General features: G+C 39.1%; 3 protein-coding genes and 1 long non-coding RNA gene across 9 annotated transcripts; 1 reads left to right on the top strand and 3 right to left on the bottom strand.

Annotated features, from left to right (window-relative positions):
• Positions 1 to 20,480: 20,480 nt before the first annotated feature.
• Positions 20,481 to 41,096, bottom strand: LOC133212862 (uncharacterized). Its single transcript, XR_009725630.1, has 3 exons — positions 40,703 to 41,096; positions 38,456 to 38,601; positions 20,481 to 23,342 (listed from the first exon to the last, which is right to left on the bottom strand). It is a non-coding gene; the product is annotated as an uncharacterized LOC133212862 (long non-coding RNA).
• A 584-nt stretch (positions 41,097 to 41,680) lies between these two features.
• LOC133212916 (cuticle collagen 39-like) lies at positions 41,681 to 42,318 on the bottom strand. The gene is made up of 2 exons (XM_061354765.1): positions 42,191 to 42,318; positions 41,681 to 42,095 (listed from the first exon to the last, which is right to left on the bottom strand). Exons 1-2 carry the CDS (start codon positions 42,256 to 42,258, stop codon positions 41,681 to 41,683), a joined length of 483 nt encoding a protein of 160 aa, XP_061210749.1. The 5' UTR covers positions 42,259 to 42,318.
• A 1,566-nt stretch (positions 42,319 to 43,884) lies between these two features.
• On the top strand, positions 43,885 to 45,975 carry ID2 (inhibitor of DNA binding 2). The gene is made up of 3 exons (XM_061354674.1): positions 43,885 to 44,340; positions 44,592 to 44,656; positions 45,331 to 45,975. Exons 1-2 carry the CDS (start codon positions 43,993 to 43,995, stop codon positions 44,646 to 44,648), a joined length of 405 nt encoding a protein of 134 aa, XP_061210658.1. The 5' UTR covers positions 43,885 to 43,992; the 3' UTR covers positions 44,649 to 44,656; positions 45,331 to 45,975.
• A 20,187-nt stretch (positions 45,976 to 66,162) lies between these two features.
• KIDINS220 (kinase D interacting substrate 220) lies at positions 66,163 to 143,679 on the bottom strand. Of its 6 annotated transcripts, XM_061354610.1 has the most exons (31): positions 143,523 to 143,679; positions 135,563 to 135,710; positions 128,525 to 128,623; positions 126,948 to 127,046; positions 125,348 to 125,446; positions 124,298 to 124,399; positions 123,752 to 123,850; positions 122,630 to 122,827; positions 120,486 to 120,584; positions 117,983 to 118,081; positions 117,267 to 117,365; positions 116,185 to 116,362; positions 115,478 to 115,642; positions 113,914 to 114,093; positions 113,391 to 113,556; positions 112,351 to 112,502; positions 111,072 to 111,361; positions 109,675 to 109,815; positions 108,812 to 109,055; positions 108,567 to 108,655; positions 107,196 to 107,340; positions 104,334 to 104,496; positions 88,116 to 88,294; positions 86,581 to 86,807; positions 81,870 to 81,980; positions 80,927 to 80,983; positions 77,017 to 77,043; positions 74,018 to 74,158; positions 72,234 to 72,332; positions 70,894 to 71,142; positions 66,163 to 68,551 (listed from the first exon to the last, which is right to left on the bottom strand). In XM_061354610.1, the coding sequence occupies exons 2-31, from the start codon at positions 135,668 to 135,670 to the stop codon at positions 67,280 to 67,282; spliced, it is 5,376 nt and encodes a 1,791-aa protein (XP_061210594.1). In that variant the 5' UTR covers positions 135,671 to 135,710; positions 143,523 to 143,679; the 3' UTR covers positions 66,163 to 67,279. The 6 variants fall into 6 exon arrangements, with proteins under 6 accessions (XP_061210594.1, XP_061210602.1, XP_061210612.1 ...); XM_061354618.1 differs by lacking the exon at positions 77,017 to 77,043; XM_061354628.1 differs by lacking the exon at positions 80,927 to 80,983.
• Positions 143,680 to 144,179: the final 500 nt, after the last annotated feature.

Here is a 144,179-nt window from a genome sequence, read left to right as displayed (position 1 = left end):
CTTAAGCTATGTAAGTATGATTGCAGCATATACTTCCCTATCTCATTGCACTTTTTCACATCCATAGAACTGTTGTACTCATGCAATAGCAAAAATCTCTGACCACTGCTATGCTTCTAGTTTACAAATGTGCTAGTCATGTATGTACATGTCTCCACTGCTACTCTTTCCTTCCTGTGCAGGTACAAAAGATACAAGATGATGGGAGGATATAAAACTTGCAACAGTCTTTTCTCAGATGCCTGTTTCTTGAACTTTTCTGGTGTGATCCTCCAAAGGAGGAGCAGTAATAGAACTGAAATGTAGCAGTGTTCAAGGCCAGCTTGGACAGAGTCTGAGGCAACATGGTCTAGTATGAGGCATCCCGGCCCATGACGGGGGCTGTAACTAGATGATCTTTAAGGCCCCTTCCAACCCAAACCATTCTATGATTCTATGATTCTACGATCCTATGATTCTACGATTCTATGTGTTTGCATACACATGTGCATGTGTGAGCTGCAAATCAGTACATCACACTACAGATCATGTAACATCTGAGAATCTGCAGAATCATGTAACAACCTGAGACAGGTTAAGTATAAAATTTACCTTTTAGAAAGAACTGCATACCTAACTTGTCTTACTAATCACAAAGAAGATTATTCATGGTGAAAGGGATTTAAAAACCTAATTCAGTTTTAACCATGTATTCTTATTTAAAGGCTAGAAGGAAAGTATTATTTTACAGATAGTGATCAGAGACACCAGACTTACTTTCCCACAATTGCATTGTAAGTCTGTGGCCACACTGGCAACTGCATGCACTCAAATTACTATTAATTCTGCTTACAACATCAGTGCCTAAGGACTGCTGAGAATGGCGAGCCTTCAGTCTTGCTAGGCTCTATACACAGAGAGCTGCAGCCAGGCCCTGCCTAGGGCTCACACAGCCAAAGCAAAGAACTATGGAGGAAAGGCAGTAACAAACCCAGCAAACTGTGCGATAGAAACAACTTTATAGGAGATCCAATCATGGTTTTTCCTTAAAAGGGTTTATATAAAGTAGGGTGTTGTAGAACTAAAAGAAACAAGGGGCTGATGAGGAAGGAGAAACAGGCCAGAAAAGCTGAAGATAAAACCGTACAGACAAGGAGCAAAAATGAAGTGAAAGGACTGTGGGGAGCAGGAACAGGAGAGAGACAGAGCTCCTGCGAAAGAGGATGGGGTGTAGAAACTCCTCCAAGAGAGCAAGCTCCCACAGCACCTAACAGTCCCTATTTCAGCAACTCTGGTAGCTGTTCCTCTCTGTGGTTCAGTGGAGGCACCACTTGTGTCCTAACATCTCTGAGCAAGAGCTCCCTGCACAACTCTGCATTGAGGGAAGGGGGAGGGATGGGCACTGGCCAGAGCCCATCTACTTCCCCATCTCCTCACAGCCAGCTCAGCACTGGCTGCCTCTGCAGCTGCTCTGCCAGCTAAAGAGCTCAGCCACAAGGCCAACCACAAGCTCAAACTTCTTTTCTTGCTAGTTGGTTCACCACTTGTATCTCTCACAATAGGCATGTTGTGAGCACGCCACGAACACATTGAACACTCCTGCTTCTCTTCCATATCCACACTATTTCCCTTTCTGGTTCAGAAGAGCAGAAATATATACAACAGACAAGTGAGGAAGATAGACAGGAAAGAGGAGAAAAGATGATTCTTTCTGTCTCACCACCTAGATGATGTTTTAGGCAAGTGTGCTGACAAACATGCAATCCCTCTAAGAGCTGCTCCTATTAAACCAAAACTGAATTTGAAGGACAGGTTTCTATCTTTATTAGTTTTTCACTAAAACTTTCAAGAAAACCACAATTTCTAAGTCTACTCTACCAGAGGGTTGTATCACACACGCTTTTCCCCCAGACAAAAGGACCAGGCATACAGCAGATCATGTATATGATATCTGGAAACAGAAGATGGAGGCGCTGCCACTTACCTCCACATTCCTGTCCCTTGTGGGAGGAAATGGAGTTCAAGGGGATGGATGTACAACCGTTTCTAGTGGTATCTTGCCAATCCTCTGCCCCTGGGTCTATTATGATTAATGCTGATCCACCACCTGGAGTCTGTGTTGGCCGTTCATACTGTTTTTCATGGCGAGTAACCATAGAAAGCATGTGTAATGGATCTCTACCCAGATTTTTTGAGAGTTCTGGGTCTGCTGGAAAGATGAAGCAAAGTTAAACTGGGCCCCAGACCTCACCATGTAACTCAGTCTCTCATTGATCTGCCCTCTGCTGAAGCGCTTGTATGAAAAGTTCCCTCTCCCTTGTGGGTACATTAGGGGTAGCAGCAAGAAAGGTGTTACAGCAGGGTCACTTCACAACAGGCAGCAGGTAAGAGAAGCGATTTTCTGCTCCTAAGCCATTCTGAACCCTGTTCAGCAGCAAGTTTTCAGAATCCTTCAGACTGTGACACAGCTCACTGCCTCTAAAAGGGTGACCTTGTAACAAGAATATCAAAGTCAGGGCAACAGGTTTCTGAAACGTTTCAAACATGTTCTTGTGAACCATCATTAAAATGGCCATTTGTAGGTAAGAACAAAACCCTGAGTAAAGGTTAGCCCTTGCATGTTTCTGAAAAGCCATGTGGTCTGTTAAACAAAACCATTACAGCCCAAGCTGCAAACTATTTCCAACATCCAGAGCCAGAGATCATATAAAACTATCAGATCAGATTTGTATTGTAAAGTTTCTACTAAAATAAAGTCACGCCTGATAACATTGATATACTACATACTGTTACATAGGTAAATCAATATTATCATTACCCCCCTGAGTGCAATACTCAAGCTAAGGTTTGGTAATTAAAGCAGACTGCATTTAACAGAATATCAGAAATATTTATGACATCTTTAAACAATTGCCTAAAAGCAAGAGCCCTGGTGATTCAAAGTACAAAAACAGGATTTTGACAGCACTCTGTGGAAAGAGAATTTTCTTTCTCCTTTTGGCACACCACCATCAGATCCCCTGCATGAAATCCAGCTCTACAATAAATATCCAGGCCACATACAACACATGTATGCACCCTCAGGCACCTAAAGCTTCAGTTGTTGCAAACTACCATTGCTTGCTTGACCTCAGCACAACTGTCCACAGCATATGAGGACCTGGCCCAAGGAACATAATTCACCAGAAACCGAAAAAACAGTTTTAAGGTGGCTTTTGACAGATTAACAAGGTTAGTGTTATTTTTTCAAATGAACATCCTTTAGGTCTTGACAGGTCTTCAGCACATTTATGTAACAACAACCATTTAAGCTTATCTACAGACTGTTCAGGTCAATGCCAACACACAGGATTGTCAGACACTGGTGGTCAGGGCTTATAAATTATTACATATCATTCTTCAAACAAAAGGCCTACAAACTCAGTCGAGATTTTAAAATTCATCCCACAGAAGGGCAGATTATGATCTCAGGCTGAGACTGTGGCTGTGACAGAGAGGGCCTGGCTTCACAACAAGCCCCACCAATTCTCATGCCTCCCTCCCCACCTAGCTTTCTGAGACAGATGCTTTGCTTCCATGTAGACACTGCTGTGAATGGGAAGAATAGGCTCTGGTTTAACAGCAGGGTTTTCTTGTCTTTCTGTCCAGTTGATACAGGGGGCAGGTCAGTAGGATCAGAGGGTTAGTAAATTTTACAAAATAAAATCTGCTGTTAATACAGTTTGGGTATTTGGGGTTTTCGGGGTTTTTACTAAACCAGCTCATACGAAGACTTATCTACTCATCTGTTTGTTCTCAAGAAATGTAAACTCCTTAATTCACTGCACATTTAGTTGGAAAACCCATGGCCCTGTGATGTATCCAGAGCTCTGCCACCCAGAGAAGCACTGCAATGTGATGACACATTAAACAGTATCATTAGTAGAAGCAACTTCTGGTATAAACAGAAAACCTTTACAAGCAGTGATCAATTGTTCCCTGAAGAAACTGTTAGAGGGTCCCCTCTTTGGCTGATTGCTACCATCCATCTGAAAGAGTTATCTGCCCCCACCGCAGAGCTCTTCTTCATTCCTATTATAAAGGCTAGCAGGTTAATTCAACCCAATGAAAGCTCTTTATTTTAAGCTGGCTGACACTGCCTAGAAGCAGATTCTCACTGTCTCTTTCCAAAGGACTCTGCTGAGGCAACAGCAGTATAAAAGAAAAAAAAAAAAAGAGATGTTGGTAACCAGCAACAGAAAGGAAAGAACATCTGAAACCAGTGTGCTGCTCAGACGTGGATATCTACCACATCCTAGAACACAAAACATCATTCAAAGACGAAATCTGCAAGCAAAACCAATCTTTGCCTCCTAGTGCCTTTCCTTTGAAAGAGATTGAAGAAAAAGTAATTTCAGTGAAAAACTACTCCTCCTTTACCTGAACAGAATCTGGGGGAACTCTAGGAATACAGACCTTGGAGAAAATGAACACGCACTGGAAATCAGGTTCTGAAAATTATTAACAAGTAGTCAACTTTTCTCACGGCAATGTTAGAATTTGAAGCTGACAAAGAAGACAGTAAATCTCAGCAGACAGGTCTGAATTACATTTCTCTAGTGCTCAGACACAAATGGTACCTTGATAGCAGTTTGGCCACAGCAAGTTTTTTGCCTTGATTTTTGCTTCTCCTTTGTTTTGTTTTTCTTCTGTATAACTGCCTGGAATGGTGACTGCTTTGTTCATATACACAAATTTAAAATTCAGTTTCCAAGGCTTTGTTCTGGAAAATGCCAATTTCCTCTAAAACACTCTTTCAATGGGGAAAATAAAAATTCTATGCTTCTTCCCTTCTCTCAGGATGGATCTCATTTTAAACTTGCAGTGATTTGTCACCTTTTATTCCAAGTCTTGAAACAGTAAGTCAAGATGAATTTCCAATTAGCCAGATTTTGAAATAAAGAGGATGAGACACTTCCATGAAGCTTGGATTGGCCTGCAGGTTTCCTCTGTAGCTGTTGATGAAGATCACCTCTTGATGATGGCAGTGTTGTTCTTTGCAGTAAAGGAAGATTAAAAGAGTAGGAATAACAAGTAGAGAATTAAAACCTTCTCAAAGAATTTAAAACTTCTATTCCACTATTCCATGTCCTCAATGTCAGCAAATCTCAGAACAAATATAAATTGTGCCATTCGGTATAGTATAACTGACTCCTCCTGTTCCCATCATCCTTATTCTTTTCATATCAGTCCTATGGAAGATGAAACCAGGTAACTTCTGTTCAACCTATGCATGGAAGCCAACACTGCCTGATGTGGACAAGCAAGGGTCTCCCTGATTTCAAATGGAGTCTGCAAAACCAAGCAAGACCAGTCCAACACCATCAGTCCCACGATGAGGTTTCCCCACACCCCTTCACAGACATCCCTTAGCCACAACCTCCCTCTTCTCTGCTGCTGCAACCCTGGGTCTTTTCACACCAGAAAACAGCATTTACACCAAATTGCAAAGTGGTTTTACGAGGTGAAAAGGCACCAACTAGGGGCTAAAGAAAGGCCAATAAACTCCTCCAACTTGTAACAAAACAACGGATTTAAACCCAGGTCAACTGAGGTGAAGGGCATTAATCGCCTGTATTAACAAGGCTCTGTGTGCCTGCGGCAGCACTCAATTGGAAAAGACAGTACATCTTGCTGTAAAGAAGACAACTAAACAGCAGCTACAACAATTCTTCCCCCAATTTCTTTTACTTTTCATTACACAAGTAATCTGATTTTTATTAAGTAAGACCTCTTCAAAGTCCGTGTGGGCCACCCTTTGTAACTGCGCCTGTTTACCCCAGCATACGTACTCTCACACATGCATTACACTCTGACAAATGCCTGGAAAGGAACTTCAGCCAGTTTTGTTCTTAAGTGATAATCAAAGAAATCCTCCATCACGTGTTGAGGCAGTGTGAGTTGGCCACACTGGGACGAAGAGTCATGCAGATGTTACCCAAGTGCTTCCATTAACTTAATCTTCCTCAGAAGAGCCCTTCTGCTGCCAAGTACTTAAGAGTGTCACTTGGGATTTAGATGCCATTTTTGTTCACTACTGAAGACTGGTCATGTGTAGGAATCTGCAGCCCTGATAATAGGGTTTACAGAACACCATGAAAATAGATTACTGGCTGCTGAAAACATTTTAAAAAGACAATGTTACCTTTTACTAGTCTTCAAGCGCTTTCAGGCATGGAAGGCTTAATGATTGTTTATTCCCCTATGTTTTCTAGAACACTAGCTTAGAACAACATAAGGATCATCATCATAATTGGCTGAGATGCTGACGAAATGATACAAGAGGCTATACATCATTAAATGTTTGCCTTCATATCATTTTAAAATATAAAACTGTATTTCATGATCAGAAAATGCATCAGACTCTTCCAATTGTCCTGGCATACGCTGTTATCTCAGTGATGAAACCAGTTTTACTTTTTTCCTTTTTTAACTCAGTTGTTATGTGGGAAGATGTAGTAGTATAAAATAGCAAGAAATAGTACGAGTAAATTTAACTTGAAAAGTTTAGTATGTGTTTTAGAGAAAAGATTAACAAGTCCTATTTTTTCACCTTTTTATCTCCATTTTTTTCATCTTGCATTTGCTTCAGCCAAGCAATTCCAACAGTTCAGAAGGACAGATGTTCCATCTCATTCTATTCCCAGACAAGTCACTCTGTAAAATTACATTTCTTTTGAAACATTAGTACAACAGTTTAAAGACCATCAGAAGTTTTAAAGGAGAATTGCAGAGGAATAATCAGCAATGTGTTTGGATCTAGTTTCTATACTGGATTTTTTTAGTTGCAGTACCATTCCTCAGCATGATACAGTTTGAAATGTATTTTCCACCTTGCGGTTCTTCCTGGTTTGCATCTATATAAGTACAAGCCTCATCACAATCCATACAGACTATGTGAGTTTATCATATTCAAGGGTGATGTGTTCTGGGATGTGTTCAGTGAACCAAGGCATACCAAATACACCTCACAAGGAGAAAAAAATGATTTAAAATACACTACTGTGCTGACTGGCTAATCAAAGCCTACTCAGTAAGGACATTCAGATCACACAGCTTCATTTCATATCATCACTGTTAATCTGCTCGTGCTAATACACTTCTACAAGAAGGCCAGAGAGACAGAAACCTTTGGTTGACTCTCAGGAACTGCCCACCTACACTGGCTCTTCCTGATGGCAGAAGAATTAAAGTCTCAAGAAAACCAAAGATTTAAAAGCAGTCACTTAAAGTGAGCATTGCTGATGCACAGGTCACTCCGTGTGGGTGCATCTGTATTATTGATTTAGCTGGGATCACAGGGACCTTTTCAAGTCAAACCTCCCAACCATCCCCATTTACCGCACTTGAGCTTACATTGCCGAGTGGTCTCAGAGCTAAGCCAGAAAGACGTGTCCACATTCCATCCATGGGGCTGGACTCGCATCAGCCTGAAGCAGCCTCCTGAAATGTGCACAGTGTGGGCACCAGGGCCATGGCACTGACAGCTCCTTTCTGCAGATGTGTTGCTACAATTTCCAGGTTCTTCACCAGGTACAAACACTGATGCTTTCAAAATGGAAAAAACACCTCACCTGCATCTTACATGGTTTAAGTCAGACCACACAAGCTTTAGGAAAGTACAGAACTAGGCCCAGATCTCAATAATAACTAATGAAATCAATTTACTATAACTCATATGATCTTTTATGTATTTGATTCTGGCGTATAGAAATACATTTCAAATGAGGCTCTTAAAATCCTGTTCAATAGGTCCCAATTATTTATCAGGAAACACAGAGTTAAGTTTACAAACACTGCCAATGTAAATTTGTTGCTTAAAGCCCCAAACCTGCAAACACTTAAAAAAAATCTCTTTGAACATGAGGATTTTATGTAACACCAGTGTTGCCTACACATAGTAAGTCTTAATGCATGCATCATAATTTTGAGATAAAGACACATAATCAAAATGAACAACTTCTCAAAGAAAGGTTTATGCTCTTATTCTGTTACCAAGATCCACAACATGAAATGGAGATAGATGAATTCAGGCGAAAATACTCCATTTAAGCTCATGTAGCCTCAGAGAGACCCCCAGCTTTATCCACCTTCCCATATCAGACACAGCTTGTTCAAAGCACACTGAAGAATTTGACTCCTAGCTTTTGAACTTCAAAGGCACCACTAGAGATAGCGGCAAGGTGCTTTAACATTTAACTTGGGCTTTTTTTCCCCTCTATTTGTAGCTATTTTGGAGTTAACCACCTAAGATTCCTCTACTGTCAACGGAAAGAAACAGGACACTCTAGGGTATCACCTTTATGTGATCTGAACCCCACTTTTATGGAAGGACAGTTGACTGTAAAAATAACCAGGTGCAACAGTGGGAAAATTCCTGCCGTCCTAATGTCACTAGGAATTTTAGTACTGATTTCAACACGAACTAATGAAATGAGATTTCAGGTAATTTTGGATACCCTTTAGTTATTTTGCACTATTTACAGCAGCATTTTGTCTTCTCTCCTTTCTCTAGCAGCAACTGAAAGAAAAAAAAAGTATGTTCACGTTTGAGTGCAGAACTAAAAAATTGTTATTGTGTTAGCCTCCCTGAAAAGCAAGACAGCACTCAGTGAAAAGTGCATTAGGTCAAATCCAATTATTTAGCAACTCCAAAGAGGTCAGTGGAATTGCAGCACAGAGGCATTTGGTCCACTCCTGCAAACTAAGAAAGTTGAGCTAAATTCTGCCCAAGGTACACGCACTGAAGTAAGACTACACATTTAGCAGATACAGAAAAATTAGCTTGCACCACACAGGATGAACTCATGCTTGCTCTGGCAATGTAAATCTCCTGCTAAATGCAGTGCACCCAACTCCTCTAATTTGAAGCAGCAAGATTTGGATTTTTCTTTTTACAGTTACATATAATAATATGATCACATAAGGAAGATTTTCTGTCATTGCTTTTCCTTCAGTTACAAAACAGAATACAGAGGGTAGGGGATATTATGAAATAACAGTATTGGACTGTATCCCAAACCAAGAATTATATTATATAAAAAGGGAAATACAAGTTTGTCTCATGACTGCAGAACTTCAGTTTTACTTAGATAATTCTAACAAAAGTAATCACTCATGTCTGATTTACAAATGTGCATGCACCAAATATGGGATGGAAGGTCTTATTAGCCTTCCAGGAAAAATGTGTAAAAGACATGCTCCCCAAAAAAGTAAAACTGCTTTCACTATGACATGACTAATCTTATTCATCTAAACCAACCTGTAGCTCCATTGCATATAAATAGCCCCTCTCTTCACTTACTTCAGTGTGTTAGACTCTCCTCTCCAAAACCTGTTTCTCAGCTAGAAAGCAGACTTTCACCTAATATTATCTTGCAGTATTTACAGCTAATACTCTATGCCTAGAAGTTGCAAAACTACATCCCTTATCATTAAATGTAACAGAGCTTACGAACTTTCAGAATACTGCAGGTATTCTTAGGACTTTGCATAACTGGAAATGCAAACTGGTATCCTCATAGCTATCCAGCTGCCCAGTTCTTGAATTTCACCGAACACGGTACTTGCCTACTTTTGAGGATGTAGACCCCAGTCCTTCCCAGAATAATCCATCAGTACTCACAGAAAGAAGATACCAGTGAGTGCTTTTCAGGCTTAGCCCTGAATGAAAAACGTGGGAAAAAAGGAAAAAACTTCCTGTGAGATGATAGCAATTTGTCTTCAAGTATCATCTGCTTTTTAAATTTTCAGACACCAGAAGGATTAAAATATCACATAGATGTTACATTTTAAAAAAAGGAAAGTCCTGGAAGTATCAGAAATAAATGGAGTTCTCAGGGGCAAATTCTGCAGCCTTTCAGTGGGAGTCAGCCTGAGGGGGTGGGAGTGGAGTCACACTAATTGGTAACAAAGTCATTCAGTTCACTCCTAGACTGGTACTGATTTCATTATTACACTGTAGAGAAAAGTGCAATTATTTACAAATAATTTCACAAATAAATTGTCTGAATTTACACATGAATAATTCAGACCAAAGTTACATTTTGCTCTGCAAAAGGCATTTTCCAGTAGCATACACAGGCCCAGACTTTGAAAGAAGGGAGCGATGCAAACATTGCCTCAGTATGTTCTGTTGATCTTACGTGAGAATTGGTTTAACATTAACAATATACGCCGCACAAAAACTCATATGGGCTGAACATTGCAAGGCTGCCAATTTAATTTGAAATGACTTGACAGAAAATCTCTAGGCCACCAAATGCTATTATAAAGCACTGTATTCTCATTAAAGGTCTGAGCCCTTTTTTTTCTCCCCTAGGGCAAACTCCTCGTGAGGCTATCCCTCTGGCATAACATGTGATAGAGCTAATCTGTCTTCACTTGGACAGCATTGCGGATATGCAAACCCAGGTGGCACTAATAGGTTTACAGTAATAACTATGGAATTGGATACAGTATGTTACACTGTGAGAAATTCCCACAGATCAATTTTTGTGGTGAAGGTTAACCAACAGACACAGAGCCGTAATATTCTTTTTTCATGGGTCTGTTAACAATTTTATGGTTTTAAAAATAAAAGAAAGACTCTGCCATATTTGGACAGAATATAAATATTTAACTTTTCAAACATAGCTACAATATATGTGCATAAAAAATGCTCTCTTGGAAAGACAACTTCTGTTGTCAGTTATTCCAGCACAAATCTGGAGGAATTCCATTGGCTTCAAAGAAAGATACCAATATAAATGAGAGCAGAATATGCCCCCAAAATGTATTTAACATAATATCATGCCATACCATTTTGTTCGTACATTTTAGTGGCACTTTTGAAACTTTATTATTGGAAATTACAATGAGAATAAAATTAGCTGCATAATTATAATGAATGCACTATACAATCGAAAATACCCTTGTTGTAGTAAAGCATTATAGGCAGTGACATAAAATTGTGATCTGACCATTTGTGGTCATTAGGGATCCCATGGTACTCTTTGCAAGATTAGGGTTTTTAATCTCAGTGTGCTGGCCAAATTCCAGCATGGGTAATTACATTCTCACTACCTAAATTCTCTGCATTTTACCCAAGGTGCTTGCATTTCCATGGTGCATGAAGTGTTCCTTGCACATGGATTTTAAAACTCTGTAATACCAGTTAGCATGAAAGGTGTTATACAAGATGTGATATCCTTGTTACAATTAAGTTAGAGTACATTCCTTCCAGAAAATAGAAAAAGCCATCTGTCAATCAACTACAACATTTAATGTACTGATTAAAAACATCATTTCGGCTCAAGAGGCACTCCTGTATTGTGGTATGTTATAGCCTTTGCAGTCATAAATTCCATACCCACGTTAGCTACCACAGATGGAACATATTGAGAAGTTAAACACACAGCACTGGTGACTGAAGAGGATGTATACAACCACACTGCAAATTCACCCAGCTTGTCAGCCCCCAAACAGCACTATTACTAGCACAAGCCAAAGCATCTGTCTCACTTGAGAATAACAAAGACATCTTCTCATAATCATCTAGAAGAGGGAGTTCTGAAATTAAAAACAAAGCCAGACGAAAGAAATCCATCTCTCAACACACAGCCACCTGAGCACTTCAAAAGCTGGGTACCTGTCTACCTGCAGATAGGATAGTTGATTGCCTACCCAAGCACTTTATTACTCCCTCAGATGATTCAGGTAGCGCCTCCTACTTCAACACCTACTCATCCTCACTAGTAAGCAAAGACATATGGAAAGAGGGATGATGTACTACGCAGCATTGCAAGATGGCATTCCAGCCCAGAATGCCACCTCATGTATGCCTTGTGCCTATGATTTTGTCAGCCATTTTGGTTCATCTTTCACATAAAGAAATGGTCTGGAAGAAAATAACAGAGAATTACCAGAAAAAGCAGTCGTGAAAAATACTTCCAAGCTTTCCTTCCACCAGCATCTCTGTCACGTTTTTGACACAGTTTCCCATAAGAGACCTGACACTCCTCAAGCACAGAATGAAATCATTAAAGTAGATTTGAGTTTCATACACTTAATTCATCTACTAAAGAGTAAAAAAACCCTTCAGGATTGTTCCAATCATCAATCCAGTAAGTTACGGGCCAGGGCCAGAGATGCTTACTCTAGCAGAATGGCATCTTCATTTGGACTGAGACTGTTGCACTGAAACTAGTCATGTACAATTCAACATAAGTAATGTCTCAGAGTCTAGCCCGGTGAGACCAGACATTAATATATATATAAATATATATGTTAAGTGATTAACAATTAACACACAAATCACACGTGCTGAGCAGCGCCATGTGCAATGATTGACATTAAGTGCAGTTGGGAGCAGGAAATCACTGATTTTCAATTAATATTTAAGCAGGAAATCATTTACTATTGATTGTTATTAGGCAGACACTGTTGTACTGAATTAGTGCAAAATGATCTGATACATAAAAAACCTACCATTAATCAAGGTAGTATTAAGAGAATTTAACTGCATACTTTAAACGGCTCTTATTTGTTTAAGCCTTCCACAACAATCTACACAGCCCACTTACACAAGATACAGTTTACTGCTAAGATTAATGTTGTTTTCTATATTTATGAAAAGTCTCTTGTGTGGGCCCTCACATCAGAAAAAGACTTTATACAGTGGTTTCTGCTAAAAGGTTGTTTGACAAGTGATACTATGCAACTGACACAGCCAATCCTTTTTCTCTCTAGAGAAAAGCAGAGGTATTTCAGACTCAACATCTGATAACGATTTCAATAGCCTCTCTTTTTAACTCTGAATCTTCAGATTACCGTACTATATCAGTATCATTTTTGTTTGATGTGGGATCATATTCAACCTGCTATGGCTAACCAATGTAATGTCCAAGTTCAAGAAAACAGCATCCCCCCTTCAGATCACCCATAATCCAGAGCTTCCACACCTGACTCCATATGCAGGCAATAAAGAGAAGTTGTGGAACTTAAACACTCCATGACTGTATTCCCATTTATGCTTTGCATTGCACAAGCATATTAAGATCTGAACTGACCCTATGCAACATGGCCATGTCTGTGAGGTATCCAGTTGGAATACAGTCTCCCTTTGATCCACGTCTTGGCAGTAAGGATGGAAAGACCCCTCAAGAGCATTACTCCAATTGCTTCAGATCTAAATCAAGTCTGGAGCTGCCAACCTCTTGATGAGGTAAGCTAAAACCAAGACAAAAATCTTTCAGGGCTCATATCCTGAACCCATTAAACAGATGAATGAACAGAATGATGAACAGAAATAAATTATTATGTCCACTTAGTATGAAAAACTGAGATCCAAATAGACCCCTAAGGATACAGAAATGGCTCTCAGTTTCTATCAAGCTCTGGTTTGGCATCTTACTTTTAAGATGCCTTCTTACCACGTGCTTGCAAAGACACAGACTCCTCAATGTCTTATTGACCAGAGCCTTCAACTTTAGCAACATCTTTGAGCAACAGAGGGAAAAATATTTTTCATCCAGAAATTTAAACACAAAACGTTCAGTAAAAGATTTTTCCTAATTCTGAGGAAAAGGCCTGGCTGAATCTTCCAGCTTTAGAGAAAGGTCTGACTGAGTTTAAAGCCAACTAATAAATTAGTTAATTAATGAATTGGCAGCTCCTGAAACGGTTGCCACATTTTCAGTTACCCACATCCAAACCCACCCTTTTATCTCAACTCCTCTCCCACTTTCAGTGAAATTCCACATCACCTGTTCCTACAGTACCACAGCATTAACCTCTGAACTGAGCTCAAAAAGTCCTCTTTTCTCAAAAAAAAAAAAAAGATACCCAATCTGCTGTATTACATAGACATTTGAAACTGTACCTTATGCAGTTTTATTCTTGACTAGTTCATCCTCACCTCTCCAACTTTTCTCAGTCCCCAGACACCAGTAGTCATCATTTTCCCATTATGCAACCCACATTTCCCAATACAAATCACAATGCTAAAATCACTGCTATGCTTTGTTCTGTACCCACTTATCTTCATTTACTACTCCCTTTCCTCCCTCTATCATATCTGTCAAAGTTTCCCAACCTCTCCTCCCTCCTTTCGAGTTATCTCTAAAATGCTCCATGTGAATCCTCCTCATATTCTCATCTTTCTACCCCCCTCATTTAGGCTTTGCTCCCTTTTGTTATTCACCACGTTACTTTTCTCCTCATTTGCCATTCATTTGCAGTGCATTTCTCCCACAAAGCATCTTAATCATAATGCTACAGAGATATTTTTAAATCTCCATTAATAAGAAATGTGAATATGTAGCCCATGTATTTCACACAGCTCAATACCTATTGTCTCTCTCAGCCAAGCCTATTGTAGGCTCCATGGGGTAGTAGCATTTTCTCCTTGTGTATCTGTATAGTACCAAGTACTCTCCTGGAGCTCAGCAAATAATAAAGCAGTTGTGTATCTTAAAGAAATGAGATAACACAGTAATAATGACCATACACATATGCAGTAACTTTTCTCCAGATGGATTCCAAAGCACTCTATACCATTTGCCAATTAACGGTACAAAATAAAGTATTTACATAGGACTCATTTCACCCACGAACAATGGCATAACGCCAGCCCTGCCTTAATTGCATAGAGTTACACAATGCAAATTTAAGACAGGAAGTGAAGACTCACGTCATATTTCAGGGAGAATTAAGGCTGGTGTATTATAATTACCAGAACTGGGTGTAAAATGCAAATAAATTCTCCAATTGATTAAAAAATGTCAGTTTTTGCTAGAATTCTGGAAATAGCCAAACCATTTTTATCTGGTCAACGAAGGGAAGAGTTAAATACACCCCAGGCTCTGAACACTTCCACAGGTTGCTGCAATTTAAAGAAAAGGGGAAAAAAAAAAAAAAAAAAAAGGGCAAGAACTGGTGTACTCCTGAATAGCTTTAATAATACTTAGAACTGGAAACTAGCCAGGACTGGGCCCTCTTCAACAATTGTTGAAGGATTTTACTCATCATAAACTGGGACTTCAGATGACAGGAAATATCATGTTGTGGAAATCTCAAAAAAGTAATTTAACTGTGCATTCATACATCCAGATTCAAATTATAACTTAAGTGAGTGAGCTTAATAAGAGCTGAAGTAATTCCTGCTCATATTTTTCCACACACCGACAAATTCACAGTCAAGCTTAGCACTAATATTTAAACCAAAGTTCTGTAAGTAAAAGCAACCCTTAGTTCTCAAAAGGCTTTCAATTGGGTGAAGCCCTGGCACTGGTCAAATCATTCAGAATGTTTTCACTAAGTTTAACAGAGTCAGGGTTTCACCCACAATCCAGGGGATGGAGGACTGGATAATGAAAAAAATATTTTGAATAAATTATTCTCTGATTGCTCAAAATTTATGAATAATTTATTTGGAGAAGAGTATTCAACCATACATAAAGCTCATCGAAGAGGGGCAAATGTGTTTCTGAGTCATTTATTCAACAATTAATGGAAAGAAAATTATTTGACATCACAAATGTCATTCAAATAGCTCTAGACTATAGTAACATGGTTTCCAGTTGACTCAGTACGACTTTTAGAAAAGTGCCAGGTTTTCATGCACACTAAGCTTTCTTTCATTATTTGAGATCCTCTTGTTTCTATTTTCCCCTTTACCCTAGCAAAATAACTTCTTTTTCCACTACCACCGCCACTGTTGCAGGCCTGACTTGCTTTGACTGCAAGCCCAGAATGCAACTGTGGTACTGGGCTTGAAACGATCTCTCCCTTTGCCAGGAAGCCTGAAGCAAAGGAAAACGAGGATATATACGTTTGAATTCCTGAATACTAGGTGGAGAGCAGAGAGGAAATCCACCTCAAAACAACAGCATGAGTCAGAGGAAAAACAGAAGAGGTGAGACAAGAGTAGTAGCCACATTCCTCCAAAGCCCCTCTTCCACACATGTCCATGCTTGGATCTGCATGCCTGAAGGGACCTGGGAGCATCAATGCACAGCCGGAGTGAATTTCCATTCTCAAGCCACAACATGATTCATCACAACCACTGGCCAACTAGGTTGCTGTTGAAAAGAAACCCTGGCATTTGGTGTAATTATGCTTTCTTAACTATAGCAATGCTAAATGCAGGAAATCCATTTTGTTATCATTGTTTTTCCAACATGCATTTAAAATGTAGCATTGTGAACACTGGCTGGTGTTACTCCCTCCATGGGATTTTCTCAGTGCCTTAAGCACAGCATAATAGAGTGCACTATCTTTCAACAAGCTGACACTTTTCCCCCCCTCAAACACAACTTAAACAATAAAGGTTAGATTTAAAGACACAGCAAGACAAACAGCTCCGTTCTTTTCCTTTAAGTTATTCACTAGCATTTAATGAGGATTTCCAGGGTAATGTAAGCCTTCAAGGTGAAACAGAAATGAATTGCTAAATAGAATTTACCTGAGGAGAGGTGGAAGAAGGAGTGTCTGGTGTTCTGATAAATATGGAATTGGTTCTCTTCATACACAAGGTACGCAGAAATTGGTGACTTATTTCTTGTGTTCTGAGTAAGAAAAAAGGCAAAGTGAAGAGGAAGAAGCAAAAATGATCAGAGCACAAGGCTGAATAATAGCTGTTCTAAAGAAAAAAAAAAGGAAAAAAAAAAAGCCAGTACTTTTCAGCCAGATCTGCTTTAAAATAATGGCACACAGAACTAGGTACAATATTTTCTTAATTTAGAATTTTATAATACTATCTGATTTGGCATCTACAATATATAATCATCAGCAGAATGTAAATGCTATAATCCTTGTGACAACATCTATTCTACCTACTCTTTTTGCTGCTATTTTAGTTTGATTCTAAGAAATCATTCCACAGCAAGTATTACTTCTATTAAGAAAGGTTAAGCATTGCTGAGTACTGCTTAGCAAAATCTTATTTACCTGAATAAATAGCTCCCTAGAAATGATGAATACACACAGTAATGTGCATGCTTCCATTTACACATAATATACACCCATTAACACTCACTGTGCAATAGAAAGTACCAAAGAGCAATGTGCCCTCTATCAGTTGAAGGAGATTTATTTAGCAGAGTATGATTCTAAAGGTAAGTTCTTTTTTAATACTTGGACTATTTGTTGGCCTGAATCAGACACAGAATCAAAGAATGGTTTGGGTTGAGATGAACGAGATCTGGAGCTGGAAAGAAGATAAAAAGCAGGTGGTGTGGTTTATGGTGCAAGTCATTCCTTCAGTGGCATTTATCTATGTAGGTCACACCTGAAGCCACACAGTGCCAAGGACATGATACCACTGGAGGTGCTGCCTTTGAGAGGAGATGTACAGCCTGGTGTTAACCTCCGTGAAACCAGCAGAGGCATGAGGTCACTGCTGGGAACAAAAGGCAGCAATCAGGGGAACCTGCTGATCACTGAACAGCCCTGGGGCTTACCACAAGCTTGGCAGGATCTCCAGTCCTCTGCCCTCACTGATTATCAAGATGGGAGAAGGGAGGAGATGGAAGGGGCTTGTAAGGAAGATGAAAGAGCAACTGAATCCTGACAAAGCAACCTTCCTAAGAGCCCTGTGTCTCATGTCAGCAGTTAGTTTGTATTTTCACATTTAATTTGGGCACTGCTGGACCAAAGTCTCCCAGGCACAACCTGTCACCACACTGATTTCAACAGTGTTAAAGTGGGATGCATTTGTCCTGTTGATTACATTTTAAATTGCCATCATCTCCTCTTTATGCTTGTAGCTTTAGACTGAGATTTCTTCTCTGCATTTATTTCAAGCAGCAGCCTTGTCACATATTATAGAATTCACACCACTGACCATTTAACCACCCAACCCCCTTGAAAGAAAAGAAGAGTTTCTTTTTCTCTGCCCTCTCTAGCAGATCAATGTTCAGGTCCTATCCATTCTCTATGGAAATGACCCCTCTGTCAATATCCTGTTACCTAATATTTACCACACTGGTGCAGAGTCCGAAAGGTAAATTTGAAAAGAGGCGATTTCAGCCCTCATAAACAACTAACCAAGAAATGCTTGGGGAACGGCAGGCACGTAGGATTCGTTAGCTGTGGCAGGGCTACAAAAGCCATTCACAACACCCTTGTTGACACTGCTTTACTTCTTCAGGACTCTGCTTGCTAATAAAACTGCAGAAGGATTAACCAAGGAGTTTCACAGAAATCGCCACAAAATGCCTTAGCATTTTTAAGCAGAAACCCCTTGGCACCGATTTTACAGATGACATACTGAAAAGGTTGGGATTTTTCGTTGCTTTTTTTTCTTTTTCTCTCTCTCTCTTAAAGAAAATAGGATTAGAGGTAGAGGCTTTTATATTCCACCACTTCTGAGACATATGTTCTGCTCTCCCACCAGTTATGAAGTGATTACTGGAGTGGCACAAACAGATTTTTTTTAACAAAGTAAAGGTGTGATTTTCTCAGGTTCTGTGAGAACATGCACACTTATTTTTACCAACCCAATCTGTTTTCCAGTAGTTTAATGTCCGCAGGGTTTATAAGGCTATCTTAGGTGTTGGATGCAACGCAGCTTGCAGGATGCTACCTGACTATGGAACTTTAGAGAAAAAGACATAGAGAAAGCAGAAATAATACAAGACTCAAAGTAATTTGGAGACAGATTTAAATATACAAAAAGACCGACCTTTTTTTGCTGCTTGCCCATATATAGTTCTCTAAAGCCTGAAGGCCCTCATATCGTAAATACTTGCTTCAGTTTAGAAACCTCACTGAAGATTTATCCTAAAATAATTTACATATTCAGCCTGACTTTAAAAAGTATTATTTTTACTCCACAAAAAGGAATTTGATCTTACAAACACTCACTGCCAGGAACAGCGATTCCCATGTGGGAAATGGGACTTGATCTCTTGCGCCTTGCCTACTTAAACTGACAGCAAAATGTTACCAAAGGAACAAGTGGAGAGATTTGATTTTATATCAGTTCACACCATTTTTCAGGTATAGAAAGACTGTGACAAGGAGATTTCTCTACAAGACAGTATAGGGAAAGGGTTCACACCTGATCTGGACTGCTCAACCATTCCAGATTCTCAGCCAAAAATCTATAACCACACTGACAAAAGGCATTTCTCCTCCAAAAGACTCTTAAAGCTAAGTTTTGGTTTGTTACACCAAGACAAATTTAGAATAACCACTTCAAATGCAGTGAAGTTACTCAGGACCAGAGGAAGTGAGAACAAAATTTGGCAAGGACTGTAAGGGAAGTAGTCAGTTAACATTTAATCCTTGATGAAAATCTTCAGGTCAAGTCTTCAAACAAAGAATTTACACTGGTTTAAAACAGACTATCTGAAAACCCTTTCATGGATATATTTCAGACAGGCATAATATCAGTATAGCTCATAATTTAGCAACACAAGCTAAGCTGTAGGTTTCCAGTCTGGTTAAAACCTATACACTTGAGCTTCTGCAAAGTTATGAAGTAATTTTAAGTATATAGTATGTCTGATAAAAACTCCTTTTGTTAAATCACTGAAACTTTACAGGTAGACAACAGTCTTTCTTACATAGGACAACATGCCTGAAATATGGTTCTGTTCAATGACTTTATCAGTGCTATTAAGACAAGGGGTTTGCAGGTTATTTTGTTGACACAGGATAGTTCAGCCCTCCTTATCAAGATTTTTCTCAAGAACAGTCTTCATCCTTACCTCTACACTGAGGGATTGGACAGTGAGGTCAAAGTTGTTAGTCCCTGACAAAAGCCTTAGCAGGTCCCACTAAGCACACTCGGTAGGATTTTTTGTTGTTGCTGCTTGTTATTTTGGATGAACAGTACCCCCTCCTTGCAAACTGGGATTTTCAGTGCAGCCTCATACGAGTTAATCAGGCCACACTCATAGGAGCAGCAAGGTCTTGTTTTCAGCAGCAGAGGTGGAGACCCTTTGTTACAGGCATACAGGCACTTCGGACCCCTCTGAAATGCAGCTTACATGAAATGGAATGCTTAACTGTAAAATTAACAGAATAAACACTGGGAAAAATCCTACACAACAAAACTTAGCAAGCAGATAATGCTTTTGTAGGAAGCATCTAGTTAGCCTTGGTCATTTCATCTATAGACCTCTCACAATTCCAAAGGCACCTCTGATTTCAAAGTTGTTCTTACAGCTTGCTTCTTCCCTGCTTAGTTGTTACAGTACTTCCTACTACTGAAACAGATCCACAGAGATGTAATAGTGATGTTTCACTCTTTTTTTTTTTTGTCTTCACATAAGCTCCCCATCCCCTCTTATCCCACCCATTTCTTTCCTTGGCTTTACCAAATTTGTATCAGACAAAGCTATGAACAAATAAACATTCCCCTTTTAAAATTTACTGTGTATGCTGTATTATCCCATAACTAAGCGATGGTCATCTCAAACATCTTGCATTAGTATAACAAGTTATTTTTATTTATTTTTACTATCTGCTTATTATCATCATTAAAAAGAAACAAAATACAAATTAAAGTGCAATAATCTATGGCAATGCAAACTGTTAAGTATCTGCTTTACATCCATAGAGGCAAGGAAATTAAAAGAGGCTTAAACTCTGAGCTAATGCTTCATCCCTAATTCATTCTCTTGTGCCCATATATTGAAGTCTCAGCACAATGAATCTGTGAAAAGACACATTAATGTGTTGTGGAACTGCTGTACAATAAATTGATAGGGAATTTAATGTAACTCTGATCAGAGGCTGGGCCAGAGATTTCAGTGATGAGTAATAGCAAGCAAAGAATTTACATTTTAATTCAGGCTTTCCTTGAATTTTTGGCTTTAATTGATACTCCAGATAACTTTTCGGAAAGAAGGCTTCTGCTGAGGCATCCTATACAAGGCAATGAATGCCTGACAGCAGTTAGTACTTTGTGATTTAATTGCACTGGTATTTCTTAAAAATAAAGGTCATATGTCTCAAAACAACATCAGGGTCTGAACCTCTTCTATTAAAGACTACTGAAAATTAAGTCCCCTTTACAACAGGAGGAGCATACCAGGTCTAATATTGCAGAGTATGTTTGTACTCACAAAGGGCTCACAAGATCTCATAATCCTATACTCTAACGAAGCAAAAATATCTTACATGGTATTAACATCAAATCAAACAGAAACTCATGCTCCGTGATAATTGTTTTCAAGAAGAGAAGCTTGCTTTTCAAAGTTCTTTCTGCTTCAAGCTTGCTTTTTAGATTTGCTATGAAATGAAACATGAATTTAAAGAGTGGAGATTCAGAAAAAATAGAGAAACGGTGTAGTCTTTCCACTGTAAATACCCATGCTGAAATGACAAAGGAGGTGTATGCAAAATCACTGCAAATAAATTGCTACATGTGCCGTATCTCGTAGAACTGCTGAACAGTTTTTATTACATTTTTGTTCATTGGAGATTGCTATAGAGATCTCTGCATTGCAAGTAGCCACACCATTTCAGTGCTTTGCTGTTTCAGAAGAGCAGATTTTCTTGATTAATAACAAAAGGTTTTGTTGGGATCAGAGCTGTTTCCCACCATCTCTATGCAAACCCGGCAACACAAACTGTGTACATTAGCATTTCAAGGAGCCTCCTATTAATGATGGCAAGAAAAGCTCCTCTCGGTGGGTAAAATCCATTTTGTCCTCTCTTGTGACATCTGTTCTAACTTTTAAAGCCAGAAAGGAAACTAGATAATGCCAGAGAGTCTTTTGATTTACTGTATTGGCACTTGTGATGATGCTTCAGACTATAAAAGCATGTAACCCTAGTGGACATACATGACTGTGTAAATGTGAACATCTGCATATTCCCACAACATAGGGTGAATTGAAGAAGCAATTCCAAAGTTCTTTGTTAAACTTTTAACTAGCTTTTTTTTTTTTTCAGGATTTCATAATTATGCTTTCAATTACTTCTATACCGTACAAAATTCAACATTTTAAATTGTATTTTTATGTAAATGCTTACTGCTACATATGTTTTTTGAATTAATTTCATTTCCCAAAGCTTCCCTTTTTTTTTTACATTTTTTTGTGAGTAAAGGCTTTGAAGCAAATGGAGTTGGAGGAACTCAAATATAGTTAAAAAAATAAAACCCAAACAGTGCAGGATAAGAAAAAGTAAACTAAACCCTGCAGATTTCTTACCTCTTTTACACCATCTGTGCAGTATTGCTCTTAGGCCTTTTACATTGGTCATCCTGGGAACAAAGCTGAAGGCAGATTCCAGCAGTTTTTCCATTCACTATTCATTCAGAGGTTCATCAGCTCCATATGGATCCAGCCAACTGCTGTGTTAAATCAGAGCCTTTTCCCAGAATTGACATGGTAATGAAGTCATGGTATTGCTCACAGAAAAGGCCTCCATAGGTATTTTCCTCTCTAACAAATCCAGCCTTTTCACCCCATTCACTCCCTAAAATTATCTCATAACGTTACAACATCTGTGAACTGGGTTTTTGCCTTTTAATGTCTAGCATGTTTTATTACACGACTATGCATTACATACTGGTTAACAAGACTCCTACATAACCAAGGAAATAAAATAAACTTGCTCTCTTCTTTTTGCAGCTCAGATTATTTCACCCCCTTTTAATTTATACCTACTACCTTTATTTTTCTCCATACAGAGCTGTCCAAAGTAGCGATGTACAAGAAACTTCCATTTTTCTGATCTCTATCAGAAAATGGGTTTAGAAATATTCCAGCATGAAAAATTCTTTAACCACAAAACAGTAAATCCATCAATATGAAAAACTGCTAAAGTGAAACTGTGTTAAGGGCAACTATGTTCTAGCTAACAGTTTCCTTCACTTCATGAGATGTATGGATCTGAACTTTGCTTGAACAGCAACAGTTCAATATTTGATAAAGAATAAATATGAAAAAGATTATTTCTGTAATATGCCATCTGCAATGAATATGTAGATACTGCCTTGATATGACAGCACAAGGTTGCTTTATTGGAATACTACATCTTTCTCATAGTAATAACGTACTTCGACAACTACGACATATGAAACCAGGTATCATTATAGACGTATATGTCCAAAGTTAGCATATAATGACTAAAGAGAACAGTTAGTTACTCACAGTTAGTGTAGCTTTTTGAGATGGCTTGTCAATATTTATTCAGGTTCTGGTCCACATATATCCCAATACTTTTTTTCTGTGTGAGTCAAGACTGCGGCATTTTGTATTGGAAAGCAGAAAGATATGGCACAGATGATCCCCCCTCCTGCACTCTAGTACAACACGCATCCAACTGCACCTATTGAACTTCTGGAACTTGCTCATACAGAAGGCTGTGGAGGGCAACTGCATCTGTAGGATCACAAAAAAATAAAAGAGAGAACTTAATGGACCAGAAGTCCAGAAACAGACACTGAAATGGCTAAGCAGGGCTACACTTCCTAACGTACCTAATACAGCTGCTCTGAGTGCTAGAAAAGCCAAGGGGAATGGACTGAAGAAAGTGGCCAGGCTGGTATGGTCTCCCTAAATAATATCTTGTTTCTCCTGGGGACAGAACACTTGGGCAGCTGGACCTTGGTCTAATCCAGTTAGTGCCAATCCCAAGCTCTTTTTTACATCCTGTGCATGTCACTGAGCCACCACTCAGATCCTAGAGCTCAGCATTCCTTCTACTTAAACAATGACTGCAGGACTGCTCAGCCAAAACTGGCAGCAAACATGGACCTACTATTCACAGTAAAGCTGTCTAAAGGTAGATGGAGCATAAGATCAAGTCATAGAGAACCAGGAACAGCTTTGGAGCAGAAACTGTGAGATTTCTTATTCTTATCCAAGACAAATATTTCATAGTGTCTCCGGTAACAAAAGACACACTATTAGTGAGCAACAATTAATGGTTGTCTTATGGGAGAGCTCCAAATGGGTATGGGACAACCCCCTGGGAGATGTGGGATATAGTCACTGGTACCTCAACTAGATGCTGTATTATAGCTAGGTGACAACATCCGTGCTGAATTAGTTCCTGGGAAAAAGTATTGTTGTCTGTGCATAGTGAAGTAAGGTGCATCAGCATGATTCTTTAGTGTATTTATCGTTCACTTGGAAAAGGAGCACCAAAAAAACACTGGTAGATATGTGCTTTTCATGGGTGAATTAACTCAGAAGTATCCACTATTAGTGGGACTAGCCAAACAAACATCTTTAATCCTGACATCTTTAAGTCTGTTATATTTAAGGATACAAAACTTCAGGTCTGAGGCTATTCCTTCCGTACGTTTAATTACGGACAGCTGCAAGGCACAGTGACAGCTTCACCTGCACAGTTACTCAGAAACATCACCCCGGGCGCAACCAAATTTGTCCTGGGATGCACGACAACAGTCCTGTGAAGAATAAAGAAGCACCTGATGAGTGTGTATAACATCCTTAAAATACTTAGGGCAATTTGGGAAAAAGAATCAATCTGTTTGTATAGAAATAGAAAGAAATGCAAGAAGAAATAACATCTGCAAAGAAACATTGCAAAGAAAAAAACATATGGAACTTCTATAGTAGATTATGCAAAAGAATACCCTTCCCACAATGACTATGTTTTACCTATCCATGAAAAACAGCTGCTGTCAGAGCCTACTCCATTTGTCCATGCTTTAGCTTTCAAGTTAAAGTTTCTACCACCGAACACGATGTTAACTGTTCAAGCAGGACAGACAGAGCAAACACGAATACAATAAAAGCTACCTACAGGCTTCTCTGGTCCCTCTGAATTGAGACAGGACCCTGTCCTGTGAAGTGATAACTCAGCCTTGGAAAAACAATTGCTGCAACAAAAATGTGGAACTGAGAGCAAAGCCCGACCAAGTTTCAAGTCCTGGTTAGTAAATCCTACTGCAGCAGGCTGCTGTGGCAGCCTTGTGCACCAACCAAATGGATGGTTTCTACCAAAGTTTTCCACATGCCCTTTGATACCAGGCAGTTACGAAGCGGAAATGTTATCAGCATCCTCAAAAAATCATATGTGCCTTCTCCACAGTGCCATATGTCTCCTCCTCTGCAGGCAGCAGAGTTCCCAAGTTGTCAAAACCAAGCTCTCCTGCACAGCAAAGAGCTGAGATGTTGACAAACACCAGGAGCAGCAGAGGGCAGGGGGCAGTGGAGGCAAATCCTCAGTGCTAGTGAGGAAGATGCACTTGCTCCAAGTCTCTGAGGACAGATGCTAACAAGCTGGGCATTCCCTGCATCTGGGACGCCTACTGACAATTGGTCTCACCCTTTCTTGGAAAGCTTTTTAACCTGTCAGTGCACTTTAGACCTCTTTATTCCTGACTCAGGCAGAATAGCTGTTTAAATGCAGCCTGGGGCGTGGATGTATGGCATTGTGTTATAACTGCCTCCCCAATATTTGCAAAGGGATCGCTTATCTATTATCTAGGTATTATGCATCACCCTGCTTGTTTCTTCCTACAGGCTACTACTGAAGCACAATACAATTGTGCTTGAAAGTCTTTTAACCCAATATACAAACATTCACCTCCATGAACAGCTCACACAATCTATTTACAATACTACACCTAATATTCTGAGATTGCAATGTAGTTATCTGCCTGTCAGCTACCTAGCTATAAACCCTTGGAGATGTATGCCAAAGGTAACTGATGGAGGGAAAGACAACTGGTTTGAAGCGGGATGCTGGCACCTCATCAAAATGGTGTTTATGCCATGGTCAGAGCTGCTCAGCTGTGCTCACATGTAGCACTGCTCTAATCATGAGAGGCTGAGGAAGAAATGAAGAGGAAAATCTGTCTTCTCAGTCAACCAGACCTCTATTTGCAGGTGGAAACCTGTATTCCAGCTCCTTCTTGCACTCCCGTAAGTATGGGGTGCTTGATTTAGTGGCACTACATGAGACAGGAAAAAAATTCCCTTGCCTTTCTCCCAGGAGTTAGAGCCATTTTGCTCCTCTATTACACTTATTAGAGTTGTAATGAATGAGAATAAATGAAAACATAATTTTGATTGGAATCAGACTCACAGGAGTTTGTAAAGGAAGGCAGAAGCCTTCCTCAGAGCATCCCACCCTGTGTCTACTTCTCACCTACTCAGGGATTTGGTATGGCAAGTTGATCAGTTTTACTGGTGAAATCCAGTTTTACTAATGAGCTGGAAAAAATATGCAACATGAGAACCAGCTTTGCCAGGCCCTCAGAAGGGGACACAAGTTAACAGGCACACAGGCTGGAACATTTTCCCAGATAGAAGTAGCTGGGATTTGAGGTACAAAAGCACAAAGTCTGGAGGAGACTCTGCTGCTGTTACCAGTGAAGGAGTAAGGAAAGACACTGCAGGGTCTTCAGACCTGCAATTCCTCCCAGGTATAAACACTCAATTTACAGAATGTAAAACAATATATGAATCACATGTGCAATATTAGGACCACAAGAAGACTAAAACATTGATTTTTTTTTTCCTCCATGGCTCACAGAGTTCAATTCCGCTCTGATGAAACCAGCAGAAATCTTTGCCTTCTTCTTTCAAAGGACAGACATGTTCTTTTACTCTCCCCTCACAGAGTCCTCCCTCTTTTCACCTCCCTTGCTTTTAGTCCAGCTTCCAACAACAGTCAGTGATTCCTGTAAATTAGCAGTAAGCGTACATCATTTCTATTTTTTATCTCACTTCTTTTCATCCTTCCTGCCTACTGCTGGTGGGGTTTGGTTTGTTTGGTTTTTCATTTCTAGCCATGTCTTTCCAGCTTCTCCTCATCTGTTCCACTCTTGAGTTGCTGTCCTTGCCATTTCTTCACATTCCTGCTTTCTACTTGACATTTGGGTTTAGGTACACCTCATGGCATCACTGTTTCCAATCCAACTACTACCTGCAGCTTTTGTTCGTGTTGACCAACAGTTCCCTAATATTTGCTGCCTCTACATTTAATCCATCACGAACCATAGGAGACCTATTTTTCCCATGCTTGTCTAACTCTTGAAATCAAGACTTCAGATAACTTGTAGCATTATAATCAATAGATATATAACTCAATAAAGAAATGTAGCTCAATTAATGACCACCCACACTTTCAAAAAAAAATAAAAAAATCAAAGGAGTAGAATATAGCACTGGTTACTTTAGCAGTTATCTTCTAGGTATCTTTTTTGGCCCTCCATAAGAGCATCAGCAGTTCAGACAAGCATGAGTGCACAGAACAAGAACACAGCCATAAAATTAAGTACTCATTAACAGTAAATTTCAGCATCCAGATTCCTTTCCAATATGCCAAGAAAACCAAGATGAAGGACTGGCAGGAATTTTAGGCCTGCTGTATATATTCTTTTGTAATTTCTTTAAAGATGAGGTGAAAGAAAATATGCTTAGTTGGTTGTAAGACTCTTCAGAAAGAAGCAAAGTTTGCTTTGAAGTTCACAAACTTGCAAGTATTTTAGCTGTAGCTGTTACATTGAACTGCTCGTTATGTGTAGCAGGAACAATCTGTTGCACTATTAATTTAAGAGCTCTATATACCTGCACGATTAATGATGCTGTCATTAAGAGAAGATGGGGTGCTTCCTTCGTAAGACCTGATCCTGCAGTGATCTTCACATCAGCAGGTTATCCATCAGTCTGGAACTCACAGATGGATCAGGCACCAAGCCCCTACTTTCTCTTCTTTACAGTTTATTTCTTTTGCAACTTACTTAGTTTCATGTCACCTTAGAAACGTCAGTTGGACTCAACTGACCACACAACTAACAGTCAGAGGCGTGTCAACAAGGAGATACTCGAGTTCACTCGCATTTAACTGATTTGGCCATGTTAATTACAACCACAACAGAGCCTGGGTACCTGTGCCAGGTAGCAGCAACACCAGAAGCAGACATTCTCTGGAGACAACTCTTGAGTGCACCGAGTAGACGTTGATGTCTGCTGACTATTTGTTTTTGTCACCTGAAGAGCAATCGGGTGTACAAGAAATCCATGCAGGACTGGCAAGGATGGCACTCCAGGTATGTGACTCCTTTACCAATATGGAGTAGCAGCTGGAGTCCAGATGGGAGAACTGAGTACTTCCAATAGTGCTGGACTCCTACAGCTAGATCAAGCCTCTGAATGCTGGTGGTTTAATCTGAGGTGAATCCCATGCTTACTTATTAAAAATGCTGCACAAAAATATGTAAGGAGATTTTAAGACACATCTTTCTTAAGTTTCATGGGACATAGTAGACCTCTGAGAGACAGCAGAAGAGTCACCATAGTTTTGGTGGTTTGAGGGGGATGAACGTCCAACGCACACTCAACCTTTATAATTGTTCTATATTTTCAGGGGTTACTTTAGTAGAAAAATGACTGGAAATCTTTCTAAGAGTCTGGAAAGCCTAAACATTTTCAGAAGCACACAAACACAGGGAGTCAACACATCTGTATGAAGTGTCTCAACTTTTGAACGAGTAACTCTGGAAGACTTCACTATAATCATCTGGACTTTGTGAGACACTGAAATATAACATAATTCCTGCCACTGACAAAGACTGACACTGTGTGATTGCACTGCAGTGGATGCTGCTGCAGGAGGTCTTCTGGATGCTTACGGAGAATAGAACGGTGCATTCTAGAAAACCAGAAAAAACTTGTAAACCAGTTTTCTGGGCAGTAAAGCCTATGACCCTGCTGGAGATATTCAGGAGTAAAAGCAGCCTTTGAACTGTATGCTATATGCAGCAGGTTGTTGCTGATAAGCCTCAAATGGGAAAGCAGTGACAGATCAGGCAGCTTCTTGTCTAGCTAGAAAAATTACCTCAACTGCTTTTGTGCAAAAGAGATCCCCAGTTCTGTTTCTCATTGAAACTGATTCCTCACAATTAAGGCTAATCCTTCATTTGATGTTTACTCAGTTTATTGTCTTTCCACACTCTACACTGTCCACATCTGGCATTATGCTTTGCATTTATTCTAGCCAATATACATTTATTCATCAGCTGTGTTTGTTCTAGCTATGGTTGAGATGGCAATTTCATTTTAAGTCTCTGCATGCATTGATGGACACGTTACCTTTCAGGTGAACCTTCTCATGCCTGTTCTCAGGACAGAGCTTCCATTTTTTTTTATGCAAGTTGGTCCCTTTCAAACATGTCACATTTAGATGTGAAAACGCATCATTTTAACAGAAATGCTTTTTGATATGAAGTGCTTTTTCATTTCTGTTTTTGAGGCTTTCCATTTTAAAGCAACTCTGAAATTCTAGGCAGAAGTATTTCTTCAAATGTTACCATAAACGTGAAAAAGGAAGGCACAAGACTGTACTTAGGAAAGGAAAGGTTTGTAAGGAGAAGGAACACTACCACTCCTGTTCATACATGAACTCCAGTGGGAGGGTAAAAGTGTGTTACTGTGAGAATGTTTGCGTCACGTTTGCATACAAACAGTTACACAGCACTGAAATGAGTCATGAAAATTCACATAGTTTCTAAAATGAGTGGGTATGTTAATGCAATGGTGAGCTTTCAATTCAAGAGATGCAAAAATATTTACTGTTCTGATTTCAAAAGACTTTAACTTCTGTCCATTATTCCTGCCTACTACAGCAGCATACGTAACTTCACCAAATTCAGATTTTGCCAGTATTTATCTGTGCAGAGCTGGATTTATTTACATTTTTTTTAAGGAAGCGTGGATTTTTCTGGTGCAATCTAACATTAGATTTCTGGTGAAATGCATCATATCTCTGTTTTGTGGCCACAACATCATCTGCTTTGTTATTCCCCCTTCTAGAAACAATGCTTAAAAACAGCACTAGGCAACATCTTGAAGGTTATCTGAAGTACAGCACAGAGCAGTGCTAGCACACTGATTACAGAAGGCACTGCAAAAGATACAGCCCTTCTCATGAAGCTTTACTTCCTGCCTGCAAGTACCACTAAGGTGATAAACCTGTTCATTGCAAGCACACAGGCAGCCTAAAACTAGCATTCAGAGTGGGCAACAGCATCAGATGAAGGAGTAACTGGACAGGATTTTTGGAAGTAAAAAAAAATCAGATGAGCAAAAAGAAAGCTGGGGCAGGCTGCGGCCTGGAATGGGATAATAGTGATATCTTATCAAGAAGTCAAAAATAAACTTAAATTCTGGTAAAAAAAAGGCACTTGGGCTAAGATGCTCAAATGTGATGACCAGGAAAGCAAGGAAGGTGTCAGAGAGCTGGGCTTTGTGCAAAGAGAACGATGAGAAAGAGCTACTATTTTTTGGAAGAATGCTTCAGTCCTTACCTGCAGAGTTGTGTCAGGCAGTATGAGGATGACAGAAAACGAGTTAAGATGAGCACAATATTCTGTTGCTATAATAGCAAATACAAAAAAAACCCGAACATATAAATTAAAAACCTGAGTGCTGTTCATGTCCAAGACCCAGGAAACAAAGCAGCAGGCTTACCACAGCTTGAAGAGCTCATTCTCCACTAAAAAGGTTTATAAAAGCAAAGGTAATGTAACAAACAGGAGAAATAACAATGGATTTTTCTTTCTCCAGTACTAAGTGCAATAGCTAAACAACTCAGAAAGACAATTCGTGTTGGTAACTCTGCTCTTATACCAGCTAACCTAAGCACTTATCCATGCCATGGGTAACACTCCTATCGCTCTAGGAGAAGACATCACGTGAGGACTATAGGAACTAAGAACTGCCTGACTTCTGCATCTGTCATCCTCACAAGCTGCCTGATTTTAAAACATTAGCAAAAATGGCAAGGTAACAGCTTGTGTTTGTTCTGTCATCCCCCCACTTCAGGACCCCTGACGCACTGAGAGACAGACTGCGGGTCAGGTTCTGCTCTGCCCCATTCTTTCTGTAGTTATTTACACCTGTACAAACTGAGTGGAAAACATGCAAAATGGTACCATTTTGTTTTGATAGTGTTTTACCCTCACTTCACAGGGGTGAGAATGAATAGACAGGGTGCAAGGCAGTGGAGAATCAGGGATTCTGTGTATTAAAAAACAGTGCAGACAGGCACAGAAAGTGTCAAACCCCATACAAAAGGACTGTTCGTGCGTTCATGCTCAGCATCTGTGATCTGGACAGTATAAACAGAAGTCAGTATCTTTGTGCTATGGGGGGCTTATAGGGTTTTGTTTATATAATTTAAAAATCAGCAGACCTGCAAGGCTGAATGTTGCAGGGTGCTTTGCAAACAGCAATCTCACCCGTTCACAGCATTTCAGAAGCCTCTGGAGCATACGCTGAGGAATTCCCTCATTGTTGGTAGATGGTGAAGCCTATTGTCAGATGCCTGATACTGGCTCTCTGCCACATGATGCTGGAGCCTACAGTTTTAATTAAAAACCCTAAAACAATGTGAAGAATTGCTTGTCTGAAGCTCTGATTAGCTAGGACCCCTGCCCTTTCCATGAGCAGTTAGGCAAGTAATAGCAACTACGAAGGAAGCCCTCCTGCTACCCTGAAGGGTTAAGACCTTCAGCTCCACATGCAAGAAAGCCACCCCCCAAGAAACAGACCTTTGATGCTTGAAGCCAAGATGCGTTAACATATTCTGAAAGGGTGGACTCTGCATCAGTCCCCTAGCGAGGCAAGGGAACTAAATTCACAGATGTGCAAGAGTCATGAAGAATGAAAGAAGCATGGTGGCTAAAAGCAATCTGGTAGAGCTGTGATGGAAGGAGAAGGAAGGTAACAACCAGCAGAGCTGAGAGCTCTTGTCTACGTCAGCTGCCAATGACAGCTGGTGATTACTAAACTGGCATTATGGCCTTGTCCTCCCCAGCAGGAAAGGGCTTGACAGCAAAACCACAGCAGAAATAACGTGAGCATGTTTTCATATAGGCTGCCTAGAAAACAATTTAACTTCCACTCGGCCTAGCTATAATCAGCAATGCCCCACAGGCATCAGGGTCAAAGTGCATCTTAAGGAGTAATTTGAAGGAGAACGGCTGGACAGAATTTTCCAGACCTTTGTTCCAAGCATGGAGGATAGGATGCAGGAAAGCATGAAGATATCTGGGTGGGAAAAGGACTAACACATGGTAAAGGCTGGCATTGCTAGCAGAGCAAAGGTCACGTTCAGCAATGTGCTGAGTTAATAGAACTGCAAATAATGGGTGAAGAGAGTCCAAAAAAAGAGCAAGGTTCTTTTTTGCTTGAAGCACGGAGGATGTAATGGAGGTTAGGTGCAGGTTTTCCTCTTCAGCTATCTGGTTTGTAAATTGATGGCATTTTTTGCTGTCTGGAAGAAAAACCCATGTATCCTGGGATTTTATTTTGGTCTCCCTCATACTGTAAGCATGCTTGAGAACTATTAAGTTGAACAACCACTAGTTAAGCAGTTCAAGCTGGTCTCTGACAGGTTTCCCAAGCTGCTTCTAAATGCATTTGGCAAATAAATTCCTCCTCATCTGCTAATTTCAGACTTTTAAAATAATTTAGCTCTCAAGTACATAACATAAAGTGATTATCTTGTTCTTTACAGTCTGAGGGCAGAATCTATTTAGAACCTGAGCAGGCTGGCTACATGCAAGTGGAAAGCTTTAGATAAAATTCACTTGCCAACCCAGAGCAGTGAAACCAGATTCCGCTCTCACAGGCAACTGCTATACTACCCAACTAACAGCTACATCCCCATGTACATTCACAGGCACACCTGAAGCTGGATCCAAAAGCTGTGAACTGACAGGGAAAGTCTTCCTGGGTTTCACCGAATTTGCATCAGGCCCCATGTGCATAAAGCATTAAGACTACTGAGGCTCCATCAAAGGAGTTTCCACAGCCTGTTTTATGTCTAACCCACAGCCACCCCCATAACAGCTGATCCACGCAGACAGCCTGCTCTATTCTATACAGGAATGTACATTTGCAGCTTATACACATGCGCTCAACTCCACAAAACACTACCAAAATAGCAGAAAAGAGAGCAATTGGCACACTGCAGATTGTCCCTAAAACAATCCTGCAAGGTGTGTTGCTGTTCTCAGTACGGAGCAGAGAGTATCATCTCCCCAAATGGCAATGCCTTTACCAGGTTTAAAAAAGGAACGTCTGCGTTACAGCAAAAAACACCCAGACAACAGAAAAATCACCTAAAACTTTCCCATGACATTTTTTTTTCCTTGATGGAATCTATACAAACACTTGAAATCAAAGTAGAAGTTCACATTAAAGAAAAAAAGAAGACAAAACCATTGAAGCAGAGCATGGCCACTCTGCACTAAATAATCTGTGTCTGCAAACAGACCCAATCACCCCAAAATATTCATCAACACTTTAATATTAGATATGTCTTTAAAGTGATGCTGGATACTACTGAAACATCTTGTACCCCAAATGATACTAAACAGATACAGGAAGAATGATTTTTCCCATCTTGTGAAACTTTTCATGATTTCAGCAGTCTTACTAGCATGCTTCAGAAGAAAATCACGAGGAGTATTCTGAATATTTTCTCAGGAAGCTCTCAGAGAAGTGGTCTGATGTTTAAAAGGCCTGTCAAAAATCAAGACCTCATATTCCATTCTTCCCAGTTCAGACCATAACTCAGAATTTCCACTGTACCAGGTGAATGTCTCAAATGACCACTTCTGGAGTGTCTCTTATGTGAGGGTTGTAAGTATCTCACTGGCTCAGTCTTGAACCTGTATCTCCCATAAGCTACAAAATTTACCCAGCTGGGGCTAAAATCAGCAGAGTTTACTTCACAAGTTGTCCTAACAGGAGACAGAAATACGGGAAACTTCTTCAGAAGCATTCACTTTCTGGATGGTGTGGCTTATTTTAACTTGTCATTTCAAATGAAAGAAACATAAAGCAATGAACAGAGATCTGAAACTTTAATTCTCCCTCTCCCCTGTTCCTCTTTAATCCTTAGACTTCCTTGTTCCAGCTCCAACTCTTCATATAGCTATGACTGGTGGTTTCCATGGTCCTCCAGCCCTAACATGCTCAAACCAAGCCACCATCATCTGCCTTCTGTCCCTCTCCATCAGTGCCATCTGGTTCCTGACAGCCACCTTACTGGCTCTGCACTACCCTGCTTGTTCCCAGACGGAGAGCAGTACCTGAAAGCAATCTACGGCCCCTGAAAAGCTTTCTGGAAAGGAGACCAGGATGCCCCTTATTACAATGAACTTCTGTCACTGCAGAATCATTTCCCACATTTACTGACATTTCCCCCTGTCTGTCCTGCTCTCAGAAGAGATATTTCGTTTTCAAGGAAAAAAAATTAAATCATAAACTGTTAATTTTAAACCAGGGATCATTTGTGAAACAGCTGACCAGAACATATACTGGTTAATAACTCTAGTTCTGGTTGCCAAGCTTGTGATAAATGGGACCCATTCCTTCAGAGTGCTTGGCATTTCCATTACATGTTAGACATTTAACAACTCCCATTGACTTCCCATGTGGTAAACAGTCTTTTGACAAAAGTCTGCTTTAAATGACTTGTCCATCATCTCACAAAAAAACTTTGTGGCAGAGGCATGGATTGAATTAAGTCCTTCAGCTGGTTTATGGGAGTGTCTTGCCTCTTTCACAACCCTTTGCATACCTTCTACAGTAACTAAGGCAAGGCTTCCACAGAAAACAGCCTCACTGTGTAAGTCTCATCTATGCCACAAACAAATAAGCAGTCCTGCAATCAAAGATTACCATATCTAACAACAGGCTGAACTATGTCACAGAAAGGCACAGAGCTTACAGCTATGACCATCTAGCCTAGAGATTACACTTTGTGGCCAGTAAATCCCCAGCACTCCACAAGACCACAGCCAGAACAACTTCTTGGTGAAACTCTATCAGTCACCACTCATTTTCTTGCTGCTGTCAAGCTTTTTAATTAAAATGTGTGAAGTCACACACACATAAAAAAAGCAAAACTGGAGAACTCTTGGGGAAGTTTGAGACCACATCAAAACCAGGGTGTCTAGTTAAACCACATGCCAGCTGGGCTAAGGACAGCTGGACTCCAAAGTCAAGAGAGTACTGGGGTAGATCTAGAGTCTTTTAGATTTCTGTATTAGGAAGAAGTCGCTACAGAAGCAACTCTTTTCCCAATTGCCTGTAAACTATGTCTTGAAAGACAGGCTTAGATGTAGACATCAACCAGACACATGCCTTAAGTCAAGTGATGTAAATCCCATCTCCAGCGCCAAGAGACCTGTAGAGCTGTGAAAGAAAGGAGCACAAAACTATTGCTATTGAAGTGAAAAAACAAAGCAGAGTGAGAAGACAGGAAATAAAGAAACTGCAAGAAGTCCAAATTCTGACTGCTCAACAGAGAACAACTGAGATCCTCAGCTAGGTATAGCCCAGCTGTTTTGTTCTGGCCAAAAACATTCTAAGAAGTCTGCACATCCTTTTAATGTTTTCAGACCTCTTGTCTCTGCTGGAAACAATAGCTTAAGGCCTTAAGTAATTTAATTTTGAGTCCATTCCCAATTACTTTAATGTTGCCAAATTTAAACATCTTGGGTGCGCATATAGTTTCAGTATTTTGACAAAAGAAGTAGAGGGTTTCTCAAGCATGAAGCATGTGTTTTGTAATAGTCGAAGGCATTCAGCCTTACGGAGCAATTGACATGAACAATGTGGTGGAATTATCTCCAACTGTATTTGTAGCTAAAAACCCATCAGGAGAACGTACGACTTTAATTCCACCGAACTGGACTCTCGCTGTCCACTACTGTCTCTACAAGCTATATTTTGCAAAATGACTGCACATAACCCTTTGCTGACCTTTGACAAATATTAAATCATAAAAACACATAGCTTGTCTTTTCCTGCAATCATCTGTTTGCAAAGAATATATGTGCACTGAACTTCAACTAGCACAAAAACCCACTTGCACTCCTGCAATCTGATAAGAAGCCTGGGTGACCTTTTGCTGATCTCTGTTGAAACAATGATGTATGGATTTGGGATTTATCCTATAGTGTGCCTCAGCATTACTCCACATCATCAAAACTGAAAAACTATAGCTTTTTGAAACTGAAAATTACATGTTTATCTCTTCAGGGCTAGGATTAAAGGTAACACTTTTAAAGGCATCCAATCTCCAGTTTTAGAAGTCAGAGACAAATTTTTCCTGGTATGCAAGTGCATAAAATGCAATATAAACTTAGTAATGTTTTCCATAGTACTTAACTTTCTTTGATTTAAATAAGCAGTCTTTCAGCTTTCTGAAGTTCCTGGCTGTAGCCTCTTTATATCTTCTGACATTTTTTATGCAGATTTTTATGCAACTGGCTCCTCTCTTAAAAAAAAGTATGCAGTGCCTCTATAGTCCCTTAGACCATCTGCAAAACAAGTTTGCATGACGACATGCAATAGTTCCATAGTGTTTCAGGCATCCAGCACAAGGATGTATGAGTGCGAACTAGGGGCACACATGACCTTTAGGATCTACAGGCCTCAGAGACACATCATCCCAAGGCATTTCACCCCACCTATCCATCTCCAGCCTCCCAATGGGAGGAATGACCATTGTACAGAGACAGAACTCAATTAACCAGCTTTGATTACATACCAAATTTTTAAAGGCTAAAACTGGGGTATGATGAATGAGAAAAATTAGTCATCTACAAAGGAATTCACCTCACTTGGCATCTATAAGTCAGGCTTCTGGTCAAAGTTAGTTGTCTAGCTTCTGCTGAGAACACTGGCCCCCAGTGAGGAGATTCATTCCATCCAGAAAGAGGTGTTGAACAGGCACAGAATGAATCACTCTTTGCAGGTGTCTCTTCTCTCTTCCCACTGACTGCAGAGACACCAAACCTCCAAATAGCTGAGATAAGGTGAGATAAACCTCACCCTCAAGAATGGGTGAGTCTGCCAGGCCAGGCCCGGCCCAGCATTCAACCTTCTTGCCATTCAGGAGATGCCTTTACCTCTAAGCTATAATGTCAGGCTCCCTCTTGTTTACAACCCCTCTGGCCCTTTGAAATTTGCATCTGTATCTTTACCATGGCAAGCTTGAACAGGATGGGTGGGTGTCCTCCACCTTAGCCTTATCTCTACTCTGGTCATGAGGGGTGCTTTGCAAGCAGAAGGGAGTTTATATCACCTCTGATGAGAACATTGAATCTGAGCACTTCCAGGGCAAGTGCTCTCAGGAGAAAAATTGCTTATAAAAGAGCAGCAGCTCTTTTCTTTCTCTCTCCCTGAACTTCCCGACAGCTACAGCTGCTGCGCTTTGTGCTAAGCTCCATGCTGTCAATGTGCATTTAAGCATGATCTGAGCATACCTCCTGGACCAAGCCTCTCAAGAGATTCACACACATACCTGTTTTGTGATTCCCAGGTGGGTTTGTGCAGGTGACAGTCACTAAGAAAGTCAGCTTAACCTAGATAACGCTCATTCTGGGCCTATAACAAAGCGAAGTTTTAACAGCCTAAGAAACTTCACTGGAACTCACGTGGTTCAGCAGGACTCGAGAGGGTGCACATCTATTTAAGACGTGGTGCATAGTTTGCTAAGCTGCACTTCCAGTATCCAAAACCTGAGTGCAATTATGCTCTCCTGACCACAGAAAATTTTGCCTCTATATATTAGCGAAAAAGGATTGAAAATGCTGTGGGTCCTGTCCTAACATAACCAATAACAATAGCTTTGGTAAAGCACTAAATCAGCACTGCCTGCTACAAGGCTTTCCAATACATAACAGAGAGAAATCTACCTGAAGTGAACAGGAAGCCAAGATTGTAGATTCACCAACAATCAGAAGACAGTCTCACTACAGACTCCATTTCTTCTTTATGTCCATGAAATATTATTACTGAGCTAGAACACAGAGCACACTGTACAAACATATCTATACTCAAAATTATACTAATTTTACAATTTGAAGGGGGGGGGGGTGTTTAAAACCATACCTGGAACAGATTTTCAAAGCCTCCCACCAATCCAATTCCCCATCCCTCCTCTTTCCAGGGAAATTAAGCCAAGCATCCTGTGATCTCATTCCTACAGTGCTGTACCTAAAAATCAAAGATAGGCCAAAGTCAGAGGCTGCGGGGAGCTGGCCCAACCATCCGGATAACCCACAAAAAGAAGCAGCAGCCTATTTTTTATTCCTTGGTTTATTCCTTATTGCACGAGAGGTACCACCAGTAACTTCCTGCCTGGTTTCTCTTCCTGCTCTATTCTAAATAGATTGTCCAGAAAAATTGCCAGGGAGTGCAAAATTTGCAACATTTCAGACCTATACGAATTAAAAGGTATCACTAGAAAAGCTACGGTAGATGAAAACCATCTGCTATGTAAGCTATGCACTAAGAAGTGAATGTTTGATCCCATAACATAGAGAGCCATCTAACTGGTTCACTTCTAGAAGACATGCTATATAACTTAAAACACAGACCTTGCATGAATAAAATAGTTCAAGATCTTAAAAAATAAATGTTTCTGCTTTACAGTAAAAATGTACGAGTTAATACATGGATTTAATACACCGCACACCAGGAACAGTTACTATGCCAGAGAGACAGATGTTGCTTCCAGAAAGATTTAATGGCAGTTTTCTTCAAGTAGCATCAGGTAAGAAACAGCCCTTTGCAGATGGCAGTTTACATAGAAACGCCTTGAGGGCACTGGTCCTACTTACAGGAACAAGAAATCCTACAAAGGACTTGATACAAATGTCCCAGCAAAACCCCACAATTCAGGTAGAAACACCCCTCTTTGCAGGGTGGTGCTAAAAAATGCAGCCTGAGTAAAAGGCGTTCCTGCAGAACAGTAGTTTGGGAGTGCAATCACAAAATGATACACATGTCAAAACTGAATCAGAACAAAGGCCTGCCTATCCTGAAGTCCAGCACTTCTGGCAAGAACCAGACGTGGAAAAAAAAGTGAGAAAATACGTGTTTTGCCACAATACTTCCCAAGCCTCCAACAACATGCAGCTTGGGAAGGTAGCAGTAGCAGCAGAGGGATGTTTAAATGTGGGGGTGAAGGGAATGATACTGTAAAAAAACAACACTATTCCAAAGCAAAGTGGGGGGACAGAAGATCTTACAGTTGGCAGATCCATGGCATTTGCAAACATGGCCCAGAAAAGGGCAGAGTTTGGAAAAGGGGGTCGGAAAACACATCCATGTGTTCTGTGAAGAACAGAGGGGTTCAGAGTGGGGTAGGTGCACTTGGCTGCATGCTTGCAGCCAGATGAGGTACCTGAAATGAGGAGCCGTGACACCAGCCCTACTGTCGAGCGGTGCTGCCAATGGGATGTGTAGAGCCCAGCCACAAGCAGCCAGGGGTGTCAGGAAGCAGGACTCATGCTCCCAGCAGCACGATTGTTCACAAGCAGCCCCTGTAGCAGGAAGATGTCACCTGTGTCTGCTCTGGGGCTGCTCACGCAGCTTCCCGGCCTGTGGTGCGCAGCAGTGGTGTCCCCCCCTGGATCCACTCCACCCGGACCAGCACCGGCGCTCTGTGAGCCATCGGTAGAACACAAAGGTGTATGGCCAAGGGCTTGGGGCCGCAGCTGTATCCCTGCCAGCCAGCACTCCTGCACTGGGGGCATGGGGACGAGGAGGGTATACTGCATGACATGGAGAGGAGCACTGGAGCAGGGGAAAGTGGAAATAAAACGTAAAACAAGATAAAAAACTGCCTTCCCCCAAGGCAGCTGCGGAGCGCGATGAAACCCCCTTTTAGGCACAATCAGCTCTGAGCATCTGGGCAAGGATGAGGTGGGTGCAAAGTGCACGGAAAGGAAATGTGTCAGCTGCAGCATCTGAGAGCAGCGGAGCAAACTCAGACGGGAAATGAGCTTGCAAAGTGCACCCAACAAGATGATCGCGAGGATAAGTTGATTCTATGGAAACTGCAGCCCGATGAACCAAAAAGCAGTTCGATCGCAAAGTTTTAGCAGGAGCCAGCTCATGCCTGGTTTCAGCTTCGTTCCCCACACCCTGAAGAAAAAAAAAAAAAAGAAAAAAAAAAAAAAAAAAGAAAAAAGCTGCACAATGTGTTTCTTGTTATTGACCAAAAAAAGAAAAAAAAAGAAAAGAAAGAAATGGGGACACAGGTTTTTTCCTGTATGGGCTACATCATATTAAGCTGTAAGTTTAGTTCTGGACAAACAATCTCTTGTTGCATCTCTGGGATGGAGGTTAATGAATTCCTACAGATGATGTTGGCCAAACAGTGGTCGGCTTGTGACTTGATTTCCAGCATCATGATGTGAGGGGATCAGTATAGAAAAGCACTTTGAAGGGAAGAGGCTGCCTACAGCAGGATTGTTTCTACAAGCTAATTGTACTGAGTGCAGCTGCACAAAGCTGGATCAACAGTAATAGAAGGCGGCGCAGACTTCCTGACGCCAGCCCCGCAGAGCTCCCACCAACAGCCTGGCAATTCCAGATTGTTTTCCAGACCTTATCTCTCCCCCAGTTTTTTCTTTTTTTTGTGTGTGTGTGTGTGTGTATTTTTTTTTCTTTAGCCTTTTTTTTTTTTTGTTAATTTTCTGACCGGAACAAAAGTAACAGGAAAATCCTTTGTGAAAGTAGAAAATGCTTTTACAGATCGGTGCCTTTCGCATAAGTTGTAACTAAATATTTTGCATGCATTACTCTCCAGCTCCGAAGAAAGTTAAAAAAAAAAAAAAAAGCCCAAACCCCAAACTTTCTAAAACTTGCCTGAATAAGTTGCAAACGCGCAGCAAACAAAAAGAACCGGCTGGTTCATTAAAAGCACCGGGTTCAGGGAGATGTTTTACCTGATACATTGAAAACTCCTGTATCAAAACGTATCTGGGCACCCCCTTCCCCCTATTCCCCCCCATGGCGCGGGGAAGCTGGATGGTGTCAATGGCTTGGGAACAGGCCAAGTTTAACAGATTTTTCAGTCCGGCTTCATGGCTTAAATACGCGGCAATTAAACCCATTTACATTATTGTTAGATGGTTTAGATAAGTTTCGTTAGAGCAGGGGCTCAGAGTGCACAGGGGGAAGCCGGAGGCCCCCGGAGCCCCTCCGCCCTGCCTCAGGGGCTGCTGTGGGACCCGAGGCTGCTCTGAGGCTGCATTAAGAAGCGAGAGGTCGGACAGCCTGCCCAAAACGCGTGATTTTTCCTCACAGAAAACACACTTTCTTTCTTTTGTTGGGGGAGTGGGTTCCACAGCACTGAGCCGCCCCCGCACCGCACCGCAGCCCGGCGCGCTCCTTCCCGCACGGGTCGTGGTCGGCGCCGGGATCCCTCTCTCTCGGACACCCCACGCCGCGGTATTGCCCGTTTTACTCGGTTCTCTCCCCATTCTGAGGGAGCCCCCGCTCACATCCCCCACCCCCGGCATGGCGGGGTGTCCGGCGGCGGCCCCGCTGCAGGTGCGCCCGGGAGCGGGAAGCGGGGCAGGGCCGCCGCCTGCCGCCGCCGCGGGCGCAGCCCCGGTCGCCATGGCAGCCGCCTGAGCGGCGCCGCCGGGCCCGGGCGGCGCGGGCGGGGGGGGCGACGGCAGGGCTGATGTCACGGGGCTGGCGCCGCGCAGTCCGGGCCGGCCCCGGGCGCGGGGCGGTGGGGCGGGGCGCGTCGCCCGGGACGCGGGGGGGAGCAACGGGGGGGGGGGGGGGCGCCCCAGGGGTGGCCACGCACCCCATTGCCGCCGCGGGCTGGCGCCGGGGGCCCCCCACGGCGGGGCTTGTCCGCATCCCCCCAACCCCGGGAGGGGAGCCCCGTGTGTTTGTGCTTTCAAGAGGGATTAAGGGGGGAGCGGAGAAAAAAAGCGGCGCTTTGTGCACGGCGAGCGGCGAGTCTTCTGGCCAGATGTTCGCAGCAGCGGTGCGGGGTGGGAACCGGCTGTAAAATTCCCGGCCGGGCGCCCAGGAGGACGCGGCTCGCCGGGGTAGCCGCTGCCACACGGGGGGCTGCCGCTGGGGAAGAGCCCCCGGGAGCACTGCCGCTGGTTTCGGGGAGCCCCCACCGCAGCGGGGCTGCCGCCGCTGCCAGACTCTTCACGTGAGGGAGAGGGTTCGCTCTGGTCACGGCCGAAGCTGCCCGAGCTGCCCGCACCGCACCGGGGTGAGGGGTTTCGAGAGAAGCCCCCGCATACCGGCGTGCCCCCGGGTTTGCCTCCCCTCGCGTAACTTCGCGGTGGCTTCATCAGCGTGCGAAGCCTGTAATACGGAAAACCGGATTTGCGACGCGCTCCTGTGCGGAGCCGGCCGCGTTGTCCGAGCTACAGGCAGTAACCGCAGAAGCAGTGACATACCTGTTTATGTTGGCTATTATTACACCAAAAATAAACGTCAGAATTTCGTCCGGCGGTGCATTCAGCATACGGAAACACAAACACGGCAAAGGGCTAAAATCCGTGGCCGCAGAGCAAGTATCAGATATGACAGAGAGATTTCAGTGGTGGAAAGGACTGAAGTCGCTCCAAGTGGCGACTTTAACCGAGTCGTTAATTGGCGGGATGGGTTTTATCATTATTATTTACCCTCTTTAAGCGCACCTGGGCATTGTATTTGCCCTCCCGCAGGCTGGATGTCGGGACTTAGCCCCGGCGCTCCAGGACGCGGGAATTCCGACGCTCGCCGCACGACCCCGGGGCGAGCACCCCGGTGTGACAGTGGCCGCGGTGTCCCGCGGGCGATCAGGCAGCCCAGGAACGCAGCGGAAATGGGCAAAGCCACCGACCTAGCTGCCCGCAGCTTTGTCCCTAAGTACCGGGAGCGAGTGTCCTCCCGCTTCCCCAGCACAGCGCGCATCAGCCCCGCGCCTGTCTCCCGTGAGCGATGATGGTTGACAACACTCTCCTGACGGCCAGCGTGGATGTGTGCTGTCACTACATGCCTGCTTATAGTGAAAACCAATGCCCCTTAAACATCCGGGTAGCTACTACAGAACGGCTGCGTTTTGCGTAGAATTTGTATTAATCGTGTATGTATGTCCACACTGTGTGGACAGCGTGTGAGAAGAGGAACCAAAGGTATGTCGTTACTTTACACAGCCATTAGTGTAAGTGAATATAGATAAATACAATGGGTCTAAACTCCAAAAAAAAAAAAAATCGAAGTTTTTTCTCCAGCTAAGCACACACACACACATCTCCCTCCTCTCCCCTCCCCGACTTTTTCCTCTGGAATGTTTCTGGAAGATGTTTCATTGGCTGCAACCAACAGCCGCAAAAAGTACAGCGCGTAGTAAGCGAGTATTTGCATTTGTCACCAGAAACAACCGTCGCATCTCTAGTGACAGCGCCGTGTCACCGCACCTACGGGGTGCGGACGAGTCGCCTCGCAAGGGCGATGCCTGTAAAGGCACATGTATTTAATGAGCATCAATTAACTGCGCCCACCCTCCCGCGGCGGGGGCCAGCAGCGGTGTGGCTCTGCCGGAGCTCCCGGTGCCCGCGCTCTCCGCTGCCAGGGCTGCACTCGGAACAGTATAGCTCTCTCGCGATGCTCGCACCTGCAGCCGCTCGCTCACGCTGCCGTATTTGTGACAAGTACGCACAAACCCCACTCCACAGTGTAACCAGCAGTGGGCTCCGCCAGCCCCTTGCTCCGGCGGTACCCGGTGTCCCCCACCCTCACCCCAGGCCAGCCCGCTGTGCCCTTAGAACTCGGAGAGAGCACCAACACACGCGGGAACCCGGAGCTCCGCACCGGGCCGCGCGCCAGCGAACCGCTCACTATTTACTCCCTCAGCTGTGCGAGCCGGCCACGCCCCCTGCCGGGATTGGCTCCCCGGGCGGAAGGCCCGCGCAGCCCCCGCGCTGCCCGCCCCACCAGTGAGGGCGCCCCGGGGTGATGGACGTGCCGCCGGCCGCCAATGGCAGCGAGCGCGGGCTGGGCTCGGCGGCGGCGGCCATATAAGAGGAGGCCGCGCAGTCCCGCGCTTCAGAGCGAGCTCCGGCAGCGCGCAGGGGCAGGCGGCAGTGACAGCACCTCTCAGGCTGCTCGCAGGGCTGTCTGTCCGATCGACCCTCTCCGTCAGCTGCCTACCGGAGCCGTTTTCTCCGCCCGCCGGAACCGAACTGCTCTGCTCTCTCCCCGCCCGCCTTCCAGCATGAAAGCCTTCAGCCCGGTGCGGTCCGTCAGGAAAAACGGCCTCTCGGAGCACAACCTGGGCATCTCACGGAGCAAGACTCCCGTGGATGACCCCATGAGCCTGCTGTACAACATGAATGACTGCTACTCCAAGCTGAAGGAGCTGGTGCCCAGCATCCCGCAGAACAAGAAAGTGAGCAAGATGGAAATCCTGCAGCACGTTATCGACTACATCCTGGACCTGCAGATCGCCCTGGACTCGCACCCCAGCATCGTCAGCCTGCACCACCAGAGACCTGGGCAAAATCCTTCCTCCAGAACTCCTCTGACCACCCTAAACACAGATATCAGCATTCTCTCGCTCCAGGTAAGTGCTCTCCACCAAGCCCCCGGCTCCCGCTGGCCGAGGTTAGAGCTGGTGGCGCTTGCGGCACCAGGTGCGGGTCGCTGCGGGCCAGCGCAGTGACATGGCGGTCCCCTGTGCCCTGCCCTGGGTCCCCAGCCTGGCTTGCCGCGAGTGAAACCCCTTCGTGCTCCGGGACCCTGTTCTCCCTCTTCCCCGTGTGCGCGGGCATCTCGGCCCCCGTGACTTACCCCTCTGCCGGTTTCTTCTCGTAGGCGTCTGAGTTCCCCTCAGAGCTCATGTCGAGCGACAGCAAAGCACTTTGTGGCTGAATCAAACGGTGAGTGCAGCGCATCTCGTTTCTAAACTTCAGGCAAAAAGTGCCTCCCTGGGGAGCGGGGGGCGTGATGGTTACTTCCAAAAATCAGTTCTAAAAGTTGATTAGGAGATGCCGTTATAATTGGTAAAAAATAAGCCGAATAACTGAGCCTCGTATTCCGAAGTGTATTTCGTTGCCAAGGTTGAGGCAGCGCAGGTTCCTCGGGTACTGCTCACTGCTTAATGCAAATACTCTCGTTATCTTTTCTCGGGAGTCTTGGTTTCCTGGGCCAAAGTGACTGATTAAGTTGGGAATCTTGGCACATACCCTCAAAATTCTGTGATGTGGGATTGTCTGCGCTATCAGTTAAATGAGTGACTGCTTTTAATCAAATAATTGCTGTAAGAGGCAGACTGGCGCCTCCGAGCATTGCAGTTAGAGATCTAAATAAAGATTGGGCTGAGAATCCTCTTTCTACCCTTTTCCCCTCGAGTGTATGTTATTTTAATGTTCGGCTTGAGCTCTTGAGAGTGAGTGTGTGAGCGTGTATGTGTTGCATCTGGACGCCAGCGTTTGCCCAATCTCTGAGTGTTTGGTTAAATGTTCAAACTGTGGCTTCCTCTCTGGCGCCAGTCTGTCCGGATCTCTGCCCTGTTAGCATGCTCCTAAATATGCCTCTTTTCAATCTCTTGCAGGTGTTCCACTGATGAGAATTTTTTTTTTTTTTGCACAAGAAAATGTCTACAGGATTTTTTTTTTTTTTTGAGGTGCTGAATTTTTCAGCTGTATCTGGAGGGGAAAATCCACGTTCAACAAAAAGGACCTTTTAAAGTTAATGAAGAAGAAGAAAAAAATAATCAAGATTGATCTTTATCCCCACCCCATTCTTCAACTTGGACTGAACCTAGTTATTTATGAAGAGACTCTTAAATACCCTTTCCCTAGTTGGAAGGCTTCCTTTATATACTATTCCCAACGTGGGGAGCGAAACAAAAATCTCACGAGTTGCCCATTTTAAAGCAGACTTTGCCTTTTTTTCCAAAGGTGGAGCGTGAGTACCAGAAGGATCCAGTGTTCAGTTTTTTAGGGAAGTCCGTGGTCAGAAATTGCCTTTTTGACACAAACCTAGGACTGAATGCTGTGTATATATTTATATATAAATATATATATATGAGTGAAACCTTGTGAACTCTTTAATTAGAGTTTTCTTGTATAGTGGCAGAAATACACATTTCTGCAAAAAGTGTAATGATGTACTTAATCATGCTAAACTTTTTATAAAAGTTTAGTTGTAAACTTAACCCTTTTTATACAAAATAAATCCAAGTGTGTTTATTGAACTGATTGCTTGCTTTATTCTTTGGGGACCAACTGCTTGCTTGCTTTGATTTGTGTTGTGGTTTTGATCTTTTTTCTTTAAATACTTATACATTCTGTTATGACTTTACTGAGTAAAAAATCAAATATGTAGAGAATATAAAGAATAAAATTACCTGAAGTGAATAATAATTCTTGTAACTTGGAAAGTCATTTGAGTGTACATTCCAAACTTCTAAGTGAGCTGCCTGTAAACTGTGAAAGAAACTAGAAAAGGAATTTATTACACAGGGGATGTTACTGACAAAGTGTTCGGAAACCTACAAAAGCAGTTAATCCTGAGCCATTTCCCTGGGAGTACTGCCTCTCTCCCACCCCTATGGATGATTCAGCTCTGAGTAGTAATGGCCCAGATCTGTTAATTTGTGTTTAGAATAATCACTGGGAATTAAGGGTTGTGGGTGGTTGTTAGTCCCCTAACTATTGCATTTCTCTAAAAAGGCTTTGAATGTGAGAGTTGGTGATGCGTTAACATGCGAGCTAGAGTGATGAAGTGACTTGTATTTCCACACTGGAATGTTCATGCTTCCATGCAACATTTCAATGAAATAGGGTTTCTAATCAGTTGCAGCAGCTTCTCTGTATGACTAAGATACTGAGAATTGAGCTAAATCGCTGTTGTGTTACTGATTAAACTTTGGCTGCTCCTAAAGGGGCAGGCTCTCCATAAGAATTAAATTAAGTTTGAAATGGGAGTCTGAATTCCTGAAAGCTAGTATTATTTCTCTTTTGCCCTCTGAAGCTACACATTATCCCTTACTCATTAAAGAGATGCTTTACTGTATGTGCTCTCTTGACTCCACTGTAACTGTCAGTGCTCAGTTGTCATAAGATAGTGGATGCGGGAACTGCTTTATCAGATGACATTCTAATTTAAGCTTACTCATAAACTTGCCTGAAATGGGAAGTTAAGGTTTGAGTCCTACATATGTTCTGAAGAGAATCACTAGCGATAGGAATGAAGGAAACTGCACTGATGCGTCAGGGGCAAGGACAGCTCTCTGGCAGGCCACCATGCTTTGGGCCTGAGGGAGCATGTTGTGGGTTTCTGGGGACACCGAGCAAAAGGCAGGAGCCTCACCTGGGGCCAGTAACACTTTCACCAGCAGGCAGCAGTGGCTGCCTTTCCTTGCCCTTGACACCAAATCCATTCACGTAGGCTGGGAGAAAGCCAGCTCTGATCTCTTAATGCAGGAGCTGCCCTGCCCAAGCAGACGCGCGCCCTCAGAGGATCAATGCAATCAGGAGACAAGAAGGGTTAGCACAAGCTGGGACACGGAGCGCGGGGGGTGACGGGACGCAGAGGACAGAGCTGATCTCCTGCTTTTCCCCATGCCCTCCTAACCCAGCCGAGACGGAGATCTCCCCTTGCAGCACACGCTGGCTGTGCCTCCGGTGGCCAAACCTCGCTACTGTCCCAACACCCGGAGTGCAGGTTTGTCCTAACTTTGTGCAATGCACGTTTAACCCTGGCAGCGCAGTAGTAAAATATTCCATTGCCGCAAATCAGCATGCCTCAGTCACCAACATTCTCCCTTCTGTGTATACTTGCCGTAACTAACTCTGAACAGCAGCAGATTTTGGGCTTTAATCACAGTATCAAGATCTTCAGCCTTCTGAACCAGTAACGGTCTAACGTATTCCCCACCCAGTTTCTTCCCCAAAACTAATTTTTCACCTTGTTCATTTTATGGTGAGATCACAGCAAGCATCACTTTAAACCCACAGTTTAGTTTACAAAATTAAAGAGCAGATCATTGCAATTGTTTTAAGATCAACCCCTTCAGAAACTAAGGCGTTCAAGCTTTGATATTTTTAAGCTACAGGATGATTAACACACTCGTAAAATGAAACCAATTTCCTTATCATGTGTAGCCAAAAGAGAAATTCACAATTTACAAGGCGTGGGGAGCGGAGCAGGAAAACAAACAAACACGTTTCAAAAAATGTAAATTAAGAAAGGAAAAAAGATTTTTTCCTCTTTCAGAACTAATTCATTGACTCGACAATGCATTCCTACAGTCAGAACTAGGGGCTTGAGCTGGGTGCTTGGCACAGGTTCACTCTGGTTTACTTGAGATTTTGTCGTTCAAGGATAAACAGCAAGGTCAAAGCTGAGTGCTCAAAGCCTTGACATTCATTCTGGAAGTTTCCTTGAAGACGCAGGATCTCTATTCTATAGCATTGTCTCTCCAGAATGCATTGGAAAACTGAGATTTTCACCACTTCCCTGGCTTGTTTACCCTGTCTCTGGACACATTTCTCCCAACAGTCCTGTTAACTGACAGTCTGAACACAACAGATCAGAGGACCCATCCTCAACTATGTGACAGCAAAATAGTTTTGGCAATGATCATATTTAAACATGGAATAATCTTTTGGGGCAGGACGTGTTAAAGTTGCAAATGCACCTATAGACACTTCCCCACCAGGAAAAAGGATCCAAAAAGAGGGTGAAGATCTCCTCAAGGAAGAGGTGGATGCCCCAGCACTGGACACTTTGAAGTTTCAGTTGGGACATGTAGTCTAGGTCATGCTTTGCCACAAAATGTTGGACCCAGACGACCCTTGGTCCCTTCCAGCCTGGTATTCTATGATTCTAGAATATTGTCTAGACCTTCTGGGGGCTTCCAAACTGGGCACTGCTTGTGTATTGCTGTTAACAACACAGGGACCAGCTCCTAGTCTCAACCCAGCCATGGAGGTGCACTGTAGTGTCTCATTTGGATTTTCAGGGAACACCTTTGTGTTATCAAGTATGTAATGCACTGGTGATGGGTATTCCAGCAGCCCAGGGAACCTCACCGTGTGTGCGAGCCCGTCTCACGTACCTGGGTGGCAGGAGTCCCTCCACTCCATCACCGGGTAAGGGGAACGCAGCAAGCGGGTGGCTGCGGTTTGTACCCTCCCCTGGGAAATCCGCACCGTGTCCGTCGCACCGAAGCCGCCCATGAGCCCCTTGCGAGGTCCGCGCCGGTACCTGCACAAAGCGCGGCAGAACTGCGGCTCCGTGTCCGGGCCGGCAGCGCGCGGGCGCGTGGAGGGGCACTGCCCCCTGCCGACCCCGCGCAGAACAGGCAGAGTCGCGCCTTGAAAACGGTGACGGGCTCCGCTCTCTCTTCGTGTTCTGCGAGTCACCGTCGCCGCACGGGTCTTCCCCCCATGACCTGGAAATCACCTCTTACAGCTGCGCCGGGGAAACGCTGTTTTAGCTAATCCAGCTCTGCTAGCTGGGAATGGCACTCCTAAGAAGCATCGTAGCATCACAGAGCAGTTTGTGTTAGAAGGGACATTAAAGAGCATCTAGCTCCAAACCCCTGCCATGGGCAGGAACACCTTCCACTAGACCAGCTTGCTCAAAGCCCCATCCAACCTGGCCTTGAGCACATCGAGGGTAAAGTGGTTTGTAAAAATCTGAAGAAAAAGTTGCATTAAAATAATAAATACTTTGCTCACACAGTTCAGGGAAAAGCACTAGTTCGTATTTGACTCTGAAAAGTAAAACATGCTCTCTAAACAATCTGGTATGTGTTAAGGATTCTGCTATACAACAGTCTGGATCAATTCATGCCATGAGGAAAAGATAGAAAATAATTTACTAATGAGAATTATAATCTTTGTAACCACCTCCTCCTGTTTACTACTTTCCTTGCTTACTTGCAGAACAAGAAACAATTTACACAGCATTTACTGGAAGCTGTAAAGAAGAGGGATAACAGAATACAACTGTTGTGTGACAAAAGGTTGACTAAATTACATAAACAGTGAATTTTGTTCAGAGAAAGGTATTCACGAATGTCCTCTTTAAAACTACTGTTGTGCAAAAGGATCATTTTCTGATTCTACAGATAAATGAAAATGTTGCATCTTGAAATCCAATTTGGTTTATCCCCCATTACGATTCTCCTCTCTAGAACAGCCACCTAAGATGTCGTAATTCTAAAGTGTAAGAGCCAACTGTAAACACTATTTCAATAAAATAAAGGTTATATTGCCTGCTGTAGTCATGAATGTGTGAGCCACTTGCTAAAGGAAATCGAAGAAGAAATCAAGAGAGGAAACAAACAAAAGGAATTGCTTTTGGAGTCAATCACCGTAACCAAAAGAAACTCATATTTCCACTGGTTGCTTGCCTTGTAAAAGAAAACATTAAAAATGAGGGTACATGGGGCAAATAAATAGGGTCAAACTGAAAAAAACAATTAGCACAGATAGTGCTGCAGCAGACTTACTGCTGCCTAGAAAATGGCCCTTTACTTACTGCCTAACCTCTCGAAGAATGTGATGAGTTAATAGATAATACAGTCTTATCCGAAGTTACAGGACCTATCCGGTTTTGAAACAATTAAACTACCTAAATTACTTGCCAAAAAGAGTACGTTGTTATAGTTTCCAGTAAATATCCCCACAAATTACACCATGTCTGTGGCGAACAGTTTTATGAATAGATCAGGTATTTCTACTTAAAGCTAGGAGCTTGAGCCAGCTCTTGTTTTACTGCTGATGGCAGAACTTCAAAGCTCACACAGAGCTCTTTTTTTTTTTCTTCTTTTTAACAGAACCGGACTATAATTTCTCTTTCATTTTGAAGAGAACAAACACAATTCTGATCCTCACCACCTTGTATTTGAGCAGACACAGGACCAGTGGTACTGCCACACTGAAGCCCACCTCGTGCCGTCCTCTTGCTGACAGCTGCAGTAGCTGATGCCTGGGGAAGAGTATAAAACCAGCGTTAGGTGATAGTTCCTCCATGTGCTCTCAGTATCCTGTGTTCTCCAAGGTATTTTTAGCATGTAGATTCACTTTGTTGTATACTGAATAACCGTACCTGAGTTATACCTGTCATCTCACATTTTTATCTTCCTGAGAAGGATGGTAGTACTTTGAAGGAGGAGAGAAAGGGCAGGAAGAAAAGGGGAAGACAGAAACAATGCAAGAAAGACTAAGTATCTCCTGCATATTAGACTGGGCAAAATCAACACAGTGTATGTTACCTTAAAAAAAACAGTGAGGTTGAACTCTCAGTTGTGTTTTCAGCCTTGGGGAAGTTCCTTTCACCTGGAGCAGAGAGCCCAAACTGACCATCCCCAGTCGAGCAGAAAGTTTCTTATGCCCCACAGAACTGAGCTGGTTTAGCTATGTCTGATCCTGGCACCCCAGGGAAATGCAGTGTACTGAGCAACCTCTGAAAGAGTCCTTCAACCTTATTTTCTGTAAGACTCATGCTCATCCAACAAGCTCTACAGTCTACTGGAAACCAATGTAGAGAGCAGACAATACAGGAGAGCTTGTATGTGCTCTCACAGGTGCTGGCGCTGAGGTTTCTGCCATGTTCAGACCAGCTGTATTAATACAATACAGCTGTAATGTATTAATGAGCTCTAGAAAAGACACAAACTCATACAGCACCAGAAAGGCACAGGGACTTACCTGGGAATGGGAGAAAATGTTACTCATGGACATCATTATATGCAGGAGGTTAATTACAATAGGTGTGGAAGACAACAGAAGATACCGATCATCCAATTCTTAAGGATAGGAGGGATCTGTTCCCAGAACAAGAGTATGCAAAAAAAAAAGACCAAAAATATGAGCATGTAAATATTTATTTGTAAGTCCAGATTCAGTGCCAACATTAGTTAATACACAGGAATAAAGTGACAAAAAGGCTATTTCAGAAAAGTATTGTTAAACTACATATCACAACTTCTTGGAAAAGTAGTTCACTCGTGCTTCTGTATTTCTGCTCTTAAGTACGTGCAGAAATGCCGCTGCTAGGGGTTTGCTTTCATAGGTAAAAAGATGGTGTAAAACACATTAACTAAACCTTCCATTAGTACTTTTCAAAGGATGTATCAGTTCGAAGGCTGACTAAATTACATGCCAAATCTATAAATTCAGTCTAGCTCTTGTTAAAAAACTCCTTTTACTGCCCATAGATGTTTCCACTCAACAGATACAAAGTAAGTTGTTACACCTGCAGACACACGCTGTTTACTAATCCTTACTGATTCACTTTTTGCTCAGATTATCCCACCGTTGCTCTTACCACTATTGCAGAAAAAAGCTGGAAGTGTTGGTTGGCCCTCATCCTGTACGTATTAAAACTTCACAGTACCTATAAAATTAAATTTCTAAATTCCACTGTAAATCTGCTTCTCCAGTCAAAAACAAATTTAAGAGTTCCTTGGAGATTCAACTTTTTGAGAGAATTGAGTGAGTTCGATTCATGCACTGACTTCACTAACTTTTTATCCTCCCAGTCCAAGTCTAATTTAGAAAAAAAAGCAATGCTTAGAGGAAAAAAAGCTTAATTGTTCACAAGTTTGGACCTTTGTAATAAATGCATACGTAAAAACTGTGTATGTTATGCACACAGCACATCCAACATGCAATTAGCAGTTTATTGACAGCATGATGAAAATTCTCATAACCTGAAAATCTGAAACAGATTGTGACTAATATGCAGTGGTGCGTCGGGTGTTTTTGGCAGCTTTGAGTATTTACTATTATTACTATTTTAGGGGGCTCTGAGGTCAGCCATATTGCCTGAAAAGATAAAGGTGATAAACAGGACTTGCCGGGGAAAGGAAGCACTTATAGAGAGATATCCAAAGGCATAAACATATACCTGGGCTATGAGAGACATGGAGGAAAGCAGATTGGTGAGTTATGAAACCTAAAAATGACTAAAATTTTTCAAATGAAAAAAGAAACTTGGAAGCCAGGCGTCACAGTGAGAAAATGAAGCAGGTACTTGAGGATTCATTGGGGGTTCCGCTGGAAAATGTGAAGTGGCAACAACTTGTCATAAAATAATGGAAATGTGACAAAAAGTGGAACAACAAGACAAGAAGGATACATGGGACAGAAAAAAAGCATACAAACTTCCCATCCTGAAAGAAAATTACCATAATTCTCCCAGGGAAAGGGAAGAAAAACAGGTTCTATGCAAATAATCACAGGTAATGCAAAAGTGGAAAATACAATGAATGATGCAAAGAAGAACTGCCCAGGTAAGAAAGAGGCAGAAGAAAGTAATTTTTACAATGTAGAAAGTGAACACAGTCACAAATTCTACATGAAAAAAAAATAAAAATAAAAATCAGAGGTATTGGAACAAAGGTATGGAAAACTTACTTGCCCTGTGAACTAAGGAAGAGGATGGACAGATTCATCCCCAGCCTCACTAAAGAGTTTTAACAAAGACCTAAAAAACCCTACTGCAATTCCACAGTATTTAGAAATATAAACGGTTAGTTCCAGCTGACCTTGAACCTCAATCAGAATATATTTCCTATTTCCATTCTATAAATTCTTCACACTGCATGACCTGTGACAAACTGTCCTTGATTCTTATGTCTGCAGTAACTGACCCAATCTAACTTTTTTTAAAAGGAAATATAAGGTAAGTACGTGTAAAAGCATTTCTTAAAAACTTCCTTTTGCAGGTTTATTTGCTAGGAAAATTATGAATGAATCAGCTCCAGTAACTAAATTCCTGCCAAGCATACTGTAACAACAAAATATTATCATATGTAATTCAGTTAAAATCAGGGAGAGGAAAAAATAGGTCAAATGGCCAAATTTGACAACTTGCATTTTAGATTGTATATTCAGGTTCACTGAATGGTGTTATTTCTGATTAAATCCTATGTATTTATATCACAGATGACCTCACATGCTATTTCAGGGGTTTGCCAATAAATGTGTAAATAAACAAGTACTCAGGAGATTTTTTTAAATAGTTTACAAAAGGAATAAAAAGTGTTGATATTTTTTCCTTCAGATCCAATGCAGCAAAAGATAAAAAGAACCATTATTATATAAAAATAATAGACATGATGAGCCGAGTTTAGTAAATGACAGAGAGGAAAGGAGGACTGACACTAAAATCAAGAGCTTTGTAATCTAAATTTCTCTGTCAGATTTGCCAATGAAAGCTGTTCAGTAAGAAACAATAATAGCAGGTTCTTTTGGTATACAATTTTCAGGTTCAGAAAGGAAACCCAATTATTTGGGGGGGCATTAATCCATGCACCAATCCAAAGGTTAGAGAGGGAGTGGATGTGAAGATGCAGCATTTTTCCAAACTGGAAAAGGATACACCTGTGGTACAACTGGGAAGCTTGACTGCAGTATGTGAAGATGAACCTAAGCAAGTTTTTCATCTTCTTAGTTTGGGTGCCAACACCAGAGAAGACTGGCCAGTACAGATATCAAGTAGCAGCAGGAAAAATACAAGTCTGTACTGATATCTAAATCTTCACAGCCTGACTGCTATTGATGCCTCCAAGAGCTGGTTCAGTCGTACTCACCTGTGTGAGCTGACCTAATACCAGCAGACTACAGTACAGGCATACCCAAAAGGAAATGCCAGAGGGCTTCATCAGAGATATACTTGGAACTATTACTTCCCCTAATCAATTACTGGATATCTATCCTTGTCTTTGATAGACTGTCACATTGAAACGTAGCACCTAAAGGTGAATGTAAGGTAACTGTGTGGCAATTTGATGCTAGTCATAATAGAATAAAGGTCTCAAAAAAGAGCACTTGCAGAGAGGCTTTCTGATAGAGACACTTCTTTAAATAGCCTGCTCAGTGAAATGCTCAGGTTTATAGACATTCTTCAGTTTCCTGAAGAAACAAAGTGCAACACGTTAGAAATCCAACCAATTTCAAGTTTAAAAGGTACTAGTTCACTCTCTCTTAGTCTCTGAACTATTGCTGAAATGCATTTTTAAGCTGCTACACATTTCTTAAGCACTTAATTACAAGTCAGGAAAGAAATCCATTTTATTTGATGCCTGTAAAGTTGGTGAATGATTTAAGGTGTCCATGAAAACACTGAAATGCTATAAATGCTTCCTACCTTTCCATTTGAAGCTACAGTGTTTAAACAGCTCACACAAGTAATTTATCAGCTGTTGAAGGTGATGAAACAGGGCTTCACTGATGTGGAGGAAAACAGCAATCTCGTGGTTAAACTGGGAGTTATGAGACGTAGCTCTCAGCCCCAATTACCCACAGACATCATGTAACCTCTGCAAGTCATTTCACTCTTTCATGTTTCTGTGCATCTGTAAAAATGGGAAATTTAGTTCTCTCAGGAATTCTTAGGAACCAGCATGTCCAAAATGCTTGGCTACTTTTGTAATGCTAAACAATGGCAGCTACGTACTTGGGCATTAAAACTGGTAATTTTTCATGTGAAATTGTACCCACCACAGGCTCAAACACGTGCCAGTCATGACTTTGGAGTTAAACAGCCTAGAAGCCCTCTCAGAATAGCCACTGCTTTTAATATTATTTAGTATTTGGTTTTAAAGACAAACTATCAGTATCACTAGGAGAGATTCCATCACAATAGGCCAAAGAAAGGTCCTTATCCCATTAGAAGTGTTAATGTAGACTCCATCACTTGCTTTGCTTATGTGACTGAGTAGAAAGTGCCAGGAACAAAGCATAAGCACTGGGCGTCTCTATGTAAGGAAAAATCCATTTCTTTGGGATGGGTAGATCAGGTAACAAGGTTTTCTGTAGACTGCATTTTGCTTAAACAAGCATGTTAAATATACATTCTTGGTCCTTTCTTACCATGCTATAATAGAATCATAGAATAGTTAAGGTTGGAAAGGACCTTAAGATCATCTAGTTCCAAACCCCTGCCATGGGCAGAGACACCTGCCCATTTATATTATATAATAGTATAGGATGATTTAAATTTAGCAGACCCATGACAAAATGAGCAATGTAACTTACTTAAACAGTGAGGAGACAATCAAGAGCCTGAATGATACCGTGACAAAGGAGAGACAGGGCACTGAAGTACAAAATTCCTTAAGAAGTGAAAAAGTAAACAGCAAGCCACTTTGCTTGGATTTTTCCAAGATGCATTCATTTAATGTGTTAATAGAATTGTAACATGGAAGCAAAAACCCAACATGAAGGCAGGCTAGGTGGAAGGTCACTGTGCAAAATACAGGAATCACACTTGCGACTGGAAGCTTGGCCACCAAAGGTATAAACAACAAACTATTAATTTGATATGTGAAATATTCTGGCTTGTTCCTCTGAGCTGGCAGCCACTGTATCCCATACAACTGGAAAAGTCTGGGGTTTCCCCTGTCCTTCTTGCCACTGCCTCTTTGCCTCCAACGAACATTGTGTCCCCTGGCACTTTCTATTGCATACTATAAAGTATGACCTTTTGCATTTGAACTTCTATTTCTGCTCTTCTGAGGGAAGATTTTGCAACTTCTGCTCTTTCACGGGTATTTACACCCAGGCCTAGTCCATCAGTGAACTGCCCAGGAAAACACACGGGTTGGCACATGCTGGTTTTCCTTTGGGCATCCCAATGGTGGTAAACGCAGTGACAGCTGCTGCTTGAAACACATTTCTGTGGGTTTTGCTATGTAAAATTAAACAGTGCAAACCAGAGCGGTAGGAGGTTATCTTAGGATTCTTCTCTTTCACGTACTTACTCTCAAGCCCTCTCAGCGAATGAAGTTCCACAACTTCCCCACATAACACTGATGCTACTTTATTAGAAACCTTTTCTTTTCAGAATATTGGTTGGAGTTTTTTCCACCACAAATCAGGAACGGATTAGTTTGTGCTCCACTGATGGAGCTTCCTCTAATCTTTCTGTAACAATATTTTACATATAAGGAAATTATGTGCATTCAGCCTTCCTTCTTTTAAACTCAACAAATCCAGCTCTCTCACTATTACATATCTCTAAGTTACGTTTCTAAATGTTTTTGCTGTTCTCCAGTTGCTTATTAAAGATGCTCAGGTTTGGATACATCATACCTTCAGCAGCAGAGAATACCTCTCCTGGATTGTATGATATTCCGATTAATATACCACTCAGAGATTTTATTCCTTCTACCTTCAACTGTTATCACTTACCTTGTTAGCTTAGCACTGCTTCACTTGCCACGCTAAAACCTCATGGTCTTCTGCAGTGGTTGCACTCCATTTTATATTTGTGTATTTGATTTCACTTCCGTAAGCGCAATACTTTATACTTGTCTTTACTGAATGACATCATGTTAATTTACAGTTCTCTATACACCAAGTAATTCTGTCCCTTGAGATAAGGCAGGTTCAGACAAAAGTATACTTTCAAATTCCACCAATAAGGTTGCTAATAAAAATACTAAATAAAAATGGACAAAAGGCTCCCATGTGATCCTACATTGGCATGAGATAATTAATAGTCACTTCAAGTCTACTTTTTCAAGTAGCCTGCTTTCACTTCATTGCATGATTTGGTTAAGCTTCAGTGATAAAAGTCTTACTGGAGTCAAACATAGCCCACCAGCTGTACACATCTTCTGCAGGCCAGTTTCTCAGCCAAAGGAAATTAGAGCAACCTGATAACGATCATTTCTGAAAAGTCCATATTGACTTTCATACTTGAAGTTTAAACACCTGATGAATAATAAAAGCTTCATGAATAAAATTCTTGCAGATATCAAGGTAAAGATGAGTTGTAATTCCCCAGACCCTCCCTCTTCCTTTAAATATGGTTGGTTCCTGGTAGTCCTCTACATCTACATCATATGGGTGTCTCTCCTTTTCTCCAAGAAAAATGATCATAGTTTAGAGATTTCTTTGACTGGATCCTTAGCTTCAACAGGAAGCAGAACTAGACCATACTGACTTGCACCAGTCATCGAAAGAAAAACAAATACACTTGAATTACTATCTGGACAAAAACCTGTTGGAATGCTGGACAGGCCTAAGTGTTCAGAACCTCCTGTTTCTCATTTCAAAAGTTGGTTGGGGTTTTTCTTAAATAATTATTAATTTCTTAGGATTACACAATTCCCTTGCATAATTTAGTTTTGTAAGATAATTGGAGAGAAGAAAAATACATTCAGAGATGACTCCTTGGCACTGTTCTAAACCAAGCCAAACAGTCATGTGGAGTTAAAGATCTTGAATTATTTTTCTGTTTCTGGAATTATTCTTGTGTTTCTGCCTGGTTTTCTTCAGAGTATTAAACAGAAAAGCTTACAATGGCTAAATGTGAATGCACCTTGATAATGTTTCTTTTTAAGAGTATTTTCAAATCCAAGTAATCCTAAGATATCTGAATATATAAATTTCAGTGCTACATAGGATTAATTTGGAAGAATTTAATGACTACCTTTGGTATTTTTTTTCCTGAAATCTCTTTCCTTTAGCAATGATTTACTTTCTTAGAAGAGTTGTTCATTTACATATATATATATTGTAATTGCATGTATCCCCGGGCAGTTAAGAATTTTCAGCCTTTGCTCTATTGATGGCATGTGTTTGCACCACATCCTCAGTCCATACTTGGGAGATAGGTGCTGTGTAATCTCAGTCCTGGTTCCACTACAGAGAGTTCTCAGAAAGAATTAACCTTCAGGGTAACCTATAAATAGTTTTTATCTCCATTATTAAATATGTGTTTAAACATTACACTTAGTGACCTGGAAAGGGTGCCTGAGTCCTTATACCAAGACTGATGCCACTATGACTAAGCAGGTTCCACCATAGATGCGCCATATATCATCATGCTGTTGAGCAGCCTTTTCAGCTTGCTTTGCTCAGCTATTAACATGATACTGACTTGATCCTGTGAAGACAAAACATCACCTCTTAACATCCTGGTCATGGAAGAATGACCTAGGTATGGGAAGCTACATGAAATTTACATTCCACTAGTTAAAATAGAATCACCTTGGAAGAGGGGAAGCTATAGGACTTCACAGATGCCTTATCCAAAAAAGTGGGGCATGTCCTTAAGAGGTATGTTATGGTCTTCTATTGAAAATATGTAAAAGGAGACATCTTTTTGCATCAAGTGGCTGAGTTTCACTGACACAGTCAGGGATTCCTCAGCCATGGGATTACACAGTTCACAGCTAGACCTCAAAATGGGAGTTGATAGTAGATACAAACAACACCCAAACCCAAAACAAAAAAAGCCCTATGTTTTCCGAGGTATTACAGAAAGACTAGAAAGGAGCTCAACATATAGGAGGATGAGTGTCCAACTATTTTATTCAACCTTTCAGCCTGAATGAATCCTAAGGAGAAAAAAAATTCTCTGATGTTTCTTCCATCGCCCCTCTCCCTTGAACTCCAGGGGCTATTTAAATACAAATTATGGGTTGGTTTTTCTTGTTTTTTTGTCTACTGGCCCGATGATGATGATAATAATGACATAAGAATCATAAAGTAGTTTATAAAACCTGAGCAAACTGGTCTGACAACATTTTTAGAAGCCAGTCATTTAGGCAAAGGAGTCCTGGTCCATCCCAGATGAGCTATCATCACTGTCAGGTCTTTGCTAAGAAACAGCTAGTCCAAGCAAAAGTAATATATAGTGTTGGTTTTGTTTTTGAAAGTCCAAATATTTTCAAGGATGAGACTGAAGTAACAGCTCCCTTCCTATGCTGGAAAATAACAGAAGTGGGACTACCTTCCTCAATTTAAAATTTAAGTATAAATGCCTTCTCTTGCACATCGAGGCCGCATCACCATTGTACTTTCTGCTTGGAAATGTGTATACTGTAAATACAGAAAAGTGAATTGTATGGGTCTCACTATTGCAAAGAAGCTACCAGGTGCTTGCTTACAGAAATTACTGTACAGAGAAGCCTGAAAGTTGATGTGAAGACTATGGGACCAAAAAAAAAACCCCCAAAAAAAGGATATAATTGAACAGGGTAGCCATGGACTACAAAATTAAAGACTCTGGTTCATATTAGCATATAAAAAGACCTGATAAAGCTGAGCTAGTCTCTGCCATCAGGCACAAGAGAGGCAGAAGGTAGCACAGATGGTGAAAACAGAGGAAATTATTCATGGTTCCTCATCACACCTTGAAAGGAGCTACTGAAAAGATGATGTTGAAAATTAAAGACCAGAAGGCCTCCCAGAACAACAAAACCTCTAAACCCTCCTTTATATTCCAAAGGTGTAAATACGTCCTGAGGTTAAACAGGCTTATGGTTTGAGCATTTGTCTTTTATGGAAAATAAAAAAAAAAAAAACAACACCAGCATTTGTTTTTTTCTTTAAGAGTAAAAATATCTGAACACTAAAGGTTGGCCCTTAAGTCTCTAAACAAATGTAGAACCTCATAAATGCTGGCATACTAGATCAATGCTCCTGAATGTAAGTCTTCAGAATTTGTCTTCAGACTACTTCAAAGCAAGAGCTAAAATGTCCTGTACGTTATCTGCAGTGCCGTTCAGACCTGCAGCATCAAGCACAGCTTAAGAGGTTCATAAGGAAAATTAACCTTCACTGTATGCAGCCCTTAAGTTCTTCTAGAATCTTAAACTAACTACTTACATAGCAGATGAGCTGACAACTGTGCTAATCTTATAACATTGCCTGATTACTTACCAGGAACAGTTTTAAGAAAACAAAGAAGCAGGTTTTTTTCCCACTAAATAAAGTTTGAAGATTCTTTCCATTGGCAGATACAAAGACAGGTTTTTAGATGCATCTGTTACTGTCCACCACTAAAACATGTGGTAAAGTGTATTTTAAAACCAGATTTGTGGACTGTGGATATGCATATCCTGGAATTTTCCAGGACATGAGGAAGAAGGTAAGAGGGGAGTGAGGAAAAAAATTATTGTAGAAGCTCAACCCTGCCTAGGTTGTAAAACCCTTCTAGGGTAAAAAACCCCACCAAACAAAAATCACCACGCAAGCAGAACCACCAGTGCAATAGAACAGTGTTTTCTGCCATTGCTGAAGTGGGAAAAGCTGCAGTGTACAGGAGTTCTGAGGTTATGATGAAAAAGCTGAAATAAGTCGCACTGTTACACTGAAACAGTTCTGAGTATTCTACATGATGAACATGGTGAGTGAGGGTAAGACAGAATAGAAGCATGTCTGGTGAGAACAAGGGAAAGCAAATACACTTAGTCCTACATGACTGGCATGCCAAAGACAATCAAAGTCAGAATCTCAACTTTCTGCCAAAAGGAGAAGACCACAAACAAGCTGCAAGGTTTACAATAAAAAAGAAAGCAGAGAGTGGGAAACAAAAATGCTGAGTAATGACAGCTAATAGTAATGCTCTATGTAGATTTCAAGGCTTTTCATGGTTTAAATAAACATAAAGGGGGCCTCACCCCCCCCAACAGTATTTTATTGATATATCAATAAAAGTCCAACTTGCCTGACAGATGAAAGCTCAGAACTCAACTACTCACTCTCCTACAAAATACGTACAATTCCATATTCTACCATTGCTGAGGCGGTAAAGGATTTTTCTTCTGTCCAAAAGGAGGCTAGTAAACTTTTTGTGCTTCTCAAAAGTACTACAACAAATTCAGAAAGACCTGAAGGTGCCACAATATGTAAATAAAATCAAGAATATGTATTGCCTTTAGCTAAGTACAAGCCATCACATTATTTCAGAAGAGAGAAATATTACAAAACAAAAAAGTTAAATCTCTGCTGATTGCTTTCCTGCAGTTTAATTACTGAGGAAAGGCAGTAAGGCATTACTGAATTTCCATTTTAGTTTTACTGTTCCCCACAGTCAATATTTTATGCCTTTGTTTTTATTCCGAGGTCCCAGGGACACATATAAACCATTGAAACTTTGTTCTTTTGTTCTCTATCATGAGAAATCATGGACACAAATAAAATCTTATAATGTACCACAATTATTCCTTTCCTCCTCTTCCATAAACAATAAACATGTACTCAAATATGATATACAGGAACTCTGGTTTACTGACAAATATAGTTCTGCAATCTAGGTTACTTCTGTAAGAAGCAACAAGGATTGTGTTATATCAGTAATTAGAAAGGAGACCTGAAACATGAAAGAACCCTGTACACGGTGCTATGTAGTGTCAACACTAAGAATTCAGTAACAAAAAGCATGCTGTGGCTAGAATCCCATCTTTAAAAGAAATATACATTCACTCTCAAATACAATTTTTTGTTAAGTAAAACTTCACATCCTCTCACCTTGTTTCCCGTCCAAAAGACAACATTCTTCCAAACTATTCCAAAAGGGTTTTTTTTAACTTCTACTTCAGAAGAAGGTGATGTAAGTTATAACAAACTAAAGAGAAAGAAATTGGCCAATAGCATTTCCCTTAAGTTTATCCAGTGTCGGTGTTATAACAAAACATGCTTTGAGGGAAAAAAAGAACACTTCTTAATGCTTTTTAAGGCCCAAACATTTGTTGTTGTATCGGCCTTATTAAGGAACTACAATCACTTAGGACTGAGGAAATACTGCGAAAAAACCTGTAGCTCCAAGTCTTTCTGGAAGATGGGTCATAAATTTCTAAAATAAACCTCAACTAAAATACTATGTACATCAAAGGAGTCAGACTGCAAATGAAAATATAGATGACAGACTCAAAGCTCAATAAAAACAGAAAACCTCCTCTATCATTAGTCTTGTATTTTATCACAAAAAGGACTGAATCATTACAGTGCCAGAAGCTGCGCTAAACAGCAATAAACAACGTCTCTATTAGAGAATTTCATGTGAAGACTTTAACAAAGCAATCACATGCAACCTAGGCAAAAGAGCAATGAAATTAAACAAGAAATATGCTTCAGGAAAAAAAATATTAAAAACCTATGAGCTTTTCATCAGCTTTTCATTGCATTTTGACTCCTGTAACCTGCTTCCATTTGTTAACCAAAGGGTACTAGAGCATATTGCATACTCGGCTTGCATGATAAACATAATTAATGAAAAAGTTACCTGGATGGTAAATAGCTAAAAAATCTTTCTAACACTGACAGATATCTATGTGCCAATTAGTCTTTAGAAAATCCTAGTTCTGTTGCACAAATGGTTAAATATTATTTATACAATTAAAATTTTTGAGCACCCACTTCCCTATTTTTTTTCTGCTTGTTGTTGAAATTCAGAAACCTCTGAGAACACATTAAGCTTATGAAACTCTCCTCTATTCCCATGGATAAAAATTCTAAGGAAAATTATCCCCACCCTGCCCATATACTGATGAAATAGACGTTAACAGAGATTTTGATCTAGAAAATATAATGCACAAGGCTAACAGAAAACAGTACTGAAGGTTATAGCACAGTCTTTCCAGTCTTCTCTGCTTAACTGGAATTTGAATTTTCCTCCAAGTTTTCCCCACTGCAGCTATTATCTGGCACAGGAAAGAAAAAAATCCTCACAGCAGGCTTCATCTTACACTTATTAGCACATTGTATTTCTCTCACATCTGAAAATTCACTACTAGGTATTAACACTTCTATTTACAACTGTGGCTTTCAGTTAAAAGCCCTCAAATACCCAGGTATTACTTTCTTTGGCAATTCTTAGTAATGTATTTAGAAACTTAAACGTGTCACAGATGATAAAGCTGATGGATATGATCAAGGCCACAGGGTGCAACATGCTGGACTATGGATAACAGATGCTATTGGGATTCTCTATCCGTGTGTCTCGTGGCTGTACAAAGAACTTCCCATATGCTTACCGTAAGGTCCAGAAAGCTTCCCATCAGAGGTACAAAGGTAAAAAACAGGCTTTGAGTATTCTGTGGACAGAAGTAAACTGCTGAATCCCAGACTGCAAGAGAAACCACGTATTTTCAGCATGGTGTATAAACCCATGCTAAGTGTGTCCCAGGGAAGTTTTCCAGAGATTATATAATGAAAAAATAAGAGAAGAAACAAACAAACAAATCTGTATTTGAAAACTTAAGCTAAGGACTGAAAACTTATTAACAGCACATATATATTCTACTGCCTGGGCAAAGGGTGATCAGAAACCCCAGACTGACCAGGCCAGGGACAAATTAGAAACCTTTTTCCAGAGTCTCCAGGAATTTTACTAGACCATTATTTTGTTGCAAGTTTTGCAAGTGGGATGTATGAATTTCCCTCCCCTCCTTCTTCATGAACTGCAACCCTGGAAAAGGCTGGCAAACAGCCTCAAGAGTCTCACATAAATTCTGGAATGTTACTTGCATCCAATTTTTCCTTTCAAAACAGATCTATTTTCACCCTTCCATGCAAACATATCCAAGCATCAGAACAAGAGGACGAGCCAAACTGCACTCTTCAGACTCAGTCAGGCAACAAAGTCATGGTTTCAAGTTCCTGAAGTGTTCAGTCATCCAAAATTAGAGTGGATGCATAAACTATCATTACAACAGTTCTGGAAAGTGGTGAGTACCAGAAATAAGTCTGCAGTTGTCTTATTGTTTTATATTCTTCATCCATTTCCATTCTCCATGGAACTCTTGGGTTCCATGATTCCCACAAGTCACAGAGCTAACGTTTAATATTTCAACACTGGAAATTGTTCATGGTTTCTTAACTCTAAGAATTGTGCAACAAACTAAGCAAGTGAGTAACCATAGTAACTGTGGTAGAGAAAAAGACAAGTTTCAGCTATGAAACTGCAGTGTATTTTTAATTCTTGCAAATGTTATTTTCATATTCTACATGTGAAAAATTCATTGAACTTGTACAGTAACTAAAGTATATCTCTATTATGTACTAAAAACCACTTCGTACTACTGTGCTGTATTAAATACTCCCTTTCTCTCTCTTTTTCTCTAATTGTATCAGAGTACTGAGCTTCCGTTTATGAAAACCTGTATAAAAAAAAATTAAAAAGATGTTTCAGTGGAGAAGAAAAATGCACTCTGTCTTGTTATTTTTATGCAAGTAGATTCTAAAAGTCAGTTACATTTACTGTGCTACTAACAATCAGTTTTTGTAGCATACTGTCCTTGAATTGGTGATGAAGCACTCACATTTTGCTGATCCTAGGAACTTTGCTAGGAAGGCATTAAATAAGAAGCCCGTGAAAGCATCTGATTATATAAACTACAGCAAGCATTATTATATAATGCAGTTAAAGAGGTTAAAGGAAGCAGGACTGAACCACTGCTTGGAATCAAAATTATTTCAGGTACCTACATCCCATGCAGGGGAGAGGATCTACAGACCCAAACAGAACATTACATTAAGCCTTGTACAACTTCAGGCACTTTGCTGGTAACTACTGTTTCTTAGTGACAGTAAGCAACTACACTAGTATTAATAAATACAAGATAGAACACAGAAAAGCTTTCCACTCAACTACCTATTTCATTCCAATGTAGGTACTTTATGAAGACTTGTGGGATAAAACTTCAAGGAAGAAAAAGATCTCAAAATGACATGACAATTTAAAATTCATCCATTTGGGTTACTTGAGGACTTGACCAGACAAAATGATTTGAAATAACTGGTATCTTTCATCAATACTGTGCATTTGTCTATATGAAGTTTACACTTCTTGTCCTCTCTTCTCAAACAATGTTTGTATCTTTCAGTAAAAAGCTTTTACATCTCAAAAATTCCAGAATGCATGATGTATTTTTTTCTTTTTCTTAATAGGAAGAACCTAACAAAGAAACAAAAAATCCCAAACCCTGTTCCCAAAGATTCAGGAAAATACCATGAAGCTACACACCCACCTATTTTGGTTTGGGTGTTTTTTTGGTTAAATTAACAATCTTTCTAATTTATAAAGGTATGTGCACATTAAGTTTCTAGTACTTCTGTAATACTCTGATGAGCACATTTTAATTCAATCAAATAACGCACCAATTTAGCAGAACCCAAAAACGTACAGATCACGTCTCCAGGCCTGTTAAGTATGAGACATCCACGGAATGAAAAAATAAAGAGCACAGATATAGCCAGATTTTCTCTGTTGATTCTGGCATAGGGAAGTATCCTCTTGATTTGGATAACAAAGGCCATAACCACACGGTCCCGGCTGGAGACATCTGGTTGGAGATGCACTAGGACAGAGACAAAGCTGTGCAGAACCACCAGCACATGTTAACTGCCACAAACAGCAGGATCACTGCTTTGGACTAGCAGGAGACGGCCACATCTCTGCAGCTCACAGCACTTCCTTTAGAAATGTCTGCTTTGACAATTCCATTTATCAAATGTATTTTTATATTTGATGCTTATTTGGTACTGTATTAATAACAATATTGGTTTAATGCATTCTTTTAAATTAAATCTGTGAAGTACTTTAACCAAAACAACATGGATGTAACATTTTTATCAAGTGAAGAAACAAAATACTGCAATAAATAGAAACCTGGACACAAACCCAGCATGCCAATTTATTTTTTTATTCTCTTTGTACTACCAGAGCCTAGTTTGAACAATTCTTCCTCAAAAACATGCAGATTTCACTGGACCATACAAGTTGCTACAATAACATTCAGGTACATTTCTTAAATGACATAAAATATCTTCAAACACTGTACTTGAGAAATAAAGAAGCTGGCACAAAGCTCTGATGAGATTCCAAAAGTATATGCTATTTTTTAAAATGGCAAACTACTTACTTTTATTTCCCTAACCAAATGATAAAACACTGTACCAAGGAAAGATCATGCATAGCAACGGATAGTCCGTAAGTTCAGACATCATTCATACTTTATCCTTACAATATGCTAATGTAGCTCAGTTGCTTGCACCTATTTAGACCAGTGACTATAAACTTATGTACCTATAATAAATAATGGATCCACTAAATCAGTGATAAGGCATCACCCTATAAATAACTGCCAATTCCAATGACACATCAAGACAATGCTCCTTACAAACCTTATCACGACTCTACCCAAAAGTCCACAAAATCAACAGCGATTACTGAACATACAGGGTGTAAAAGCATACGTATAGCCAAACGGGTACCTTAGCACTCAAATTTCAACATATATGATATATGTTGCACATATTAATCCACTAATTAATGCGAAGTTTGATAAGGGTGTCACAGGTTGTGGTATTTCATCTGCTGGCATCTCTCATATCAAACAGTAAATAAGTTTAACTTTACTTGCAAGTATGCAGACTTAACTGGAATGTTTAGAAGGGATAAGTAACACATATCCCAACAGAAAAGTAAAACCACATAATAATTTTAATAAGCAAACCATACTTTTGTAACATCTCCCCCTGAGCAAACCTTTGCACTGTATCTTAAAGAACTAGTTTTCCATGCTGACAAGTACTGCTTTTATATGTGGGGAAGGCCTGAAGTAATTTGCTGCTTGTAAAAATTCCTTCTTCTCTCCAAGAAAATAACCGAAAATAATCTAGAACTTGTATTACAATATTGAAAGCTTAAACTACAAAGCTTAATGTAACCACACACTGACAAAGAATTCATAGCAAGCTACAACTCATGCGCACACTCTAGTTTAACCTGGCTGCTTTTTACAGGATACTCTCTCTTTCCTCTCCAAAACCAGCCCCTTCTGAGGCTGTAACAGTGTGGAGCTCTGACGAATCTTTTGAAAGCCTGGTATAACTTGAACGCTGGCTTCGCTTGTGAGCAACACTCTTCAGGTTCTCATTGTGAACTGCAGTTGAACTGGAACCTGAGCCAGGGTGCAGGACAATTTGAGGTGAATCTCTGATACCTTGCATTTCTTCAAAATTTTGATTAGCTCGATTGTTTGGAGCACTGTTATTATTTAAGGTTACTGTACTAGGGGTTCTATTTAAATTAAAGGCTTTCTGGCAAGCTGGCCAGTTCTCTTCTGGGCTACTTGCAATTAAACTGCTTTCAGAAGGACTTTTTTTATCTTCTGAGCAAATAGACATGCGAACCACAGCTGGATCTTGAAGGCCACTAAGGCTGTGTGGAATTCCTCTCTTTCCACTGTGACTGTCATCTTCAAGCTCAATGAGATTTGCCTTTTCAAGCTGTGAATCATCTGCTACTTCATTATGGAGGGAATGATTTGGAGAACTTTCGTTGGATCTTACACCAGAATCAGACGAATCTTTTTTATCCAAAAGGGCATCTGTTAAATACTCCTTTGCTTTGATGAAGGTTCTAATAGGTTCAGATCCATGTTCTGGAGATTTGGGCTGCTTTTCAATTTTGCCATCTGTCTTCTTATCCTTACCTTCCTTAAGAAGTGGAGTATTATCTGATTCCTCAGTTCCCGACTCATCTTCATCACTTGGAAGTTTCTGATACCGAAGAGTACCTCCTTTGAGCTTTAAATCTGCAGCCTGGAAAATACTTGTTCTTTCCGAAGACTTCTTTCCTGGGAGAAGCTTGGAACCAGACTGGTCAGATTTTTCATCTTCTTCAGTAATAGGATCCAAAGGAGACGCATCAGTAGTAGAAACACCTGAAGTACTGTAATCAACAACATCATTCCTCTTCAGCAAGAAGGACTTTCTTCCATCATCTTGTTTCTGTTCACTGTCTTTTCCTTTATCCTGTTCTGTACTGGAATGCAAGGAACCTCCTGATGTACTCTGCCCCATATAGAAAGCACTTGAACTATGAGGGGAGGATCTACCACTTACTGTAGTAGAATTAGCACCTCCTTCTAACTGGGACATTTGAGCAATATACTCTCTATATGCATCTCGATATTCTGCCTGTACCTTGTCAGTAAGCTTTGATATTTCGATACTAGAATCTTGAGAGTTAAGACTTGAAAGACTTGGAGTTCTGCGAGTTTGTGACTGGAAAAAAAGAAAGAAAGAAGAGAGATAACAGTTAAAGGAATTATTTATTTTTACTGATATATTTTAAATTAAATAATTCAATGCATTAAGTATGTGTTTATTTTTTTTTCTGTTGCTGTGAATAGATTATGCAAGTGAAATTGTGAATGCTATAATTAAAATATGCTTACTATAATCATATATACGCAATCACACACACATTCACTAAACTTACAAAGTATTCTTATTGTTGGTCCTTATAAAGGAAGATTCCCACGAAACAAGCATTTTATCCAGTGCATTTTAGGCTAACTCTCTTGAGTATATAATTATAACAATTGAGTTTGTATGTCAAGACGGGCTTTTCTAACGCATTACAAAATTAGCATTTTTTTATTAAAGACAGAAATACTTCATCTAAATGCTGAGCATCTCTCAAACACATTTTTAAAAGATCTCTATCCTACGTACTTCAATATATCCTGGCAATATTCCATTGCATATAGCTGGTTTCAGAAAAAATCAGTTCTCAGACAAACATATTTCTCTTTGCACCCAAGTATGCTCTCTTTTAGTATGCACATAGAGAACTTCATAGGCATAGGATCTAAGCCATCTATTAAGTACTAGAATCAAGGTCTAGGTGAACAAAGTAAAGGAGTAGACAGTGGATGAACATACAGCTTCATGTCACACATATAATGGCGATGCTCACTACCGAAGAACTGCGGTGCCCCATGCGTTGAAGCTGATGCATTGACTTAAGCAGGAAGTGCTTTAGGAAACCTGCTCAACTCTGCAGTGCACAAGAGGGAAGAGTGTGAGGAGTTCTTCACTGAGGAGGGGGAGGAACAGAGGCAACATGTAATCAACTAACCACAGCCTTCATTCCCTGTCTCCCTGTGCCACTCAGGGGAGGGGGCAGAGAACTCTGGAGTAAAGTTAAGCCGAAGAAGAAGGGAAGAGGTTTTTAAAATTTGGTTTTATTTCTCATTATACTACCGTGATTTGATTGGTATTAAGCTAATTTTCCCAAGTGCAGTCTGTTTTGCCCATGACAGTATCTGGTGAATGATCTCCCCGTGTCCTTATCCTGACTCACAAGCTTTTCATTACATCTTTTCTCCCCTCTCTAGCTGAAGAGGAGAGTGATAGCTTTGGTGGGCACCTGGCATCCAACCAGGGTCAACTCACCACAACAGAGAAGCAGCAATATTCTTTTTTATCAGTATCAACTTCAAAAATTCCAGCAGGTGAATTCTCATGTTTTCTTAAGGAGAAACTACCTTTCTAATTCTTCTGATTCAACTTCAGATAATTATATGGACATCAGAAGCACTCTTTATTTAAATTTTCATTTTAAAGAGTGTTTTAAAATATATTTTCTTTGATGTCCTTCTGTGCTTTTGACACAAAATGACATAACAAATGTGAATCATGCCACTTTGGTTTGGAAAAACATACATTGATATGTTGCTGGAAACAGGCAGTAAGGGTAATCACACACACACACACACACACACACACACACACACAAGCGTGCATGACATCCACAGGGGTATCTGGGTTAGAAATCTACCTCTGAATTCTGAATATTAAAAATATCACCTATAGCTAGCAATTTGGGATATTTTCCTATTTTGATGCACCTTCATGATTTTCTAATTTAGAGTTCCAGAGATTAAAAAGCTGCCAAATGTTTAGATTTGGCTTTTTGTTTTGTTTCTTAATTCTTTATTGTAATCTCTATTTAGATACCAGCTCATTTGTCTGGATTTCTTAAAAAGGACAAAAGAAAATTACGTACTTTGGGTGATTTCATGAGATACAGAAGAAAACTGACCATAACCAATGTCACAAACTGTAATTAGGGAAGGATGCCAGCTCTAGAGTCTATGAACAGATACTGCACTGACAGGACAAGACTCTGATGTCATGGTTGTAGTTGTCTGTTTAAAAAAAAAGACCTAATAAATGTATCTGTAATCCTCTGAATAGCATAACATCTGGCTAGGACATAGCTAAAATATTTCATACACGAAGTCCAAATGCTATGCTAAGCAGAAATCTTGCAGAACATCAGCCTGAGATAGATGAGAAAAGATGAGAGTTTTGATTTATTTCTCTTGAAGAGTGATTACTGGAACAGATAAACAGTTTTCAGATGGCAAAGGCTAAATACATTGACTTGGAGTGTGATTAGAGCTTACATCTCTGCAAACAGGTCTTTGCCAAGACTGAGAACTGAAAGTACCTGAACTGTCACAACAGACTTACTTCTTGACCTGTCTGTATCCAAGACTGGAAAAAACCCTTTACCACACAGTTTAGCAAACAAAATACATTTCTCTACTGAATACCTGCCAACTTAAGTTACTGTGCCGTGTAGGAGCTTCATCAAGACCAATTGTATTGAGTTCTTCAAAGCTGAAGTTAAGCGTGTAGGGAGCTTGACCAGAAAGACCCGTAAGGTCAGTGTGAGGCAACTCAGTATTATGCCCAGGACGACGAGTAAGTTCACTATGAGGAATCGTAGTGCTAATATGATCAGTTGTTCCACGAGGATCTTCCTGAACAGCCTGGTTTTCCGAATTTCTCATTTCAACTATCTTAACACAGAAAGAGACAATAATTTATATAAATTGAAGTTCTCAAAACTCTTAAAGAAGAATTCTATTAAAAATAGGAAAAAGGAATTCACAACTGTAAAAGTATACTTGCATATGTGATTGTGACCACAGAAAACTGTGAAGAAAAAAGTCCATTCACAGCTCTAGTGCATTCTTTGTCTACTGCAAATCACATCTTAATATTTACATATTATTTTTATTACTGCCCAGACTCTTAAAAGAAAACAATTTCTCGTAAAACAAAGTAATTAATTACAAATTTAAAAACAAACCTAAATACTTCTGGTTTATAGCTTAATCAGCCTGAATCTAACAAATAAATCTCATCTGGACATTTTCAGTGTTTTCAAGACTGATTTAGCACTTGAGAGACATACTGTTATTTTCAGACAGAAAACTGACAATATACTAAAAATACTTAAGAGAAAACACAGTTCACTGTGATGATAACCCTCACTGTACTCTCAGACTGAGGGAATAGAAATGGGGGGAATTAGGTATCTATATATGCTTCAATAATAGCATGCAATGCAGCATTCTCACATTATAAAATACGTGTCTATTGAATATTGTACATTTATCTCATTGGCTTGACATTTAGCTTTAGTTTCCCTAAAAATCATGCTTAAGCAATTGTGTGCCATGCACCTCACCTGCCTGGCTGTCCTCTTCCTCACACTGATATACTTTGAACTCCCTGACTAACTTTTAACAGAAGGACAGAGGCTTCAAAGATAATCAAGTTCTGACAATTTCACTAAAACAGGATAATTGAAGGGAAAAGGGAACTCATACAGGAAAAAACAGATCTTACAGAAAGAGCAGGCAAAATTGCAGAGTTCACAATCAATTAAGATGCAAATCCATAGGCAACCAGTTCTTCATTAAAGTGCTCAAGAAAAAAGATAAGGTAACAAAATAATAAATGCATGCATGTTTTAAGATAATACTTATCACCTTCAAGATGATGATAACAAGAAAGAAACAGGTAGGGGTGGGGGAGAGAAGTTAAGGTTCATAATGAAAAAGACTAATTGATAATGACCTGATTACTGAAGAGAAAGTCTTACCATGCTCCTGAACAGGTGCCAGTCACCAAAATTCATATTCATCTCTTTTTTCAGTTCCTCAATGTTGCACTGAGCCAAGACACGGCCATTTATATTTGCCTAAAACAATAAAACTAAATAATGTAAATTACTGAAACAAGAATTATGGTGTGGCAGTAACAGACTAAAAACGTAATTAAAATTGGATATACTGATGGGCACTACTAGTGAAATTCCCCAACATCACTCTTTAGTCCAATCCTATATAATACATGCTTTTATAAAAGAATGTTTATCCATGATTGCCGATAGACAAGAAGAACTTATATGCCATGAAAACATTAGACCCATCACAAATGTGTACACGAAAAGCAATGCAATTGTATTCTATAAACAGACATATGGAAATAACATATCAGTGGCAGAAATTTTCACAGACAATAAACCACATTCATCTGCTTACATTTACCCAGACTCAGAAGACAAATGGACTGCAAACACCCAAGTATCTGAAGGTAATAACACAGTTATGTCCCAGGTACCATCTGACCCCTGGCTTGAGGCATCAAAGATCAAGTACTACTTCCCATCAAGTTCACACCCTGCATAAATGCAGGCTTACAATCCTCCCATCACCAGGGATACCTGGGGATAGAAGACTAGACTTTTATCATCATTTAGAGATCAACACGGAAGTGCCTAAACACCATTTATGTCAGGCATGTTTATATAGTGCTCAACTTCCAACAGTACTAGATTCAATACAGAACCCCTTTTCATTACGTAAAAATGATAAGTGTTTCTCTTTATACTATGCATCAGTGGACGGACAGAAGGTAAAAGAGGAACTGTGTCTTAGGACAGTAGCCACAAAATGGAAGACCCAAGCTGAAAGCTCTGCTAAGTCTGATAGATCTCAGTGGTTTTGCTCCCGTATCTCAGCAGACAGTCTTAATCAAACCAGGAACAAGACCAGGCTGAGCCATTTTCATTCTTCCTTTTCACATGATCTTGTAGTAAGAAATGTAAAAATATAAATAAGAGACATCTCATTAGAGATAACTGATGAGCACACTCTTTTAGTGCTCTAGGGCCACCAAAGCAACGGGATTTTTTTGCAGCTATACTTAATGAGCTGCAATCTGACATCCTACTTCTTACTTTAAGCGATATCACTGAAGCTTTTTCCTATGATAAACCTGTCTCTTAATCTTTGAATCAACAGCCTCCCTGTATTTTTTAAGATATGATGGGTACCAGGATAAAGCAAGCTCAGCAAAAACACTCACTAATGACAACCTTCGTATTTTTCCCTTCTTTCTTTGTGAAAGAAGCACAAAGAATAGTGAAAAAAGCAATAAACACAGAAATGATTCAGTGTTAATGTTTCTGAAAAATGCAGCAGCAGAAAAATGTGGTAAGAGATAAACGGAACAACTTCAATACTCATTTAAGAGATGTGCAAATTTCTCATGGGGAAAAAGATGTTGCTACCTGGATACAGAACATATTTGCAACCCTATTTAACATGGCAATTTTGAAACTGTTTTCTTGCTTCTTTTCTTACAATAAAGTCTCATCAGCACTTATATTTCTGGTTTTCCTCCTTGAGAGAGAGCATTTGCTCTGAAAAAATATATGCCTGTATTAAGTTGTCCTCCAAACTCAGCATGTGTAGAAGTTAGGATGCTGTTTTGACATCTGACGTGTTTAAATAAGTATTTTCAAGAAAAGAGGCAACTAAATATTTCCATGTTTATCTCAATGTTTAGGTACTAAACACATCAACGAAATTCAGCTAATACCTTTTTAATAGTTGCAGAGTACTGAGGTAACATGCTTTGGTCCAGACCATCTATCTGCTTTAGCTTCTCACACACAGCTTCCACACTCATTGTGCTCAGAGCCACGTGCGATACTCCTGCGGTCGACCCTGTGCCTGCTCCCTGTAATAAGTGAGAAAACGTGCACGTGAGATTTGTTCAAATCACACCCAGAATTTCACAATATACACTAACACAAATCAAGCTGTGTTCAACTACATTTTAAAATAAAGGGATGAGAATAAGAATGCACAGGCATTTTTTATTACTACCAAACTACCTATACACTGGCAAACATTTATTTATAGGTATTTATATGAGAAAAAAACACAGCATCCTGGGTCCTGCCTGAGAAAATAACTCTCTCAGTATTATTTAAGAAAAGCAGCATAAAAATCAGAATCAGAAATATTAAGTAAGGGTTAATCAATTTCAAGTGCACTTTTAATCAGTTTCCTCCTGATTTTAGTATTTAGTTTGGGTTTTGGTGGTTTGCTTTTAGGTTTGTTTGTTTTAATAATGCAGACACATTTTCAATTTTCCTGTCTTAAAAACTCCTGGTTTAGAATCAGAGATGACCTAAACCATAATTTCTCAGTTACTTGGATTCACTGGGTAATTTTAGCAACCTCCATTTTCCAGAGGTTCCTTTAGTTCCATTTATGCAAGATCAGCCAAAGAGCTGTGTACCACAGTACAGAAACACAGAGCAGCACCGCCACTGCCCTCTAAGATGCTATAAGGATGCTTCATATATCTCAAACTTTGGCAAGATCGAGGTAGAAATTATTCACAACTCAGATCTGTAACACAGAAGTTGTCCTCTTAATGTTGCCATCTTCTGGGAATTTTGGAGACAGCAAAACAAATGCATCAGTAGGCAGTAAGTATACTAAGACAGTATGTTCTCAAAACACCCAATTCTTCCTGGATGGGGACCTGTGCATTAAGTAGGAGCAAAGTGCAAAGCTCTAAACAGTTATGCTAGTGATTCCAAATTCCTAAAAGCAAAATCAGAACCATTTCTTTCAGCTATGAAATATTTGTATGCCCTCCTCCTGGAAGGACAGTGGCACCCTGTTTTTTTGCGAAAGTGAAGTTTGGGTTTCAGCACTGTAGGCCATGCACCAAACAAAGCTCATTTTAGGAGGATGCAAAAGAGCTTCTAAAGCTTCAGAACTCATCAGTCACATGCATAAACCCTGGGATGTAAAAGTGCATTTTGACTATCCAGAATTAAGTTGTATATACTCCTGAAATCACCAATGAACACTGGTTTAGTCACAATACCTTTTCTTTTTTTTTAATTTATTTAATTACTTCATAGTTATTTAATCTTTCAGAATATAAATGAATAGATCCAAATATATTGTTTATGAAAACCAAGGATTATCACACAGAATAGCATTAACTATATCTGAGTTTCCTAAGCCACGATATTTAAGAAGAATTTAGTCAAGTATTACTTCCAAGACAGCAAATCCAAAACCTCACTATCTACTACCATTTAGCCTCAAAGTTATTTCTAAGTTACTGTTATCAGAGATACCTGATCTGGGGAGGCAGGCATGCTCCCCACCTTAGCTATTCTGAGTTTCAAAATTTAGATGTTATTATATGTAAGTCCTCATCATTTTTCTGCCAGATGTGCTTATAACAGGCTCAAAACTGGTGAACTACCAACTTCATTCTAGAACATAACAAGAAGTTGTGGGGACTCCAAGCCTTTGCACACTTGCCTGAAAAAAGAACTGGGGAACTCATCTTTGTTCCTCTGACCATCTACATTTTTATTTGATGCCAACTGGATACTAGACAAACATTTTCTGGGTAGGCAGTCCCCCTAAATTATTGCAGAAAAATTAAGCATTATGATGCCACTGCAGTCTAGGCATCTAACTTAGGGGCTTGGTACTCCTGAGGACAAGACAGTTGCAGATTCTGCAATGTTAGGTGCCTGCAATATCTAACTAGTTATCATATTAAGCATCTAAAGGAGGAAATGTAGGTCTTAATCTGGTCTGATTTTTAGTACAGGTAAAATCTTTATCATCTTAAAGATACAAGCCAACCATTAAATGAAGATGACAGAATGAAGCTTCGCCCAGGAGCTATTTACCGTATACTTTTTTAATACACATTTGTATTTTTCCTCAAAAAAACCAAAACCTGAGTTTTTCTTCAGAATACCAGCTTTGTGTATTAATTCCCCATAGACACACTATTTACTATTGGTATGAGTTAGATAATACATCAATAAAGAAAAGTTATTAAGTTAATTCAAATCTTAATTATTTTGTGAAAGGAAGCTTATCAATTGAAATAAAAGAAATCATTATAGCTAAAATTACACTGTGGCACTACTAAAATAAATGAGCCCTAAGCAATGTGTGCAAGCAATTCCCTTAGTTCTCTGAATCTATTAAATACAGTATCTATCAGGTATCTACAAATAAATTAAAAGTTTTAAACATTTGTAATTTAACAGCTTTCCTTCAGATCAGAATATTTTTTACCAGTGAAGAACAAATCATTCTTTCTGCATGCATTTAGAGTTAGTTTAGAAACTTTGCTTTCTGTGTATTAAAAAAGAAACAGAAAAGCACTAAAATATTTAGACTATTTTTGTTAGTGTGAACTGTTTGAAATAGATGCACATTAATCCAAATCATTCTTTATAAAAAGCATTCTCTGAAGAATAAGTAATGTAATAGCTTTAGGGATATTGTCATCATGTAAGTGAATTAAAACTGTACTTAAACTGACACATTTTCCAGCCGTAGTGGTTTTGTTAAAGATGCTTAGAGAACATTAGTCTGAAAAGTATTTGCCATGCAAAAGCTAAAAGCAGCTTGTCAAAACAAACCTCAAGGCTAGTAATGAGCATTAGTTTACAGACAGCCCAGCATGAAGCGCCAGTATGATAGCTTCCAAAATGACTCTGAAATAAGGGAATGACAATTCACAGAAAGTGGCTGTACCTGTCTGTTTAACCCAGACTTACACAGCTTCGAGAAAAGGACAAAACAGAATGAAAGGAAAACAACAGCTTAAAGTGACAGCAGAAAGGTTGAAAATACAGATGACGTACTTTGAAGTAAACAGAGGAAATCAGTGTTAGGGCATAAACAGTATATTTTCATAACATAATGAAACATATAAGATAGACCTTCAGATGATACATTGAGTATATGCTATACAGATACTATTTACCTATGAGCAGACTACTCCATTTTGTACTTGTAAGAAAACAACACAATGTATTTTGCTTGCATAAAAGTTTTACATTATGCTTCTGATGGAAAATCCTGCTTTTAACCAAACATTCTATTTCAAGGTCACATTGTACCACCAATGGACCTCAAATAACTTTGAAAACTTAATCCATGTCAAACCCTGGGGGGAAAAAAAAAAAAAAAAAAAAAGGCAAATCCCCCCACTCCTCCATTTTCTACCCGGAACTGAAAAAGTACTTCTTTCAAGAGCAAATATTCAAAGCACAAAGACACTACATAAAAGCACCTGGAAAATCCACACAAGAAAACTCCCATGCCACACATTCTCATTCATGCTCAAATTTCTGAGAAGCACTTCCACTTTCTTAAATGAGTACTGTATGTGTGTCTAGGCTACATGCTCTGGGCCATGTCAGTTCTCATTCAAAGCACACATACTACATCTTAAGGTATTTTATATTCAGTGCAGTATGAAAAAAAATATTTAAACCAAGTAATTATATTGCAACAAGCTGCATCCTAACAAGTCATAATTAACAATGCAAACTAAAGCACACAATTAGGTTTATGACAGATACTCACTGCTAATGTTAGTCTAATTTCTAACATAATAGGGAGCACTATGAACATATATTGATAACGCTACAATCCAATGATAAACTCTTCAGAAGAGCACTCTAGAAGTTTCTGCAGTTCCTGTCAGAAATAATGATTTTTATAGTAAAGCCAGCAGAAATGAATGTTTGTCTCCATCACAGATGTGCAAAGGCCAACATATTAAGTCAATTCAGTTTTTGTTAGCAACTTCAGACAATACCCTGAAATGTCTAATCAAGCCTACTCTCAGTTTAAAGCTATTCCCCCTTGTCCTATCACTACATACCCTTGTAAAAAGCCCCTCTCCAGATTTCTTGTAGGCCCCCTTAAAGTACTGGAAAACTGCTCTAATGTCTTGGGCCTCCTCTTCCCCAGGCTGAAGAACCCCAGCACTCCCAGCCTGTCTTCACAGGACAGGTACTCCATCCCTCTGATCATCTTTGTGGCCCTCCTCTGGACTTGCTCAAGTAAGTCCATGTCCCTCCTGTGTTAGGGGCTCCAGAGCTGAATATAGCACTACAGGTGGGATCTCAGGACAGAGGAATAAAGAGGGAAAATCACCTCTCTCAACCTGCTGGCCACACTGCTTTTGATGCAGCATACAGTTGGCTTTCTGGGCTGCAAGCACACACTGCTGGCTTACGTTGAGCTACTCATCAATCAACACCCCCACATCCTTCTCCTCAGGGCTGCTCTCAATCCATTCTCCTCCCAGGCTGCAGTTGTGCTTGGGATTGCCCTGACCCAGGTGCAGAACCTTGACATTTATGTTTTGTTCCATTCAGTAAAGAGCAGTAAACTACAGTCTAAGACAGACAAGTCTTAACATCAGCAACAGAATCCAAATATAGAAGGTGGTGTAAGTCATATTCTTGATACAGGATGACTGCTCACAAAATATTTCTGATTTCCACTAAGCTAGCCTTCACTTATGCTGATTTTACAAGACTAATGATTAAGGTCTGAAACTTCAGGACTCGGTCAACTCCAATATCAGACTGACAAGAACATAGGGCCTTAACTAGATCATGTAACATCCTTGACACAGCTCTGTCAGCTCATGCAGTGATTAGCAATGACAAGCTGTATAAAAAAAACTGATACTCCTGACAAAACTGGTGTTCTGCCCTGTAATACGTAAATATTCAAAATAATAATTATTCTCTATTTTACACACAACTAAAATTGTAACACTTTTGGCTCCTTGCCAGCTTTGAATGACAGACAGTTTTGATTCTACACGCTCCTCTTGTTTTCAATCACCAAACCAATTACACATCTTGGTGTTCATTAACTACTTTGTACAGCTTTTTAGTTTATTTCAGTACTTTGCATGCCCCAATCCATTTAATAAATAAAAGCTGTATCATTTATACAGTAGCAATGACCCATCAATTAAGAGCTACCTAAATAGCTGGATACAATTACTGTGCCCATCACCTGTGGAGAATGAAAGGTCCTAACTGAATATGATACTGCTTCTTGTCACAGATATTTCAATAAAGTCTACAAAAGAAGTGGTTTTAGACAGATGAAACCCTGATGAGGCATCCTGCCAGGCACACAGAATACCACACCCTTAATAACAATGTTCTTGACAGCTACCCAAGAGATTTCAAAAAATGCAAAGCTTAGATTTACACTGTAGGTTAAATATTGCTAAGTCTTGGAAAAGTGTATGATCTGATGTGCTGTGCTTCACAGATTGACTGTAGTATAAATTAATCTAAAAAACAAATCTAATAAAATTCTCCATTATTTCAAACAAAGTTTCTTTTTAATATTCTAAATCCTGTATGTTCTTACCTACAGCCAGTAGGCTACGTAACTTACATGAGCCTTTTAAATTGCCCTTTGAAACCGCAGCCTATGTATGCTTAAGATATACACACAGAGCAGCAAGAAGAAGAGCAACCAGGTGCAGGTCTGCTGGCAGAGCTCATTTACTAGTTTGCCCTGAGACTAAATCCCACTCTTCCAAGCTTGTGTCCCTTCTCACACTCACTATTATACTTTAGTCATCATTCTACGACTTTCTCAGGAAGTAGTTACTTTTTCCTCACTGACAAGCTGCAAAGGACTGCAAAGATAATGGGATACTGAGATAATGAATCAAACACAAGGGAGGCATCAGCATCTCCAAAAATGTACTACAAGAAAAAATGACTCCAAAGTCATCCCTTCACACGAGGCAGCTAATGACTTGGGAGAAAGAACTTCACGGTACATTTTCCATTGCAGCACCCATATGTGGCTGCTCAATGACAGCTATATGCAGTTAAACACAGCTTTGGAATTTGGGGTGGGGGGGTGGGGGGGTTGTTGGGTTGTTTTTTTTTCCACAGCACAACAATGGAAAGACTTTTGTGCAATGGTTTATTTGAAAAAAAAAAAATAGCCAAGATCAAACTACACCTCTTGCCAACATCTATTGGCAGCAACTATTAGAGAAATAAAGGCAATGATATTAACCTCTTTGTTTTGGTAACACAGCATGATTTTCCACCAATTCCCACAATTAGAGTTCAAACAGATACCCGTAAAGATGACATCTTTCTGTAAATCCTTAGGATAAACCAAAAGCAAGTTATGGAAAAGGTAGATGCTAGCATTCTGACTCAAGAATGAGCCTGTAACTGGCAGTTTTATTTTTCTTTTTATTGAGAGTTGCTTTATAGTGTGTTAACTGCAATAGCTTTATGTCACCAGAAGTAGGGATCAGTTGACTAAAGCAGAGAAAACATAGATACTTCTAAAATCTAAGCGCTAAATGACCAGCTGTCATTCTTCACTCTAGCTACCACAACACTCTGTTTACTGAAAGCTCCACCACAGCTACTGAGAAAGGTAAGGGGAAATCTACAAAGAAAAATATACATAAGTGAAATATTAGCTCTTAAATTCATTCATGAACTACATTAGTTTTCAACTACTCTATTTGCCCACCAAAGCCACTGATGCAGTGTTAGTGAACTGCAGTTACGATTAATGCAGACTCATTACTGCTGAAAAAGCAATGAGATGCGAAAATTTCCACACCACATGACTACTCATTTACCATTGAGGGGTCTGTGGGAGAAGGAAGCCCCTCATCAGCATCCTCCTTGATAACATCCTAACAACAACAAAATATCATGGTTTGGGTAAAATGATCAAGGGCTCAACAAAAAATATGAAGCAAACGTTAAATGAGAATGATCTTGAAATACATAATTCAACAGAAACATTTGTTTTCTTCAAGTGATTAAACATTCTACCACCTTTTAAATAGCTTTGCTCATTGTATCAATATCCTAGAATTAAAGTGATCGACAAGTGAGGCTTTTACTTTTTTAGCTTTCCTCATCTCTTAATTCCATCTGAACAGCCATCTGTTAGTAGAATAAATACTGTTAAATAGGAATTTTATTATTTTATAGGAAGCTAGAAAAGTCTGCTCATTTTTCCTTTTCAACTGGTAAAGCTGAATTACATGTACTTGCAAAACCAAGCCACAACTGATGCATACTTAAAATATATTTTCACTAAAATGTATTTTGTTTTACTTAAATATTTAAAACATTCATTTTAGCTTTCTACTTTGGCCTCCCAATTTCTAGTATTCTTTCCAACATTAAAGGATGTCATTTTATTATCTCTGGATGTTACAGCATTTCTATTATTAAAAAAATTGAAGATAAAATTACAATATTGCACCATATCAATTTATTTACTATAGTACAGTTGGCATTTTCATCAAAACATTTTCCTGCCAGTACTACAGGTCATACTCCTCTAATACTGACACTGAGATGTCAAAATCGGCTTTCCTCTGTGAGGAATTTCTAAAGTTAAAACAAAATACATTTTAGGTTACATGTTAATAACACCTTCGTTTAAAATATTTATAATACAGAGCATGTACTTGTGTAATAGTGAATCACCATTAATAACCTTCATTTTCATTACTCACTATATTTATTGTCTAGGTTAGTATTTGAATTATCCTTCAAAATACTTACTAGGCCATTGCTCTGATCTCTGGACAAACTCGTTTTTAGTGGTGGACGTGAGATGAGATGAGAACTGCCAGGGTAATACCTTGGCATGTAAAGATATGGGGCAAAGAATGGCTATGGAAAAAAAAAATGTAACAAAAAAGGGACAAACAATTACACAAATCAAAATGTAGTAATAAAATAAAAATTATTTCAACAAAACACATCCTTTAGTTGAGTTTAATAAAGTGAAAATAGCAATTACTAATAGCTTGTTTTACGTTTTGCATTGAACAGAATTCAATCACAAGCTCTGGAGCGAGTTCTTCAAAATCCCTCAGCAACCAATCCCCTTGTACTCTCCCCATGGGTTCTCTGGCATTTTTCTCTGGAGAAACAGGGTTGGAGTGGATTTGATAGCTACACTATAACATCTATTTTGAATATGGGCAAACGATAATTTAAAGACACTTCTGATAATTCTGCTCTTTCTGACATGCTAAACTCAAAGTCAGATGCTCAGTAAAACTCAGAATGATTCATAATACCCAAAAGAGTTGTTAAAAAAAAAAAAGAAGTGTGATACATAACAGCACCACCAGAACTTCAGATATTTGTGGTCACCAATCTGAAGGCTTCCACCAATACCAGATTTTATAAATCTATAAATAGATTTTCATAGCAGACAATATATGAGCTTCGTTTGAAATACGTTAATGCATATTGTTCAACACAAACACCATTTTAAAAGGACAACGTTAACTGTTATAAAACAAACATAAAAAAGTAAAACATACATTTTTCCCCACAAATATCAGTACATTCTTATAATGATTTTTAACTAGGCACTTCTTTATCCTTTTTTACTAATAAGTTTTGAGAAAACAAACACTATCCAAGTTTCCAGAAGTCCCATCAGCACACTACTGTAAAGGGTCCAAATGAGAACTTAAAACTTTTAATAAAGTCACTTCTAGAAGATAGAGAGATCTCAGAATTTCGAACACACTTCCATTTGAAGAAATGACTCCATATGCTCCCATCTTTCAAGTGCTAAACCCAAGCATATAAATACGTTTTTCTAAAATTCACATGCTACCCACTGGCATGCAACGAAACGTGTGTATTGTGTGCATAGACGCATGAGCACACATTTGAGTTATGAACCTTACGAGTAATGCAGTTAAGAAGTACAAACTGCTTGTCCAATACTGTGAAATTTTGTTTTAACCTATGAATTTGAGTTTTCTTTGAAAAATCTAAGATTTTAATGTCCTTATCAATTCTCTTTTAAGGAAATGTACTGAAAAGCAATAGAGTCTTTAGACTTTAGAAAAAGCAAAATTATAGCATTCATTGCTTTCATTTCATTGTGCAGTTATGAAAAAAAACCAACCCCAAACCTCCGCCCCAAAACCCAACCCAAATGTACAAATCTCAAAACAATGTCTGTATTACAGATTTCTGATGCTTCTATACACAGGCATTTTCAAAACTGCATTTTCCAGCTATTTAACAAAACAGAATATATTATTTGGCTTGTGTTTCTGCACATGACAAGATTCTGATTACCCCACTGCACCACATTCAGTATAAAGAACTTTACGACTCAAGGACCAATCTATGAGGGAGGAGTACAACTTGTGGAAATAGTCCACTTCGGATTGGTCAATAAGGACTAAAAAACCCCTGCGTTCAGAAGCAGCTAGAAATGAACTGAGAAAATCAAGTCTTAACTCCTGCATACAGCAATTACTTAGATGGCATATGCTACAACTATGAGCAATTTATGGAAAATACAAATGGTTCTATAACCTTAGCTGCTAAAGGGAGTTTCTCTGCACGCTTTCACACAATTACCCACAAAAATTTCATATGCTTTTACAACATATGCAATTACATGATATGCATTGTAACCATTAGCCTAAACGGGGAAGTTTCGTTTCTTTTAAATAGTTAGAAGAATCAATACCTAGCCTTTTGCCTTACAGTTATTGGTTAGCATAGAGTGGTTCAGAAAAATCACAGATGTAAAATTATTTCACTGCCAAAAGGCACAGATTCTGTGGTATATTCTGGAAATTAAAATCTATTCAGAAAAAGTTCTAGAGTATTATTTCTAGAGTAATTTAATACCTCAGTTTTCCACTAACAGCTTAAACTGCGTGGAAACCCCCCAAGCATGAAATACTTAATGATCGTACTGCATTCGAGTACCTAGCTCTCACTGCAAAGCCTATCCACTGAAACACGTAGCGAGCACCTGTTTGGTGGTTGTGAGTCATCAAACTACAAAGCAATGAAAAAATACTTGGCCAATAGGCAATTATCCCACAATTCTTTCATAATTTCTAATTATGCCTTGAGCCCACTTCAGCTACTCCACTGTTTCCCAACTGTGGGATTAATTCTCTGTTACAGCCTTAAACTCTACAGACTCAATCTTCATTTGAAGTACAGATATCATGAAAACATGAGATCAATATAAACACATGTTGAGCATAAGCCAGTGTAGAGCTGCTCTCCAAATCTGCAAATAGGCTATAAAATGTACACGTGGTGTTTATTATTTTTCCAAGACATCAAAGAATTTGCTCAATTTGGTCCTCTTCTGGAAAAAACAGAAGTCTTCACACACCAGAATTTCTACTTCCCACCCAGGAAATCCCACTTAGACTCTGATCGTCCCCATAAGAAGTATGATCTCCACAAAGATCCATGATAGTAGTGATTTTGAGAAGCTGAACTTGAATCCAGCTTGTTGCCAGGCCATTAGGCAGTGGTAAAATGTGCATGTCCAGTATAGCCTTATACTGAGAACCAAAGTGCCACGCTGAGAAGCTGGTAAATAGGACTATTATCTTTCTTTCACAGCTATACAGAGGGAGAATGGGGTTTTAACCAAAAATCAATAGATTATGTCACTGGAAGCTAGCGTAAGGCCATATAAAGAACAAAGGAAAAACATGCACACATATAAAAAAAAATAAATGAAAAAAAAATGCATTTCCTTAAAAATATACAGTTGTTTTCCCCAGCAGCTCAAAGGCTTTTTTCTTAAGCACAACCTAATGCTTAAAGACAGCAGGACAGGAACCACTTACTGGTCAGAATAAGGCATGTGCCCCCAGAATTTAAGAGCATTTTTGCATAAGACCTCAGGCATTTCCACAGAAGCATTTGAACCTATTATGCTGTGTCATACAGGTATATGACCAACAATACCTCTCCCAGAAACTTCTACTGGGGAGAACCTACTCTTCAGTTGCTGTTCTTTTTATAAATACCACTGAAGGAAACAGCCTTTCAGTCTGAATTTCCTACTGTTATGTAGTTTTCATCACTTAGTATGTGACAGTCATGACCGTACCTTTATGACTCCAAGGTAGTGAATACAGCTCTTTGTCCGTATTTTAAAGTGTGAAACACTACAACCAATTATACCTTAGAAGGGCAGTATAAAATTTCGAAGACAAAGGCCAAACCAGAAGTATTTTAGTCTTCATCAGGCAAAAAAGAAAGCATGCCTGTAAGCTTGTGTATGCACTTGGTACAAACAACTTGATTGGAAGAACAGCTTATGACTCACCAATAACTGCTTCTGTAATGCTTATTAGAGCCAAAAACCTATGCAAGTTTCAACAATGTATCACCCCATACTTGTCATGTACAGTAACACAGGCACAAAACCAGAGCTGCCACACAGTACCTGCATTCTGTATAACACCTACTTTAACAAATCTGAGCTAGTATCAGCATAAAGATTTGTGTGGCAAGCATTTATCTGTGTTGGACTACAAAGTGTATGTCTCAAAGTTATTTTCAACAAAACAGTATATTATCACTATATTGAAGGTACAGAAGAATAATTTTAGAACAGATGGCTTAGAAAGCGTTGTGCTATGTGTACTCTTTTCTGCCTTGGTTAACAAACACTGATTTAGGAATAACTCCGTTTTCTTTCCAGCTTATTAACTTAAACATATACCTATGGTTAAATCTACTTGAAGTTGAGACCACTTCCCGTACACAGAAGTAAGCTACGGCTTTTATCAGATTCCTACTTTTTTCCCCCCCGATTGGACTGCAGAAGAAAAGTAAAAAATAAAGTGTAAAAATACTGCATATATCCCACAAAAATAGAAAGTTTAGACTCAATCCGATTACACAGAATTTTCAAGGGAGCCATGTCCAGGACTTTGTTTTCAGAGGCTCACAAATAGCTCAGAAATGTACTTTTAATGCAATTTTTGTTAATTCCTTTAAACTAGTGCAATATTGGTTCAGGGAAAAGATCCCAGAATAACTTTAAAAAGACTCAAAAGGGAAGACAGACATACATTCTTGTGATGTAGGCCCCCACTTAAGTTTCTGTGTGTTTTAACCAAAGTCACCAAGAAAAAAGGCGGGATCCCTTCCAATGTCTGTGAGCAAATATGTGAACAACTGAGCACAGTTCACCTCACAAAAATTGAAAGAAAAAACCCCAACCTGCTATATCCTCAAGTGAGCAGAGTCTCAAAATGATCTGACCTTTTTTCCCCATGGTAATTTGTTTGCTGGTGCAGTTCACCACATTTCTCCCCCAGACTACAGTACTGTGAAATTTACCAACTTTTGGACTTTTCTCCATGCCTAAATAAAACCTGCATGTGTCTTTTACTATTTTATAGATGACATCTGCAGTATTACCAGATTAAATCAAAAGAATGTTAATTGGTTCTCGATTATTTACCCGATTGTAAAATGGATGCTGAGGTCCCGTCATACCGCTATAGTAACTGCTGTGAGGTTGAGGTGATAAAACTCCACTATTGAAAGGTCCATTGAAAGAGGTTGTAGAAGAGCAAGCTGAGGAAGGCTGACTGAACAGAGAGGTTGCTCTAGCAGGTGTCTCGTGTAAAGGCAATGTGGGATAAGGAAGTCCTCCAATATTCATTTGATCTCTTGCAGCACGAACATCTGAAAAGTAAGAAAGGTAAAAGAGAAAGAATTTTGCTTAAGTATTTGAAAAAGTTTTGATTTGTTTGCCAATTCATTGCAGCACACTTTTGTGTATTTAACTCCAATCAGAACTCATCAAGTAGAACGTCAAATGCCGTTTGTTGATTTCTCTTGAGGATCACATCTACACAGAAGGCTTTAGGAGACTGAGAACAATTTATAGCATAAATTTACGTAGCATATTAAACACCCCTAAACATCCTCTCTCAGAGAGAACATGTTACAAATCCCAGCCCAAATGGGAGGAAATGCAGGAATACATCATGCTAAGTTTGTCTCTGATGTGCTAGTCAGATCTGTACTGTTTCTGTAGAGATTAACAAGACAGAGTTTTTGAGTGCAGTCAGGCTACCCCACGGTAGTTATCAAGTGCAGAGAAGGAAGTTGAATAAAATAACAAAACAGATTCCAGCTGAGGACTGAAGAAAAGTGTCATGACAGAAAAGACAAGCAAAAAGAATCATTAATTCCATACTTCAGTTCCCACCTAGAATACTGACTTGACTCATAAGAATCCTATTTTAAATTCCGTCTTTCTTCATAGCTTTAGCATCTCTTAACAGGCAGAAATGTTAGGATGCTTTACCCTTACTCTAGAGGCAACTGCAATCCCTAAGAAGTGCCACAGCATGCATCACATCAATCCACAATAGCAGGGAGTGCTCAGAATATTTATTGCCGAGCAAAGTGTTTTTCTGCAGAACAGCATATAGCTGAAACTGCATTTTTTGAGAATACAAGCAAGTACAGAGAACTGTGTAACAATCACTGCACAATAAAAAAAACACTCACGCTAGGATGAATCTAAATATAATACTATAGCAGGTGAAAAAGTAACTCACAGGTACCAACTGCATGGGTATCTAGTAGGATAAACATCCAAATGGAGATGTTCCACTTTGTTTCACTGGCTTTGGTTCTACAGGATCTTATGGGTGCTATTCAAAACTGTAAACAAAGATCTGGAAGCCAACTTGCATCTGTACTATTAAAATGTGTGTTGGTTTCCTCCTTCTGCTAAAGCAGTCTTCAAATCAAAAAGAATGAATTCCTGCTCCAAAAGAGAAGCTTTAGTCTAAGTATGATCTGGCCTTTACAGCAAAGCTACTAAGTGAAACTGAATGGCCTGTTACTGAAGTAAAATCAGACAATCCACCGGACTGATTTGATCAACAAATCAGGATTCTGTGTAACATGCAAAGTAGCTCTACCTAAAATGAAAAGAAATAATAATGTCATTTCCCATTTATTTGAGAGGGTACTCACCTGCAATAATTTCTCGTAGCTTGGGATCTAAGTTTACAGTACATGGCAAAAATGTTCTTACATCACGTGCCACAAGAACAGGTGTTCGTGAAGATAAAAACACTTCAAAGTTCCGTATATCTCCATCAATTTCAAGTAGAGGTTCAACATCTTTAGTTGTAGGGATATTCTTTGAAATTCTGGGGAAAAAATTACATATAGCAAATGAGATTTATTAGAGTATGACTTCCATTTGCATAGTGATACTGAAGGGTGAAATACTAGCCCACTTGCATCCATTCTCTGTTCTCTAGAAAACGAACAGAACCCATAATGAGCTGCACTGTCTGCAGAAAGAACAACGTAACACTTTTTAACATGCAAAAAACCTCAAACTGATAAGTAATCTGATCTGACTGCTTCAGAGAAATCTCAAAGAAGCCCGAAGACTGAATTCAGATTGAGAATTTATATATCAGCAACATCAAATCTCTATAAGGGGAAGTTAACATCTGTCAACATTAACTTCAAACATCCATTCAAATTCTGATACCCCAACCAGAAATTCCATGTTAAAAAATCTCAGTCTTAAACTAACACTTCTTGTAACAGGAACACTCAGGCATCTTAAAGATTCATTAGAACACAAGTGTGCGTGATTTCATGGTAAAAAGTGGAAAACCAACTGTCTGCTTCCAAGTTATTCACCTTCTGAGACAAGAAGCCACTAATAGAGAACAACAAAAACAAGGGACATGATCAATATAAGGGACTGCTGATACTATTGTCAAGAAATGGTGGGGTTTTTGTAAGAAATATAATAAAGGAGAGTGGTAGGAAGGAACAAGGAAAAGGATTAAATGTTAGCCTTGTGGAAGTTTATGAAAAGCTCCTACCAAATGCAACTGATGAAGACTGACACTGGGTCAAATGGACCTACATTATTTGACATGTCACCTCACATCATGATGACTGGTATCTCACCTGATACTAAATGAGAAATTAATAATCTAAATCAAAGATTACTAAAATGAAAAAATGTTTCTCACACCCAGTACAATAAAAACTTGAACAGTGAAGGAATGCACTAAGAATGGTTGACATGGTTATAGTAATGACTATAAAGTGACCATGACAGCACTCTAAGTGGATACCAGTGAAGTAACCATGCTGTATTTAAAGTCAAAATAAAAAAAGTGTTATGAGAAAAGCAAGACAAAACAAAACCTTTATATAAATATAAAATTAATTAATGGTCTTCCCCAAAGACACATTATGATCACAGTTCCATGAAAAGTGGAAAGGGGTGACTCAGCATGGACACATTGACTGCACTTTGAGCTGCTGTAACTTGCTAAGAAGTTAGCATAGCACAAAGAGTCTTCTCCGATTACTGGATAATTAAAGCAGCTGCTAGTGCTGTCATGGGGGAAAGGACTGCACTGACGCACGGATGGAGGGAGGAAGGAGCCCCTCATGGACACTCAGTAATGTATCAAAGTGCAACCAAGAATCTCTTACATTAAATAAATACGCTCTGATGCGTTCATGGAGAGAAAGAAAAAAAATTCTGGTTGTAACTGAATTGTATTTTTAATACAGCTAATGAACTAAGTCCATCATTAGCTAAACAATCTTACCGTGTTTCACAATTTGTTTTGAAAGCAACCATCTTTTATCTTTATTTTTAGATCCTCCTTAAAAAGTAGGATTTTATGTACCATGGGATTACTTCAGAGACAACACTTTCAGATTTACACAGAATATTTAGCATTTAATGTTAAAAGAAAGAAAAGAATTGAGGATCAATGGTTATCGAGGCTAGATATTTGAAGTAAGTGCAACTCTTCCACATTAAAAACATATCTTAACTGTGTGTTAATATTTTGATCTGATCTTTTAGGACAGTCTTGTCCTATACTAAAAGTAGAATTAATAAATTCCTATAATTATACCAGAAAATATCTAAATGGACCATGTACCTAACAGATGGAGGATACTGCCATACAATGTTGTCATTAGCATTATCTATGAGTAACTTTATTCACAATGAGATGTTACTTCTACAGCATTGGAAAATGTAACAAATATAAAGCATAAAGGCTTATTCTAACAAAGGTTCTGATCTTATAAATCATTATGAGATGTCATCCGGATGGCAGTGGGATTATCCACTCTAGGGAAATTATTAAGGCTTCACAGGCATCAGCCTTAACAGAATAAAAGGCGGTGCTTCTGTAAGAAGACAAACTTGACACCCAGAAGTAGGTTAGTTTCAAAGAACAGAAACCAAAACCAGTTTGTTTGCCACCACTGCTTAAAGAAATCTAATAGGAGCTAAAAGTAGTCCTCATTTCAAGGAGTGAATGGAAAAAAAAAATAAACAAAACAAAAAAACCCCGAACATTGGCAGGATCAAAGTAAAACTTGTGTATTCAATTGAATCTGAGAATTCTACATTTCACATTAATATTTAGCTAACTCCTAGGTTTATTTTGTCTTACAGAAAACTGTGACTAAATTGACTGCAAATGTGTATGATTTTATTCAAACATCAGAAATGTGAAAAAACCCCAAACCCACGAATGCACACTTTAGTTATATGTATTTACTGTGAGTATTCTAGACAAGTGTTCAATACAGGCATAATTAAAATTAAGTCACTTCTTAAGTCAGGGACTGAAGAGTTAAAGAGTGGCCTACTTCAGCACTTAAATTTACAAAATAAAAAGCCAAAAGAGAATGTGACATAGATTTAAATAAAACACACAGCTGATGAATCACATGAAACAAATTAGCTGAATTTTAATGCCAGCTCTACTTAAGTCTGAATGCGAACAGTGTTCTGAATACGATGAACAAAGCTACTGTTCAGAAGCCAATAGCCCACTGCTGGTGTGCAGATTGAAGTCTCTATTCTAACCTCCTGAGCTCAATGTCTTAAACTACGCCTTTGAAAGAAATATTTATGTAAATGATAATCTTTTGGCAAAGAGCCACAAAAATCATATGTGCCTGTACTTCTCAGATAAAAAATTAAAAGGTTGGCATGTAAAGTACTTTAGGAGCTACTTTTCTAAAATATAAGCATGTCGATCTAAAAATAAGCACTGTGAACACCCTATTCTCATTTTGGGGCTAGATTTTCCTGAGGGAGAAGAATTATTCCTTAAATCAGAAACATCAAAAACTGCCAGTGTTACAGAGTGTCTGTTTCCATGAAAAACTACTTGCATTTAAAAGGAATGAGCCCAAAACAGAATATTACATTGACAGAAGAGAACCTAAAAAATTCATTCTACTATTCTGCACATGTCCTTTCCATGAGTAGCTAAAATTAAAACCTGCTTTCTGTGTGGATTAAGTTATATTCCAACAATGATGGATTATTTCTGTGTTCTTTTTCCTCAGATAAAAATAATTTAGTATAAGTACATACACATCATCTTATCTTCCATTCAAGAGACTGTAAATTTGCTCTAAATTTTTTCCAGTTTATGTTCATCTTGCACTCTCTGACTGACTTGGAAAATAACCACCATGGTCCAAGAGTGGCTCCAGCACTAAATGTTGCCAGCACAGTTTAGAAGATGCTTGTACATGACACAGCTTACCTACTCACCACCTACTGCAGGAGATGGTTGCCACCACATGATGCAGTCCTTTATCACTCATAGAGGTGATGGTAAAATGGCAGTAGCATCAACTACCTTCATCCATTCACTGTGGGTACAGCCTCTCGACTCACTGACTTGAGCTCCTGGCTTGAGCTAAAACGTGCCTTGTGGCTGCAAACTACTAGGCTGTTTGCTATCCCTAAACCTGCTCTCATTTTCCTGTTTGACTGCTGTAGAAATGCACCCCTTGCTAGCAAGGACAACACCCTGCCTGTCTTGCTGTTGTCCTCAGCTCCCAGCTTGCCTTCTCTCATGGAGCAGCCTGCCCTGCAGTCTTCTCTCCAAGCCTCCATACTCTGAAGGGCCATTCTCCCTGCTCTTCCCAAACCTCTCTCCTTGAATGAAAAAGCAAAGAAATTCTACAAATTACTCTTCGCAAACCTAAATACTTTTTTTCCCCTCATATGTTTTACAGGAGCAAGTAACTATGTGGACAAGAGTCATTTAACTTATGCACTCCATAAAAAGCAACAGACCTAATTAATGGTTATTAAATAACAAAGCAACAGAAGGTATAAGCATAAAGGAATGTTTTATATATCACACACCTTTTAATTTTTTCTTTCCATACAGTTGAAGGCAAAAGTGTTGCTAAAAAAAATAATGTCTCATTAAAAATTACACAAAACCGTATTTTCTAAGAGTTTGATACTGAGAAACAGAAAACTAAAAATCTGGGACAAATATTAATAATACAGGCTTTGCTCTGAAGTTATTTATCTCACTCTTCTCATGTCTGTCAGTATAGTGACAATGCATCTTTCATGCATAAGGGTGCATTTTTTTCTGGACTAAAAGCTCTCACACAAAACGCTCCAGAAAATTTGCAGCACTACCAATATGTAAAGAATAATGCTGCAAATACTGTTTCAAACTGAAATTTGCAACAGATTATTTGAAAAAGAGTATTTTCTTATGTACACACGTATAAAGGCAGGAATAAAAAGTCATCACACACTCAATATTAAAACATAAGGGAATCAAAGTTTTATCTTAATAAAGACCAAAGAAAAGAAACCTATAGTTTGATATGTCTATCTAGACAAAATTAGAAACCCCTCAGTGCACACTGAGCCGTAGAGACTTCACTGAACAGATGCAGCAACTATCTAAAAACTCCTATTAGCATAGGTATCTAGGAAAGCTTGCTTTGCAAAACTGACTCTGTGCATTCAAGTTATAGCAGATAAAGCATTTCTTCTGAGTGTTCCTGCTTTCGATCATTTCAGAAAGAAAAACCATTCTGATCCTTAAAAGATTGGTATTTATTAAACTAATCTCCCACACCCAGCATCAGGTACTGTCACTGAGCCATATTAAAAAGGCCTATTTTTAATGCAGTTTTCCAGAATACACCCTACACTGGCATTCTTTATAATTAAAAAAAGTGTTAATACAGTTACAAATGCTTGGATTCCTTCACAGCTCTGCAGTGCTATTTGCATTACAGAAGGCAAAAGAATTAAAAACAAAAAAAAAAGCTATTTATTACACAGATGGAAAAAGCAGCAAAACAGAGTAGCACAGAAGAATCTAAGACTGCTCAAGGGTGCTTTGTAAACAATAATGTAATTATGTCCCACTAACTGTCAAGCTCAACAAGATCACTCACACAAGTGAAGTATAAGAATACTGTATTATTCTGTTTTGGTATTTCATCACTGAACGTCAGTTACAAAGCTACTTTATGACTATATGCAGAAATTCTTTTATTCAGTACTTGCATCTGTAGGACTTCAGAAATTCAGCATGTATTTGCAGGTCCTTTAGCATCAGAAATGACCATGGTTCACTCAAGTCTCCAGCACAAGATTCTTTTCTGTGGTATTTTATGGCAAACAGGTAAACCTCAGGGCCTTCTCCAAAAGTCCAAGGAAAACACTTCACTAACAGAAGCATGAATTCTACTTGTCAGAGTAAGTCAAAACTAATCTGTGTTGCAAATGCAAAACAGAAATGGAAGACAAAAGGTACAACTGCTATACTACATTAGCTTTAACAGGTTAATAACCAAAATTCAAGTCAACCAGTACCAAAGACATATTACTATCTTTACACAGCATTTGAAATACCTGATCTATTCCTTATCTTGCTTTCTGAAGCAGCTTCTTATGACAAAGTTGACCTTAATGAGACAATTTCATGTATGCACACAGGAGCAAGTCGTTGCAAGAATACTAGAGCGTCAGCTTCCAAAAGAATCTGATACTGTATGCTACTGCTCAGTGGTAGGCTTTTATGGCAGTAAGAGGCACTGGTCTTTTCTGAATATAAAGCAAGAATTTTATCTCCTTTTTTTTTTCCTCAGAGGTAGATTGTGTCGCATTTATCGTGGGGTAAGAGCCAGGATATGGGCCACTAGCAGTACGCAACCAAGAGATACATTTCCAGCTTATTATCTTACTTGACAATATTTTCCCTCATTCTCAGGTTTTTAATAAATATTCTACTTCTGACAAAAACATTCAGCAGACACAAAAAGCCACCATCTCTAATTTTATTTCCGAATTTCATCAATTCCCCAGAAGCACACAAGTCTCATGAATAGACTTACAGAGGTTAAAGTCTGCTTCCCTGAAACTGTTCATAGTGTTGCTAAAATCAAAGTTTCTGTGTTCTACCCTAAACTAGTATCAACCAGTAGCGCTTCAAGAGATTTGAAATAGGCCCAGGTGCATTTTTGAGAGACATCATTAATGCACATTAACTATACTGTAAGCATTTAAACCTACCTGGAACATATTGCAGAAATATTACTGTAACTCCATATTACAAAGGTAACTAAAAAAGCTACAAATATTCCTCTGTCTTGTTATGATTAGCTCTTGTTTCAAGCCTTCCCCCCCATCCCCAATACCTTTCCATCTGAACTTCCTTCTTACTTGTCATGCCCTCTGGTATTCATTTTACTTCTCTTTTATGCCTTGCCTCATGTAGGTCTACTTAGTAGACAGTTGGGCAACAACCCCCTACTCCCAAACTAGTATGTTGCCTTTTAACATTGAGACCACACTATTAGCACAGTAGGAAACATAATAAATTTATGTGCCTTGCGCTTAAAGTAGGAGGCAATAAAGGGAAACTGGAAAACAAAAAGCAGGTTAAATATTTAGAAGCAATGCCTCACTGTGAGGTCTACAAGAATATTAAATTGTCTGCTTAGAGGAAGTGATTTATTTAAACCTGGCCTGGGCAAAAGATGATTGCAGAGAACATTATAACCAGAGTGATGAATGTGGCACCTTCCACAGCTTTTTCATTTCTATAATCACTGAAGAGCTACACTTCTTAAATTAATACATCAATAGATTTTATACAACTTGCAAATCCCTCAAAAGTTAATTTCAACCTTTTTATTAAAAGGTATTTAAACAGTGTCAAAACTGGAATTAACATAATAACCTTCCAAAAAGTTACATTTCAAATGATCTTGCTCAATTTTAACATTGCTGGAGATTTGCTGAAATCATGTAACATACTTTTAAAAAAGAATAATTTAATAGATACTCGTCTAAAGCACTGTAATGAAAAAGTAGACAGATAATGCTTATCTTCAGTTTTTATTTTATTTCTTTTCTTCTTTCTTATGTATATTAACAAAAAAACCTCAAATGATTTAAACAAAAGGTTTTAGCTCAACACATAATTGCAACAAAATTACAATAATTGTACCAATTAAAATAATCCTGAATGAACAGTTTGTCATCTTAATGTTCCAATGGTTTATAGAAGGATCTACTTAATTAGCTGAAATTGCTTTCCAATGTTAGTATCAAATGTCATTTGTTAAAAGTTGAACGATTTCGAAAATAATTTAACAAAGCAATTTTACTAAACACCAAGAACCAACATTTTCTTTTCAGCTGAATAAAGCAAGCAGATGTGTCATCAAATTGCTATAAAAATAAATGAGCCTTTATATGGGGAAAAAAATAAATTTTACTACTAGTGCTACAGAATCCTATTTTCTGATTTTTATGAAATAATTTTTTTAATAAAATAATTTCCTATCATTTATACCTTGGTGGTATTTTTAGGACACTGTAACTACACCTTCTTAAATTGAAGTAGTAAATAATGAAGTAGAAATATTCAACTGTACGTGAAACAGAAAAATGTTTCAACCTAACAGATTTCCGAATTTGATTCACCACGGGCGTATAACACAAAAGACCCAAACTTATCAGTAAAACAGCCACCAATGAAACCACACTATAGAACTCCAAATCTACAGTTATTAACTGCTGTTCCACTTGGAGCTAAAGTAGTTTTTACCAGTTTAATCTGAAAAAGTAAAAGATAAGAAATGGAGGATGAGTTCTCTGGTAACCCAAAATTAAGTATTTCTCTGGTTACCATTGCTAGAAGTAACTTTCTGTGGTTGCTTCCAAGAAAGATTAACGTCATTAAAAAGATCAGGGAAAAAGGCAAGCAAAATTACATACAGTGCTGAAAATGGAAAGACAACATCTAGAACTGAAGAAATTAAGAAACACCAGCACTTTCCATCACTGATCAATCAGAGCAGACATCTTTCACAAATTATTCCTTATACTGGTGTAAGTTGCAAAATCATTAAAAAAAAATTATAAAAAAATAACTGAGTTATGGCTATCTGAGATCCCTTAGCTCCATACACAAAAAAGAATCCTGAAGAGAAGAAAGCTATTATGTTATTCTTCTATTTGATGTGTTCTGTCTTGGCATGTCATTTTGCCATTCAATTTGCCATCCATCATAGGTAGCCATGCATACATATGTGCACAAATGCTTTACTGCAGAGGTTAAATTAAGCCCAAGTGATGGATAAATTATATGTTGCTAAGTTTTAAATAATGGTTACTTACAACTCTTGAGGAAAGCACAACCATTTTCTCATCCTGGAAGATATGATCTCCTTTTCTTTAAAAAAGGAAAAAATAATCGGAGAGTTAAGTTTCCTTATTTCCACAGTTTCGTTTAGCTTCCCCAAAAGCATGTTTTCAAGGAGATGAAGTGTAAATGGGGATTCTAATCTGAACAGACGGCTCATGAGAGTTTCTTCTATCCTGAGCCAAGCTCTCATGTTCTAATATTTTGAATGAATATGTAAGATTAGTCATGTCACAGAAATACAGGGACCAGCAACTATTGCCTGATATCCTCATAAAGAACTGATAAGCTCTGTTTTAATGCATCAGTTTGAGCAAAGCCTGGGCAAAGAATGACAGGTAGAACTGTTCCTCATGATATCTAGCACAAGCAGAGTAACATCAGACCTAGCCTCTCACAGCTTTGCCAGGTAATGGCTAGAATTATATTCAGAAATATACAGAATATAGATCCTAATCCCGTAAGAGGACAATACTATGGATCTACCTAATTGCTGAGTGAATGTTCTATCCCAACAGTATCCAGATATGATCATAAGGAAATTCTCATGGATTACTGTCAACTTCCTGTGAGATTTTATCCCAAGGTGCTTTGCATAACAGGCAGGTCATCAAATTGTTCTGGTAGCCTGCAGTGTGTTCCCTGTCATTTTCTTTTCAAAGGCCAACTGGAACTTTATTACAGTGGCCTGCCTAGACAACTCATCATTCTTACCAGAAGGTTCTTGCGACCTGCCATATAGCCTGCCCCAGAACTTGGTATAACGAATTGAAACACATCTATCTCCAAATTAAAGTAGCCTTTGATTCTGCATTTTGTGCTGAACCTAGTCCTTTCCTCCTGCTGCAAACATGCTCAAACTATACTTACTTGTTCAGGTTTTTTAAGGGCTTCAGCTACTTCAGGATCCTCAACAGGCTATACATGCAAGGAAAGCACCATAAGACTCAACTGGAGCCTTGCATTAGCAACTCAGATCATTCACACTAGCAGAACTCTAGATGATGCAGGAACTTCAGGGGTAAAAATTCACACCATCCATAACTTTTAAGTGTCTAAATTTTCTGAATTGCATTTTTGAACTCAAGAGGCATATGCATGCCTGAAGTTCCACTTTCAGCTGTATAAACCGTAACACATGGAACAGACTTCAATCAGTGAAGACAGTCCAGCTGCTAACAGCTTTAAGAAGTGACAAATTGGTAAATCTGCCATATCTAGAAGAGAGCTCATAGATGTAGAAACTCATCAAGGCCTACAGGCAAGAGGGTTATAAAATTACTTCAGTTACTTCTAGGAACGTCTTCCAAAAGACAAAGCACTGCAGATTTTGGTTTCTGCCATGAGAAGGACATAAACAGGTAAAATGTCTTCAGCAGACTATCTTATTTAGTGAGTAAACATAATGAGGAAAGGGAGACAGAAGACATTCCCTCCCACACAATTAGCTTTAACAGCATGATTTTTATCAAGGTGGCAATATCAGATCACTGCAATCTATAGCCTTGAGCAGTGGAAAATACCAAGAAACAAAGCAAGATGACTAGAACTCAGAACCTCAAACTGAAATGATAAACTAAGGCCTTGAGGGAAAATAAGTAAATTAATCAAATGTCTTAGATGCAGAAGACTTGAGAATCAGAAAAAAGAGAGGAGAAAGTATTCAAGTGAAACTGAGAGTCCTCACTGCACAGGGAATTGGACAGCGATGATATTCACAGCACACTGATGTGATACAAGGGCTTTCCTCATCTTCTTTACTATCTGTTCTACATTGGTACAACTTTTTTGAAATGTAATGACTAGAATCTCAGAGGATATAATACAGTGTATATATATATATAAAAAACACAGTATATATCTAATATATATAATTATGTTATATATAAAACATATAATTATATATATAATATATATCTATATAATACATAAAATACAATACCTTCCTTCTTTATATTGCTTTGCTAGTACCTCCTAATGACACTTGCATTTTCTGACCGTTGTTGAGCACTGAACGTATTTTTCTAGAGAAATCAAAGATTTGTGAATTTCTTTCCTCAGTGCAGATTTTCAGCCCATTACTATGTTAGCAGGCTTATAGATGAGATTGGTTTTGACAGTACATTATGAAACCTATATCCACAATAACTTTAATCAGCAATTTACACAAAGCTACTTCTACAGCCCTCTGTGAAACAGCTGTCCTGGTTATAGCCCCACCACACTGCATCTTCTGCCCCTGCCACACAGTTTACACGTATGTCAGACAGTGTAAGTGTTATCTTTGGAAACCTTACACACAAGTTTCTCACGAGACACTCCTATCTTTAGCTTCCTTCTTCTGTGCTCCTGAGGCAATCTTCCCTGTTACTACCTCAAATTTTAATACGTTTAGATGTTCTTAGATCAAGACCTTGCATAAGATTTCCTGAATTTCAAAATACTACATTGCCTTCTTCACATGCTTACTGACTCTGCTGAGAATTCAGTTTCTTGAAACATTTCTCTACAAAATCCCAGTGACTTTCCCCAGTATATCATTTATTTAGATCTGGCGCTGACATTTAATCTGGTGTCATTTAGTCTTCGCAAGAAACCACATTCCCATAGCTGGCTAATTTACAAGTCTGAGAAGTGTCAGTTGCAAACATTCAACAGAAACTTGCTTTAATCTGACAACTTAATTCTCTTACAAAGTCATTTACAGAAAATCTACATATTTTATTCCACTTCAGGGCTTTTAAAATTTGCTTGTTGCAACTTCTGCAAACCATTCTGGCATTACACAAAACTGACAAATAGGAACACTCTTTATAGCAACATGAAAGAGAACACAGCACAACATAAATGTAGAGAAATATTAACTGTATGTCACAGTTATAAATAAAATGGTAAAAATAACTGAAGTAGACCAGGATGGAGAAGTGGGTGATGACAACTGTGGCCTTGACCACAGAGCAACCTAAATACAAAAGGGGAAGGAGAACACAATAGGCAAGGTATCAGAATTAAGAACTTAACCTGGCAAGGAGAGAGACTACACGAGAATTCCAATAATGCGATGACTTGAAAAGGCAACACACAAACCCAAAGGAGTAAATGCTGGTACCAATACCAGCTGGAAAGCTAAACCAAGCAAAGATCCAGATGACCAAAGAGAGAAACTGGAAATGAGAGGGTAGAAGTGAGATGATACAGCAAGTGGGTTTAACAAATAAGAAGAGTAAAAACATTTTTCTCCAGAATCCGGACTGAAAGCCAACAATGCAGACTCAGGCACTCTATTTTCAAAATCGGACACAATTACATAGCACAGCTTGTTCTCCTCTATGAAAGAATTATAACACAGCGTCTCCACCTGTTACCAAGACAGAAGTCTAAGCAACTACAGTTCATAAAGACTGTTCAGAGAGATGTGCCTCTGCCACAAACTGAACCTTAATTTTGGTTCAGGTTTTTTTTCTTGATTTGGTTTTTGTTTTAAGACCCTGGGAAAATGTTGCCAGTATTACATACAGTAGGTTCTCCCATCTCTGTACTGCATGATCCAGTAAAGATACACTACTCCTGAAGGTTTTTTCATACTTCCCCCAACAATCTTTCGCAATAAGAATACATTAGTTAGCTGCTTTTTTTTTTTTTTTTTTTTTAAGTAAAAAGTTGAGGCATAAGGATATAGGTAATTTATTTAGTAACCAAATTGAGATATCAATTTTTTTTCAGAGTACTCCACCAACTGAAAGCAGAGCTCTCACTAGCTTCAGGTACAGCTGAAGAAAGAACATTTACTAGCATCAGCCTACAGAAGCGTAAGCTGTATACCACCTCCCAGCAAACGCACAAATACCATCCAAGTGAAAGGTATAGCAAAGGTGACTAGGACAGCATCCCACAAACTCTGATGAATAGTTCTAGACCAGCTTTCAATTATCTTAGTTTTCCTATTGGATTCTTTTCAAATGCACTGAGATATATCAGAAAAGAGCCCTCCCCATTACCACATATCCTGCCTCTACAGTCTGCAAAATTAAATTCGGGACATCACAAGACAGGACTCTCATGGAGGCAAAATGCATATATAGAGGGAATTAACTGCAGGGGATTAAAGAGGCTACTTTTACTCTTTAATTTATTGATGCTTGACTAGTTGATTATTTTGATTTTACTATACTTTTTGTATATTGTGGAGGAATTGCTTATTCTTTAAAATACTAAAAACCAAAGCATCTAGTGAAAGAGATCACAAACGTGAAATATGAACAGAGAACACCCTAAGACAAACAAGCGAACACAGGCTATCAGTTATGCTGGACAGCCATTCTGCTGGTGCCACCTGCCGGCACACCACTACGATGCACACAGGCACCACGCTTCACTCACGTGGAATCACACTGCCTGCAGTTATCAGCAGTATTGGTAGTAAAGAGCTGCATATAACCATATAATCTGCCTCCAAAGATACAGCAGTGAAACAACATGGGGTTTAATATCACTTCTCGTTTCTTCAGTGCATACACAAATTATCTACTGTAACTCTTCAGCTGAAAGTACCAGTAACAGATCAATCCATTGCATTAAACCTCTGCCCCGCAGTCAGCGGTTAAGAGCCCAACAGTGTTCCCACTGCAAGATTCCTATATTTTTTAGCACATGGGATTTTACAAATTGGAAAAGTAACTCTAATATCAAAGCATTCTCCTTACACAGAGAACAGGATCAGGAGTGAAACTCCTACACTTAACAGATAACCTACAAGATTCCTTTCATCCAAGGGAGATGTCCAAGCAGACCCCTCTCCCCTGACACACTTGAAAGTTCAGAAATGCAGGAAAACCAAAGAAGAATTCGCAGCGGTACACTAAAAAGTAGTTTGACACAAACTATTTAATACTAGGAAATTATATTCTTGTTCCTGTGCTAAAGTACCTATATATATATATATATACACATATATATATAAAATCCTTGCAGAATAAAAGGCAGTGAAGAAGTAACACAAACTCAATATAGGAACTGAAACTATAAAGTTATCAAAATCTGTTATCTATTTATGACACTCCAAAAGGAAAAGCTGCTTTATAAAGTAGAAAACAGAAACTGAAGCTTTAAAAGATGAATTAAAGTAAATAACTCTAGTTTAAACTGATACAGAAGCAGATATTCAAGCCAAGTGACTTCAAACTGTTTTAGATAAAAAGAATAACAATGACACAGAAAGGATTATTTTTGGTAAAACAGAATTTTTAGAACATTAGATAATACTAAAGAGTTCAGACATCTTTTCATATTCAGCATACAGTAAAGATCATAACCTGAACCACCACAGATGAGATTTCAGCTGTCACCACATCAGCAGTTATATATTTAGCTCCTTACACAGGTCAACAAAAGTGGCTGGGAGACATCAACTCTTCCTGAGCATGAGGCAATGTTACTATTATGAACCTTTTTATTCTTGTAGTTAAGCAGTCAAAGAAACTCAGTCTTATAGCTTTATCTTTTCTATATCAAATGATTCCGGTGGTATTTTTTGCTAAAGAGAGACTCCTGAATACTGGTCCTCTTCCTTTTTCTTGTTTTCCTGGTATTCCAGGCAGAATACAAACAGCTTTACTTAAAAGATCATCATCTTCCTTTCTCCAAGATAAGGTACAAGTTCTTCTCATCACAGATCCTAGTTTTATAACACAAGTATATATATAAATGTATTAATACATTTATAACTGTCAATTATGAATTGGCACTGAAGTGGCTACATTGCTTCCAAACACAACCTGCATAGCAAGAAGCTCAACAATACAGCATGAGTCATGGATCTCCTCCACACCTGAACTAGTAAACCCTGACACACATCAGTTGGCACTGAGTATCAACAGCTCAAGTGCCAGTACTAACAACAAATAATTCAGAACCTAAATAAATCATTCACATTCAATTGTCCTTTCCTTCTCCTCATGTTAGTTTACTAAAATTTTAATATTAGTTTATACTGGAATACATAGTACCAACTTATGAGAACAATTCAGGTCTCTAATACCTCCTTCGGTTTATTAGAAAATATAACTATTGTTATATCTTGAAGATACAAGCTTTGGACTTTGATCACTCTAAAGAAATTTTTTACTGTTGATGCTAATAATCAAAATACCATAATGAGTTTGTTTAATAAATACTGAAAATACAAAATTGTGAAATATGCCATATGGCAAATCTAAATAAAGAGAACTGAGAAATATCTACAGCAAGGGTACTGGAAAGCGTGACAGGAGAGGGAATCCCTGACGATTCTGAATTATTGTATTTACCTGATCACATAAGCATTTACGACACCAGCTGTCTAAACCCACAATGGAGAGGCAGGTTCCCATTGCTTTATATGTAAGGTCACAGGTATCTTACAGAAAAAAAACACAAAGCCCAGAAACTGGATCCATTCTCTAGAGGGAAGTGTTTTCTAATCCTGCACTTATTTATCTTAGAATTTTTTCAGAAACAAACCTCCCAGCCTGAAGCCACTTCAGTCTTTGTATGTTGTGGAGGAATTGCTTATTCTTTGAAATACTGAAAAACAAAGCATCTAGTGAAAGAGATCACTAACATGAAATATGAATAGAGAACATGCTAAGACAAACAGCAAACAGAAGCTACCTTTGCCCTCTTTGTCCATCTTCAACCCTCAGTCTCATCATGCCCAATCCACCCGAGTCCGTCTACCTTCTGGGCTGTCTTTGCTCACCTCTTCTCACTTCAACTTCTGTAACACAAGTCACTTCAGCTGTCTTTCCCAATCAATCCTAATTTTATTTTCAACACTTCAACTATTTCCATCCCAGACCCTCACCAAGTTCATCTTCTATTCCATTACTATTGGTACAGGGCACCTTCCCAGAATTTTCTGTACAAGTTCATTCCCTTCTCCATTCTTTCCCTATACCCTGCAAAGTCTCAAGATTTTCTGGTAACTTAGTCAATCAATTCCAGTCTTGACTCTTTACCTCAGCTGCTCTTTTCACTTGATCTCAGTTATTTCAAACCCTTCTTTCCTCTCACTTGCTTTCTTCCTATAGGCCCAACTCACAGTCACATTATTTCTCTTGCATCTCTCCCACTGTCATGACATCATTTGACATAATCCACAAGTCCTTTCCTACAAGCAGCCCGATTCTGGTGAGGCATGTTCATTGGCCACACAAGAACCATTCGTTCTCAGCTGCGATACTTGAACAGCTCTGTTGGACAGCAACTTGTATCAGCAGTGGAGAAAGTCATGCTTCACTTCAACATTCTGTAACTGCAGCAAAAGGCACTACCATAGCCCCAGCAACACTTGCTACGCACCAAACCGTCAGAGATCTTTACTGGTAAGGGCAGTTCTTGCAAAGCTTAGCTCAGATTTCTAACTAGGGAAAAAACCCAACAACTTCTAGCTTGGCCAAAGTAGAGATGGAAATCATTTCAAGAGACAGAAACACTATCTGTGGAAGACTTCAACACCCGTTCATATGTGGGGCATTAAACAGCAATGAAAGTAATTTAAAAGTTTCCAAAAGTTAACAGAAGAGACTAAGACTGCGGGAACTTTTGATTACAACCAGGCAGCTGTTTGAAAGCCATGTTATTCTAATAATCATTAAAAATGTCTGCTATTTTAGTCACTGAAAGTGCATACCATTGCCAGAATAACACCTACCTCTCATAGATGGTTTTTAAAGTCAGATGATCTGGAACACCTTCAGTCTCTTCAAGATGCAGTATGAGCCATGATGTTCTGTACGGCCACTGCTCTGTGAGATTGATCCAACTAGCCAGTCTATCCCAATTGAATGTGATCTGATTAGCTCTCAATAAACGACCTAATAAATAGGGAAGAAACACAATTTTTTTTTCCGTTATGAAAGATCCCTCCATCAAGTAACAGCTATGTAAGTGCTTTAACCTCCTCTCTGAACTTTCTGGTATTGTATTTTTAGCACAGTAAGTTCAAAATCATCCCAAGTCACATCCGAAAATATCATTTCACAACCTAATAAAAATTTTGCAAATACTGGTCAGAACACTAACTCAAAACTGTCAACTTCAGCTCCATTTTAAACACATACTACTACCATCCTGGTAAAAGCGAATCTTAAGTTACTTTAACAAAACTCAATAGAGAATTTTGCACAGCATTAATTTCTTAATCTAAGCACAAAAATTATTCTAATACTGTGAAAGATTTTCTGGCCACTGGCGTATTTAATATGGTCAAAGTAAGTTAAGCATACAACTGCCGTCTTCAATAGCCAATAAAGTAAAATTCAAAACTATAAACAACAGAGTGTTTCAAGTTAATAAGGCAAGAGACGGATTAAAAATAAAGCTGATTTAAAAAAAAACAGAAAAAGTTAATGATACAGTTTATGCATTTCAAGTTTTAGCAAATTTTCTAAAATTGCATTATTAATACTGGTGACGATGTGCAACTTACAGCCTGAAGGCTCTGCTCACAAAGCTGCTCATGAAATCACCATATATAGCCACAGATTATAGTACACAAAAAGCGCTCTTGCAGGGATTGGTTTGTTTTTTCACAACTAACAGTTTGTGATTTTGTTAAGTTTCACATATGCATTACAATCGAGCAAAACAAGACATTTCATGCTACAAATTGTAATGACAATACTACGAGGCTGCACATTTATTTAAAAGATTAGCTCAGAATTTTAGAGCTGTTATTTCATATGAATGATTACTAAAAAAAGGAGAAGGCAGGGGAGAATAGGGAAAATGACATATTAACATTTTTTTCTATTAATTATGCTAGCATTAAGTTAATGGAATAGAAAATAACCCATGGGTTATTTTTACTTAAACAGCCTTTACATTTAATTCTTTATAACATGAATGAAACTATATTAGGACAATCCAAACTATGCAAGCAGTGGGAACAGAACTGCAGAGACAGCCAACCCCTCTGCGCTACCCACGTTGGTTCAGCAGCGCTGAACCTCAGCTCAGGCATACAATTATATTCTGGTATCATACTTCCTACTGAGATGCTCACCTCAGCACTGTACTACACCTGAACCAGTCACATCTACTTGTGACATGCTGGAAATAAGTACTTCCAAATGCAAACACTGGGCAGCAGAGGCAGCATTGACACTGCTGTTACAGATTTCTGCTACCAAATGGATCAACAAGTTCAGTTTTGGCGTGTGCTATCACTCTGTGCATCTATTGGTAAAGCAAACACCCTACATGCAACCCTGAGTGGCTGCATCAGGTTTCTTAGCTCCGGCTATGTGTTGTGCAATAGAGACGAGTTGATTTCTGAGCTGCACCCAATGCAGGCAACATGGCTACAATCACCCAATGGAGAACTTAATGCCAAATCTGCTGATCCCACCCTGATATGCCTGCAGGCAACTGTGATACTTATGTATCTGCGGAAGTTTTCTTCCCTCACAGTGAGAAAGTGTTTCACTACCATGTGGTGAATAACGGCAGTTTTATACAAGGGTACCCATCCTAATCATAAACATTCAGAATACAACACCTGCCACAGACAAAAAATTAAATTTAATCCTTTTGAGTTAAGGATACTGAAATTAAGCTCATGCTTTTGGGAGATTTTTTTTTTCTGGTTAAAGATCATGCCAGTTCTGCATAAATGTCCAAATTGCCCAGAAAACTCATTTCGTACAATAGCAAATGCTTACATAAAAGCTTCAGAACATAAAGAAAAATAATATTCTCTCTTGTTATTCCAGCCCCTGGCAATTTATTGCTTGCTTTCTATTAGTACTTAATGAATTTTACTTTTAAGATATTTAATTGTTTCTGAATCCAAGTAAGCTTCCTACATCCACCTGATACTGTTGCAGAGTTACGCACTTAGCTATACAGTGTGAAAAATAACTGAATTCTTTTGTTCTGCAAGACTATTTGGTGCCTTTTGTTGTCTGTAATAGAAAAGACAGTAACAATCATTCCCCATTCACTTTCTACATGAAACATATTTTTACTACACTTCCATAACTCCTTTACCAATTGTTTCCAGTTTTCAAACCTCAAAGACACCAATGTCTTGTGTTTTGTTGAAGGAGAAGAGGTCATAAAATGCTATCATGAGCCCCAGACAAACATTTAGGGGGAAAAGAACTCCAAATATCCATGAGAAACATGTAAAGGATGCACACCTGGGTTTGCCTTGCAGTTTACCTCTTAAGATACCAGCACCACGAGCTTTGTTACATCAGAGTATTACAAACTTGAAAAATGCATTTTATTATCCCACTTCAAAATTAAAAATATAAAGCCTCCCTAAAACTGTAGACTAGAATCATTTGCCTGCCAACTGAAGTCAATGAAACAACAAATATTTTTTAAATTCTACACAGAATAGTCTACAACTTTGCTTACACTCTGGAAGATTTTGCTTCAGAAGGAGTCTGAAAAAACACATACACTGACTTTAGTTAAATTCAGTTGACACACTAAAAAGTCTGAGTATAATTACAAGCAACAAAAACACAATACTGTTTACTGTACACAAACATGCCACACTTACCTGTCACTGAAACAATATTTAGCAACCTTCTCATGGTCTGAGGACTGATATCGCTGAACCAATCCTCTGTAACCAGCAGCTTGGTCAAATCAAAAGACATCTGGCGGGTAATGGTACGTTGTATCTGGCGTCTTCGGTAAGTATCCTGACAATGACACAAAAAGGCAAGGAATTTCGATTGGTATCGAAAACTTTAATGTATTTCAAATACTTCAGTTTTACTTGATTATAAAGTTTGAACCTTTGTGATAATATATTAAAATTTAGGGGAAGTTTAGATTGGATATAAGGAGAACATTCTTTCCTGTTAGGGTGGTGAGGCACTGGAATGGGTTGCCCTGGGAGGTTGTGAATGCTCCATCCCTGGCAGTGTTCAAGACCAGGCTGGATGAGGTCTTGGGTGATATGGTTTAGTGTGAAGCATCCCTGCCCATGGCAGGGGGTTGGAACTTTATGATCTTAAGGTCCTTTCCAACCCTAACTATTCTATGATTCTATGATCTGTGAGGCTGACATTTATACCATGAAAATATTTATTAAAACTCAATTTTGATTTAGCAGTGTAAGAGTTGAACATGATTTCCATATAAGCCAAGAACTGGGAAGTTACATGTTATACTTCCATGCCAACTCTGAGTGGGCAAAATAGAGCAACACAGTGAGATATTTTGTATAAAGGTTACTAATTTCAGCACTGAAATCACTGTTTCCTACTGTCTCTATAAGAAGTTACTGCCATCCATTTACTAATTACATCCTAAAATTGATGTGAACATCAGGTTCCTCTGCTACAAAACTCCCTAAGTCTCCACTTGTGGCAGCTCAAAAACCTCAGGATGCTCAGAATCCCCACTGCTTTCTCCTAGATCCTAGATAACTTTTATTTAACCACTTTCTGATTTTACATAAAGATGGGAAAACAGAACAGAAAGAAGAAAGTGTGGTGGACATGTACAGTAAAAGGCTAGTACTGTAATATTCTAAATCCCTTGATTTGCTCAATTACTGCCCCTTGTTGATACGCTCTGTGACAAAATGATACCAGGCTTATATACAAAAATACAAAAAAAAATCAATAGATAGATAGATAGATCACAGCTACTGCCAGTATGCTGTACCATCTCAGCATTTACAGACAGCTGAATTTAAGTATATGTGGAAAAGAGCACTGGTGAGGAGTGCTTTCTCCTCTTTGACAGTCTACTGATTAAAGAATGTACGTTTCCTACATGGAACATTTACAATAATTCCATAAGAATTATTTGATAAGTCTTCCAAGCTGACATAATTAAAAACATGAAAGAAAAAAGAAAATAACAGAAAAAAAAAAGCATTACCAGTATCTCCATCTACTCTAAAAAGCTTTCTCACCCGCCTATTGAGAGCAGTTTTGCTACCAAGCTTGCTCATTTCTCCAAGACTGTTCTGAGAAACTCTCCTGTCAACCTCTTCATGTAATCCTATGGAAAGGAAAACAAAAGGCATGCATTTTTCTCCATTCATATACATTTGACTGACTTATAAATAGAACATTAACGATCTACCAATTATTTAAATAGTTTGTTCCAAACCCAGATATTTGAAACATTGGTTTTGTAACTCCTGCATAACCTTACCTGCACTGTCTGTATAAGGAATATCTCCATTGGTTGTCGAAGCTACCATCAGTTTTTTTGCATTACTAAGCCCTCTGCTATTCAGAAAAACAGGCAAATGGACTATGTTTCGCATGTAATCATGTCCATTTATGTTTGAATCACGTAGAACACTGTTGAGATTCTGGTTAATAGCCTTTATAATAATATGTGGGTCACTTGCAAAAATAGCAATAAATGGGCCTTTCGAAAACAAGACTCGCACCTGTAAAGAAGTAAACAATACACCTCGTTAATAATAATTAACAGTAAGTGTGGATCATTTGAACATAACTCAGCATTTTGTATTCATTCAGCTCAAGTTACAAACTTGAGAGGACAACTCATGTATAGACATGTTGGTTTCTTCAATATGAGATATCTAGAAACTTATCCACAACTAGAAATGAGAATACTTGACAAATTAGCAGTAGTAGCTACAGTGGAAATCATCACCAAGAAGGTATTGTGCAGTAATGTCCTAGCTCCCCTCAATATTTAGCATTTAAGTATTTTTCAACTGAAGTAATTCAAAAGTAAGTAAAAACTCTACAAACATCCAAAGTTTGTTACAACAGAGTATTACTCTGCAATAATTTACATTCAAGACTTGTCACAAGTATCAACAGGTACAGCCCTAGTGGGATTTAATTTTCAACTTTAAAAAACCACTGCTATTAGTATTACAGTTATGCCAATATACACAAACATTAGAAGACTACAACACAGCATCTGTATACATGCCTTCTTCCTACAGAAAATGTACAATAACTGTATATGAACTCATCTATGGAAGAGATCATACTGATGATCCAGAGATCATGTTTATACAATGATCAACTCACAGTATCAAGCATCTGTAAGACTTTATCCTGTTCACAAGCATCCAATCCATCAATAATTACAACAAGCCTTGTTTGGTTCTGAGTGAAGCTGTCAATGGTTTTTGCCATTCTGGCCATCAGTTCAACTTCACATTTCAAAACCTGCGAAAATGAAAAGCAAAGAAGGACAAGACAACTTTGTAATACTTAAAACTCACATAAATGCACACAGTTCCTTTTGCAGATTGCTACTTATCCCAAAAATACTTCAGTAAGATCACAAAAATAAACACATTTCACCCAAAGTGAAAGTCCTAAAATGTCACTTCTGAAATATAAATTTCCTGTTTGCACAAAAATGTATGACATATTCCACTTGCACATAACAAACTATCCTTATCAAGATTCCATTACAATGTTATTTAAAAATAAAATAACATGCACTGTAAAGCAGTATTTTAAGACTAAACAAAGGGGTATTTGTAGCTTCAGGTAATCCACTTACATGTAACAACTACCCTTAACATAGAAAAAAAAGGAGGAATTCACCTGTCCTAATTTCAACAACACATAGAAATTAAAATCTCATCATTTTGCCACTAGAGTGATCTTGAATGTGCACATTAAGATGATATAAGTCATACGAACAACAGTACAGAAATACCCACATCTCTCCTTCCATTGTAAAGGATAAGCCTAACTCCTAAATGGCTGAAGTTATGCCAGGTAAGTATCACTCAAAAGACAACTGTCAGGAAACACAGCAGCAAGACACAGATACTACCTTCTGTGCTACAAAAACACATGCACAACATACTGTTATACAATGTATTAACTGCAATCTACAAAGATAATCATCATGACAGGCCAAGAGTTGGGCTTGCTCAGCCTGAAGAAGACTCAAGAGACCTTAGAGCAGCCTTCCAGTACCTAAAAGGACCTACAAGAAATCTGGAAAGGGACTTTTTACTAGGGTACGTAGACACAGGACAAGGGGGAATGGCTTAAAGCTAACAGAGGAGAGATTTAGATTAGACATTAGGAAAAAAAATTCTTCACTCTGAGGGTGGTGAGGCACCAGAACAGATTAGCCAAAGAAGTTGAGGATGCCCCATCTCTGGAAGTGCTCAAGACCAGGCTGGACGGGGCCTTGAGCAGCCCAGTCTATTGTAAGGTGTCTCTGCCAGTAACAGGGATGGGGTGGATGACCTTTAAGGGCCCCCTCCAACCCAAACCGTTCTATGCTGCTAAAAGTTTATTTTCAAATAGAAGTACTCTCTTAAGTAAAATGTCACCAAGGCTCGTTCTAATGTTGTGAGACTTGGCCTGATCAAATAAATGGTGCCCCATCTTGAGAAAGCTATGGGTTTGGAGTTTTGTTTCAATTCTTTTAATGGCCAATGCATATAAATACTTACCTTCATGAACCCCTCACTTTTCAACTTGTGAAGCTTGGAGGCAGCATTGTGAAGACGTTTTCTTTGAGAATTCAAAACTGAATCCATCACTTGCCACCATGTGCGACAATTCAAGATAAAGGCCAAACCAACAACACAGGTAACTGTTATAAGAATAACGTTCACTGTCATGTTGGCTGGTTCTACATTAAAAATTGCCAGCAGGGCAATTGCAGAAACAACACAGGACAAGATGAAGAGGAAAATCACAAAGGATGGGAGACAGCACGTTTTCTTCCATTTCTTTTTACCTAGGAAACAAGAATTTGCTATTAATATTAATGTAAAATGTAATTACAAGTGATTACAAAAGCTATTAACTTACATTCTTCTCATAAAACACTAACTTGCACAAAAAGTCACTGCAGTATAACCCTCCAGTCACAAACATGTGAAAAAGAATTGTTTAAAATTTTCCAAAATTCTTGGAAATCCTGAAGCAGAGATATTCCTTAAATCTTCAGTTTATTTCCATAACTTCAAGAAATCCATACCAGATGGAAATGATCTTTATTAAACATATTTTAATCAGCAGTAGCATCATCTTTTATAGCACCTCTCAGTAACTGTATTTATTCAAGGTCAGAGAAGCTGAACTCAAAACAGAAATAAGTCCTCTACGAATTTAAAAGTTAACCCCAAGAACTCCTTTTCCTCACAATATCATACTGTGTTCTGCATATTTTTTCCAGAAATCTACAGACAGGACAGAAGAAAAAAGTTCATTCCACTTGGATGAAGTAGGAATTAATATTTCATCCCATCTGACCAGCACTAATCACAGCAGTTTATGGCTTTGGACCAACATTTGCTCTGTATTTATTATTTCCAAGAATAAGCAGTAGTCACTCATAAAAGCACTGAATTAAAATATAATAACCTAAACACAGCTTATTTTAGCAATACACAAAAGCATTTCCCTTTATCTGACTCAGATGCAATACCTATAGAAAAATACCATGCTGCATCTAAAAGGATGCAATATAAATATGCATGTCCATTGACACTTCTGAAAACTATGCTTCACAGAAGATATTCTTTTATTATATTAAAAAAATCAAGGTGAACAAAGAAAACAGGCCATTTTTCTCTCCAAAACAATACAAAGAGCTTCCCTTCTGTATGAATTTCTGCATGGCTACAACAGTTTCTAACAAGAGCTCATACTGTGACAAAGAGAACCCCTGATAACAGTGCATTGACATGGAATAATTGGAAATGTCATTCAGGTAATAAAAACCTTGTGTATCTTCTGTCTTGAAAACTCGAAATAGCCTTGTTGCTAAGAAACCAAATTCCCTTTCGCAGGCATCAGAAAGGGTAGCAATCATCTCAGCCAATGAAGTTTCTCCACCTACACTGGACAGTCTATTGTAGTCTGTGAACAAAAATCTGAAAGAGAGAAAAAACATGTTTTTGTATACTTCAGAAAGATTTAAATATTTTCTGGCAACCAAAACAAAAATATTGCCACATCTCTGCAGCTGGAATTTTTTTCAGGTGGCACAAACATGTAAAACACTTAAATACTTTTTTTTTAACTCTCCAAGGAATTTAAGAATTTATTTCTTCTTGTTATGAACCTTCTCTGCTACACTTCCTATTGTAAGACTATTCCTTAACAAGGCAACAATGATCACATCAGCAACAGCATCTCAAACAGCAGTAAAAATACAAAAAAATCTTTATGATGCCAAAACACAATATTAACAAGTATTTTTAAAAGTCCATTGCAAACTATTTTCAAATATTTATTGAGGATTAAAAAAAACAAACCACCAGAATAAGATCACATAATAGCACCATGAGGTGAAAATACAAGTCTCTAAACAAGAGAAGTAAACAAAACTATAAAACACATGGCATAACTTTTCTTGCTTTTAGGTAAGCTAGAAGCTTTGAGCAGTCTGATGCTCTACTTAGGAAAAAGGCAAAAAAGGCATCAGCAGAAATTATCAGTAAAACAAGCTTTAAACTTAATACATGGTAGGCTGTACCAGAAAACTGAATTTTTGTCTGTTACATGTATTAGTATAATAGTCAAAAACCCTGATACTGAAAAGCAGCAGCTTTCAACAACTTTGCCAGAGTAGTGAAAACACCCCTATTTTCTTCACTTTTAAAAATTTAACTACACGCTCTTCCAGTGCTACTGTTTTTCAAACAGAAATCTCAACAGCTTTTCATAGGAAGATAAACATACAACAATACACACAGTTTAAAAAGTATCAGAGTGAACCTGAATTATTCATTCAAGAGTAAATAAATGAAATAACTAACCTGACAGGTAAAGCTTTAGTGGTTTGCTCTGGTAATTCTGGTGGGTTCACAAACATGAGTTTGAGAAGCAACTCTAAATATCCAATATGTCTTGCCAACCTCACACTTAACACCCAGGCCCAGTTCCACCTCTCACCTTCTCTCCGGCCACCAAAGTAAATTACAGCTGAAAATAAGAAAGACATTATGGCTACATTTTAGTCAACGTTCACAACTGAATGAACTATGAAGTCTGAAAGGAGAAGGTATGAAGTTGTGTAAAAAGAGCTGAATGAATTTTTAACAACGCTAAAAGTGAGAATGGTAAGAGTAACATAATGAAGTTAATATACAAAACTTGACTGTTTTCAATAATGCCCTCTCACAAATTACATACAAATCACAAGTAAAAGGTCTGAAGGGGTCCTATTTTCTACAAAAACTTTTAGCATTTTTTCTGAATCACAAAGCACGTCTACAAAGAAATACTGAATTCCAAAACTAAATGAAAACTTTCACAAACTTCATATAAAGTAAGACTTACTAAAGAAAATGTAGAGAACTGCTAATAAGCTGAGTGAGACTGCTATTCCAAGCTTTGCATCCACTGTGAAAGCAAGCAATAAACCCAAACCTCCACACAGCAAAAGCGTGAGGAATACAATAAGCCAGGAGAACTGAAACAAAGGTTCAATCTGCTGTCCTGCAAAAGTCTTCATTTCATCTAAAATGAAAAGACAAAAACCACTTAACATGTAAAATCATTCTAGATCAGAAAGCATAAAAGGGTATTATAATTATCATCTTTGAAATTAAACACTTTTTCATTAAAGTGTGCATCTTTTCCCTGTTACTGATAAAAAAAGACAATGATACGTGACTTCTTCTTCAAACATTAGTTCAAAACCCCAAGTCTTCATTCATGCAATGAATGAAACCATTTAAATACACAATACGCTGCTTGCTGCAGGTTTTTTACTTTTAAAGCATATTAAAAGTCATGTCATTTGCTATCCTCCTTCAGAATTTTAAAACGTATTTTATGACCCCCCCCAAAATAAATGCATCTGTCAAAAAAAAAAAAAAAAAAAACCAACACCAACAACCCTCAAAACCTCCATCACTGAAATCTGGTCCATGTTCCTCAAATAGGCAGATGCAACAGAAGAATGTAAAGGCCTCAGCATTTACGAGCTGACTTGTGTTTACTAAAACAGGAATTCCTGAAGAAACTTATTTAGGATCTGTTGAATAAGAAATACACAGTCTGGAACAAAAAGATAAATGAGGAACAGGAAAAAAATAGTGAAATAGCCTTTTTAAAAATGTAAGAGCTCTTCAACAATAAACATTAAATATGGACACCACTTCTTGTTTATGACATGGGGCATGAAGTAAACAAAATAAGGCAGAGATCCCATTTTGACTATCACAGAAGCTTTTTAAAAACACAGCTACCACAGAAAGTAATCAAGACTGCTGTAAGTATTTTGAATTATACTGTAGCAGCTCAGAAAAATACCCTTTGTTAGAAAAAGCTAAAGCTGTAAATAAGATGCGTATTTCCACTGTGAGAAATATTGACTCTCCATTTCCGCATTTGCCTTCCTCACATTACAGAAGTTCAGAAAGTTCAAACTAAATAGGGGAAAAGGGGAAAAAAACTGAATGCAGTCAAAATACACTACAGAGAAAAAAATGTTAATAGCCTGGAATTTGTTCTTAAACACTTAAAAAGAAAATACATATGACAGAGGAGGCACAATAAATAAATACTGCAGCAAAACAGATCTGATCCTGATCTGACACACAAACACCCCCAGCAAGGCACATGTTAGCAGCTATGCTTTCAGCAGTACCTAAAGGGTAGATTCATTGCTGCAGGAAGCCCAGAGGTCACTGGACAGCAACACTTAAAGACTGTGTTAAAAACACTTAAAATGAACAAAGCATCCTATGGATGAATTGACCGCACTGCAATTTAAATCCTTTCATTAGAGAAACAGAGGCTAGATACAACATTACATGGACCTAGGTCTGGTGCAAAAACTAGTAATTCCTATGTGATGCTTTCCATAAATTCTAACCTACAGAAAATCTACTTTTACCTTCTAGTTTCTTGAGCAGGAAAGATTTTCCGCTACCCCACTGTGCATACAAGCCTACACAGATAGGTGGCTGCATGGTTGGTTCACTCAGAATATCAGCCAAAGCACTGCTGTACAGATCGTAACCCAGCATGTCACCATCAGATTCCGTGGGAGACAAATGTCCTGTAATACATAAAGCAAACTACATTACAGACCCCTGCTTTAAGAAATCTCAATGTGACAATTTTCATACCTAAAATCATTAAAGGTTCACCTGTATTTCTGTATTTACTCCTCCACAAAATAGCTGTTATTATTGGCACATTCTTGCCCAAAAGAATTTTAAATCATCCACATAAATATCATATAATTAATATGATAACCATGAATATAATAACCATTAAAGCTTACCACAAAAGACTCAAAAAAAAATCCCAAATCACAGCAAGTTAAAGAAATTAAGTCCTACACAAGCAGAGGCAGGTAAAAATGAAACAATCAGCAGAAGTTACACCATATCCAGTGCCAAAGGTCAAAAATAAGAAGTACATTTGGCCTTTGTTAGGCTTTCAGAACGCCTTCTTTTGCCAATTTTTTTTTACACTCTATTAGTTACAATATTTAAAAACCTAAGCAGTTACCACTTTTCCATGCAGAACTGAATAAACTGGATTCTCAACATACAAGTGATAAAAAAGGATATAAAATTAAATACTTATGCTTACTGGCTCCAAATATCTGTGTTAAAATACTCTTCTGGTGGCTACAGTCAATATTGTAAGGTGTTTCTCCTGCTTTGTTGGGTCTATAAAGTAATCTACCATCTTTTGGATTTCTTAAGAGTAATTCAGCAAGTTTACGGCTTCTTCCACGAATGGCAATATGAAGTGGAGTATCTCCTTTCTGCAATTAAGTAAAAAACTAATAATATATAACATGAATTCCTAAGATTGCAAAGAAACCGTATGTTCCACATTGTTTCAGATGTGTTATTTACTTGAAATACATCTCGAGGTATTCTCAGCAGCATTAATGCCTTACAGCAAGCATTTTCTCCCCTTGACAAAGCATTACAAAAGTTTCAGAAAAGGTAGCTCTTACAATGCTAAATCTAAGGCACTATCTTCTTAAATATTTGTAAGGGTATCTTAAGGCTTATGAAAACTGTAGTCTCTATTTAGAAACAAGTGTCTTACTAGTAAATTCAGAGACTTGTTGAGAACAAGAAATACTGCTTGTTAGAATTACTTCAATGTCTGCTCAGATTTATAACACCAAAACAACATTATTACTTATTTGCCCTAAATGTAGTACAAAGAGGTCAGAAAGGTATCAAATAAATGTTTTTGTATCTAAAATATTACATTCAAAGTAAGTAATGCGTAACAGGACAGCAACAAACCATTGTATTTGTCCTTGGCATTGCTTAGTTTAATGTCTACTAATCAAGAAGAAATCAGTGACAAGTAACAACCATTCTCCATGCTCTTTTTTCAAGTGTATTACGAATTAGGATTTTTAGCTGTGAAAATCTTACTCATGACCTGGAATTTTTTCTTCTCATATTGCTAGAAGCACCCTACTGCAAACCAAAAAAATCACTGTATTAATGGCGGGAATTAATTTATAGTTAAGTATTCTGATCTATATTATTAAGTATGGGGGACATTTTAGTATTAGGCATTTAAGCATTAAGGTCTAATTATTAAGCCTATGGGAAACTCTTTCTGTATTAGCCTTGACAGATCACTACAAAATTCTGCTGCAAATGCAAAATGATTAAATGCACTAAATAAACATTCTTTACCTTGTCTACAGCAGAGACCTTAGCTCCTTTATCCAGAAGAAGCTCTACTATTTCAATATTTCTCATCTTGGTTGCCTTTATAAGTGGTGTTTCTCCATCCTAAAAAGGAAAAGTAAGCCTAGTAAGATCTTCTCTGTATATTCAAAACCAAGCAAAAACTAGTGATAGCATAAGAAATTAAATATCAAACTTTTAAGATAATTTTTTAATATGCTGCTGTGCAAGAACAATACTTCAGAGCAAATTACAGACCTTGTATTCTAGATTTATTAGAATCACAGAATAAAATATATTTCTGTTCATAACAGTGCCAAACAGAGAAAAAGCAGATTCAGATATAACGCAAGATATTTGAAAAGAGGCTCATGGAAGAGGTAATTCACTGCTGTACATATGACCCCCTCTGTTTGTTTTATTCCTGCACATGCAGTAATGGTGGGTTGAACTTTCAAGTGTATTATTATCAAAAACCTCATTCTTCAGTTTCCAGTAGTGCTCTCTACTCTTTATTGCTGGCCAGGTAATGAGGTGAAGCACCCACTCTTTCCCTGCTATTGAGTTTTAGTAGTAGGTAAAGTTTATCAACAAAGGGGACATTACCACTGCTGAAAATAAATTCTGCACCTCAGAAGAGTATCATGATCTTAACATCACATGGGACTTGAAAAAAGAACAGATACTAAACAAAGCAATTCAACTAAAATTCTAATCATTACCTTGGTACACGTTTCAGTATCAGGGTTGCACTGCAAGATATCCCTTACCATTGTAGCATTTCCCTTTTCAACTGCCCAATATAAAGCAGTTTTATTATCCTGAAAAAAAAGAGAGTATTAAATGCTAACAGTACTGTCATTCAGCTGATTAAAAAAAAACTGTATATAAAGTATAACCACTATATTGAAAGCAGCACGTAACACAGCAAATTTGAGCACAGCTGAAGGAAAAGGGAACCACCACCAAATCTAATTGGCATGCTAGTGGCACTGCAAGGGGAAAATGGAAACCTGGCTAGAAAATACAAATTATTTTATAAAGCCACGCAAAATACATGAAGAGTTTTAAAAATCCAAGCAGATTCAATCTAATTGAAACAGTTTCTGGAACCATATATAAAGTATTCAGTTGTAACTCAAATATTCAAGTTTTCTAATCAAGTAAACCCACTTTTTCCAGTGTTGTCCTGTTTTATTTTAGTCATGTTTCCTGGGGCTTGCTTTCTTTTAATTTAAAAAAGAAAATTCGCTCCTATTAGAATATGGAAGTGGAAACCACACCAAAGCCTTAAAAAAAAAAATATTCCTTTTTGTTCTCAATTTTACAGTATAGCTTAATGAAGCTACTGAACTGGTTGGCTGGCCTAAAAACAGGCCATGCAAGCTGAAAAGCTGTAGAAGCAGATGGATATGAAAGTCAAAACAAAGCACCAGAATGCAGATCAGCCATACACTGTACAGCTGAACCAGTTGGGATGGTTGATAGCTACAAATCTTCTTGTGTCATTTTTTTTCTTTTTTTTTCAGTGATGTGTTCTATCCCAGAAAGTCTCCATGCCTCCACTCTTTATGCAGCCTAGTGATTACACCATGACTTTTTCTGTTTGATGCTCACTGTATAGAGACACTTTAAGAAAAGGCTCTGAACACACATCCACTTCTAAGCAGGAATGTCAAAGTCCCCTTTGCTTGCTTCTTTCATTTGCAGCAATTTCTCTCCCACTCGTGGGTTTCACTGACTTTAAAGCCTTTCTTGACAGTTTAACAGTCCTGATCACTAGGATTTCTTTCCTCCAGTCACCTGAGTTTCATGTCTTCCATACTTCCATCAGGTGGCTTCCAACAAGACATGAGCCTGAGGAAGCTGACTCTGTACCAGCAACACCAGCTGCACAGTCAGGCACTGGTCTGTCAGATGCTCCCAGCTGAGCTCTTGTCCCTTATCAGAAGGGCTAGAAAGAACACCAAGTGCAAGTCCTCCACAGCCCCAGCACTCACTCCCAGAGCCCTGCAGTCACACTCTATCTGCTCCAGGTCTCCCCAGATAGTGTCCATATGAATGAACATACACAGCAAGGAGCACAGTTGCTGTACAAGACTCTACAATCTTTCTGGAACAGCACAGATTTGAGCAGGCAGCAAACCTCCCCAGATTAGCTGGTCCTAATCTAAAGTTCTGAAGCACACAGCCAGAATCTTCCTCTGATGGTACTCACTCCTGCTGTGTCAACAAGTTTTCTCTATATGTTTTCTCACAAATATTTTCTCTGGATTAACCACTGCAAATAGCTATACAGATACCCTTACACTGCCAGAAGACACAAGCTTCCCACCCCTGAGGAGGCTGGGTCCTCTTGCTGCTGCTGTATTGCCTTGGTTACATCAAAAGCTCCCCATTTTCAGACCCATGTCAAAGACACACAATTCCAAGTTTCCAACGGCAGATTAAAGGAAAAAAAACTAATGCTACTTTTTCGCTAAACTAAAAGCTTCTTGGCTTCTTGAATAGGCTCTGCACCAAGAGCAGGAACTGAATCTTTGCAGCTTAGTGACCAATTAGTTTTGTGTTAAAACTTGTCAGAACGTATGTGGCTGCAAGTGGAGTGATTTGAATAGCTTCAAGCAAAAGAAAGTAAGTTGACTGCACAATAAAAGCAAATAAGAGAGTTTTCAGTAGAAAAATAAAAACCTTAATCAAAGGACAAAAAAAGAAGGAAGGCGGAGATAGAAAGCATGGAGATCACTGACAACACTGCTTAACACCAGAAAGCAAGTGAGTGAAGACGACAAGAACCCACCAAGCACAGTGACACAACTGCACTGACAACAGGTATAATCGAAGGGGTATCGTATTTTGATAATTGATACTAAAATAAAATATTAAGTATTAAAATAATACTGCTGGGGGGGTATTTAATTTTTTAAATGGTTCAGTAGTGCAGCTGAAATAAGCTCCAGTTACATCTTTTACTTTTCAACCATTATACAGATCAACTGAAAAAAATGTTGCTTAACAAGTCACTGCAATTACGTATGTCTTCGATCTTAAAAACCGTGGAGCAACATGGTGCATTTTTAATGTCTGATGGGCATCTGAGTTTCCTATAGAGTAGACTGAGCAAGTTTTTAAAGCCCTGGTTTTAGAAACACCATATAATTGTTTGGTACTCAACTTCACATCCTACTTAATAACTACTCTTAACATTTAAGCCACTGTACTTACCTGACCTCTGATATCTATGTCAGCATATTTATGGAGAAGGGCCCTCACAATTTCAACATGACCTCCTCTAACAGCCCCAATGAGCACTGTATCGCCACTCTAGAAAAATAGTGAAAGAATATTGAGGATGAATTAGTATTATTTAGCAAATAAAAATGCAACACAGAATTAATTATAGCCTCAGAATATACATTATGCCTATTTACATTAAGAAATCTGCACCCATTTTAAAAATACAAAAAAATAGTTCTACCTCTGCAAAAGAATCAACATATAGCAGACAAAATTCTGGACTCTACTTTTTTTTTTTTGCAAAGAGATTAAATATTATATATATGGTAAAACAAAACACCCCGAAAATGGGTTTAGCTAAAACCACTATCCTAAAAAATAACAGCAGAAACTAATAATCAATATGAGAAAAACTGAGCTATTCTCTGTGTTCTTAGGAAGACCAATCACACACAGTAATAACTGCTTTACAATTAGACAAGAATGTTGGCTGTCTCCTGTAGATGTTTCACAACTGACAAAAGCATTTTACAAGATTTGTCCCTTTTTTTGTAAAGGTTTGACTACTATCCTGTTCATATGCACTACGTTGGTATAAAGAAAAAGAAGCAACAGCCTGATTTTATCTCAGATTGATTAAGAGAAAAAACACTTTGCTGTGGTAAATGGTGTTGTAGATATGTAAAACAAAGCTACAATTCTGCTTAGGGCTTCTGATTTTAACACACCTAGGGATATGTCAGAATTTCAGAGAATGAAATCCTGAAATTACCTAATACCTCCTTTATGATAAAACAGGAAAAATAAAAGTAGAGCTAAACCACAGGTATGTAAGGAACTCAGTCAGAAAGCTCAGTAGTAGTGGATCCCTTATCAGTAACTGTCATTACATACCTGGCCGCAAACCAAGAGATTTTCCTTATCAAAATCTACTCCAGCATCTGAAGCTAAGACTACTAATTGTTTGATGTATTTTTGGAATACAGTCACCTAAACTGAAAGCTGTAATTTATCCTTCCTAAAAGCACACAAATGCAGACAGTTGTAGAATTTTGTGACAGAAGAAGTGGGAAGGGAGACTGCAATGTATTTTCTTAAATATTTAAGTTTTGCTTTGATATGTGCCTGACATAAAATCTGTTGCCACAAACAACACTTTAAATGGTTATGTACTGAGCTGCAGAAATGCACTAAGATGACACTTGAAATATAGGAAAATGCATCCAAAATATTTTTAAAATTATAACGCAAATATTAGGAAGTCTTCCTTTCTTCTCTGCAACACCAAGCAATTCAATTTAGGGATTGGGTATTCAGTCTCAGAATCGTATTACTGCTCTGAACTGAACCACTTATCTTGACAGAGTCATCTAAGCTTAGGTGTCTAACCACATATAGCCCCAAGGGTGTGGTGGTTGGCCTGCCTCTGACACTTCAGAAAAGCATATCAAGAGGACACTGCAGACAGTCCAAGCACCTAGAAAGCAAATAAATCCCTGAGCGGCTAGCAAGCAGATTCATGCTCCGGGCACTGCCCATGCCTCTACTGAGAAATACAACTGCAGCTCAGGCACACAGTGCACCTTTCAACAGTTACATTTACATCTCTTAACCTGGAGCTGAAGTCTTCCAGTAATATATGCAAGTTTCCTCATAAAAAGTTTCATTATAAAATATAAAGGCAGATGCTGAATGAAATGAATTCTTTTTTTTTTTAATAATACTCATTGTTCTACTATTTTAACAGCACTACCACCTGTGTTAACACACAAAACCCCCGAACCAAATATGCAAGTTAGTTCAGTCTTATGTTAGATACAACAAATATACAACCATAAATCATTTCCATTTCCTATGCAAACTCACAATTCAGGACTCTCAAAGAAAAAATATAAAAAGAAAAAAGAGTAATTTCTATCGTTTATCCTTTATCTTCACACAGCAACATTTGCCACTAAACATACTTGTAAAACAGCAATACATAAAAATACCCCTAGGTGGCAGCAAAACTAGAACGCTAGCAAAACCAAAACCACGTACCACAAATTCACATATCCTGATACCTCAATATATATTACTTAGATATATATAAAACCGCAACTATGAATAATTTGAAATTAAAATTTACTCACTCTATCTGGAATATTCACGTAAGTTCCTGCATCAAGAAGATCCTGCACAATTTCAGTATGTCCCTCCTTTGATGCAATCATCAAAGCCGTATTTCCATCTTTATCTGTTAAGTTGACATTTGGGTTCCTCTTCAGTATTTCTTTTACTGAGTCAGTGTAGCCACCCTTCACTGCCACAATAAGTGCAGTCATAGAATTCTTTAAACAAAACCAACAGATTTCATTGCAGAGTGGATATACAAATCATCACTGTATCAGCAGATTAAACGACAGAACGCTCACTGACATTCTTAACTGTCTGTTACTTCAGTTTTATGTTTTAAAGTACACTTGCTATGCTTTTTTAAAAGAAGTAAATAAACTGTGTACTGTATTTGAGAATACCTCAAATGCAAACAGTAAAGCTCAGTTTATTCTATCTCCTGAACTTCATACACTCAGTAAACTCATCCTGTCATATGGGAACATTCTACCACCAGAGCACCCAGGTCTCCCAATACTGTTCACAAAGAGGTTCTTTTGAAGAACTTAAGAAATATTCATATGAATACCAAAAGTTGTCTTAATTTTCCACTTAACTCTGACTGAGGGTTTAGGGGTTTTTTAAACAAGCATTTTAAGTGTCTTATACTACAAAAATTAAAGTCTGTTTTATTTAAAAATAATATGCAGCTGAAAAATTCTAAAAAAATTCCCATTTCTGAAAAGGCACCACAGCCATTATTATTTTCAAAAGGAGCTTTGTGCTCGATTTACTTTTCAAATATCGCTGAGGAATAAGTCGTTTGATGTATCTGGCTTGAGTACAGAATGACTTCTATAGTGTTCACCTTCAGAGAACAAAAAGCTAAATTCATTTATATTCATTAAAATTTACACTTCACATAACAGTGTGTCACCTGTCAATACAACTCCCTAATTATAGAATATTTTCATTAAAAGGCACAAAGAAGCCTTTTAATAAAATCTTCACACACAGTTTGCAATTAGCTGGAAAGTAACATATTCCAACATGAACATTTCATCATTTCACATATTCCCTGGTATTTGTATTATAAAATAAAACAGGACACACAGATGTATGTACCCACATCTTAACCACTGGAAAACGAAGTTACTTACAGCTCCTTCTTGGTCAACATCAGCTCCCATTTGCAGTAAGTATTTCACACACTCCAAATGACCCTTCCTCGCTGCCCAAACGAGTGGGGTGGTTCCATACTGAAAAAAAAAAAAAAAAAACATTTTATCATACAGCTTTCTATATTTAGTATCCCCTACAATCTAGTATATATTTTACAAATACATAACTTGGTCTCATGAATTAACACAGGCATTTGAAACGCCATTTTGACATTTTCTTTGTAGATGATAGCTGTAAGAATTATTTTTCTATGCAACCGTGGATAGGAAGATTTCCAACAGCTTAGAAAACAAATACGTTCCACTGCAAGAAATGTTCACAACACCTTCAGCATACTATGGAAAAACATCTTGCAAGTATAGTGACTTACTCTAGCACACTAATTCTAATTTCATAGGCAAAATATAACAGCGGATGTTTTTCCAGTCTAAAACTCATAGATTTTTAGGTTTTTAATAAAATGTACTTTTACAAGGAGTATATTAAGCATTAATGAAATCAAATATGATACAAATATGACTTACTTTGTCAGAGCAGTTCACTTTAGCTCCATGTTGCAGTAAGAGATGTACTATTTCTGAGTGGCCCCGTCCTGCTGCCCAAATAATTGGATAAACGCTGTATTGCTTAGAATTAAAAACAAAACCAAAAGACCCCACATGAAATAAAATTAGCCTTAATTATTTTTCGTTAATAATATCGATCACAGTGCTTCAAAAGACAATAAACTCATAGAAGAAGGAATATACAGAAATAAATTTAACTACATTTCAATAATTGTTGCTGAGTACATTGAGAAAGGAAAACGTCTACTCTTTGGAATCAAATTTGGTTTACAACTCCTTAAACAAGGTTTAAGAATTCACATCCGCCTATAAACAATTGTAACATAAGAATCAGTAACAGAATGCTACGCAACATTCTGAGCAATCGGGACTGCAGATCAATCATGACACATGCAAAAACTGCACATGCAAACCAGATGAAATCAACAATCATACAGGTAAGTAAGTCGCTAGCGTTCTTTGTTAACTGTTCACTGTAGCCTCAAATACTACAGAGCTGACAGTATAAACAAATTGCTCATTTAAGCTCAAACATCCTCATAATTTACAGAAAATTCTTATAAGAGAACTCTCAAAATCATAGGGTTTTAATTCTTTTTCATGTGTATGGTAAATATTTAAGGCCACTTAATAACTATTCTGAATAGTTAAAACAAAATATTGTTTCCAAGTTGTGCATGTTAGTTACTCTATTAACCTCCACAGATGCAGAAAAATGAAAATTCTGATTCAAGTAGCATTAGATACGCTATTTTTCTATTATTTCCTCTCCTGCTAATTTGAATCTTATTATGAGCTCTACAGCCATCTGCTTTAATTAAAAAAAAATTAAAATTAAGAAAAAAAAGCAGCTGTCATGCAAGATACTAAAGCAAGCCCTTTATAAATAGTGATTAATGTTCTATTGCAAAAAAAAAAAAGCAAAATGTTTAAGCAAGATAATAGATGAATGTGCAACTCAGGACTTTAAATAGTTGGGATGAGGCAGTGTTTAAGACTAAAACTTACCATTCCTGTGATGTTTGGATTTGCTCCTTTCTCAAGCAGCAGTTTAGCTACTTCGGTACGGCCTTTATATGATGCCCACATCAGGGCAGTCCATCCTCCCTGGCAAACACAATTCAAAGAAATGTAAAAACTAAAAAATACTCTTTAGAAACCTAATTAGTGACTTTTACTTCATTTTTGTATTTGTCCTAAGACATTTTGCGAGTCCAAAACATAGTAAGGACTAACTACACAACCTTGTAATCCTACTTACATAGGATAAACAGTAAGCACACATACAAAAATACTGATTTCCTGCTGTTACAAAACTTGGGAGAATATCGTGTCCCGAATGTTCCTGAATTTGCTGTAAACACTCAATTCAGACTTGAAGTGCATACAAGTGGATAAACAAACAAAGAAAATAAACACTACCTTAAAAAAACTAAACAAAACACAAAGAAATCTAGAATCCAAAACAGTTAACATGGAGGGTTGCCTTTTGATTTGTGTAACAGACAGCTGGCCCTCAGAAAGCAGTTATGTAATGATTTGGTTCTTTTTCATGAAGAAACAAATCATGTGGCCTCTTAAGGGAGTAATAAGAGCAACTAATTTCAAACTGCACTAGTGTATGCATTTAAGTTTGTAAAGTAGCCGACAATAAGGATTCACTACTTAAGGCTTGTGACAGGCCAGTTAATCAAAATAAATTTAAAATAACATTTTTTAAATATGCCCCTGATAAATGTTAAGCACAATTTTTATTTCTTTCTTCGTAATACACTTTTAGAGAGCTAAAAAAAATCCCTCTTTGATTGACAGAAGCCTAGAAATCAACCACCGGCCATGTAGCTTCGTACTTCACGTTCCTCTCACGAAACTGTAGATTAGCAGGATACGTCAAGATGCCTCAGCCTTCAGAGTGGAACTTCCATTAAAAGAAGCACTTGTACTCTCCCCTTGTAGTTTTCCATACTCTTAACTGAAGCCAAGTATTAGTCTTTGCAGTGCCTAATTTCCTCTTTGGTCAATGAAGACAAGTCTGTGACTTTTCAGAGGCATCTAACTTTCCAATCACATAAACAACTTCTGTAATTCTTTAGGTAGACCTCACTAGCGCCTACTTTCCCATACAAAAAAATCAGCAAGATGAATTAAAACAAATTCCAGAATGTTGAGAACACAGACTGCTCTATGGATAATCATGGTTTGTTAAGAGAAAAAGCAAATATGGACAGATACCTTTTGGGAAAATGTTATTTTACCAACATATTAAGAAAAGTCACACTACCAAATAAAAACATCAACAAACCAACCCCCCTACCCTCCCCCAAAACACAGACAAAAATCAAACTGTTCTTCAGGTTAGTTTTTCCACAGCAAATTAAGAAGAACAAAGTATCCCTAGAAAACAAGTTGCCTTCATTAGCACTAAAGCAACTATTTTAAAGCTGTAAAAACAGCATTTAAATATATATTCTTTTCCATTTTAACAGCACTGAGTACACAACTTAAGAATAAAAGATCTTTGATTTGTTTTACAGAACTGAAAATTAGCAATTCTCAAAATCACTGTTCTTACTAAAAACTTTAATTTTTTCACTAGGACAACACATACCAAATCCCGATGCTCCAAGTTGACATTATGATCAAGTAGCTCTGCTACAATAGCTGCATGTCCTTCTTTAGCTGCTGAAATGAGAGCTGTCCAGTTATCCTACAAAAAGGAAAACACATTTTTAAGTGATATTCAATATTTCAATACAATTACGATGTTTAACCCACAACAGCAAATCCACAACCCCTTTAAAAAGCTGTCTTTTAGGAGGGAAAAAAAAAAAAAAAAGAAAGTAATAAACTCATAGGTTACCTGCCTGTTAAATACATGAAAATACAAACAAACAGCTACTCCAAACCTCCCTTCCAATTACCTTCTTTCCCACCCACCACTTCCCACTGTTCAGTTCACTGCAAGTTAACCTAAAAAATTTATGGAGGAAGCAACACCTACAGAGAATGAGGTCAAAATATTAAGAACTGCTGGGTCAGGAAGAGATGGCAACCAAGACCACAGAAAATGGTGGTGGTCTGTCTCCACATACAGTGGGTAACATCACCCAAGAGGCTAATATGCAGGGAATTTGGAGCACAGCTTCTTAGCTTTCTGACTTCAGGAGATAGGCTTCCTCTTGCATTACACTTACCATCCATTCACTACTCAAACCATGTTCACCATGTTCACCATCAGTGGACTACTGTTTTATGTGCTATGCACATATAAATAAATCAAAAGTTTATGTGGGAACTGTTCTTCGTGTAAGTATAGGAACTGTAACATCTATAGCAAATGTAATCAAATGTCTGAAAAAAGAGAGACTTTTTTTGTCTGACTGCACTTTCAGTTTCTTTTGTGGGTTTGTATTGGGGGTATTTTCATTTGTTTTGTTTAATTACAGGTTTTCCTGGATGTCCACACCGCTACAATTAAACTAAGTGTAGAAGAAAAAATAAACCAAGCAACATCCTTTTCCTATCTCTCGTTCTTCACTGAAACATCCAGACCTTTGAAAACAACACCTCTGCTCTATTCACCCTTTCTGGGCCTCTTTCATCTAGAGTCAACGTCCTCCTCAACAGCAGGAAGACAATTCATAAATTTGGAATCTTTCTCTGCAATAGTTCCAGCTTTTCAGCTGAAATAATCATTTAACCTAAATTCTTCCTTAGTATTTACTGAAAAACAGCAAAACCAAGAGGGGGAAAAAATAATAAATCCCAACATACCACAACATCACCAAGATGAGCAAATTCACTTGAACCTCATCTGTGATGCTGTATTTCTCTATTCTGCCTACATTTTTATATCAACTGCTTCCAATCTTAACCTTAACCTTGTATCTAACTCTAGCTCTCTAGTACTAATTTCCCAAAAGAAACAGCAGCAGAATTCACATTTAGCAGAGACCCTCAGACATTTATCGTGTCTTAAATACCCTGATTCTTTATGAGGAATCAAACAATAGGAATACACAGCCAAGCAATTTTGGACAAAATTTCTCTTATATGTCATCATTTTCTGTCTTCTTTTTTCTCCCCTCCCCTTAACACTCAACTAAGCTCCTTTTCTTTGTGTGCTTCTTGAAATTTCTTCTTCCTCTGCTGTTAGGTACCATCACGTAAAGCATTAATACTTACTGCATCTTCCAAGTTGCAATTAGCTCCCTTCTTGAGAAGCTCCTGGACAATTTCTAAATTGCCTTGCTCAGCAGCCAACATAAGTGGAGTCTGGCCATTCTGAAACCAAAATGACAGAAAAAGTGATGCACTGGAAGAGATGCAAATGATGCATCCTGCCTGACCGATCTGATGGCCTTCTATGATGGGCTATAGAACTGATGGACAGGGGTAGAGCAGTTGATGTCATTTACCTGGAATTGTGCAAAACATTCAACACTGTTCCACACGACATCCTTGTCTCTAAATTGGAGAGACATCAATTTGATAGGTGCACCACTCGGTGGATAAAGAACTGGCGGGATGGCCGCATGCAAAGAGTTGTGGTCAATGGCTCAATGTCTGGCTGGAGACCAGTAACGAGTGGTGTCCCTCAGGGATCAGTGTTGGGACCGGTCTGGTTCAACATTTCGTTGCTGACATAGACAGTGGGATTGAGTGCGCCCTCAGCAAGTTTGCCGATGACACCAAGCTGTGTGGTTCGGTTGATATGCTGGAGGGAAGGAATGCCATCCAGAGGGACCTTGACACGCTTGTGAGTGGACTGATGCCATTCTCATGAAGTTTAACCATGCCAAGTGCAAGGTCCTACACCTGGGTCAGAGCAACCCCAGGCACAGCTACAGGCTGGGTGAAGAAGAGATTCAGAACAGCCCTGCAGAGAAGGACTTGGGGGTGCTGGTCGATGAGAAAATTAACATGAGCCAGCTTCAGTGTGCACTCGCAGCCATATCCTGTGCTGCATCAAAAGGAGCGTGACCAGCAGGTTGAAGGAGGTGATCCTGCCCCTCTACTCTGTTCTTGGGAGACCTCACTTGGGAGTACTGCGTGCAGTTCTGGTGTCCTCAACATAATAAGGACATGGAACTGTTGGAACAAGTCCAGAGGAGGGCCACGAGGATGGTCAGGGGACTGGAGCACGTCCCATATAAAGACAGGCTGAGAGAATAGGGACTGTTGAGCCTGGAGAAAAGAAGGCTGTGTGGAGCAGCCTTCCAGTTTCTGAAGGGGGGCTATAGGGATGCTGGGGAGTGACTGGTCATTAGGGACTGCAGTGACAGGACAAGGGGTAACGGGTTAAAACTTAAACAGGGGAAGTTTAGATTGGATATAAGGAAGAAATTCTTTCATATTAGGGTGGTGAGGCACTGGAATGGGTTGCCCAGGGAAGCTGTGAATGCTCTATCCCTGGCGGCATTCAAGGCCAGGTTGGATAAAGCCTTGGGTGGCATGGTTTAGGGTGCGGTGTCCCTGCCCATGGCGGGGGGGTTGGAACTAGATGATCTTAGGTCCTTTCCAACCCTAACTATTCTATGATTCTATGCATACACACCACCAACAAAATGCAAAAAACTACAGAGTTTTTTATTTATGCTGGCTTTTAATTGCCAGCAAGAACCAGTGAGGAGGGCTGCTTTTCAGCCCATGCAGTAAATATGCAGTAAAGAACAGAGACTGTGATAGTAAACGCTGTCACATAAAAGATAATAAAAAGCCAAACCAAACACCCACACAAGTTTCAGACATTTAAAATGACTAGCTGAAAAAATGTTGCACTGTTAAAATAACTTTCTTTCCGAATGATTTTCCCTCTGAAGACATTTTTACTACAGCCTGTTACACCTTCACATCTTGAAATAGCTCCGTCCCATTGTTTAGAAATGAATAAATCAATCAATCTAGCCTAGGAACCACAAGGGCCATTAAAACATACACACTAGTTCAGAGTAACAGTAAGGTTTCTTGCTGAAGTCTTATAAAAAATAGTCAAGTTATATACAACACTTTTGTCTGACAGTGTACCAAATACAGACATAATTCCTGTCCTGTGCAACACAGATTCTTAACAGCTGGCTTCATCTCAGGGAAGATGAATGATAGAAAACCTGTTTTATTTGCTTTCAATGATGTTTAAAAGTCCGTTAGAATCTCACACCCTTCCATCAGCCTATTTGTGTGCCAGCAACCTTTGAGATACAACTGCTCTGCATTCAAAATGATGCCTTTACTTTTATCTTTTAAAGTATAGCAGACTTAGGTCCGGTCATTTAAAAAAAAACAAACAAAAACCAAACAAAAACAGAGAACAGCTCCCTTTAGAAAAGACATGAGTTCTATCTTTTGCTCTTTAAAACAAGTTTTTTATATGCAAATTAGTATTTTGGGAAGATACATGCCAAGTGATTTGGAAAATAATGCCTTACCAATCTGGCTGCCTTCTGTGATGACATCATTGGCTTGGTGGACCAAGAGCTGATGTCAACGCGGGAGTCATGGACAACGCAGGAACGATCAATGTGATCAGCAAATGCCAATTTATTACAAAGCTTTAACTCCTTATATACCATTTCTTACAGGCACTTACAGTGATTTGGCATACTATGATTGGATACATGTCTTGAAGACCCTTAGCGACTAACACATAATTGGTTAAGCACAGGTGTGAGAACTTGACCTCGAAAGCTTGCCAACAGCCCACAGTTCTCATTAACTCAGTGAATTACAGCTTCTTATCTTGCTTGCTTAAGTTTCCTCGGGCCTCTCACAGCCTTGCTGTATATTTCAGGATTATTCAGTTTATGTACCAATTATGTGTTCTCCCATGAGAACACTGTCTCCACAGAGCTGAGACACTGTTTATCCCACCTCCATCAAAGATTTACAAACTCTCGCCCCCAGCATCCACACAGACAACTAATGAAGTACAGACCAGATAAATGGACAGTGAGGCAGACTAAACCTGGCTGAACTGCAAGGCTCAGAGGGCTGTGACACAATGTCCTGCTGGAGGCCAGTCAGTAGCCCAGTACTACAGGAGTCAATACTGGAGTCCTGTTCAAGCCTTTAAGGGCCTGGTCAGTGGGACGGAGTGCACCCTCAGCACCTTTGCAGCCAAAACACAGCTGGAAGGAATGGCTGATGCACCATATGCTTGTGCTGCCATCAAGAGGGACCCTAACATGCTGGAGTACAAGAGGGTTTCCCTCTGCCCCAGTGTACTGTGTACGTGTCCAGGTTTCAGTATTGGGGTAGCTGCATCAGGTCTCTGTGAAGACAGGCTAGGACTGCCCTTTGCTGGACACAGCCAATTCCAGCTGGCTCCAAGCAACTTGCCTCAGAACACAGGACTAGGTAATCTCCAAAGGTCCCTTCTGAGCAGTGCTTTAGAAATACACATAAAAATCCCTATTTGAGCATGAGCATTCTTCTTACCTCCTTCTGAACAGCTATTATTGTTATCACCGTGATCGTCTTCCACAGGTGGATAACACAAACCAGACAAAAGTATCTCTGGGCAAGAGAAGGTTGTGAATGGGAAAATGATCCCCTCCTGCAAGAAGTATCACACATATGTAGACTGTTGCTGGTATTGTTAAGGCAAAGGTAAAACTTTTCTATACGGGTACTGAAAACATCCTTTCCTTTTTGCTAGAAGATGCTCAAATACAGATTCAATGTTTTAGCCAATCATGAAGATTCACCACACAGAAACAAAAGATAATTACTATGCTTGTGACATCCACATTAATTCTCAAAAGCTGCTCAAGAGTCTAGACACTCCACAACAACTAAATGCTCTTATTTCTCACAAGCACATCAAGTACTGTGTATCTGTACATCACAGCTAAGCCTGAGTATTAGAATACCAAATTACAAAGGGTCAGACCCATATCTTTTTAAAGAAGTCATTCAGTGGTGTTATCTTACAGATTAGCTCTCTCTTGCAATCCGTGAGAGAACAGAAGATTCAGAAGGGAAGATGCAGAAGGCACTTTGGTATCAAGAGCAGAAGAGCAGAAAGAAAGGCACATCAAAGGAAACTGGAAGCTGTTAGGATCAAAGTGGATTACACAAGGCAAGCATGTATAATCAGTTGCTAGGTAATCAATGTATCTAGTATAAGAGAAGAATATGCATGTGGAAAGAACACACAGGACAAAGGCAGAAAGACTGAGACATGCTCCACCTAACTGAAATTGTTGGTCTTAATCCAATCAAACCATCCACACACAAACTGACCGGAACATCCCAGGTTTTCTGGCAACTGATCATAGTCAAGATATAAAGAGTTGGTTACAATGTGGGTGATCCTACCATTGGACAAGTCACTGCAGCCTGGGAGGCCCTGGCGCTTGACTGCCAGCAATCTTTTTAGACCTACTCCACTGGTATTCCTGGTTTGGTATTTTGTTTTTAGCCAAGAAGACATTTTGGCAGGTCTAAACTGGAAACAGAATTGCACTCAGCGCCACTGAATTCCAATGAAGAGCTAGTACTTGAATAATACTCCTATCATTAAAATGTATGAACAGTCTGTCCCTAACCCAGGTTTAAAACTGATGCAAACCATACATGTCTCCAATGCAATATATCAGAAGACTGGAAAAAAAAAAAAAAAAAGGTATCAGGGAAATGATCTCTGCAGAAAAGGCAGTTACTGAAACCCAGGAGTGCACTCAGCCCCATCAAGAAGAAAAGAAAAATTTAGAAAAGAAGGTGAAGGCAGTGAGACTGTTGATAAAGTCAACACAGTCTATCTGGCTGATTTTGGCCATGTTGTCAGTCAAGAGGAATTACCAGTAGAGGGAACAGACTATTCTATTTTTCAGATAGACTGCTTGCCAGCTGGTGAGGTTCATGTGTCTGCTCTGAAACTGAAAATCCTCCCATTATAAACACCTCAGCATATGCATGCACACAGCATGAATGTGCCAAAAATGAAAGAAAAGTGACACTATATCTAATAACTACAGTAAGACTAAATTATCTACATTGATTTCACATCTGCATGATGCATTCTGGTTTTGAGCAGTACACATCATTCTTTTCTTTGCATCATTCTTTCCAAAATATTTCTTTCAAAAAAATATTCTTTCTATCCTATGCAGGTTTAAAAAAAAAGTAATGCAACAGAATATACATTTTCCAAGACTTACTTTAAACAAAAGAGATGAATTGGAAAGCCAGTCTTCCACACACTACAAGGTGAGCATCCCAGTGAGCCTGCACTGTCAGACTCAATGGTTAATGGTCAACTGCTGACAGTAACTGGTGCCCAGTTGGGACAGTTTGATTTAGGGCTAACATTATAGCAACTTCATCAACACGTGGAACCATGAGACAGAAAGTGCTCTAAGCAAGTTTACAGCTACCCCAAGCTATGGTGAGCAGCTGATAGGCCAGAGAGCAGGGATGCATTCAGAGGAAGTTCAACATACTGAGGAACTGGGCTAACAACCCTCCGGCAGTTCAACAAAGGCAAATGCAGAGACTGGACCAGATTGATCCCATGCAGCAGTACTGGCTAGGAACTGCCTGTCTGAGGAGTCACACTGCAGAAACAGGCATGAGGTCCCAATGGACAAGAGTGCCATGAGTTAGTGAGCCCCTGCAGCAGCAAAGGCAAATCAAATCTCAGGCTGCCTTAGCAACAGCACAGCTAGCCCTCTACTCAACACTGGTGAGGCCGAATCCACCATTTAGATGCTCCAATAGAGAGACTCCCAACAACAGAGGTATCTGCAGAGTCCAGTAACAGGATCACTCAGATGACATGGCTGAGAGACTGGAGCACAAGACATGCATGCAGAAACTGAGACCTGGATTTGTTCAGTCTGGAAAGCAAAAGAGTAAGGAGCATCAATATCAGTCTCAGACTACCTGGAAAGAAGGAGAATCTTAGAAGAAAAGGTAGATTATTCTCAGAGATATACAAGAAAACAAGAAGCAGCAGTCACAAGATGCAGTAAAGGGTATTCCAATAAAACATCAGGAACATGTTTTTAAACATGGAGCAGCTAAGCACTGGAGTACTGCCCAGAGAGGCTGCAGGTTCTCCATCCTTTTGAGAACTTTCAAAATTTGCTTGTTAAGTCCCTGAGCAACCTGATGTACCAATGAAGATAGTCCTGCAATTAGGAGGCTGAATCCAGTGACCTCCAGAGGTCCTTTCTATCCTGAGTTCTTCTATACATCTGATTCTCTGAATATGCCACATAAATTGACAAGGGTCCAGTTCTCCAACATTATTTAGGAAAACAGAACTAAAGTAAAAATGAATGATACAAGCTCTACATCCAGATGAAAGAAAAGTCCAGACACTTACAAATCAGAAAATCTACTACAGAAGATAAAATACTTAAATCACCTAAACTAACTTGTAAATACACAGAAGACTTAATAATGCATCAAGACAACCTGAACTTTAAATGTTGTGCAAAACAATGTAAACAGTCACTAGCAACAGACATTTGCATGAATCAAACCTCCCAAGATTCCTCTCAGAAATCTTTAGCGCAGTACAAATGAATCCACAGCTCAATTGCTGAAGTTGCTGGTGGTGATATGCCCAAAACATACTAAATCAGATGACAAAGCACAAGCTAACAATTACTGCACTACCTAAGGATTCCAAATAACTCACATTTAAATTCCCTATTGTATATCAAGACTTCCTGTGTAATCCTGGTAAAATCATTTAATCCTTCTGGTTACATCCAGACTTACTTTTGGGATACATATATTTTCATTCAGATGAGCACCTGCCTGGAATGAATTGCAATATATGCTCCTGTTTGGACTGTATAATAGCTTATCTTCCCTGGAAACCAGGATGTGGGGAAAGAGTTGTAGTCATTGCAGGTTTCACCCCAAAATAGGCAGATCAATAAAGTACATGCAGCTAGGTCTATGAACTAAGAAATAATTCCTAGCTACAGAAATACAGGTGTAATCTCCACTTACAAAGTAAGGATGAAGTCACATTTTCCAGCTCAGAAGACAACTCAGAAAAACAATACAATGAAAGATGCTGAGGTGCTGACAGAGACTGAACAAGGTGTTCAGTCTACGCAAAGGTTAGCAATCATTTGAAAATAAAACTGGAATTTGTACATTAAGTGACCAGTGTGATCTCACAAATTCATTTTGTAAACACAAGCGGCAATATGAAAACACCCTTGCAAAAAAAAAAAAAAAAAAAAAAAAAAAAGGTCTTACCTCATTTCTCTCATCCACATCCCTGCACTTCTCAAGAAGCGCTTTCAGAGCAGGGACATTTCCTTCTTCTACATAGGTCAACAGGCTCTGACTCATCAGACTTGCCATCTTCACGCAGTATTTAAAACACTTCTGTAACAAAGCTTATCTGTATTTAGGAAAGGAGAAAAAATAAATATGTAAGTAAAGGCTGTGAGTTAACTCTGACATTAGGAAGCATGAATTGTACATGCCCATAAATTATTGGCTGGGTAGGAACACCTGTCATTCTCCTTAACAGAACTCTCTGGAGACGTGTGCACTGAAAGGTACTGCATTTCAGTGAAAAGTAAATTGTTGGATCTTTCTAGTCCTTACAAAATTACAGAAATTATTCTAATTTTAGATCTTATCTAAATAAGCGTTTTGAAGGAATGCACAATAGTCTTTCATTTGCATATTTTTTCTGCATATATAACACTATAGGAATATCTGTATGTTACATACTTTATATACATGCTACTTATTTACAATATAACCCTTACCCTTTCTGCACATATGCAGAACCCTGAGACTATTCAGCATTATGAAATACAGTGAAATACCTAAATTGCAGCCATATGGAACTCTGAGTAACACGATTTATTAAATCAGTTATCACCAACTTTGCCCAGACATGCCTACATGTGATGGCACAGTGTTAACTTGCCAGTCAAAATTAACATAGCTTCTGTTGACTTGTTTTGTAATTTTAACCTCTAATATGTAAGACAGGAAAGTTTTTTCTTGGTTAAGGCAGACCACTAAGAACCATTTAAGACTTCCCAAAAAGCTGTGGACTAGTAAATTCAGAGAACCAGAAGTATTGTTGCACCAAATTTATACACATATGGCTCCAGCAGCTGAATTATGCACTACACCTAAATTAGGTTTTATTGGATGAAGAACAGGTTGCACGGCTAAACACAGGACTACACCTACCCCCTACCACTTTTCTCCTCACCAGTGGATGACATCATTGCTCTGTCTCTGGCTTTTTCTTGTGTGACAGCAATGTAACAGCAGATGAAAACATGCAGTTTAGTGTTAGCTAAAGCCCACTGGATAGGCTAATCTTTATCAGGAAGAAGCCAAAGACCAGTGGCTTTCCCAGGCAAACACTGTAACCTTTATTCTCACATAAAAGCAGACAGTGAATTTTTTGTGCACTCCCAACTGAAGTGCTACATTAGCCCAAAACAGACAAGAAGTGAGCAGGAAGCTCACTATGCTTAGCATGAAGTTAGTTACAGATTTAAACAACCTAGCTCCACCACCCTTTCTCCTTTAGCAAGTAAGTATACTGACACAAAGACACTACTGTCAGGGTATGTTAGACACAACCTGACCTCACTTGTCATAGAATCATAAAATGGCTTGGGCTGGAAGAGAACTTTAAGATTATCTACTTCCACCCACACCCTCCCTCCCCCATGAGCAGGGACACCTTCCACTGGACCAGGTTGCTCTAAGCCCCATCCAGCTTGGCCTTGAACACTTCTATAGCACCACAGCCATCAGACTGACCCACATATAAAAATGTCTTCTTCATAGATGTGCCAGCAAAGAAGCCAACATGTCCAGGTTAGTTAAGATGCCAGCAGTTCTGGGTACACGTATAACTTCAGGCACATATGAATGTCTGGTGACAAAAGAAACTGTAATCTATGTACATTTTGGATCTGCAAGCAGAAAAACATGAGAGGAAAAGAGAAGGCGTAACCATGACTCCTACTGTTAAATTTGGGCTTCAAATCCAGGTTGTAGTTTAAGGGACAAATTCCAAAGAGGACTTAGGCATCTGAACTTTCCATATTCCAAATGTCCACATACCATGTAAAAATACACAAATCAAATCTTATCATTCAGACATTATTTAAAACTCAAACCCAAAACCAAAAAAGGGGATTTGCCATACAAAGCCCAGCAACAGTTATACTGGACACTATACTGCGCACTACACAAATAGCCAGTCTCTCTCACAAAAAAGTTATAAATACACTAAACACAAAAGCTCTGCCACATTCACCATGCAGTTAAAGTACAATCACACAAAGCTGAGTGAGCAATACTACAGTGGTGTCATATAATTGTCTTTATTTTTTTAGTAGAAGGAAGAGCTAATTGAGAGGTTGCAAACTCAAAAACCAACCAACTAAACACCAGAAAAGAAAGGTTGAAGACAAGCAATGATTGTAGTGACTCAAGTGCCCACATACAGGCTCCTACTGCCATTTCAGATACAAAAATATCAGAAAAGTCAGCATCTTTCCTGGCACCCAGCTGCCAGTCCAAAATAGTCTGCCTCTATCATGGCCTGCACCAGTATCTTACAGGCCTATGCAGATGTCTCACATATTCTTGGACACCTAAATCGATATTATTCACATGTGGGCACCTGCATTCCATCATTTTGTACATATTTTGAGAAAAAATAATAAAACTGACTTTGCCACTAGCTCCACTGATACCACAGATATTTTCTGATTTCCCTGTGAAGTGTTCCAGCTTCTCTCCTGTAGCTGTACCTTAAATCCTCTTGGTATTTTCCATACCAAATACTGAATTTGAAACCATATTAAAAAACATCAGCAAAACATGAACAGTGTCGCACTGAGTTAATACTCTATGGTTGCTATCAATTAATTCTTAGCTAGTGTGAAAAGGAAAAAAGTATTCAGTGTTGCTTCCTCAAAGTAAGATTTTTCCCCGATGTTCCCTACTATCCTATATTAAAGAGGAAAAGGCAGCCCTGCTGCACTGTAGATAAGTATCCTGCCTCAGAACTTACTGCTTGAACTCCCAGTTATTAAGACAGCACAAACTTCTGCCTTAATGCAGATCTGAATCCTTAGAGGCAACTTAAACCTTTGACTGAAAGCAAAATACCTGATGCTAAAGAACACATCTAGAGCTGCATTCACAAGCTCAATATTACTTTTTAAAAATTATAAAAGCTTTGTAGGGGTGAACCACCCAGAAGTACATTAATATTTTTTATCCCTTATGCTTCATTGTCACATAATAGCCCCTTCTTCAAATTAAAGTCTTACTTTACAAAAACAAGCAAAACAAAATCAAATATAATAAATTTTAAATTTTATATCCTCATGCTTTCATTTGCCACTTAAAAGCATCAAAAAATTAACATAACTGGAAGGCTTTAGGAAAGCACTGTTTAGGGGGTCAGGGAAATAAATTTTCATTTAAAATGCAACCTGAATTCACCAGACTAATCAATGCATTAGTATTCTTCTCATCCTTACATAAACCAGGGAAAAAAAAAAGGGGTGGGGGGGAGGGGGGAAAAAAAAACAAGGTACCCCCCGCCCCATAAACTAAAAAACAAGCCAAACCAGAATGAAAAGCCACCACCCTGTGAAAATAAATAAATAAATAAATAAGTATGTATATATATATAAAAGGTTTGTGTTGTTTGGAAGCTTTACTTATTATTCCCCCCCAGGAATCACAGAACGCTTTGGGTCGGAAAGGACCTTAAGATCATTTAGTTCCAACCCACCTGCCATGGGCAGGGATGCCTCACACTAGACCAAATAGCCCATTGCTCTGTCCAACCAGGCCTTGAACACTGCCAGTGATGGAGCATTTATCACTTCCCTGGGCAACCCATTCCAGTACCTCACTACCTTCCCAGTAAAGAACTTCTTCCTTATATCTAACCTGAACTTCCCCTATTCAAGTTTAAACCCATTACTCCTTGTCCTATCACTACAGTCCCTGATGAAGAGTCCTTCTCTGGCATCCTTGTAGGCCCCCTTCACATGCCTAAAATTAGGCTGAAGTTTGTTCATGGTATTCTCACAACAGTAAGCCAATATAAATTGAGCATAGCCAAAGTCCTCTTTTTTATTAAGTAAGATTTGTGTTGTTATGTTATGTTATGAAAATTAAGCACTGTACTCCAAGTTCATATGGGTGCTGGACACTAAGGTGTGATTTCTTCCAATGCTTAAGATTTCTTTTAAATTATCATAAATGCTTTTAAACAAGACTCTGACCCACATTCTCTACCTAGATTAATAACTATGCTGGCCCCTCCAACAGAAAAAGCTCATGAAAGATATATAATCAAAATAGACACCCTGGAGCAACTACTACCAAACAAAAACACAAAAATACAACTCAGTTGCTTACCCTTTACCAAAATAAAGGATGAGAACTTAATCTCTGCTCAATTTTATGAATCTAGTGCAAAACCAATCACATTCAAGAGTATCCAATACATAGAGTCTTTAACTACTCAATTAACTTTGTGCTTTGACACAGCAGAGGTATTTTCAAAACCTGTAACAAAACTTACAATTAAAACCAGGAGCCCATTTGGAAACTGATCCCTTTTCCACTAAGGAATAATGCTGCTGTTTTTTTCTACAGCAAAAGCAAGCTGATTCCCAGCCCATGAACTGGCTCCATTCACACTCCAAACTTTAACGCTCGGAAATCTCACAATGCCTCAGGCAGTAAATTTTGGTATTTTATAACACTAATACCATACTAAGAACTACAAAAAGACATTTTTAAAGCAGAAATGCTCAGGTGAAGGTAATACTTGCACAAGGATTAAGCTGTTTGTGTAAGGCTCTCACATCCTGAGCTGAAGCACACGTTATCACTGTTTTGGAAAGACTGCAAAAATTTGCTGATTTACAAAAACTTAGTTTCTCTCAACTGCACCAATAATGACTTGCAGAGGTCCTGATAACTCAAATCTGCAGATTTGTACTCTCAGAATCTTGTACTAGTTTTTAATTACTGCTCACCATTTTCCCAATTCACCATCTTTTTCATAGCCCTATCCAGTATTTTTTTAAATGAGCTGTGATCATTCATAAATAAATATAAAAACTGGTCAAACACTAGCATTATTGAGAAGACTTTCTTTTCGTTTCATTTTCTATAGATACTAGTGACTGACATGAAATTCACACTTTTTATCATCAGATAAGAAAAAATTACCACCTTCTATTCAACATGTTTCTATTTCCAGATATAAAAGCTACTACCTTCCCAACATTCCCAACTTCCCTTCAGTTAACTGTAAAAGGAAATAATTACAGTGCTGCTGAAATCTGTGCATGTACAAATCAGATACGGAAACATGCAGTATTCTGCCCTTAGGAACTGGAAGTGTCATCTTTCCAAATCAGAATTCTGTAGAATGCAGAAGAATTGAACACATAAACTATATTATAAAACACCAACATAAATCAGTTTCATATTCTTACATTTTTCTACTTTATGATGGCATTTAAAAACGAAAAACATGTTGGAACATCACCTTTAGTCACACTGCAAAGAATCTTGCTAATACAGGCATTAGCCATCCTTTATGACACTTTACTGTAATCGTTTGCTAAGCGGACATACTTTCATAAACATTAAGAGATCACAAGCTAGGCACCACATGAAGCTGTAAATATTTTTTTGTTGTTCTTTCTATAGGGACTGAGTCAAGCAGGATTCTGTTAAAAGAACAAATTTTCAAAACAGTTGAGATGAGTCCCTAAAATACTGACTTCTGGCACTGGAACAGGTTGCCCAAAGAAGTAGTAAATGCTCCATCCCTGGCAGTGCTCAAGGCCAGGCTGGAGACGGTCTAGGGTGAGGCATCCCTGCCCACAGCAGGGGAGTTGGAACTAGATGGCCTTAAGGTCCTTTTCAACTCAAACCATTATGTGATTCAGAGGCAGAAAAAAAAACCAACTTCAAGTTTCCACAAGCAGCCTACACCCACACCACTTCTCCAGGGCCTGAATTCCCTTATGACTAATGACCTTATGCTGATTTTCAGCTTCTCCTTATTTAATTGGGAATATTAATTCTACTTCTTTTAGCCACATTTGTTATCAAAATGCGAAACACTGTAATAAATTATACCTTTGTTACTCTGCATTGGAAATTATTGGAAATTGGAAAATATAAAAATCACAAAGAAATAACTAAAGATAGAGATGCCCATAGCCTCCAGAACTAAAAAACATTTGCAAAAAAAAGGAGGACATATGGTTGGAACCATTAGTAGAGTACACAGTAAAAAATACAGGAAAATGAAGATGCACAAGTCATTCTTTTCCACCTTATGCACTCAAGACAACGGCCACTTCCAAATACTGTAGTTCTGGATTTCTAATTGTTTATTTGGGGAGGTTTTTTTTTTGTAAATAAAATAATGAAGACTAGGGATTATATCCAAAATACTGGAAAGCCACAAACACATATTTAAATAACAAGTCATTGTTGTCATCTGATAGCAACTATCAGATACGGCTATATTCTATCCTGGTTTAAAAGATCAGTTAAAAGAAAGGGTTTGTGAAGTATCTGACAATGGGATTTAAACCTGATCAGAGAAACTAGTCTACCTTTAAAACAGAATTTAAATAAAACAATTTAAATTAGCAATACAAATGGCGTTCCTAAGAACAGCTGAATTCTGAGAGAAAATTCAATTCCTGTACAAAATGCTTACTCCTACAAAACACTATTTCAAGTTTTAAACAGTTCAAGAAAATAAACAGACATAGGTACCAATATTAAGTTCTTTAAAAAATTATACCAACCAATATAAATCAATTTTGACAAAACCCATATAAAACAGACACAAGCACAAGGAACTCCACATCATCTCATAAAGCCTACAGGTTTTCCATTGTAAAATCATGGGTTTCTTAAGTCACAGACAAGTCCTACGGCAAAAATCCAACTGTGAGAGTATTTTCAGCTAAGGAAAAAGTCAGTTATGTGATGGAGATATTCCTGTTAAAAAGATTTTCAAACGCGTATGGCCACATTTCATAAACTGTGTTTGCCCAAAGTTTCACGTAGATTTGAATTTCGAAACAACAAAGTTATTTTAAATAACTACCACTGCAGAACAAAGAATAAATGCCTATCCAGTACACAAATACATGGGCTTTTTACACATTCTGATACGATAAATAAACTTTCCATTTACACTTTCTATTTCCTTACTTTTTGACAGGAGGAGGGGGGAAGGGGAGGTAATTAATCTCATGATTCAAACACAAGACATATTACTCTATTATTCCCCCCATCATTCCTTTGTAAAAAGTCGCATATGGGAAATCACTTTTCCCATTCAATTTTTAGGCATATATGAGAAGTGGCAAAGCCCTACCTTTAAAGAGATTTTGCCTCTCAACTTTCTCAGTGATGCCCAGACGCAGAACCAAAGACAATGGTAACAAAACAAAACACAGAAGGTGTCGTTTTGAACATCAGGAAACACTTTTTCACTGTGAGGGTGATCCAGCACTGGCACAGGCTGCCCATGGAAGCTGTGCAGTCTCCATCCTCGGAGACACACAAAAGCCATCCTGGCACAGTCTTGGACACCCTGCTCTTGGGAGCGCCGCTTAAGCAGGCGGGTTGGACCAGATGACCTCGGGAGGTCACTCCCTATCTCAACCATCCCATGACTCTTTACCTTGGGAATTAGATGCCAAACCTTCCCGACGGGTCGAGCACATATTTACCTTTCCGAGTTAACAAAAGGAGAGGAACAAGTTAACAAAACGAGGTACAAGAGGCTCCCCCATCTCTGGGGACAGTACTGACAGCGGTAGCTGGCCGTGCCAGCGTCACCTCATCGGGCAAACGATCTCCGCCACCTACAAGAGGGCCCCGTCCGCCGTCTCCCACCTCGCCGCCGGAGCGCCATGGGCTGGCCCGGGCACAGCCACTGCTCCCGGGGCGGGAGGGGGCCAGGCCGCCAGCGCCCCGCTACCATTAATCCCCCTCCTCAGGCAGCCCCCCGTGCTGCGAGGGGGCGCCGGGTGCGGCCGTGAGGAGACCCGCGGCTGCCTTTGTTTGGCAGCGGGGAGCGCCCCCTCCCCTGTGCCCTTCCCCTGCCCTTCCGCGCCCGGCCCGCGCTCCCCTTCTTTCTCTCGCCACTCACCCCACAGCCGAAGGGACTCGGCCCCTGCGGGCCGCTCCCCAGGATCAGCTGGCGACTGAGCAGGAAGCAGCTGCGCCGACGGCTCCTCACTTCCCCCAGAAACCGGTAGCCATCTTACCTCCCTCTGCCCTCCTCCCCAATCCGCCAGGTCACGTGTGCTGGGGGGCGGCACCACCCTGAGGGAGGGCAGGAGGTGGCGGCTGCTGCCAGAGTCCTGCCAGAGTCCTGTCAGCGCCGTGGCTGGAGGTCAGCCCGCAGGCTGCGGGAGCCTCGCGCTGAGCAGTCCCAGGCCGCAGGGCTGCAGCGCTAATGACCGTGTGTAACCAGCTAATAGCGGCATCCAAGAAAACCCTGCCCGGGAGCCCTGCGGCTGTGAGTCACCGCGCTCCGCCGCGTCCCACCGCCCTGGCAGCGGTGAGGGCGGGAGGAGGCGCTGGCTGAAGAGAGCCGGCACCGCCGGGAGCGTACGTGGAACACGGTGCCTTAGCGGGCTGCTCTCTGAAAGAAAAGCTGGCGAAACGCTAACGAAAACGTTGGTTGCAAACTGAAGGTGAGGACTGCCCTTAGTAAACATGGAGGGGGTGGGAAATACCTCACCTCAGCACCCCACAAACCTTGAGATGCACCAGCTTCTCCCCGATCGCCCCCACGGCCGAA

This window comes from Neopsephotus bourkii, unplaced genomic scaffold (genome assembly GCF_033783945.1).
Source record: "Neopsephotus bourkii isolate Nb327-2 ecotype Australia unplaced genomic scaffold, CSIRO-AGI_Nbou_v1 NB_74, whole genome shotgun sequence".
In the NCBI taxonomy this organism is placed as follows: Eukaryota; Metazoa; Chordata; class Aves; order Psittaciformes; family Psittacidae; genus Neopsephotus; species Neopsephotus bourkii.
This window is presented reverse-complemented; position numbering and strand designations above follow the sequence as displayed.

Bases quoted from the DNA above. Each gene is read 5' to 3' on its own strand.
- ID2 (XM_061354674.1), top strand. From the start codon at position 43,993: ATGAAAGCCTTCAGCCCGGTGCGGTCCGTCAGGAAAAACGGCCTCTCG. The intron at 44,341-44,591 runs GTAAGTGCTCTC...TTCTTCTCGTAG, and splicing joins TCAGCATTCTCTCGCTCCAG to GCGTCTGAGTTCCCCTCAGA.
- LOC133212916 (XM_061354765.1), bottom strand. From the start codon at position 42,258: ATGCTGAATGCACCGCCGGACGAAATTCTGACGTTTATTTTTGGTGTA. The intron at 42,096-42,190 runs GTATGTCACTGC...TCCGTATTACAG, and splicing joins ATAATAGCCAACATAAACAG to GCTTCGCACGCTGATGAAGC.
- KIDINS220 (XM_061354610.1), bottom strand. From the start codon at position 135,670: ATGGCAAGTCTGATGAGTCAGAGCCTGTTGACCTATGTAGAAGAAGGA. The intron at 128,624-135,562 runs GTAAGACCTTTT...TTTTGGTTTCAG, and splicing joins ATGTGGATGAGAGAAATGAG to AATGGCCAGACTCCACTTAT. The intron at 120,585-122,629 runs GTGAGTAAATTT...CTATTTTTCTAG, and splicing joins ACGTGAATATTCCAGATAGA to AGTGGCGATACAGTGCTCAT.